Source organism: Phascolarctos cinereus, unplaced genomic scaffold (assembly GCF_003287225.1).
Source record: "Phascolarctos cinereus isolate Bilbo 61053 unplaced genomic scaffold, phaCin_HiC Scaffold_1;HRSCAF=81, whole genome shotgun sequence".
Classification (NCBI taxonomy): Eukaryota; Metazoa; Chordata; class Mammalia; order Diprotodontia; family Phascolarctidae; genus Phascolarctos; species Phascolarctos cinereus.
In genome coordinates this window covers 174,583,132-174,727,310 of record NW_027555514.1, presented here as the reverse complement: position 1 = coordinate 174,727,310, position 144,179 = coordinate 174,583,132, and positions in this window count along the sequence as shown.

Genomic DNA, 144,179 nt, shown 5'->3' with positions numbered 1-144,179 from the left:
TGCTTCTATCCCAAATCTCACTATCTTGTCACCAGCTATTTAGCTTCACCTCCTCCCTGAAGGGGCTCTGACTCTGTCAACTTCCTTTAAGGAATACAAGCCCTGTTGCTAGCCTTTCTAGGCAAATTTTGACCTGGAGCCAAGTCCCAATTTCCCTCTACTCTAAATCTAATTAGAGCCCTAAGGAATCTACCTATATGTGTATAACAAAGTTATTGGTGAGAAGTAGGATGGAGAGTAAAACAATGAGGAGATAGAAACATATATGAAACACTAAAGAGTTTTGGAGCCTCTCAAACAATGAAAATATAAATACATTATCAAAAAAGAAAAAAAACTAATCAAATATAAACTTATCATGTGGTGTTAATCTAAAGTCCTATGATCAATTATTATATGAACTTTTTAGAAGCAAACAGTTCACCCTTGAGATCAGTGACCCTGATTCTTTTTAAGTACCTAACTCAGTTCTGCATATAGGGAAAAATAGAAAGGGAAAACTCATTTTCAAATGCCATGAACTCTGAAAAAGCGACTGAATTTACTATAGATTGTACCCTTAAGAATGACCCTTAAATTAGTAATTGCACCATTTTTCCAAGAGAAGAACAAATGAGAAAGGGAGGGTCTGTTTTAGCTTAAAATATTCTCATAAATCCCCGAGGCTCTGAACTGACTGGTAGGAAAGCCTGCCCATAACTGTAGCAGCTGGTGAGAAATTTGCAGCCTGTGAGCACCTCCTCCTAAGTCTGTTTACAGCAAAGTTTTGACTCAGTTGCTTTGAGTAAATCTTAGTCTCCTTAGACCCATTATCACCACACCACTCTAGACCCATGTGGATATGACCAAATGATGAGAATTTGTGATGATATTTCAGGGTGAAGTCTTGGTAGATTAAGTCCTATAATTTTCCTTGATTAATCACTGTGTAGAAGAAATTTCTCAATATAGGGTTGGGTCTAGAAGGCTAATAGTTCTTTAGGAAGTATTTAACACCCTTAATGAGCCTTCCCTGACATTGAGATTTTTGAAAATTATCTGTATGGGATGGTTAAATTTAACTTGAAGTGAGCAAATCCCCTAATGGTATCTAGTGCAGATTAAACATGCCTTTTAGTAGAGACATACCCTGCAAAGAATAGACTCTAGGGTATTATTTCTCAAATTAAAAATGGGGATCCTTGAAGGCATGCTATGAGTGGCCTTTGCTGACCAGTGCCATATATGTTTGTTGTATTCCTTCTCATAAATTACAATATTCTTGCTATATAGCCTTACTTCTGGAAGTAAGGCTAAGTGATGAACTATGGGATTGGATCTGTTTATTTCTTATTGTTTACTTCAGCTACAAGAGCAAAACCCCTCAACCCCCACCCCACCCCCAATTTAGGGAAACAAAGTACAGATGGAAAATCATTTATTAAGTATAGCACATTGTGACCTTTTTTGCTTGTATGTTCAGAGTTAACAGCTTTCTTTGAAGTGTATCATAAATGCTTGTAACTTCTTAGTTTGTTAAAAGTTTCAATTGGATCTTTCCCCTTTTTAACTTCTATGAGAAGTCTTATTATCTTATTATATAGGCTCTACCCTTATTTCCATTTTAAATAATGGTGTCTCTGTCCTTCCTTCCTTCCTTCCCTCCTTCCTTCCTTCCTTCCTTCCTTCCTTCCTTCCTTCCTTCCTTCCTTCCTTCCTTCCTTCCTTCCTCCCTTCCTGCCTTCCTGCCTTCCTGCCTTCCTGACTTTCTTCCTCCCCTTCTTCCCCTTCTTCCTCCCATTCCCTTCTTGTTCTCTCTGTCCTTCTTCTGTTTTCCCTTTCCTTCTCTGAATGCCTCCTCCTCCTCCTGCTGGCAGGTTGTCCATCTTGATATGATAGATAGCTTGCAAGGTCATAGGATATGTGCCAAAAGGTGCAAATCATGAGTTCAGAAAGATTGTCCATGAACTCAGCCACCTGTAATCTTGCTGGTTAGTGTGTTTCAAAACTTTAAGATAACATAAAAAATGACTTTACTTATAAACTCCCTCAGAAGACAGACTTCCTGTATATAAACAAGAATAATCCAGTTTCAAAGCACGCTGCCTGTCTTTCACTGTTGACCCAAGAGGAATGAGAAGCAGTTTCATTCCATCACCTTCAATATTTTGGGAGTTTATCTGTTGTGTCCTTCATAAACTTCTCATGGATATGTAAATTGTGCTTTGGTTTCTATTTTCATTTTTAATGGAACAGTAGTAGCACAATATAACTATTCATTTAGAGGGCATTTGCTACTAAATATTGGGAAATGAACAGAACTTTTAGCCAGTGACATTAGTCCCACAAACTTAAGACAGGAGATTTCTTATTGCTCCACAAGGAGCAGGACTGTGGAGTTCCTCTATATGGAATCAGATAGATTCTATCTATGAGACAGTATAATAATAATATTAATAATGATAAGCATTTCTATATTGCCTATTATGTGTCAGACACCATGCCAGATGTTTTACAGATATTATCTCAGTTGATCCTTGCAACAACAAGAGGTGGGTGCTATTATTATCCATGTTTTACAGATGAGGGAATTGAGGAAAACAGGGATAAAGTGACTTGCCCCTGATCATGCAGCTAGTAAGTATCTGAGGCCAGATTTGAACTCTGGTTTTCCTGACTCAAGGCCCAATGCTCTATCCATTGTGCCATCTAATTAGCTGCCCCTGATTTTGGATATTTGAAGAGGGTGAGCTGGTCTTTCATCTCCTAGGTTCTGATAGCTAATAACATAATTATAGGCAAAACACTCAGATTTCTTATACTGCAGTTCCATTATTTATGAAATAAACTATAAAAATGTGTAAGTATGAGTAGTGACTCAGTTTTTAATATTTGATACAATGATATTAGGGTCAAGAAGCAGGACACTTTCTTTGTATATGATTTTATAGAATGAAAGTGATGGGACTGTGTAGGGATAATTCACAAAAGGCATATACATTCCCTCCTTAACTAAGGTAAGTGAAATTAAAGTAAGCCTGGGTCTCTCCCCTCCTTAAAAATTTTCCATAATTGTTTAGGGACTAAATCATAGAAAGCAGAGCAGCAACTTTTTCTTCTTTTACTCTCTCTTTTTCCTTCTCTCTTCCCCTCAAGCTTATAGTAAACACAAGGAAAGACAAATGACCCAGGGAATGGAAGGGAGAACAAAGACTTTTGACAATGTTCATAAGACCCCCTTGGAAGCAAGTGACTGAGGCAAGAAGGCATACAGTTCCATTTCCTTTTGTCCCATGAAGCACCTTTGGTAACTTAAGGAATCTGCAAAGGGCTCCTTATCTCACTTCTCCTTTTGGCTGGCTCTTTCCAGCTATTAGTAGGATGGGGAGAAATCACTGAGGTTTTAATGCCTAAATGTTTAGGGGACTTTTAAGTGTACCACTACTTATAGACTTGGCTACATTACGAAGTTGCAAATAACCTAGTATGATAAGTCTATTTCCATTTCTCTGAAATATACTGGCTGTGTGATCCTGGGCAAATCACTTAAACTCACTTTGCCTAGGTTTCTTCATATGTAAAATGAAGATAATAATAGCACCTACTTCCTAGGGTTGTTATGAGGATCAAATGAAATAATAGTTATAAAGTTCTTTGCAAACTTTAAAGTGATATATCATTGCTAGCTTATCATCCTCATCCTCAATTCCCTGAGGGTTGAACTTGGCAGGGCAGATGATTTTTGCACATGATTCTTTTATTTCTGGAAAGAGGTGTTCCAATCTCCCTTATTTAAAGTATGTTATCCTTCTTGCCCTTAATGCTTTTAAAGCTTTTAATTACATAATACAACTTTGGCATAGATGATAATTCTATCTGGAAGATAACCAGAATGGAAATAAATGAAATGTTAGAAGAATTGAAGGCCACTATAAGAAACTACACAATGTAGTTTTGTGACCTGAGCTTTCATCAGGATCCAGGCATATCTGTAGTTCTGCAATGGCATCCTGCTTACAACTAGGCATGGAGAGGTAACCATACCATCAGGAATTTTTAAAATGAAACTGAAATAAAATGACAATTACTATGGAGAAGGGGACTAGATGTGCGATTTCATTGATAAAAGGAATTCTCAGTAAAGAAACTTCCTCTACCAATGAAAGTCAACATATTCTCTGCAACTTATAGTCTTTAGAAAACTGTCTATAGAGTTCCCTAAGTCTGTAAATCACATTGAGCATTTAAGTGATTTGCCCTTGGTAATAGCCAATATATATTCTGGCTCCTTAGTTGGCTCTCAATCCACTATATTATGCTCCAACAACTAACAGAATTGGAAAGGAAAGAAAAGAATAAAAGGAGAAATTAAGTTAACTAAGTTTCCTTCTCAGAAGGAAGCTCCAGTTTCAAATGAGTTCTGAGTTCTCTCTTAATAGGGATTAGGAACCATGAGTTGACTAGAAGTCACACCTTTACCCTTAGGTGAGAGATGTATTTTCCTGGGTGAAAATTTCTCCATTTGTCCTTGTGGTGCAGAAAACAGCTTATACAATTTCCTAGTCTATTCCCTGGCCATACCTAAGGCAGTCCATCTGGAAGACAAAGTATCTCCAGGGGTCCCTGAAAAACATAGGACACTCCGCTTGTTCCAGTGTGTCCCTAGCAGTAAATAGGACAATTCAAATAGAGGTCCAAATTTACCCAAGAATAAGACAAATAGATTTTATTTTAAAAAAAAATTAAGCTCAGATGAGCCCTGAATATATTTGTGGCTCTCAAAAAGAGATTAGTCACTAAAGGTTGATTGAAATCACTCCCTTAGATCCTGGAAGAGGTTCCCAAGTTTACCAAAACAAAATCACTGCTGGGCCCAGGGGGACAAGGACACTTTTCCTCTCCCACTAAGAGGTCCCTACTTCTGGACCTATACATATAAACCAGGGGCAACCTGGGGTTCCTGGCTTTAAGGAAAGCAATCAGGCTCTTTTAAATTTTCTGGCCCTTTAATCTCCACCCAGAGTCCTAGGGGACAAAAGTTTAGGTTTGTCTAATACCCCAGGTCTTCTCAAAATGATGAGTAGAATGGTATTCAATGTTCAGTGTAGATCAGGATTAATATAGCTATTTATTTCCTCCATACACATGCAATAAAAAAAAAAACCCAACACTGAAGATTCAAAAGAATTCAATGACAAAGACTGAAACCTGAAGCAGAAATGTAACTATTCTTCTATTCTCTTGGGAAATTGATTCTTAAAATATTCAAATGTTTACCATTTTGTAGGAATGTTAAATAGGTGTTCTACCTTCCTTTAATTCTTTACTGTCTTCCTTAAGGTCCATGTTTTCTAGCAAGCCAGGCAAGGGTTGGGCTCCTTTTCCTATTGATGGTTGCCTTCCACTCCAAGAGGCATTGTAATAGCTGTTGGGGACAATCTCCTAAAGTCTTGCTGGCATGAATTGAGGAAGTCCCCAACTGACAAACTAGCTACTCCAAAAAGCCCATTTCTCAGGGTGTTTGGGTGCTCATGCTCATAGAAACACATACATGCGCACCACACCACACCACACCACATAGCCAGAAGCTAGAGGCCCAAGGCCCAGGTTCAATCTTGCTTAGGCAGTGTATTGTTCAAAGACACCATAAAAGCTAGAAGAGTACAGGAAGGAAAACTGCCCAACCCATTCATTGGAAGTCACTGAGAGACTTACATGTCATATTTTCCACAGACAGGAAGGAAGACAAGACCCCAGGAGGCAGAGCCACTCATTTTAAGTTTTCCTGAGTGGGTGGCTCTTTTGGCACAGTGGCTAGTCATGCAACTCCCTACTACTGCTGCCATCACTGGGGTCAAAAGATTGCTGCATCATTCCAAATTACCAAACATTTCAGTAGTGATTCAAACATGCCTTGAGAAGTTGCCAGGGGAGCTCAAAGAACGATTCATTGGGTGTACCCTAGCCAGAGTGGATCAGGGAGGGGGTGTTCACTTGATTATGCCCATTATGTCAAGACCTAAATAAAATTAAGATGATCTGGAACCATCTTGAAGTACATAGCATCCCCATTACTCTGTATGCTTCTACCAGAGCTAATTCAGATGGTTGTAACTGAGTTTCCTCATCTGGAAGCTGAAGGAGTTGGATATGATCACTTCTATGGCCCCTTCTAGTTCTAAAAAATGAGCTTACACACCAATATTCATATGTAATTACAAAGAAGCTGTCATTACATTTATTGCCATATTTTATAGCTAAGAAGAGCTATGATCCTATTATAAGAATATCCATTATCATTTGCTTTTAGAAATTATTTTTAAAATCCTTTGAATAGGATAACATAAACTTCATTCAAAATGTCTACAGAACATGGACTCAAAAATATTGGAAGGATAGAAGCTTTTCCTTGGACCATTTCTACTAGAATGCCATCAAAAAAGATAAAAAGAGTGAGACAATAATAATATAGTTCATCCTTAAGAAGCCGGCCTTACTGATAAAAATTGTGTAAAGAAATGTACAACATGTCTGGGCTACGAAAGTTTACACCTACCAAATGCCTAACAAGACATGACCTGAAGGCAGTTAGGTGGCACAGTGGGTAGAGCTCTGGCCTTGGAGTCAGGAGGACCTGAGTTCAAATCTGACCTCAGACACTTGACACTTACTAGCTGTGTGAACCTGGGCAAGTCACTTAACCCCGATTGCCTCACCCCCCCCAAAAAAAAAAGACATGACCTGGTAGTTAGAATAACACATCAAAAACTTGCCACATTTCATGGGCCGACTGACAACAAATCCCCACAAAGAGCTCAGCATAGCCTTGAGAACACATCTAAGAAACTCTATGGGAACTGGAGCATTATGTCAGATTGAATTGTTACCTGCAGTTGCCTGGTCATAGCATTGATCCATTAAAACTTAATAAAATTCTAAATAGACGTTCCCATGCAAATTTTCATAATCTCCAAACTGTGTGTAATAATAACAATAAGTAATAATATTAGTAATAATCTTTGTAAATATAGATAAATAGTGAAAGATAAATCAAAATCGTATGAGAATGAGAACAGGTAAACCTTATCACCATCATTCTGTCTGTTAATAGAGTTGTACTGAAGATACTTTAAGTGAGCCTAGAGAAGAGAATTTTATGTGCTATTACATTCATTCAACTAGAATTGTAAACAAAACAATAAATATAAAAGAAGAACACCGGGATATCAACTTATTCCAGGATCATTTCTATGTGAAATTCACTGAAAAAGATTAGAACAAGATAGAAAGAAAGAATATCTCTGGGTTGCTGAAACCTAGAAACACAAAGATGTTGGAGAACCCTCCCTGGAATCCTTCTCAACATGATAGAAAATTATTGGCTGTTGGGCAAGACAGTTCAAAGATATTCAGGAGAGCTCAGTTTGTTTTGAGCTTTCAGTGCCTTTGAGGAAGAGATTTTCACACATTTTCCCACCAGACAAGGGAAGTGGTGAGGTAAAGATCAGTATGCAGTCTAGAGAATATGAGGTGAGAAGATGGAGCTTGACCATTATGTATGGGTTCTTAAAATGGGCCAGACTGGCAGTTGTGACAATTGGTGAGAGTAAAGTACTTCTCCCTAATTTTTCTAGAGTTTAAATCTATTTATCTTTCTTCAGAAGTCCTCTCCATTCCTACATCTAATCCTTCTATTTGCAAAGATGTTTGAATGTTTATTATCATTTCTATGTTAGTAAGTACTCCAAATAAATTGCCTAACAATCAATAGTGATTTTGTCTAATTCTATGAATTAATAGTTCAATATCAAGAGGAGAACTTCTCTGGGAGAAGAGATTTCCCTGGTTGTACTTGGGTAAAAGATAATTAGAGAGAGAGAGAAAATTTACAATTTTGGTAAATTTTCATAATGTAACAGGTCACACACCTTAGACTGCCTTTGAATCAGAAGAGAGACAGTTTAGAAAGAGATGAGTCATTGGTAGAGTGGGTTTAGGTTTAGTGTGATTGCACAACATAGAAAGGCGCTGTATCACATACTTTCAAAACAAAAGAATTTACTAAAAATAACAATAAAAGAGGGGACATAGATGTCCCCTGGTCACTTCCTACCCTTAATCCTACCTAGGCTCCTCCATTCTCCCTTGGCCACATGGTCCAGGTCCCTGGCATTCTATTACCTCACAGCCCCTGCAAACCACTTGGCCGCTCCTAGATCCCTTTCACAGTCCTTCTGTACATAAGGTCCATCTTGTCTCCATTAAGGTGCTCAGATTCTTAAAATCTAGCCAATAGCTCAGTAATTGAACATCACTTCCCTTAGATTCCCTAAGAGTCTGTCCAATATGATGGATGTTCTAATAAACCTTGTCTTTGGCTGAAAGAAGGCTTGGGTCAAATTCTTTTGGTCAGGACCTGTGTGTTGTGATTTCAGGGTCCTAGCACCCCTAACCCTCAACATCATTACTGAGTCTAGATACTAAGTGTATCAGTGGCAGAAATGAGTCCAGTTGATCAATAAATGTTCATTTAGTGCCTACTATGTGCCAGGACCTATGCTTAGTGGTGTGAATACAAAAAGAGGCAAAAGATAACCCCAGCCTTCAGAGAGCATACAATCTAATGAGAAGAGCTTACAACCTAATGGGAGGGGGGCAAAAGAATATTAGCTAACATTTATATAGCACCTATTAGGTGCCAGTCATTGTGCTAAGCTCTTTATAGATATTAATCTCATTTGATTCTCACAAGAACCCTGGAAGGTAGATATTATTATTATCTCCATTTTACAAATGGGGAAACTGAGGCAAACAAGTGCCTTGCCCAAGACTGGTCACACAGCTAGTAAGTTTCAGAGGCAGGTTTTGAACTCAGGTCTTCCTAACTCCGGGCCAGGGCTCTATCCACTGAGTCACTTAGCTTTCTGTAACCAAGTATTAATAATAACTTTATTTATAATAGCAAAAAGCTAGAAAAAAATTATACGCCCAGCAGTTAGGGAATGACTGAATATATTGTGTTTTTTACTTAATGGAACAGTAATATGTCTTTAAAGTGAAGAATTTTTTTGAAAAAAAAGACATGAAGCAATGAAGAGTGAAGAAAATAGAAATAATATTGTAAAAAATGATGACTACATTCTACAGCAACTAAAAGAGAGCAAAGCCCGAGTGAAATACAATTGCTAATGGTGATTCTGAAATAGAAAAAACCAAAACCCTAACATTTCTATAGGGCTTTATGATTTACAAAGTGCTTTATGTATATAATCTTATTTGATCCTTACACCAATCCTAGCAGGCAAACTTTTATTATAGATATCCAAACTGAGACTGGGAGAATTAAAAAATACAACAAAAACCAAAATGGTAAACCACCCATTTTACAGATGCATAAACTGAGATTGGGAGTGGTTAAGTGAAATGTTCAGAGTTGTATATCTATTAAGTGTCTGAGGCAGGATTTAAATTCCTGTCTTCCTGACTCTAAGTCATATACTGCTGTACCCTCTAGCACAATCCTTCTTTTCTGTTAACAGGGTATTGAAAGTTATGTTGACTCAGTAATCCATTTTCCCAGCCCTGCTTATCAACCAGTGTTGGGGGGAGGTCCTAGTGGGGAAGGAGACAGTAAGCCTGCAGCTTTTTGTGTTACCTGCTCTTTGTCACATTTTTGCTACCTTGGGGAGTTACTGAGATGCCAAGGCTCAGCTTTTTCTGCGGAGATAGACCTATTTGAATTGTCTTATAGTTATCTATAAAAGCAGGCCCCACCTTAAATCCATTGCTGATCTTCAGTGACTGGCCCCTGTTGCTACCTTGATTATAAAATTTCTTTGTCTGCAGTTTTGCCTCCTTAATCAGGATGAAAAGCCCAAATGAAGAATTTTCCTTTCGACAGTGGTAAAATACAAAAGCAGAAAGTAAAGTGCTCTGTCAGATTAAATAATTTGATTTTGTACTTTGGCTCAACTTTTTTTTTTTAAATACAGAAATAGTGGGAGGCATTGCCTGTTGGGAAATGACTGATATGTCAAAACAAAATATATCAAAAAAAAAAAAAGAAAATGAAAAATAGGAATGGAGGCCAAGACTCAATCATTCATTCAAGTAGCATTTATTAAGTCCCTATGTGCCAGGCACTGTGCTAAGTGGCAGAGAGAGAAAAAACTAGCAGAAGTTTGTCAATGACCATTTAAAAAGATCCCATTTTCCTTAAAATGAACTTTGAATCACCAGGGCTGGAAGCCTATTAAGCTATCTGGAAAAGAAATTAAATTCCTTTGTTTATCTTGAGATCAGGAGAGATGACAAAGCTCTCTGAGGGATGTTAAGCCAAGGCAGCCATGTATAATGGGAAAAAAATGTTGATTGCTTGTGCCTAACAACAAAAGCCTTGGTATAACAATTGTGATAAAAATAAAAATTTCTGAATATCGTCCGACTGAATGCTGTGAGACAGTGGTTTCACAAATTTGAAGTGTAAAGCAGAAGACCTAAGTTTTTGTAAAGAAAAGAAATCATGTTTCCATGTAGTAATACTTTTAGGACTAGTCTTGCAGGGGATTAGATTCCTCATATATCGTGGAGTTTGCATATTATGTTGAATTTTCTTTTAAACAACTACCACATACCACTGAAGTTCTCTTATTACATAAGAGCCAAACCTGCATCATCTGTTGATTTAATTACTTCATTCAATTATGGTTACTACAATGTTATGAAATGTAGAATTCACCCCCCTTAAAAAAAATCAAAACCCAGAATAGAAATTTTCCTTCTCATGTCTCTTCAGCCTGCCTTGGTAAATTAATATTCCAGTATACCATCTAGGCAGCATAATCCTAGTCTCTGCAGTTCAGTTTTCTTTTTAACAAGAACACAGAAGTGGTCTTTCTTTTCCCCTTGAATGTGCATATTCCTGATGGAGCTTAACTTCCATAAATCAATAAAGTAATTGCTACATAATGACCTATTGTTAGTGTTCCTGCCCAGAATGATGTCACTGGGGGATAATGGAGCTACTGAATTAAAAAAAAGATGGCAGCTGTTTCCAATTTATTTGAGAGTCAGTTGGACAGAAAATTAAATAAACACATAGACAAGCAGGACAAGGGCAAGTCCTTGTATTATTCTTATGATAGTTTTTATTCAATTGCAGAAGTCAGCAGGCAGCGATATAGTGGCCCAGAGTTTCATTAATTGCTTGTCTTGGTTGTCAGTGAGACAGCACATGCTCACTTCATCATTTTAAGCTCTTGTGATTAACATTCAAAAAAATGGGGGAAGGGATTGGGAAACAACAAAGCAGAGAAGTTTACACATTCCTGAATTTTGGTTCTGCAAATAGTCAATCTACTAAAAGCTGTGTGATTGGGGTGGGGGTTTGAGTCTGTGTGAATCTTCCTTCTGTATTCACCAAGGCTCTCTCCTTCCTCAGGGCAGGCAGCTGGGAATTTTCCTTTCTTTCTTTTAAAAATCACTCTCCCCTCCTTTGGGGAACCTGGAAGACTTGCATTTGTTGTGAAGCCTAAAGAAAAAGAAAAAAGCTCCACCCTGTTTGCTTGCTTCTTTCTACTGTGACTGAGCTCTTTGATCTGTCTTTTTGATGTTCTTGCCTTAAGGCAACACAGGAAGATTTTCAAGAATTGTCTCTACAATCCATGTTGGAGTTGGGTAAGCAGAGTAGTTACATATTGGGCTACCAATTCACATGTGAAGTAACTTTCAAAGAAGTGTGGAATACCATAATTTGGATGAGATTTCCAAAGTAACTTCTTCCATGTAAATATGAACATTCATTTCAAGGGTGTCATTTCTTTTGAGGGGGATAGGAAGGTATTCTAAACATTTAAGGGAAAGGGAGGACAGAAAATCTGTTTTCATTGACAAAGGCATCTCCAAATGGGGAGATTCCTTCTACCAATGCAAATTGGCACCTGCTTTTCAAATTAGAGATACAGTGTCATAACTAAGAAAGTATATGTTTAAAGCTGCAAAGTACTTTTAGAGGTCAGCTGTTCCCACCTCTTCATTTTATAGATGAGTAAACTGAGGCCCAGAGAGGTGCAGTGATTTGCCCAAGCTCACCCAAGTAGAAATAATCAATTGCAATTATTCCTCAGGGCTAGTGAGGTGATACTATTGAAATTTATGACGGCTTTGTCCTGGTGACCCCATTGTTTCCGGTCTGGCTTGTCTTCTCCATATGTACCTGTTAGTCAGAATATAGTATTAGTCAGTCGGTTGGGAGAGGTGTCAGTTTGTGGCATATACTTTGATCCCACCCCCTACCTACTAATAGGCAAGTAGTCACATGTCCTCTCATTCCATCCCCCTCTATCAAAGGACAGAATTCTGTCTAAGAAAGACAAACAGAATTAGGCTGTATGCATGTTTATTTCTCTCAAAGCAAGGAGACATACATATGAGTGCATGGGAGCTGCTGTCCCAACTGTCCTCTGTTTGGGGTTAGACTGCACAGTCTAACTGCCCTTTCAAAAGGGCCCGATGTCACTCCATCATCATTTCACCCTAGACAGAGAAAATATCTCTATACCAGACTACTCCCAGCTCTACCAGACCACTGCTAACCTTGGGCTATCTAGACAAAAGACTCGGTCTTTACCCAAGCTTGAGTAGGACAGAATGGGTTTCCCCACTTTAGATTAAATTCCTGGCAAGCTTGGGTGAGGTTTGACCAGGATAAGGAGAGTGGAAGCAATCTCATTATCAGTTATGTCCTTTTGAAGAAAAACTGAACTTAAAATCAGGACTTTGGAAGAAGGGGTGGGGGAAGCAGTGAACCTCTGCAAGATATTGACTATTAATAATCATTTTGTTATAGTACTTTGGAGAACTTTCCGGGTTCAGCAAGTGAACACTGCAAGGATCTCTGGTATGTCAAGCTTGAAGGATGTTCAGTTTGCCTTCTGATTGGCTGGTTCTGTTTCCCAGTTTAGTAGGGCCTCCTCTGGAAAGTAAGAAAGCTCAAGCAGATCAAGGTGGTTAGTAAAGTCATTAACCATTCTATTCCCACAATTTCCACATCTTTAATTTCATTTCCTGATGATTTGGCAATGGGGGAGGATCTGAGACAAAGTGGCCCATTCCCTTTTGGAGATGGGTACCTATCAGGATTGTCTTTTATTATAATAAGTCTCCTTATAAAAGCAATCCCAGATTTAAATCCCATGTTGGTGCTGGTGGCCATCCCATGGACACTTTCTTCCTGCCTTGGTGATTCATTAATAAACTGTTTTTAAATTTTTCTCTACCTGGGTTTGCTTCATTATGAAGGGCAAAGGTCTGAACAAAATTTTTCTTTTAACAGTACAGTGGGAAGAGTGATGGGTCTGGAGTTAGAACACCTAAGTTCAAATCTGCGGTCAGATACTTACTAGCTACTCAGTTTTCTCAACTGTAAAATTGGGGTCATAATGTATGTATCTCCTAGGACTATTGTGAGGATCTAATGAAATAATATTTGTAAAAAGCTTAGTACAGTGCCTGGCACAAAGTATGGGCCTAACAATTCCTTATTCCCTTCCCTCCAACTGCAAACAATAGACTCTGCATCTTTTCTAACATTCAAAAATATCACTGCTTCAAGATAATATTAATTAGGCATTGATTTGCCCAATTATCTCTATGTAGGGTAAGAGGCAGTGTGGCATAGTGTATGAGAGCTGGCTTCAGAGCCAAGAAAACCTAGCTTCAAGTTTAGCCTATGTTACATATAGAATTTTTGACCCAGGAAAGCCACTTAACTTCTCAGTGACTCTAGTCTACCCTTCTGGGCCTCAGTTAATTTACCTGTAAAATGAAGGTTTGTACTGCAGGGCCTCTAAAGGCCCCTTCCATTTCTAAACATATAATTACTATGACGTGATCCAAACCATTAATGCAGATGCCATTCTGCATTTATAGAGGGGATTTCCTCATTTGGGAGCTCCCTATGGAATCACAGATCCAGTCCCTACCTCTCCCCTCCTCCAAAAGAAAGAAACAACATCCAATTAATATTACCTGGAGGGACAGATATTTTTTAAAAAAGGGGAAAGGTCACTGAGCCTTCCTCTTTTCCTGAATCTAATGCCAGCCAGTATGTGACAAAGACTAAACTTGCATCCAGGTTTTCCTGGCTCTGAGATCAACTCTCTATCCACTAGACCATGGTGTCTTTTACCCTGTGTGCAGAAAATTGGGAAGTTGACTGTCCAATTAATATTACCTGGATATAATGATATCTTTAAAAGGTAGGTCACTGGGACCTGATTATTATTGCTATCAGAGACAGATTGCAATTCACCATCACTAACTGTGTCATCTTGGACAAATCATTTTAACTTTTCTCTTTCTCAGTATTTTCATCTGTAAAATGAGGGTTAGACTAAATGACCTCTAAAAGTTCCTTTCAACTCTAAACTCATGATTATAGTAACCCAGATCCCATTCAAGATGATTAGAGGAGGGCAGCCCTGTGCTAAGTATGGAAGAAGGCTTGCCTCCTGATTGGTAGAGAAAATGAGGATGCAGCACTTCAGAGAATGTCCTCATGTTTGTATGAAGATGGAGTTGGAGCCAGAGATGCTTGAAAGATCACTATGATATGATATGATCTAAATTTTCTACCTAACCCATCAGCCAGTAGCCCAAGGTTTGGAAGTAAGTTTAGAGATAATTTTTTCCCTCCCAGAGACAGGGGTTAATCTTGTAATTTCAATGGTATAAAGATCCTACCTGGTGAGGAAACTCCTCTACCAGGCTATTAAACTAAACACCAGAGACTATATCTTCAACATTGGAATGATGGCTGTAGAGAGATGCAGAAATTCAGAAAAGGCAAATCCCCTAAAAGGAGACAGCAATAAAATTGATGACCTCAGGTATCCTTATACAAACACAGGAAGCTTGAGAGAGGAGTAAACTATAAATTCCCAAATTATAGATCTCAATTGAAGGATGCAAATTTATTATCACAGGTATCACTAAGATTTGGTGGGATGGGACCCATGACTGGAATATTTAGCCCAAATGCTTATGCCTGTCAAGATCTTTTTTTTTTTCCTGATGATGATACTGACTCTTTCATACTGTTTGTAACCTTTGAAAAATAAGATTTTACTAGTGACTGGTCATTAGTAACCCAGGGTTAGGTGGCAGTAGACTTTCACTGACACCTAGTTACTATTAAAACAGTCAGAGGAAGGCTTCATATATGTTAGGTATAGCTCTATGGAGAACTGCAATAGTGTCATAGAGAAGAATTGTACGGTTTGAGGAGTCAGCATGGAACTTTTGCCTTTCTTTGTGTAGTCAGTGCTAAACACAATACCTGGCATATTTTGGGCACTTAATAAATGCTTATTGACTGACTCTGGAAAGGGACTGGCTTTGAAGTCATATGACCCAGGTTCAAATTTTACTTTTGACATTTAACTACCTGTGTAACTTTGGGTAAGTTACTTAGCAACTTCATCTATAAAATGAGGTCAGACTAAACGGCTTCTGAGGGCCCCTCTGATATAGCTCAGAGATCCTGTGAGAAAGCAATGAGGTGTTATGGAGGTAATGCCTACAATCATGAGATTTCTGAAGATCAAAAAAAGAAAATATAATCTTAGACATTCTGTATCAGTTTCTTGCAAAAACCTGTGATATAGAGAGTGGAAATAATGGTAAATCTCTAACCAAATTCTGAATCAAAAGTCATATGCTTTGTAGGTATTCCATAAGTGCTGGTTAACAGATTCATTTGGCACCTCCCTCAATTCTAAGCACAATCACCCTGAGGCCATACTTTCAAAAGCTGTTTCTCAAGAGCCTCTCATTTTTGGAAGGCTCAGAAAAAAAAAATGGATGAGCAAATTTCATAAGCATCACTCCCAATGGAAAAATGTTTGTGAGCTATTTTGCCTGGGCAAGTAACATAATCTTTTCTTATCAAAGTTCACTTACTTGTAGGCACATAGCAGGTTTGTGAATGTATTTGGATTTCTACAACATTATCAGTAGTTTTGATAATATTTGGACAACTATTTATGGCTATATGTGTCACAATTTAAGATAGAAAAAAAGCAGGAGAAATTTCAGCAACTGCTTTTGCTGTGAACATTGTTTTTCTCTGAATATACTTGTGAAATCATGCATGTACTTATTAGTGTTGCATCTTACTAATGATTAAAAAAGGCTGTATTAATGAAACAATAACAAAAAAGTTTTACATGAGCCACATAAAATTGTCAGGTTTAAAACAGGAGATAGAGAACATTATGAAAAGCAAAATCGATAATTTTGACTACATTAAATTGAAAAGTTTTTGCACAAACAAAGCCAATGCAACTAAGATTAGAAGGAAGGTAGAAAATTGGGAAAGAATTTTTACAACCAGTCTTTCTGATAAGGGCCTCATTTCTCAAATATATAGAGAATTAATACAATTTTATAAGAATACAAGCCATTCCCCAATTGATAAATGGTCAAAGGATATGAACAGACAGTTCTCAGATGAAGAAATTAAAGCCATCTATATAGTCATAAAAAAAATGCTCTAAATCATTATTGATTAGAGAAATGCAAATCAAAACAACTCTGAGGCACCACATCACACCTATCAGATTGGCCAACATGATAAAACAGGAAAATGATAAATGTTGGAGAAGATGTGGGAAAATTGGAACACTAATGCATTGTTGGTGGAGTTGTGAAATGATCCAACCATTTTGGAGAGCAATTTGGAACTATGCCCAAAGGGCTAAAAAAATATGCATACCCTTTGATCCAGCAATAGCACTCCTAGGGCTATATCCCAAAGAGATCATAGGAATGGGAAAAGGACCCACATCTACAAAAATATTCATAGTAGCTCTTTTTGTTGTGGCAAAGAATTGGAAATTGAGAGGATGCCCATCAATTGGGGAATGGCTGAGCAAGTTGTGGTATATGAATGTAATGGAATACTGTTGTGCTATAAGAAATGATGAACAGGCTGACTTCAGAAAAACCTGGGAAGACTTATATGGTCTGATGCTGAGTGAAGTGAGCAGAACCAAGAGGACTTTGTACACAATAACAGCCACGTTATGCAATAACTAATATTGTTAAATTGAACCCTTCCCAGCATTACAAGGATCTAAGGCATCTCTAGAGGCCTTGTGATGGAAAATGCTATCCACATCCAAAGAAAGAACTATGGAATTTGAATCACTATCACTTATTTTTCCTTCTGTTGAGTTTTGTTTCATCTTTCTGATGGTTCCTCCTATTGGTTTTAATTTTTACTTACAACTTCACTAATGTGAAAATATGTGTAATAGGAATGTAAATGTATAGCCTATATCAGATTGTGTGCCATCTTAGGAAGGGTGATGGGGAGGGAGGGGGAGAAAAATTTTAAACTCAAAAGCATATGGAAGTGATTATTGATAAATCAAAATAAATCAATAAAATAAAAATAAAATAAAATAAAATAGGTTTAGTGAGTCTTTCATTTGATACTTTAACTAAAATACTTATACACATACACATACACACACACACACACACACACACACACACACAAGTTTTTGTGTCTTTGCCTGCCCATCAATTCTACATCAAACTATAAAAAGTTGGGTTTTGGTTTAAGCACCCCAGTTCTTTTCTCATCTGAATATTTACTTGAAAAGTATTTTATCATGCATGTGATTTACTTTTAAGTCAAGTTGTATGCAGCAAAACAGTTGTGTATATAACAACAGTATGTGTTGTTAATTTCCTTTTATACTTCATAAATGCATGTGTGTACTACCAGGCATACACGCACATGTGCACACACACACACACACACACACACACACACACACACACACACTATTAGCTATTTATACTTAATAGGGCCCTTGGCATTTTGGAGGCTTAGACTAATTTGTTTTATTCTACTTCCCTTCTGTTGTAGTTGGGTAAATGTTGGAGTTGTGTTTAAGTTTAATGCCTTGTGATCGTCTTGCATGAAGGGCACCATGGAAGTCCTACAAGCTGTTTCATTAGACACTCTCCTTCCCGCCTGCTTTCTTTGGCCCTAGAATTCAATAGGAGTCGGAGACAACTGCCACATGCAAGTTATTGAGCATGTTTGTGTGCCCTTCCCCGATCATCAAATTCCCTTCTATTTTCTATTAGAGAATATATAAAATGAAGGAGGGAAACTATCAGTAGAATTCTGCCACTGCAGAACCGCAGAATGTCAGAGCTAGAAGACATCCTAGAGATCATTCATAGCTTATGTTGCTTGTAAGTGATGGAACAATGACTTTGTAAAGTCCACTGATCTTTGTTCTGCTTTGCAGAATGTTAATACCCTACTTAACTAAATAGTTTACTGACCTATTTTTGTTACATGCTACAATGACTCAAGTATGTGAGGGGCTATTGACCTCAGTTTGTAAATAGGAGGAACCTGGGAGTGGAAGTAATGTTCGATTTGGAGTCAAATGGCCTGGTTTTGAATCCTTATTCTGCTACTTTATAATCCTGAGACTTTGGGCAAACCACATAAGCTCTCTAAGCCACTGTTTCTTCATCTGTAAGATGAAATAGATGGGCTAGATGATCCCTGTCAACTTCAAATTCTACAATCTCTTATTTTGGTGGTATATAAACCATGAATTTTGAGAAATAGTGACTACTTTTGTGTGTGTGTGTGTGTGTGTGTGTGTGTGTGTGTGTGATTCCTAGTAAGTTATTCCTTCAACCAATATAGATCAACAATGATTCCACAGCTTCTACTCTTAAACAGTTGCCTGGAGTATTGTTTCAGTGATTTGTCCAGAATCACAGAGCCCATGTAAGCCAAAGTCAGAACCTGAACTCTGGTCATCCTGACTTGGAGGCTAGCTCTTTTTCAGTACTCCATGCTGCCTTTGTCTACACTGATGAAATCACAAGTCCAGATCAGATGAAAAGTAAGTTATTGCCCAACAGGGAACTATTTAGCAGGTTACTGCTTAACTGCTGTAGATGGGATTTTAGTGGCCTGGGTCAATCCAGTGCCCGGTATTATCTGAAATGGTAATTTACACACTAAAATGAACCCAAAATTATGACTTCAGGTTCTTACAATTCTCTTTCATTAGTTTGTGAAGCCATGTTTCAAAATATAAATATGGGTTATCAAAGCAAGTAGATAATATAATATAGAGGGTTTTTTTTAAAAGAACTTGTTATTCTCTTTATTTTATCCAATTTGGATCATAGATTTAGGGCTGGAAGGGACTTTAGAAGTCATCTAGTTCAATCTTGTTTTTTTTGTGTACAAATGATAAAACGGGAACTTCCAAGATATGAATTCATGTCCACTAATGCCAAATCCAGTGCTCTTTCTAATGCACCACATTTATAGTACACAGAGATTATAATATCAGTCATGTGAAATAAGTCCTTAATAACCCACAACATTATATTACTACTGGAATTCATTATTTATATTACTAAAGTTCACTTCATTCTATGCCAGAGTAAGTTCTATTTGCTAGCCATGTAATCATTTGCTATTAATTTTATGAATACTTTTATTATTCTAATAATAGTGGTCTCTACCTCATAACTAAACATTAAAAACTTTTTATGCACACCTGGGCCATCTTTATTTTATGAACAGAAATTATACACTTGGTTTGGCTACAAGAAGTCCAAATAGAATTTTATAGATGAATTTTAAAAAAAAATTTCCAAGTTACTTTCATTGTGATATTCTGTCTTTTTAAAGCCAGTGATGGAGTCAGAGGCAGCATGATTTTACCTGTGCTATTCTTTGAATCTTTCCACAAAGGGAACAAAAAGGCCAACTGTACAATTAAAACTGAATTTTTGCAGTTCTGATACAAAGGTGTGACTCCAAGCTCACAACAGACAGAACCAAACAAATATTCCCTTATGCCCATATGGTATTGTTAGTGAGCTCAATGAGCTTGAAATCAGGAGATGAGCTTAAAGTTTCCAATAAAACCTGGTGCAATCAAGAATTTTTCTGGCTTTTGAGCTAGAGGACCTTGATTCAAATCTATTTTCAGACTCTTTACTACTTGAGTGACCTTGGGCAGTTACTTAAACTTTCTGGGCCTCAATTTCTTCATCTATAAAATGAAGAAGTTGGACTAAGTGATCCTCTGGCTTTGTGACCACTATATAAATTTATCAAATTGATTAAGGAATTCCTTTGATCAATGTCTGACATGTATTTCTATGGTGCCTAGAATGAGGTCATGTACGTGATTTAAAGTATCTTTTTAATTGACTTGAAATAGGTGTAGGGCAATCAGATTTAAAAGCACAGTTCCCCCAATATTCACATTTAATAATTGTGCTAGGTTTAGAACTTCAAGGAACTGGGAGAGCTGTTTCTACTTTAAATTAACTAAAAGGCTTTTTGAATAACATTAATCATATGCACATACTCATACACATACATAAAGGATACAAGGAAATGATGTAGAGTTCAGTTCACTATCACCTACTGTGTCCTCATCTTTTTTTTTCCATGATGATAATAATATATTTAAAACTGAAAAAGGAAAAAAAATTTCATTTTGATGTAATCAAAATTATCCATTTTGCATTTCATAATGTTCTCTATATTTTTTTTTGGTCATAAATTCTTCCATTCTTCATAAATGACAGGTAAACTATTTCTTGCTCTCCCAGTTTGCTTATAGTATCAGCCTTTATATCTAAATTGTGTACCCATTTTGACTTTATCTTGGTATATGGTATAAGATGTTGGTTGATGCCTAGTTTCTGCCGTACTATTTTCCAGTTTTCCCAGCCTGTGTCCTCATCTTTAACTGTATTCTGTGGAAATGAGACTTGCAGATGACTTTTCTAACTAGGCCAGCTCTTCCCATACAATGATAGCCCAAACAGTAGAAACCATATGGCTAAAGATGTCAGAGTATTTTACACTGATGTAGACAAACAGCTTGATACTACTTACCAAAAACACCAATCTTGAGCAGGTCAGATATCTATAAACATAATGGTTGGTAGAATTCCTTTGCAGTCATTGGTTGCATCAGTCATTTTGGCTGTCTATTTTAATGTTTCTCCTTTTCCTCTAAAAGGAGAGAGTTCAACCTTCCTAGGTTAGTACTGTGAACATTTTGGACTTAAGTGACAACTTAAAGTTTCACTGTTTTCAAATGGGGGAAGAAGTAGATATATTACATTATTAGGTTCCAGGTATGCTTTTTTTGAATATTCTTTGGGGGTTTGGTAGAAGAAAACGCAACTTAATGGAATCTGAAATCTAGAAAAATCAGTGTTTCTCTAAGGGCAAAATATTCACTTAAAAGCTTTCTAATTAAAAAATCCTGATAGGACAATAGCTGTTCTTAGAATTTACAGCAATTATAGAGAAGTAGAGAAGGTTATCAGGAACTGCAGCATGCTTTGCCAAATTCAGGTTTCCAGGAAAATGATTATCATATTTTGAGAATGGAAATGCTTCAGTTTACAGTAGGCATAATTGTTATTTCCCAGCAAGTGTTCAGAAATGCAGCAGTTTTCAGGGAGTCATACTTCTTCACTAAATATTCTTTTAATTTTTGAAAAAAAAGATCACTAGCTGAGAGCTCCCTGGAAATTAGAAATACCCAGAATTCGAATGGGCTGCCAACCCACTCCCCTTCAGTTAACTGAAGTCTTTAAGAAAAGGCTAGATTACCCTTCCCCAGGTACTTTGTAGAAAGGATTCTTCTTCAGGTATAGGTTGGCATAGACAGCCTTCTTTGACTTTTTTTTTATGCTCAAAAAAATTAGCAAGTATTTATCTTCTTTCTCCAACCGTCCCTCCCTCATTGAAAGCAAAAAAGAAAAGAAAAACCCTTGTAACCAATATGCACACTCAAGCAAAACAAACTCCCACATTGGCTATGTCCCGAAATGTATGCCTCATTACGCATCTTGAGTCCATCACTTCTGTGTCAGGAGGTGGGTGTGGCATGTTTCACAGTCTGTCCTTTGGAATCATGGTTGATCATTGGGTTGATTGCAGTTCTAAGACTTTCAAAGTTGTTTGTCTTTATAATGTTGTTTTTACTATATAAACTGTTCTCCTGGTTCTGTTCACTGGTTCATTCTGAACCAGTTCATACAAATTTCAGGTTTCTCTGAAACCATCCCTTTCATAATTCCTTATTTATAGCATACTAGATTCCATTAAATTCATATACCATAAGTTGTCCAGTCATTCTCCCAATTGATAGACACACCCTCAGTTTCTAATTCTTTGTCACTATAGAAAAAGCTACTATAAATATTTTTGCATATACATATCTTTTTCTTCTTTCTTTGATCTCTTTGAGGCATAGGCTTAATAGTGATATTGCTAGATCAAAGGGTATGCACAGTTTGGCAACTTTTGGTATTTAATTGCTTTCTGCCATGGGTGGACCAATTCACAGCAGTATCAGCAATGCATTACTATGTTTTTTTTCAGCCCCTCCAACATTTGTCATTTTCCTTTTGTTAACTTTGCTCATCTGATGTGTGTGGAGTAGAAACTCAGAGTTGCTTTAATGTTCAGTTCTCTGATTGTTAGTAATTTGGATCATTTTTTTTTAGGCAATTGAGGTTAAGTGACTTGCCCAGGGTCACACAGCTAGTAAGTGCCAAGTGTTTGGTCTGAGGCCAGGTTTAAACTCAGGTACTCCTGAATTCAGGGCCGGTGCTCTATCCACTGCACCACCTAGCTGCCCCTAGATCATTTTTTCATGTAGCTATCTATAGCTTGGAGTTTTTCCTTTGGAAATGGTCTTCCCCTACTTTTGACCATTAATCAATTGAGGAATGACTCTTACCTCTTGTAAATTTGACTCAGTTTCCTATATATCTTAGAAGTGAGACCTTTATCAGATAAATGCTGCAAATATCCACCCCCTCTCCATTTAACTGCTTCTCTTTTAATCTTAGGTATTTTCCAATTCTAAGGTTTAGAGTGTGACACTAAAGAGATAATCCTAGGCTGCCTAATACTATTATTCTAAGTTTCTATTTACAAAAATTGACAGGACACTGGAGGTTTTTAAGAAAAGAAATTAGCATTTATATGATTGTTTATTAAATTATAATGTTTATTAAATGATAAGGAGGCCAGTCATGCCATTTGAATTGTTGTACCTAGCTATGACTTAGGATTCTTTTTGCCAAAATATTTTATGGAATGTGCTTTTATAAATTCAAGCATAGATCATTTAAAAATTCACTTTGGTATGATTATATCCTAAACTACATTTGACATGTTACAGTATGGGCAGAAGCATTCATTCTTACAGAAATGCACAGGGAGAGAACAATAAAAGTGACAAGCATCCCAAGTGTTTATAGGTGCAAATTGGTAATTGCACATCAAAACAATGAAGTTATCCCATTGTAGAGGTGTAAATTAGCAGTTGAACTGCAATCATTAGTAAGCATTAATACTAAGACAAAAGGTAGTGAAGCAGATAATGAAACCTTACAGTGCTACAGCTTGAGAGAAAATTTTGAGAGAGAGAGAGAGAGAGAGATTAAACTACATTTTAGGCATTAGATTCTCAGTGATTTGATTTATTGGAAAACATTAGTTTATCCATACTTACATAGAGTAAATTGAATATAGCTGTCAAATTTCTGTTTTAGGTAGTCTTCAGTCATCACAAAGGCTAATAAATGCTGTCAGAGAGTACCCTCTAGGCACCTGAATTCAGTTCTTTTCCTAGCTCAGACTGATTGGCTTTGGTAACAATGCAAGATTTGTGGTAAGAGCACGTGTGTGTTTGTGTGTTTGTGTGTGTGTGTGTGTGTGTGTGTGTGTGTGTTCAACTTGCTGTGTATTTTCAAGAAATGGCTGCTACAGCAACTGAATACATCCAATGATGCTAAAATGCTTTGCTGTTTGCTGCTGTGCCTCTTTCTGAGCCTTTTCTAAAAGTTACATCATAAAATTCAAAAGCTTATAGGTCAGACTTATTAAGGTAGAAATAGTAATTTTGTTAAAACATATATGCTAGGAAGAAATGGAGACACAGAGAAAAGAAAAAATGTACCAAATCCACTAGGAAAAGAGATGATAAACTCCTTCTACCAACAAGAAGAGGCTCAGAATGACTAGAAAAACAACTATAAAGACATCATAAATCAAACAGAATAGAGTTTAGAACATCAAAAACTCAGAAATTTTTATCTATTATTAATTATGATAAAAAATTCTATCTCAGAATATTTTACACAGCAACTGTTGCCAAGAAAATCTACATCTTGAGCAGAAGAAACTTTAAAATAAGGACTAAGGCTCCCAACTTCCAATGAAAATAGCTTGGACATTAATAAAATATTTCAATGTCTTTGTACATTTTTCAGAAGATTAAAAAGCCATATTTTAAACAAGGGACAATTTATTATTTTAATGGTATTTGAATATTTAATGAGGACCCAATAAGAATAGACACATATGATGTGTAAATTCTGTGGGATAGTTTCACACACAAAAAAATCCCAACCTCCTCCCCCCACCCCCAACTTTTGGCAGTCAAATTGTCAGAATTTTTCTACCTACATTTATTTAATTTCACTTGTGATAAGAATTTTAAAAAAAACTTTGGGAAAATATGAATACTGTAAGACTCAACTTGCCTTAGAGAGGAACATCCTTTATTAACCTTTCTATTAACTTCTTTATTAATTTTCTAAATAACCTTCTTATTAACCAACTTAGGCAACAGCAGAACTAACTTCCTCACTCTTCCTGTATTGATCTTTGAGGAGCTAATTAGTATAATTCTGCATACCTATACTCTTCTTTATCTGTATTGGATCTATATAAGCAGATTTTCTATCTGTATGCACATCTATATTTCAATTAACATCACCTCACTGTCTCATCTTTCCTAAATCTACATCTGCATAAGAAAATTTCTGGGACTAGGGATAAAGTGAGACCAGAGATAATGGCTAATCTCAGAAAATGTGGCAATTGTTTCAAATCTTTGCTTTGATTCTTAGCTGGATTTGAGATTTTTTTTTAAAATAGGACAGAAAGTAGGGGAGCATTATCTGTTTGTGTGCATTATTGTTGGACTGGTATCACTATACAATACTATGTGCAGGGAGTTCAATGAGTATAGTTCTTCCGGGAACATGACAAGGGATATCTTAGATGACATGTAATAAATGCTCAATAGATACTTGCTGAATAAAGAAATGAATTATGAAGATGTAGCTTTCTCACAGTGAGTCTGTTTCTTGGGATGCTGCTGCAATAGTATTTCAGCACTAGACTCTTGTCTTTTGCCTAATATCATTAGTTCTGGTAGTTAAAAGAGTCTTTAAAGAAAAGACCCCCTAACAGATTTCTTCAGAAAAAAAAAAAACAGGGGTAGATGGAAAGATCCTTATTGCTTTTGGGGACTGTGGAAACTAACCATTCCTTCCCCCATGCTATCCTAAATCAATAAAGGAAAGGAAAGATTATAACCCTTTAAATATAGCCATCTCTGCTTCAACCCAAATTTAGCCTGTCATAGTTGTTAATCAAGTTACACAGGGCAGCTTCTAATTGGGTTTTATCACAGTCCCATACCAGAAATGAAATTGGGGCAATAAAAACCTTCTTTAATCAATAGTGATGCTAGTGTTAAGGACAAGCAGAGGTCAAAGGTTCTGTGACTCCTTATAATGGAACCATTTCCCATGGGACCATCGTAGACTTGAATATATGCTTAAAAAGACATTTAACTAGCAATTTTCATGAAAGAATGAAGCATTAAAATAAGTCAGTCAAAGTAGGGGAGATATGAATCAACTAGGAAATGGACTATTCAATGCTAAGAATGTATCAAATTTTTCTGACCCCCAATTTGTTCTGCACATTGCTATAGCTTTGGTACTTTGGTGGACCCATGATTTCATAGATGTGGATTCAGATCGCAAGTCCTTGATACCTTTTCATTCAATGAAAAATTTTCCTATAAATCCTTCCTTGATAGATTAGATTAATGAGCTGGAGGCTTTCCTTTTAATTGTTTATCGCTGAAAAGCAGTACCACTCTGCTGTCTATCTGTTGGGCCAGTTCTTGCTACCTGACCTGTCTAAGGTCACTTCAGTGCCTGCTTGTTGACTGAGTTGTAATAGAAAGCACCCTTCATTATCTGAGAGATGACCATGGAGTATCTGCTCTTTCTCTGTAGGGAACTGTATATATGTATGATGGGAAAGGAGTAGGAATTCAGTGGCATACAGTGAAGGGATAAAGTAAGAGATTTGGAGAATGGGAAAGGGTGGTGAAAGGGAGGAACTGGAAGAGATGATACATGATAGGAAAGTGGAGTTGAAAGTGCCGCAAATGCCTGCGTCTGCAGTCGTGGTCTGATGCCGGCAGAGTGTGAAGAGAGAATCACGGGCCAGGTGGAAGATGTGAAGAACAAACTTTGTTTATTGATCTGAGGGCTCAGGCTTACATAGTACTGGATCAAGCAATAGTAACATTATTTTCCATGAAAAGCACAAAACTAATTAAGTGATTTCCTTACTTCCTTGTACCTCGTCTACTACTTTCTTTCCTGCGTCCTGTCCTGTACTCTATCAGTTTCCTCCCTTCCTGCATCCTGTTCTCAAGAGATGGAACAGGGGGTGGTGAGCCGACATCCTGAGTTTCACAGCCATTGGGCTTAGTACAAACTACAGGTAAGACCCGGGCTGGCCTAAGCCCTCCAACTCCCCAGACCCAGCCCTCTACACATCAGGAGAAAACTCAAGAGTAAAAAGAATACTATCAAGGTACGAAATGCAACAGCAAGCTTGAAATATTCTGGAAAGTGTTAAGTTGCTTGATATAGTACAACAGCTTATAAGCAATATCTTGAGGATCAATACCATCCATGTTATATTTTTGGAATGCCAAGCACCCTGAAGCTTATTCAATATTTGATCAGGAGTTACATTGGTAGTATTAGAAAGCAAATAGGGAGTTACACAAACAAAAGTATAGTGGTAATCACATTTCAAGTTACAGGTTTAACCCAAGGTGGGTAAGGCATATAAGTCCAATGTAATCATGACTCCATCCCAGAGACACCTGCAACAGTCATCATTGCAAAAGGGACAGTCAACATCTTATTATTGGCTCTTTGTCTTCTCAGTCTCGCCTTTCTCCTCCGCTTATCTCTCCGACCAGTTTTTCCTTTGATACTCAGGGTCTCTATCCCTCTGGTCAGTATGCTGACAGGAGTGAATGTTCCTCTCGGGGACCCAGACTGGTTCTCCTGCATGTTCTGGAAAAACACAAGTATAACCTCGACCTCAGGTTGGTAATTTTCCTGGACCATCCCAATTGCCCATCTTTGGATCCTTCCACATTACTGTGACATCTGGTTGCTCATCTATCAACCTGTTCTTTTGTCCTGCAAAATGTTTTTGTATAGGAGTACATCCCTGATCATCTAGTGTCAAAAAATTTGTGGTATATATTACCTGATCCAATCTCCTTTTTAAATTTGTGGTATATATTACCTGATCCAATCTCCTTCTTACCCTATTTTCTATTCCCTCTCTTTTCTGTTTATCAAGGAGGATTTTAATATCCTTGTTGCACCTTTCAACAATGGCTTGTCCAGTAAGATTGTACAGGATGCCAGTAGAGTAAGTGATATTATAGGTGAGACAAAATTGTGCAAAATTCCTGCTAGTACAGGTGGGACCATTGTCAGCCTTGAGGTGTCTTGGAGTGCCAAGAATACTAAAGCAAAACAAGAAATGATATTGCTTATGTCCTTCTTAAAATATGTAACTAATCCAAAGTATCTGCTTGTCTTCATATGATATGCATTTTCCCCCACTTTTTTTTCTGTACTCTGACACATACATTGTAATTACACTTAAAAAACATGAATCACACATTGATATGAAATAAAGGAATTTTAGAATAAGACTCTCCCTACCACTGTGTAATTGTTCAGTAGAAAAACAGCCAACTAAATATGATTAAGTAACATTTAGAACAGCATAAGTTTACGTAGCTAAGAAATCAGGTATGTATAGAAATGTGTTTAAGGCTATGCTTCTTGGCAGAAAACACGGAAATAACTAAGTTTCCTATCTGTAGTTAAAAAAAGATTCCCTAAAAATTTTTTTAAATCAAAAAGTTCTATCAAAGATATGTTAAAAAGGACTTATAAAGTTATAGCCTTTTATATACTGTAAAATATATTAAGATTTTAGCTATATTATAACTAGTACTAAGGAGCTGATTCAGAAAATTTACAAGCTACATTTTACTGGAAATTTTAGTATACATACAGTGCATTAGACTGTGTTTAACATACAAGCTGCTCATGTCAAATTTCCAAAGCAGAGAGTTTATTTACTCCTTCCCTTGAAGTTTCCTCCCCACCTGATTAAGAAAACAAGTTGATTTGTTTTCTAATTATTGATATAACTTAGCTTCTTAAGTAATTTTCCTTTTTTTTGAATACTAATGTAATTTTTAAGTTACCTAAATGGTGGCTGTAGACAAAATGATACAAGCTTTATTTTTGTAGAATTACTGTAAGATAGAACTCTTGATTTACAAACTGATCTGAAATGAATGGAAGGTTGCAAAGGACATGTATCTACAAAAGCTATAAAATTAAGTGTGCTATTTTAGCTCTAACTTCAATAAAACTTTTTTTATATATATAAGGCAAATGTCCCATTTTCTTTGATTATTAAAAAGGATCTAAAATGAAATCCCCTTAACCACTGATTTTGGTTAGTCTGCTCATCTGCCATATCACATTTACCTTTGTTTCTTTAAAAATACTGTTTGGAAATGTGATGGCTGACAAAAAAAGGTTAATATACAATTTTCTTTGAGACTCTTGAAAACCACAAAAATTTCTAATGTCATAATGACTGCAAATTCTAACATTTAATGTAAAGTCATCATAACTCTTTGCATGCCACAACAACACACACCTAAGGCCAACTTTTTCAGACTATACTATAACTTGAATAAAATCAAATAGGGAGACATATATAAAATGGGAAATACAATGTAGCTTCACATCACAGCTCTTGCTTGGACATAAGGCATTATGGAAGGAGTAATAACTTCACTTATACACTGACTTTGTAAATGTGATCAGCTGCCAATGTCCTGAATATTTATGAATCTCACTTTAGTTTTTATATATGTTACATAAAATTGTACCCAGGAAACCAAAAAAGGCTTTCCAGAACTATTGGTAGATTCTATTTAAACAACTAAAAATTACCAGAATTATGCTGTGTTTCAATGTTATTTGAAGAATAATTAATATTCACCTGAAAAAAGGACTTTTGTACATGAGGAAACTCTACTTGTACACATGGGACTTTTTAACAAGAACAGGACAGCAACATGGTAACCAATTTTCTATACAAAATAATTCCAAGATATAATCATTAAGTTCTCATACAGTACTATTATTTTAAACAATAATCAATAAAGTAGAAAATATGTGAAAATTACAATGCCACAAAGACTGAGCACTGCCATTTCCTAGTGTAATCAACGTTGGTATTAGTACAGTCTTGGCGAGCAAAATAGTCAGCAGATTGAAACTTGGTGATACACTGGACTGCTTTCAGCTATGACTTGCAATGCCATGGTTGGACAGTACAGGTATCTTATGCAGAGATTTCAGTAGCAGAATGGCACTTGGTTTGTTCTCAATAGAAATGACAAAGATGCAGTTGACAATTTAAAGAAAGACAGTGTTCTTATTTGCATGCTGAAATTCTAGTGGCGTCCCCTGTATTTGAACACTTTCAAATAATATTCTCTGTCTCTCTGTTCTGCTGAGGAGCTCTGCCCCATATTAGCTAACTATTTTATAGAATACTACTTAGCCGGTATGGTTTACTTTCCCTTAAAATTGAAGACACCAAAAAGCGGCAGTCTTGTTCTTAGCCTGTGTAGTTTACTTTAGCTTTCCCTGCCTCTGCGGTTTGCTTTCACTTTAAATCTGAGATGCCGAAAAGCGGCAGTCTTGTTCTGAAGTTTACTTTCACCTTAAGAGACACCGAAAAGGGGCAGTCTCATTTCTTTTTAATTCCCGCTTAACCTGGTGAAAATAAAAAAAACTATATAGGAAAATTATCGCCCTACCTTGTTAGCCGTCTTCTCTTGATGACTGGAGCTCCTTTTCTAGGGCTGTTGGCCAAACAGCCCACCTTGTCCAGGTCCACTCTGACTGGGCAAGCCTTCCTTTCAGGTCCCAGTTCAGGCGCCAAATGCAGGGAGCGCCTGCGGCCGCTGCTGTGGTCTGATGCCGGCAGAATGTGAAGAGAGAAAGAATCACGGGCCAGGTGGAAGATGTGAAGAACAAACTCTGTTTATTGATCTGAGGGCTCAGGCTTACATAGTACTGGATCAAGCAATAGTAACATTATTTTCCAGGAAAAGCGCAAATCTAATTAGGTGATTTCCTTACTTCCTTGTACCTTGTCTGTTACTTTCTTTCCTGCGTCCTGTCCTGCACCCTATCCATTTCTTCCCTTCCTGCATCCTGTTCTCAAGAGATGGAACAGGGGGGTGGTGAGTTAACATCCTGAGTTTCACAGCTGTCAGGCTTAGTACAATCTATCGGTAAGACCCGGGCTGGCCTAAGCCCTCCAACTCCCCAGAGCTGGCCCTCTCTAGGAAAGAAATTATCAGGATTATCAATGTTTTTGTAAAGATTGGAACTTGGCTATGTTTTCTGCTACTAGCTAGCTGGTATGGGTGAGACCATTTACATCAGGTCATGGGTGAGCATATGTGACACACAGTTAAAACATAGCTACAAATGAAGTGACAGGGATAAAATTTATTCTGATTTATATGGTCCCTTTCTCAAAGGAACTGCAAACTTGATTTCAGAAACTACAGAATAACTAAAAACTCCAAAGACAATGAAACAATATTATCACTAATATGCATGCAACAAATGGTGTATTGTCTAAGTTCCTAAAATGAAAGCTACTGCAAAGAATTGCAAAAAGACATTGATTGTAGAGAAGGAGACTAATGTTCTTCTTTCAGAGCTGAATATATAGATTTATAATGAATATTATATATTTTTATATAATATATAGATATCTCATAAAGATAAGGAACTAAACTAGGAGTTGGAAATGTTAGATTTGAAATGCCTTGTACAATTTCTGGATGGAAATATTAAAAAACACATATATTTATATATGTATTAGCATCTATCTGTATATTAACAAATGTTAATCATGTATTATGCCATAAGTCATTGATAAATTAAAATAAAAAATAATAAACATCCTTTACTGACTGTATCACAAGTTATATGGACTACTATAAAAATAATAATTAATAAAGTTACCTCAAACAAAAAAAAAGAAAAACAAATGGAGAAGTAATAATATCCTTGGCAAAGATCACAAAAACAATAATTGTGTTATGCTAACAATGAAGCTATATACCAAAATCAGTAAACGTTGTTAAAGCAGTTATATGGAGACATCACATAATTTTGAAAGCATGTGTAAGAAAATTTTTGAAAAAGAAGAATAAGGTACTGAGAATGGAATATTTTTTTTAACATAAATCAACAAATTAATAACCTGCAAACAAGCACAAGAGAGGAAATTTTGAAAATTGGGAAGGAATGGATATAACTGAAAAAACCCCTAAGATTGCAAAATTAGTGAATAGAAAAAAATATGTTTTTGTAAAAAGTCTAAATATTAGTAAATCATTAGCTAACTTGGTCAAAACACAAGAGAGAAGAAAATCAAAGTGCCCAAATTTAAAAATAAATGAACAAGATGACTTTATAGAATCACTTCCTGTCACTCTGGTCAATCCATTAGACTCTTTTAGTCTCAGTTTCTTCATTTGTAAAATGAAGATATTAATAGCAGCTACTTCACAAAGTTTTTAGAGGGATCAGATGACATAATGTAAATAAAGTGTTTTGCAATTTGGAAGTCTGACATAAATACTAGCTACTACTATTATTATTTTATGAAAATATGCAGAAGATCCTTTGACAAAATATAGCATCAGTTGATCAGTGGAATAGGTTAGGATTCAAGGGTGGCAAACCTGCAGCCTGGAGGTCACATGTGGCCCTCTAGTTCCTTGGGTGTGTTTTTTCTTTTTTTGAATTTATTTTTGGGCAATTAGGCTTAAGTGACTTGCCCAGGGTCACACAGCTAGTGTAGAGTGTTTGGTCTGAGACTGTATTTGAAATCAAGTCCTACTGACTTCAGGGCCAGTGCTCTATCTGCTGTGCCACCTAGCTGCCCCCTTTGGGTGCAGTTTTTTGACTGAGTGCAAGTTTTACGTAACAAATCCTTTTATTAAGGGGATTTGTTCTGTGAAGTTCAGATTTGTGTATTTCAGAAAAACCTGGGAAAACTTGCATGAACTGATGCCAAGTGAAGTGAGCACAACCAGGAGAACATTGTACATAATAACTGCAACATTGTGCAATGATCAACTATGATAGACTTAGCTCTTTTCAGCAATATGATGGACGATCCAAGACAATTCCAAAAGACTTGTGGTGGAAAACTAACCACATCCAGAGAGAGAACTATGGAGTCTGAATGTAGATTGAAGCAAAGTATTTTGACTTTTTTTGTTGTTTTTTTCTTTCTTGTGGTTTTTCCCTTATGTTCGGATTCTTCTTTCACAACATAACTAATGTGGAAATATGTTTAACATGATTGTAGATGTATAATCTATATCAGATTGCTCGCTCTGTTGGGGAGGGAGAAGGGAAGAGAGGAATGGAGAAACATTTGGAACTCAAAATCTTACAAAAATGAATGTTGAAAACTCTCTTTACATATAGCTGGAAAAGATAAAACACTATCAAGTAAAAAAAAGCACCAATTTATGTTTTAAGATGACTAAAAATCACAAGTCTTTTTAGTATAATAATAAGAATAACAATAATATTATTTAAAAAACATTTTAAAGTTTAAAAGTTCTTTTCTTATGTTATTTTGTGATTTTCACATGAGATAATTTATGTAATATAGGTGACTTTGAGAAGTAGGTGCTATTGTTAACCCCATTTTACAGGTGAGGAAACTGAGGCTGAGAGAGGTTAAGTGACTTGTTTGAATCACACATCTAGTAAGAGTCTAAGGCAGTCATTTGAACTTACATTTTTCTGACTCCAATTTCAATACACTATTCACTGTCTGACCTATATAATTCAAAAAAATATCTAAACTTGAGTCAATATTTTTGTTATTTTTGATACAGACTTGTGGTTTCAGAATAGAGAAATCCAGGTATAGAAACTCACTTCTCTAAGATCACCAATTCAGTTGCAACTCATAATATTTAGAGAGCTGTGAAGAGGTGGTAGGGGTTTAATGACATGCCTATAGTCATATAACGGTAATAATAACTAGCATTTATATGATGCTTTATAGTTTGCAAGTCAGTTTACAAATATTATGTCACTCGATCCTTAGAACAACCCTGTGAGGTAGGTGTTGTTATTATCCTCATTTTACAGATAAATAAACTGAGGCAGTGACTTAAGTGACTTATCTAGTATCATACCATGGGAAGTGTTAGAGACAGAATTTAAACTCAGGTCTCCTAACTCCAGGTGTAGTGCTCTATCTTCTGTATCACTTAGCTGCCTATATATATCGGAGGGAAGACCTGAATCCTGAACTTACTTTAAAGCCAACCTTTTGCCATTATTTGATATAATAACATTTAAAATACTAGCTCTAGCAATAAGACAAGAGAAAGAAAATGAAGAGAATAAGCAGCAGAAATGAGGCTAAATTATCCTTATTCACAGATGATACGATGATTTATTTAGAAAACAACAGAAAATCAGTGAAAAAACTAATTGATATGATTAACAAACAGCCCCAGTAAAGTAATGGGAAACAAAATAAACTGACAAAAATCATCAGCATTTCAGTGTATTACTTACAGAAATCAGGAGAAAATTATAGAAAAAGAAATGTCATTCAAAATAGTTATAAAATTCATGTCAATCAACACAAGTACATTCTAGGTATTAAGAAATACCACTATCAAACACTGAGGAAATAGAAGAAGACAGGAATAATCAGAGAGACAGACATTCATTGTTCATGACTGAGCCACACTAATATAGCATAAATGATGATGTGTTCTTGACAAAATATGAACTCGACAAATTGTGCTGTGTGCTCATTGCCTTGTTGACACATTGATGATAATTGTTTTGTTGAATCAGTCCAACTTAAATATCTATTCACATTACCATAAGAAATACACTTTGCTAGGCACAGGATTGATGGTTTAGAATTCATGGTTTGCTCCTATTCTCAATTACACCCTTGGATTTGGCCTTCAAAAGAGTATAGAATCAAATACAGAAGTGTGAGAGCTGTGGGTAGACTACAACAGTGGAGCACTATCAGCAGAGTGACTGAAGAGAGCCTGGACCAAATTAAGGAGTTCCTGGACCATGCCAGGTGCCTGGACCAAGTGAAGCATGCATATCTTTGCACTCATATCTTTGAATGCTTCTTAGCACTAGGAAATTGCAAAGAGCTTTTAATGGTGATAAGCTGTTCCTTGAAAAAAAAATTTATCTTTGCCTTGCTAATATTCTCCTACTTGTGCTATATGGATGCATATGATAAAACTTTTTGACTCCTGAAGAATAAAAGTGTAGGTGGCCCAATGGGTAATAGAAAGTCATTGGATTGGGTATAATTAGGCTATAGTGTATATTACAAATGATGACTGCCACATGAAAAGCACCATTAACAACATCATCACAAGCATATTTTACTGAAAAATTAAGTGGGCCTGTCCTCTGTTCTTCCGTCCTCAAGATTCCCACTTCTCTCACTGTCTTGTCTCTTATTCAGCTGAGGACTCTGCATCTTACTTTACTGAGTAAATTGAAACCTTTCAATGTCACCTCCCTCTTCTGTTATTTTCTTCATCTCAAAAGTCCATGCTTCTCCTTTAACTCAGTTTCTGACAAAAAGATAGTCCTTTTCCTATCCAAGACCAAGTCCTCTATATATGTGCTTGATCTCATTTCCTGTTATCTTCTCCAGAAGATTATATTCTTAATTGTCCCTACCTCCCACCATCCTGTCCATATTGAGTCTTCAGCTTCTCTCTATCAACTGGTTCCTTGCCTTCAAGTCTTCCACAGGAGTAAAAAACAACAAAACAACTTTACTAGACCATTCTATCCCCACAAAATATTATCCTGTGTCTCTTTTTTAGCCAAACTCCTTAAAAAATTGGTCTGAACCCACTTTCTACACTTCATCTGCTTTCACTCACTTTTTAGCCCTTTGTGGGATAGTTAGTTATCTCAGTGGTTAGAGCACTAGACCTTGATTCAGGAAATCCTGAGTTCAAATCTGGCCTCAAACAATTACTAGCTGTGAGACCCTGGACAAGTCACTTAATCCCTGTCTGCCTCAGTTTTCCAATCTTAAAGCTATCTATAGGCATATGAAGAAATGTGTCTTTGCAACAAGTGTCTCTGATAAAGGCCTCATTTCTCAAATATATAGAGAACTGAATTTATAAGAACACAAGCCATTCCCCAATTGATAAATGGTCAAAGGATATGAACAGGTAGTTTTCTGATGAAGAAATTAAAGCTATCTATAGGCATATGAAGAAGTGCTGTAAATTGCTTTTTATTAGATAAAAGCAAATTGAAACAACTCTGAGGTACCATTTCACACCTATCAGATTGGCTAATGTGACAAAAAAGGAAAATGATAGATGTTGGAAAGGATGTGGGAAAATTGGGACACTAATGCACTGTTGGTGGAGTTGTGAACTGATTCAACCATTCTGGAGAGCAATTTGGAACTGTGTCCACACTGGGCATACCCTTTCATCCAGCAATACCACTATTATGTCTGCATCCCAAAGAGATCATAAAAAGAGAAAAGGACTCACATATGCAAAAATATTTATAGCAGCCCTTTTCATGGCAGCAAAGAATTGGAAATTGCGGGGATGCCCATCAATTGGGCAATGACTGGACAAGCTGTGGTAAATGAATATAATGAAATACTATTGTGCAATAAGAAATGATGAACAGGCACATTTCAGAAAAACCTGGAAAGACTTGTACAAACTGATGCAAAGTGAAATGAGCAGAACCAGGGAAACATTGTATATAATATCAGTAACACTGTGATGATTGACTATAAATAACTCATATCTTTTCAGCAACACAGTGATCCAAGCACACAAAGGACTCATGATGGAAAATGCTATCCATATCCAGATAAAGAACTGATGGAGTCTGAATGTAGATTGAACCATACTTTTTTCACTTACTCTGTTCTTTTTTATGTTTTTGTTTTCCTTTTGATCTGTTTCTTCTTTCACAACTGTGACTTATATGGAAATGTTTTACATGACAGCACAGGTATAACCTATATCAAATTGCCTACCATTTTTGGAAGAGGAGAGAGAAAGAGGGAAGAAGAGAGGGAGAAAAATTTAGAATTCAAAAACCTTCTAAAAATGAATGCTAAAAATTGTCCTGACATGTAATTGGAAGGGAAATACTATTAATTAGTGTGGCAAGGAAGAGTGGGGAGTTGAGGTTAATGTCTTTGTGCCTCTGCACCATTCATCTCCCTAGCAGAATAAGTCTAATCCCTTTTGCACAGGAGGGACTTTCAAATGCTTAAAGACAGCTGTTTGTTACTCCTAAATCTTCTCTTCAGGCTAATCACCTCCACTTCCTTTACCTGATCCTTATGTAACTTGATTTTGAAGTCATTCAGTGTCCTCATGTTCCTTTGATGAAAATATCCCAAAAAGGTGGAACCTGGCCTTGAACACAATACTCTAGAATGGAATATGACCAGCACAGAGTGCAGTAGGATGTAATTTTTCTTATCTTTGACCCTATGCTTCTGAATGCAACACATACCTACAGTACCTTTCAAAAGAATGTTTTTTATTTATTCCCTGTAAAATTCTAGGCATATCCCCATAAAATGTCTTCCGGTTAGATTTATCTCAGTGTTCTAGCCTGTTGAATGTTTTTTATGTGGAAGGCATTTATTAAATATTTGTTGAATTAAATTGAATTTTTGGACCACAATTTTGATATCTGTTGTGTTAGTTTACCAATATCCTTCCAAAAAATGGCACTCAGTACTGAACACAATATTTGAATAATGCATTAAGCCTATCACCTTCCTTTTTCTGACCCTTATACCTCTATTAATACTGTCCAGCTGTTTTGGCTGGCATATCATGTTGTTCCTTCATATTAAGCTTGCAGTCCCCTAAAACTCCCATACATTTCTTATAAGATTCTATTCTCTGGACACATTTCTACATCTTGTTTACAAGGATGTTTTCAAAGACTTTGTCACCTACTGAAACCCATTCTGTATGGATGCTCTCTGAATTCCTTTGTATAACAAACCTAGTGACACTGTCAGTAAATAAAATTAGCTGGTCTTGTGTGATCCATTCTTGATGAATCCAATAGTTAGTGATCCCTGCTTCATTTTCTAAATGTTTCTAAATGTTGATAGTTTATTCCAGAATGTTTCCAGGAACCAAAATTAAGCTAGAGTATAAAGACTCCATCATCCACTCTTTATAGAAAGTCAGAATATTTTTCCTGTATCTAGTCCTGAGACACCACTCCCATTTTCCAGGATTTCCCCTAGGACATTGACAACAGTTCTACAGCCACATCTGCCATCCAGTAGAGATGCTCAGTAGGCAGTGGGAGAACAAGACTGGAGTCAGCAGAACAGCTGGGGCTGGAGAAGTAGCTTTGAGAATCATCAGTATAGAGATGATAATTGAATCCATAAGAGCTGATGATATCACTAAGTTAAATAGTATAGAGGGAGAAGAGATGAAGACTCAGAACAGAATCCTGTGACACAACCTATGCTTAGTTGATATGGCCTGGATGAAGATCCAGCCAAGGAAACTAAGAAGCAGTGGTCCAGAAAATAAGATGAGAACCAGGAGAGAGCAGTGTCATGAAAACCTAAAGAGAAAATAGCATCGAGGGGATAAGGGTGATCAACAGTATCAAAAGCTACAGAGAAATCAAGAAAGTTAGGACTGAGAAAAGGCCATTAGATTTGGCAATTAAAATATCACTGATAACTTTGGAGAGAGCAGTTTTTGTTTAATGGTGAGATGGGAAGTCAGATATTGGAGAGAGTTAAGATGAGAGTGAGAGGAAACAAAGTGGAGGCACTTATTATAGATGACCTTTTCTAGGAATTTAGCTACAAAAGTGAAGAGATATATGGAATGATAACTAGAAGTGATGAAAGGATTGAAGATGGAGGAGACATGAGAATGTTGGTAGGCAGTAGGGATGCAACCAGTAGACAGGGAGACATTGAAGATGAGTTAGAGAATGGAGATAATAGCAAGGGCAATAAACCTGTTTCTGGAAGGGTGTGATGACATGGGAGGGAGAGGCTTGACATTCTATGGAAACCAATGTAGAAGCTTGGGGAGCTCATTTTCAGAAAAAAAAATTGAATGGACCACCTACTATTTGCCAGGTACTGTGCTAAGTGCTTATAAATATTATATTTTTTATATTTACAAATATATTTATATAGTAAATAATTTATTATCATTTTCCAGTGAGGAAACTTAAGCAGAGGTTAAGTGACTTGCCCAACTAGCAAGTGTCTGAGGCAGAATTTGAACTTAATTCTTCCTTATTCTTGGTCCAACACTCTACTTACTGCTCTACCTAGCTGTCTCTTTAAAAAAAAAAAAAGGAAAAGCCTTTGAATTGGCTGCTAAAGGAGAATTAAGTGTACATTAAAAAGTACCGACAGAACAAATATTTTTATTTTCCTTCTTGCTAGATTAGAATGATTATTCTAACCCTAAATCAGATAGATGATTAGTACAAGTCTACTGAAAGAAGAAGGTATTTGCACATTTAAAATATAGACTAAATCCTTCTAAATAGCTGGTTGGCTGGTGTATGTTCCAAAAAACCATTGGGCCCTTGGGAGCTGAGTTTGACTCTGCCACCTGGCAGACTTCCTTTCTTCTAGATTGAAATCTGTATGTAGCTGAAGTTTTTCCCTATCCTAATGACTAGGTGTTTGAAGGCCTCCATTTCTCATTAAAAGGCTGGTAACTTGGTGATGAATTTTTTGGCCATGGCAACTCAACAGAGACAGAAAATTACAAAGTGACCTTCAATCTTCCCTCTTCCCCTTTCTCTTCTACATATAATTGCTAATAGTTTGAAATTTTATTTGATGACCATTCATATCTTTTGACTACTTGCTTACTGAGAAATTATTCTTGTGGTTATAAATCTATGTTAATTCCCTGCATATCTTATATATCATGACATATTACAGTTCTTGGGACAATGCATATACTTTGATAAATTGATTGATAAATTCACAATAGATCCATATAAGAAATATTTGATCAAAGATTTCTCCTAAATTAATAGCTTCCTTTCTTTTGTTAGCTGCATTGATTTTGCTTTTGCAAAATCTTTTCAATTTCATGTAATCAAAATGACCTATTTTGTCTTTTGCAATTTATCTTTTGCAATTATCTATCCCTTTTTTGGTTAAAAATTCTATCCCTCGCCATAATTTTGAGAGGTACCTCATCTCATTATCTTTTCAGTTTTTTTAAAATGGTATTTACTTTTATATTCAGGTGTACATATATTTTGAGTTTATTATGACATACATTGTAAGATATTGGTCTGAACCTAATTTTTGTTGAACTTTTTTTCTGGTTTTCCCAGAAGTTCCTGTCAGGTAAGAATTTGTTCCTCAATTAATTTATATTTTTGGATTAATTGAAGACTAGGTTATTGAGCTCAATCATTTCTGATTCTTATTATACTATTACATTAAGTAGCTTTACTTTAAATTAGTCAGGGATCTTGAGCTCTATCTTTGAATGCATAAAGGTTCACAAAGTTCCTTGAACCTAGAATAGTTTTTCTGGGAGACCCTCAGATTAGATAGGTACCCCAGATGCTTTACCTGAGTCTAGTAATTACCTGTGTTAACTTAGAAACAACATATTCAAAAGAAGGAGATTGGTATAAGAACATAGAACAGTGGAAAGATTGCTGGAACTGGAGTTAGAAGGCCTACATTAGAATTCCAGCTCTGCTGTTTGCTACCTATATGACCATGGATTTCTTGGATCTCCTCTCAGTCTCAGTTTCCTCATATATGTTTATGTATATGAATATACATCTGTTTACTATATATCTATATACATATATATCATGTGCATACATGTGTATTTATATACTTAATACACACATGTACATGTATGTATGTCCATACACATGCAGAGGCAACATGGCATAATGGGTAGAGAGCCAGGAAATCAAGAATACCTGAGTTAAAGTTTGTCTTTTGACCCAAACAGGTTGTATAACTCTGGACAAGTTATTTGACCTCTCAGTGTCCTAAACAAGTATCTAAGACTACAAGCTGCATAAAAGCTTCAGACCTACATTTATACAGGGAATTTCTTCACCCAGGAATTCCTTATAGCAATGAAACAACAGATTCTATGTATGTACATACCATGTATAGTATACGACTACATTTTTATTCTGTTAGTGTCTACACAGATCACAGCCTTTTATATTTCATGAATTATTAGACCAATCTATTTAGTACCTGATGGCCAACTTTCAGGTAATAAGAAATAAAGTCTTAATGCAGTTGTAAGCTTTAATAGCTTACAACTGCATTAAGACTTTTGGAACACTCCATAGTAGCAATATAGTATAACCTGATTTATAAAATTGAAAAATGTATTCTGTGAAGGAATATAGAGTTCCCAGTAACATTTTTTGGTTTTTTTGCAGTATCAGCCTATGTAACTACTTTATGAGGAAGACTATGACTTCACTGTTGGAAATTTTCCTTTCTGCTAAAATGACATCATTATTTTCAATATATAGAAATGGAAGGTTTATAACTGGGCCTTATAAATAAAAAGTAATTAGGGTTAATTCTACCATATAGGAAAAAGTTATTTGAAGAATTTGTTTTTCTCCCTTCTTTACAGAGGGTGTAAAACTTAAAAAATGTAGAAAGTAGGTAGTGAAAAGGAGTCAAGAAATATTCTTACTTAAATAAAGCCGTGCAAATGACTTAATTTTTCCATGATTTTCTTGCATCACTCTCATTTCTCTTCCCAGTTTTTTCTCTCCTTCTCTTACTTGCTTCTCAAAATCCTTTTTGAGCTCTTCCAAGGCCTAGGACTGATTCATATTTTTCTTGGAGGCTTTGGATGTAGAAGCTTTGACTTTGTTGTCTTCTTCTGGTTATGTATTTTGATCTTTGTCACCAAAGTAAGATTCTGTGGTCTGACTTTTTTTGCACTGTTTGCTTATGATCCCAGCCAATTATTTGACTTTTAAACTTTTTGTTAAGGTAAGGGCCTGCTTCCAATGTGGAGAATGTACTGTCCCAACTTTGGGGGTTTTGTGCAGCTATACTTCTATGGACCTGTAAATTTTCAGTTCTTCCAAGGTGGTATGATCAAAGGCGAGGTGTTTATTCCTTTCCTGGCCTGTGCTCTGGACTGTGAGTGATCACAAGCACTCATAGTTTTCTGCCTTGTAACTGTGAGGAGGATTCTGTCTCTACTGCCACCAACAGCTCCACCATTCCAGTGCTCCAACTTGCCCAGTATCACCACCCGGAACTGTGACCCAAAAGCAAGCACAGGCAGAGGAAGAGAATCCTGCCTCAGCACCAGAAAAGAGATCCCTGCAATCCCCCTCTGATCAGCCACTTGATTCCCCCTCAATCTGTGAGCCAGAACCTCTGGAAGCAGCTGCCTCCCTGGGTTGTGTTGGGACTGGGGCCAGACCGAGCTCCTCTCTCACCACGGTCACAGACCTTTCCTATTGACATTCTAAGTTGTCTTTGGTGTTTGTGGTTTGAGAAGTCTGGAGACTGCTGTAGATTCCCTTGATTCAGTCTCCTGAGGCCTGCTCTAGGTTTGCTGAGATGCTGTTTTTATTTGTGCAGCCCATGCTGAATTGTGCTCCTCTCCCAGCCTGGTGCAATAGACCTTTCCAATCAACTATCCAGGTTGTCTTGGGCTGGAAATTTGTTTTGCTCTGTCTTTTTGTGGGTTCTGCTACTCTAGAATTTGTTTAGGGCTATTTTTTACAGGTATTTGGAGGGGCTTGGGAGAGAGCTCAAGCAAGTTGCTGCTTTTACTCGGCCATCTTGGCTCTGCCCAGACTTCATTTTTCCTTTGGGTTTTCTTTTTACCCCACCCATAGAAAAGCAGTAGATAGTGTCTATACTTTGTAAATTATCTGATCTTTTCCACTACAATTTTTTCACTTTACATTTTACCCAATTTTTATTTGCACATAAAGTCAACACTCTAAATTCATTACTTTAATCTTCTAGCTACAATTATTACATTTTAGAAAGATTAATCAGAATTAATTTTTTTAGTTAATTCTCAGAATTAATTTTTTTCAATCTCCTTTGTAGAGATAAAAAAAAGGGACAAGGAGCTGTTTCTAAGAGGGACTTTCACTCTGGATCTCATAGATTCCTTCCCAGTGATGTTTGAGATGCTAATATTATCTTTACTTTTGAATTGCACCAAGTACTGATACTCTAATTCTTCTCAATAGATGTGAAATCTCAGAATGTGATTATTCCCTCCAACATGTAGGTCATAACCTATGTGACTAGGACACATGGGATCCATCTAATGCACTTGTGTCCTTCCTTACTTTTTCTTGAGATCCCAAAGGTATCAGCATAGTACACAGGCTATCCACTCCCTTACTCTTCACATATGATCGGCCCAGGAACAATTACTAAATTTTTAGTGTGAGTATTTACACCTCAAAAATCAGTAAACACTAGAAATCAGGACTTGATTTATTGATTATTTATACCAATAAAGTGATGTAGAAAATGTTAACAATGCAGATTAAACCTAAATGTGTGTCATGCATACACTTTCCTCACCCCAGCTTGTAAAACATTTACCAGCATACTCCTGGCTCAGTCTATCATTTTTTTTCATTCATAAATTTCTTTAAAATTTAATGACATCTTTTATGTCTCTTCCAATTTCCTGTTTGTATTTTGTTCCAATGCAATATATTGGGAAATATACATGGTATAAAAAAATATAAAATGTATTTTGAAATTTTCTGAAATGAGAATTCAGTGCAGAATTCTATTCGCAGGTTATTAGAATAATTTACTTTATCCTTTCCTTCCAAAGAATTTAATCAACCCTTTGTCTCTCTCTGTGTATGTATATATACCCATCTCTTTTTATTATAACTGTCAATGTTTATATGTATATATACATATGTCATATCATATCCCTTATCACCGAAGCTAGTTAATTCAGAAGAGAAGATATGGTATAGTTGCTTAATGGCTACACATATAAACATTATAATAATTTAAGAGAATGTTTTCTTGTTTTGTATAATCTAGAAAATTACAAAAGAAATTTCAGATCATAGATGTGATTTGCAATCATTTCCAAAGCAGCAGGGTGTAATGTAAAGGATATCAGATTTGGAGTAAAAGAACCTGAGTTCAAGTCATACTTGTGTAACTTTTGGCAAATTATTTAATCTTTTTAGACTAAAATTTCTTCATTCATAAAATGAAGGTGATGAACTAGACATTTTTAAGGGACTTTCTGCTCTCTAAAATCCTATTATCCATTCTAAGGAAATATACTACATATTTTTAATATTTTCAAAAGTTTAGTGATAAAAAGCATTTTAACTTTAGAGGCTCTGACTACTAATTTCCTGCAAAATGATCCATGATCATCTACTTCCTAAGCAACCACTTTAAATAAAAGACAAATCTCAATATCACATGATTCATTAAACAATGGGATCTTTTCTATTTTCTTAGAATTAATCCTAGAATTAGTCAATGAAGAAAGAATTTGATCCGTGTTACTGTGTCATAGGGCTGATATAGACCTGACATAGTTGATAGCCTCTCATAATATTTTTTATGGCTAAGAAAGGAAATAAGGAGTGAATGTCAATACAAATAAATGAACTTTGTGGCAATTGTGTAGCCGGAACCAAAATGCCTTCAATAATAAGTGAATGGGAACCTGGAAGGAACTTTCTAGTGCAGTCCTAAAGGGCTATGTCCCTTAGCCTTAGTTAACTCAACATTTTTTATCAATGAAATATTTACTAAATTTTTGAATGGCACAAATATGGAAAGATTAGTTAATATGTTGAATGATAAAATGTGGATCCCCTCAAAATCTCACAATTTGAAAAGATGAACCAGACCTAAGAAGATTATAGAGACCAATCAATAAATTAATAAGCATTTATTAAGCTTTTACTATGTATTAATCACTATTCTAGGGGTTAGACATACAAACGTAAAAATTTTGGAGACAATTCTTATAAGAAACTTACATTGTAATATTGTAATACAATATGTTCACAAAAGAATAAATACAGGATAGCTACCAAAACAGCAGCAACGACCCACAGTAATGCAAAGGTGGGGAACTGGAGTGGGAAATAAAATCTTAGTTATAAAGCACTTCTTATAAAAAAAAAAAAGACCTGGATTGAAACACTAATGCACTGTTGGTAGAATTGTGAAATGATCCAACCATTTTGGAGAGCAATTTGGAACTATACCCAAAGGGCTATAAAAATGTGCATACCCTTTGACCCAACAATAGCACTTCTAGGGCTATATCCCAAAGAGATCATAGGAATGGGAAAAGGACACACATGTACAAAAATATTCATAGCAGCTCTTTTTGTGGTGGCAAAGAATTGGAAATTGAGAGGATGTCCATCAATTGGGGAATGGCTGAACAAGTTGTGGTATGTGAATGTAATGGAATACTAGTGTGCTATAAGAAATGATGAACAGACAGGCTTCAGAGAAACCTGGAAAGACTTGTATGGACTGATGCTAAATGAAGTGAACAGAACCAGGACAATGTTGTACACAGTAAGAGCCACATTGTGTGATGACTAATGTTGATAGACTTAACCCTTATCAATACAAGGATCTAAGACATTTCTAAAGGCCTCATGATGGAAAATGCTATCCACATCCAAAGAAACACCTATGGAGTTTGAATGCAGATCAAACGATAGTATTTGCTATTTTTTTTTCTTCTGTTGTGTTTTGTTTACTCTTTCTGGTGGTTCCTCCTATTGGTTCTGATTCTTACTTACAACATCACTAATGTGAAAATATATTTAATAGGAATGTTTATGTATAACCTATATCAGATTGCATGCCATCTTGGGGAGGGAGGTAAGGAGAGGGGAGGAGAGAAATTTAAAACTCAAAAGCTTATGGAGTGATTGTTGATAAAGCAAAATAAATTAATAATAAAAATAAAATAATACTACTAATCAAAATAAATTAATACATAATTTCTAAAAACCTGGGGGTTTTAGAAAGCTGTAAATGAAATTAAAATGGATCACATTTATATAAGGTTTTACACACAGCCACCCTGAAACATCTTTGGCTCATTTTCTCTCCATCTAGTTTTTGCTAGAAAACTTCAGAATTTGACTCAGTTGGCTTCATTCTGAGTTTCTCCTGGAAATTCCATGATATGGGTCATGTCTGTATCTCCACACATCAATAAAAAGGCTTCAGGTTCCATTCAAGCACCCAAGCTGACGATAACAAATGCAATGTAACCTTTATTTCACACTACAGAGAGAATAAAGAAAAGGACAAAGGACCACATGTACCTTATGATAATCTAGATATTCTCCTTACCTCAGGTAGACCCTATTTTCAATGCTAAGGACTGATATAGGTCTCCAGACTTATTATGTGTGTGTGTGTCTCTGTGTGTGTATGTATGTGTGTGTGTGTGTATACATATATATTATATTGTATTATGTTGCATTGTGTTGTGTTGTGTCGTGTTGTGTCATGTTGTATCGTATCATATTATACTTATTATAATACTCTTAGGGACTTGCACAGAAAGGAAAAGGCTGGGTTTGCTAGAGAGGCAATGCTCTTCCCACAAAACTGGAACCATCCAAAGAAATGATGGTAGTTCTGCTCCTTTGTATCATATTTCAGTACCTTGGTGTAATTCCACTTCTGGAATAAACACATAACTGGAGTAAACACATAACTCCTCTTCTATCTAGTGTCCTAGATCTGGAGGATTCATTCACCTTCTTCAGCATTAGGTCCCTGAATACATCTCCCAAAGACTGAGTTACAATTTCTCTCATCATTCCACTACTACCTCTGGTTACTGCTAAAGTCATGATATTAAGAGCATAAATAACTTCATTGTGCCTCAGTCACTGCCTCTCTGTCATCAGCAATTCCCAGAAGAGAGGTTATAGATTCCCAGGGTTCCTCCCACTTCTAGGGACTCAGGTTCACTCTTAGTTCTAAGCTCTAGGTCTCATTTACCAACTATTTGATTCACCCACTTGAGTATTTGGCAGGTCCCTTTGGCCTATATAAAGGGATCATTTTAATCCACAAAATTATGAATTAATCATCATCCCCAAGAGTAAGACTTATTTGATCCATGGGAATGTTCCCAAACTTCCCTAAAAGGCAAGATTAGAGTACTCCCTAAGCAATCAAAACTCCTAAAGAATGACATTATCTCTTTAATCTCAACATGTTAGCTAGACTCTCCTGACCAACTTTATACATATAAGTGAAAAAATTGAGACTTATAAAAATTAAATGACTTTTAAAAAAATAACCATAGCAGTTAGCTAGTATGTGACAGTCATGTTTCAAATGAAGGTCTTCTGACTGTCCAAGTCCCTTGCCTTTTCCCTTAGCAATGCTGCTACCAATGGGCACATTTCTTATTATCAATAGTTCCTACATATTTTAAAAATTTCAGCTGTGATTCTCTTTTATGTGTAGTGTAGTGGAGGGGCTGCTAATTTAAAAAAGCCCTGGACTGAAGCCATAGGGATAGGGATTTTTCATCAAGCCACATTATTAGTTAATAGAATGATGTGTTCACGAAAAAAGGCCAGTGTCATATTAGGCTAAATTAATACAAGTGTAGTGTATTGAATGAGCAAGGTGAGACTTTTACTGTACTCTTCCATGACTAGTTTTTGGTGCCACATTTTAGAAGATAAATTGACAAGCTTCTATTCTGTTAATGGTATGGTGGCAGCCCTGGGTTTTCAGAATGTGACGGAGAAGTGAAAACTGTGACCAGTTTTACAAGATCTATCAAACATAATCTCAGCAATAGACTATTTCTTTTTTAAAAGGTCTAGCGTAGGTAGGTTTGGAAAGGCTCCCTACAAATAGGTGGTGAGTTCTTTGGCCATGGCAGTCCACAAAATAGTGATAAATGCAAAATGGCCCTCAGTCCTTTACAGTTTCCATCCACTTCTGTAGTGATGTTGGAAGAGTGGCAGAAAATAGGAGGGGGGCAGGAAAGAATAACAATTTTTTAAACTGACCGTAAGCTTTAATTCAACTGTTACTAATCTAAATGTGAGATTCTGGTCCAATGACCAATGAGCAGACATGCTACTTGGAGGAATTAACTTATTGCTATATTCCTGGGTCTTTTTTTTCCCCTTAAAATAGGGAATTTATTAAAATTTTCTCATCATTTAAATTCTAATATTTGTCAGTAAATATCTCTCTGAATGAGTCATTATGTGGTAAATCAATGTCATCTCTAAGAAAGGGAAAGCTGAAAGCCCTGGCATACAATCTAAATATCTAAATCATACTTATTACCATATATTCTTCACAGCTGTTCAAGGACTCAGGAGGGCAAAAGATGGAGGATTTAGCAAATTTTCTTTTTCTTTTTTAGGTGGTTGGGGTTAAGTGAATTGCCCCGGGTGACATGGCTAGTAAGAATCAAGTGTTTGGTCTGAGGCTGGATTTGAACTCAGGTTCTCCTGACTTCAGGGCCAGTGCTCTATCTACCGTGCCACCTAGCTGCCTCAGATTTTGCAAATTTTCAAGATGTATCTTCATTGGCAGCTCTGCTTGTGTTGTCAGATAAATTTGCTAATTGTGTAGATATGTGTTTGGGATGGGAGAAGTAAAGATGAAATCCTGTTTTTCCGTTTTTATATAGGAAAGGTCCTATCTCTAGCTAGTGCCAGTTGTGTTTCAACAATTTTCCTCATCTCCCAAGGTTTCTAGACCAGAGATTAGTGGAGAAATGATGAACCCTCTGTACTTCTTCTCCCAAATCTTCTCTTTAGGCACTATGAACATTGCAAATAGTTGAGATGGTGAAGGAGAAGGAAAACAAAAGTGCAGAGTATGATTCACCCTGGTTGCTGACTTTGCTAGACCTGTTCTCATAGAATTAGGGGTCTGCTGTTATGATCTTGGCTGGGCTCCGAGAAACATTCCCAAAGCCAAGGGGGCCCAGTCCTCTGTGCAGGTGGTCATGAGCTCATAGGAGCTGCCTGACAAAACAAAGAACAAAGGTGCCAAAGTTTGTTCACGGACTGATTTTTTTTTTAAATTTAACTTAATGTTCATGAGCCAGTTGCCACATTCTTAAGTATACTATAGGTAAAGTCAATAGAGCCTTTTATTCAGTAACCTCATTTATAGGGATGTCTTTCATTGGTGAGATTGGGTGGCAGCAATAATAAACACACACACACACACACACACACACACACACACGCACACTCTCTTATGGACATTTTCTAGCAAGTGATGTCAATTAGTTTATATCCACAAAGGGAGGATGGCAGCCGAAGTTACAAAAAATCTAAATTACAAATGTGTCTATATATTTACACATGTACATATGTATACATATACACATATATAATATACATATATATACACACACATACACATACATACTTGCATACACACATCATTGGAAAGATCATAGCAATCATAGAGCAGATCTTATTATCATTTTGTTAACATTTTGGTTGATTTTTATAGATATCTTTTATTTTCCCATAAACTAGGTTTCCCTCTGTGTAATAATTCTTCTTCCTCCCAAAGAGTGATGGGTATTTCTCTTCTTTTTAGTAATTTGAAGTATTTTTTTCATTAATAGTTTATAATTCTTTTGGGAACCGTCAAAATACTTTGACCACTAGTCTCCTGGGGAATGACTTTTGGTCTTATATACTTCTTTAAGTTGTTATTATGTCTTGGATAACAAACCTTTATTGGAGATATAGATTTTTTTCTCATAGTCTACTGCTTCTCCTTTTATCCGAATGTACCAATTTTGTTTTGAAAAGCAAAAACTTTTCAATTTCTTATATTTATGGTGATCTATTTTATCTTGTGTAATTGTCTGTACCCTTTGTTTAGTTAAGAGTCCATCTAATCAGAGCTGTGGATGGTTTATATTCTAGTTTTCTTTTAGGGTTTTATGGAAAGATCTTTATTATTTTGATTTGAGTATCCATTTTGAAGTAATTGTGGAATATAGTATAAGATGTTGGTTTAAGCCTAATTTCTGCCTAGTCCTTCTAGTTTTACCAAAAGTTCTGATAAAACATGAAGTTATTTCTTATGAATTTTATTTTATATTTGGATGTTTATTGAACACTAGCTTATTAGGCTCCATTTTTGTTGTTGTTGTTGTTTTCAGTTCTCTCTGGTTTAGCCTGTTCCACTGATGTATTTTTCTACTTTTTAATTGGAGGAAGTGGTTTTGATGACTACTGATTTATGATATGTTATGAGGTTTAAAAATTCTACTCCTTCATTCCAACATTTTTATTTTATTCCTCTTCCTATTCTAGACTTGTTTCTCTAAGTGAATTTTATTGTTATATTATCTCTTTTATTCTGTAAAGAATCCTCAAGGGGCAGCTAGGTGGTGCAGTGGATAGAGTGCTGGCCCTGAAGTCAGGAGGACCTGAGTTCAAATCTGGCCTTAGACCAAACACTTGACACTTACTAGCTATGTGACCCTGGGCAAGTCACTTAACCCCAATTGCCTAAAAAAGGGAAAAAAAAGGGGAAAGAAAGAATCTTCAAATAGTTTATATCGTATTGGGATTAATTGTTCCTTAAATGGTTGGTAGAATTCACTTGTAAATCCATCTAAACCTGTGGATTTTTTCTCAGGAAGCTCACTGATGGCTTGTCAATTTCTATAAGATAATGTTTTTAAAGTATTCTGTTTCCTCTTCTATTAATCTGGGCAATTTATATTCTTGTGAATATTCATTTCCCTTAGATTGTCAGTTTTATTGGCATAATAATTGGGCAAAATAGCTCTTAATCATTTCTTTAATTTCATTATCATTGGTGCTGCATTTACCCTTTTCATTTTTAATACTAGTATTTTGGCTTCTTTCTTTTTTTAATCAAATTAGCCAATGGTTTATGTATATATGTAAATATATATATATATATATATACATATACATATATATATATATATATATATATATATATATATTTCATAAAACTACCTCCTGCTTTTATTTATTGGTTTAGTGGGATTTTTTTTTTTACTTTCAGCTTTATTAATCTCTCCTTTGATTTTCAGGATTTCTATTTTGATGTTTAATTGGGGATTTAAAACTGGTTCTTTTTTTTCTGTGTGTATATTTTTTTATGGTTGCATGCCGAATTTATTGATCTACTCTTTCTCTCTTTTATTGATGTAAGTATTTAGAGATGTAAATCTTCCTCTAAGTACTTCCTTGGCTCCATCCCACAAGTTTTGCTATGTTGTCTCATTGTTATTATCTTAAATGAAATTATTGATTCTTTCTATGATTTGTTCTTTGACCCACACATCCTTTAGGATTAGATAATTTAGTTTCAAAGTAATTTTTAATCTGTGTTTCCAAGGTCTTGTATTGAATGAAATTAGATAGATAATTTTGATCATATTAAAAGTGTCTCTGGATGTCTATACTTTCCTTTTTAGCATAAATTCTATTGCACTTTGTCAAAGGCGATTTCTACAGCTATTGGGATAATCATGTGGTTTTATATAGTTTTAAACATGATTTATTATGTCATTGGTTGTCCTAAGGTTGAACCAATCCTTGCATTCCTACAGAAGGTCCAACTTTGTCCTCCTAATAAAGGATTTCTTGGATAAATTGATGCACTGTGTATAACTGCATTTAAAAAAACGTTTTGAATGAATATTCATTAAAGATCTTGGTTTGGAGTACTCTTTCTTTGCTTTATCCTTCCATGATTCAGGCATTAGGAAAACATTTGTCTCATAAAAGGAATTTGGTAAAAGGCTTTCTTTTTCAATTTTTGCTAATAATTTATGTAGTATTATGTAGCTATTTCCCTTATATTTAATTATATTTCTTTTTTTTTAAAGTATAGATTACTTAAGATCTCTATTTGGTCTTCTGTTATTTTGGACATTTTAAATTTTTGGAGGATTCCACTATTTCTTTTGTGATGTATTTTGTAGCTTCTAACTATGCATGGTAGGTTTTGGGGGGATTTTTGTTGGTGGTTTTGTTTGTTTTTGTGATTTTACCTGATTCATTTTTTGTTTGATCTGAGTTTTCTGCTCCTTTTAAATAAGATTGACTAAACATTTCTCAGTTTAGGTAGCCTTTTCAAAGAATCAGATTATTTTGTTTTGATTATCAGTTCCATAACTTCTTTGTTTTCCAATTTATTTCTTCTCTCATTTTCAAGATTTCTTCTTTTGTGCGTGTTTAGTTCCAACTTCTTTTTATTAGGAAGCTTCCCCCCCCCCTTATCTTTTTCCAAGAAGGCTTTCTTTACCTTGTTGTCTTGGCTCTCTTCCCTTTCTATCTAGTCTGGATTTTTATTCTTTGATTCATGGTCTATCTTTATTCCTTGTTTTATTCTTTGATTCATGACTTGAATTTATTCCTTATTTATTCCTTCTTCTGCCTCTTCATGCTCCTCATGGAATTAAAATTTCTAAAGAAAGGTTGTAATATTTTGGTACTCATCTTCCTTTTTATTTTTTTTTACCATCTTCACTATTGATTTATTTGCTTGTGTTCTAGATTTCTAATTTAATTTTTTTCTACTTTAAACCTTTTTGCCTTTTATCTTATATTCCCCTATCATTTACTTTCTGATTTTTCCCTCTTTGATGATGGATTTATTACTGGGTATGGACCACAAGGCTATCTCAGCCTCCTCCTGTGTTGGAGAATTTACTTTTCACTGGCTTGGATGCCTGCCCCATGTACATTCAGAAGGAATTGCGATGGCGTCAATCAGATTCCAGTATTCTTTCAGTACTTCAGACTCAGTCAGCAATATGCACTGGTCTCTGACCTAGTTATTTCTGTTCATTACTTCTTTGGCTGGACTGAATTGGGATCTATGGCTTTTTATAAGGTTGGTGGAGGGTGGGGTGGGTATTCTTGTAGAAACTCTGAAGTCTTTGGATTTTCTAACTTAGGGGCTAACCCAGGCAGGAAGGAATCTGACTCCCTACTCTTATTCCCAACCTTACTCACATAGTAGGGTAAAGTCCATATCTGATGCTTGTTGTAATAGGAGGGTAGGACTTACAACAGTTTCTGCAGCAAGAGTTAGAAAGCCCTGAGTGGGTACCAAAGCATAAGTCAGTGAGTCATTTTGTGTACCCTGTCAGTATGTGGAGGCTAGTGGGACAGAGGTCTTGAATCAGGTAGTGTGGACTAGCATTCTTCATTGTTAATTTATAAAAGTATTGCTTTGTTTGGCTTTTGGCTTTCCACTCTGTGCAAATAGATGTGATTTCTATACCTTAATCCATAAGAATTATTGGTTTCTGGAGAATGTGTCAGTTTAGTCTTCCATCCTGTTGGTAACGTGACCCAAAATATACATTATAAAGTGAATTGTGGCAGTCATAGTTTAGCTGTCTCTGCCATAGCTCATGGTAGACATTTAATAAATATTTCTTGAATGAATGAATGGTAAGAAAAGATCCATTATTCAGTTAGAGATGGTACCAAATATCTTCTAAAGTCTATTTCACCTCTAAGGTTATGATTTATGAATGCTTCTTGGCCAATTTCCTAAAATTGTTTGGCCATTTTGATGAAACATGTTGGTTGTATATTTTTCACTTTGTTAGGCCTTCATCCCAACTTAACAGAGAATTGTACCTTATGCTTCTACCAAAGTCACAATTTCCCCCCAATAATTATTATTCATAATGAATTAGCCAATTTTAACATTGGCAAATTGATGTGCGAAGGTCAATAGTATAAATATATCCATGTAGTTTTCTTTAGGTATGTAGCAGGGGTAGGTTGATGATAATGGTAGTTGTAGTTATTGAATGATCATCTCTACTTCTTTTGCAGACAAATCAATCTGGAGCCAAATAAGGGTCCTAGTAACCAGTGAACTTATTTTTACCTGAAATTTTTTTGTGACACTGGGTCAGCTGTTGCAAATCTCTTAAGTTGTGATTTTCTCATCAATAACATTGAGAAAAAACTGCTCTCTACTATCTTATTTCTTTCTTTCTCTGTTTTCTTCCTTCCTTCCTTCCTTCCTTCCTTCCTTCCTTCCTTCCTTCCTTCCTTCCTTCCTTCCTTCCTTCCTTCCTTCCTTCCTTCCTTCCTTCCTTCCTTCCTTCCTTCCTTCCTTTCTTTCTTTCTTTCTTTCTTTCTTTCTTTCTTTCTTTCTTCCTTTCTTTCTTTCTTTCTTTCTTCTAGGCAATGGGGTTAAGTGACTTGCCCAGGGTCACACAGCTAGTAAGTGCTTATGTGTCTGAGGCCAGATTTGAACTCAGATCCTCCTGACTCCAGGGTCGATGCTCTATCCACTACACCACCTAGCTGCCCCTCTACTATCTTATTTCAATGGGATGAGCTAAATGGTATGTGAAGCATATAAACTGCTTGGAGCTCCTCAGAGAAGATTCATGTATAAATGTTATATGATATTATTATTATGTAATGAAGATATAATATGCATATGCCCAATTGAAACATATCCTATAAATAAAAATGGACTAATTCCCAAGTTACTTGCTTAGGAATTGAATAGAAACAAAAAACAATAAAGTTCATGTATTTAGGATAATACATTAATATTCAAGCTTGACAGATAATTTCCTGCAATGAATTCAATATATGCCCCCAAATTCATAGCCAGCAGCATAAAAACTGAAACTTTTAACATCAAGAAAGGAAATCTTGGAGATAAATGACTATCTTTATGGTTTTGGCTGCTCATCTCCTGGGTATCCTTTTTTACTGTTATACATTTCTGTTTTTATGCTGCTGGCTATGAGTTTGGGGAATGATTGGGGCAATAGAGGGAAAGATATTTGAAATGATAAATGCTGAAAGACTGGATTGAGGCCATTGAATCCGTTACTGGATTGAGAATCCTAGCTCTAAAGCTATCTATCTAATCTATCTATCCTAATCTATCTACCTATTTGTCTGTCTGTCTATCTATCTATCTAGAAATAGAAAGCTAAACAACTATCTAATTTGAAGAATATAGACAGTTAATAGAAAGTCCATGCTTTGTTCTTTTTTAATCTGAATTTTATTGGATTTTTTGTTCTTTAATCACATAATTTCTGAGTATATCTCCCACAGTTTGTCAACACTAACAAAAAGTATAGACACATTTCATATCTACTGCTCTCAACTTTGTAAGGAATTGAAGACAATATATATTCTCAACTTATCTTGGGGTCAAGCTTGGTCTTTGTAATTGCACAACATTTAATCTCTCTTTTAGGGAGATGAGTTCTTTCCATTGAGATTGTTTTGCCTCCATGTTTAATGTATTCCTCATTTTATACTTTTGATAGTTCATACAGGTATTCTCTGTTTATCTTAATTCTTCATATTTAACATTTCTCATGTTTATTTCTTATGTACAATAATGTTACATTAGATTTATGTACTGTGATTTATTTATCTATTGCCAAATTTGCCTCCCATTCTTTGATATCACAAAAATGTTGATATATTTTGATGAATACAGGGCCTTTATTCTGTTTTTAAACTCTACTCTAAGAACATGTACATTTTAGTCACTTGAAAACAACAAAATTACTTTCCACAATGGTTTAATTGTCCATAGCTTGGTTAGGTAAAGGTTTATTTATTTTGTCAGTCTTTTAAAAATACTAGTTTTTAATTTTATGTATCATTTCTGTATTCCATCTTGGTTTCCATTTTAACTATTTCTCCTCTAATTTTCAAAGTCTCCTCTTTTGTGCTTGTTTTGGTTTTTTTCATTTCAATTTTCTAATTTTAATTTGTGTACTTAGTTCATTAACCTTACCTTTTTCTATTTTGTTAGTGCATGTTTTTAAAGATGCAGTTTTTCTTCTAAGAAATGCTTTCACTGAATTCCATAATTCTGTTACTTTGTCTTATCACTGTCATTCTCTTTCACGGTTATTTATTGTTTGTTCTTTGACCTACATATTATTTAGAATTTCATTATTAAGTTTCCATTTTGGTCTGGGATTTTTTTTGCTTATGTTAAGATATTTGTTGTACTACACTCTACAAATGTTGAGTTTTGCAGTTTTTCATATTTCTATATAATTTATTTTCTAATGAATGATTCTCTATTTGTAAAGGTACTATGTGATTCAAGAAATATGAACATTAATTAACATTCATTTTCAGAAAGTCACATGAGCATTTAAGATTTAATTTCTCTTTTTTTCAATTCTATATTTTACTTTTTTGTTTATCTTTTTGATAATTATCCAATTCTGAGATAGGAATGTTAAAGTCTGCTAAAATATGTGTTGTTATTCTTGTATTTTTTGCAATTCTGCTAGCTTTTCCTTTATTAATTGATAAGTCATGCCAGTACTTGTTCTGTTTTTTTTTTTAATGTTGTTTCATTGTTTGGTTTCTTTTGGTATAATGCATTTTCCCTGCTTACCTCTCAGTATTTTTGCTTTGTGCAATAGTATAATTGCAAACCATTTTTTCTTTTGGAATTAAATGATGCAAAGTAAATTTTTTCCCCAGATATTCATTTTCATTCTGCATATATTTTTACTTTTAGAAGTTTCTTGTATGCACTGGGTTATAAGATATTTTGAAAATTAATTTTTTTCCATTGATTTTTACTTTATTTAATCTTGTAATCCATTCATAGGTCCATAGGGTCATATAGCTGAAAGAGACCTTAGAGGTCAGCTCAAATGCCCAAATTTTACATAAACTTTGCAAATCCATCCTGCCTGAAATATTTACCATTTGGGTAAGTCATTTAACTTTTCCTGGCCTTAATCTAGCACTCTGTCCACAATGCCATGCTGTCATTGCAAAAATTTACATTTAAAGTTATGATGATTAAACTTGTGTCTTCCCTTTATTTGTTTTGTATTAATTTTATCATACTTCATTTTAGTCAGCATCAGTCCCTGGTTTTACTTGTACTATTTTGCTGCTATACTTCCATGGGTTTTCCCTCATCCTTTTCCGTTTATATTACTGTCTCAAAATCTTTGTTGCCTTCCTTCCTTTCTTCTTTCCTTCTTTCCTTCCTTCCTGCCTTCCTCCTATCCTTCCTTCCTGCCTTCCTTCTATCCTTCCTTTTTTCTTTCCCTTCTTTCTTTGCATATTTAACATGTGGTTCACAACCTTTCCTCCCTCCCAAGTTTTCTAAGGTCAAATTTTAAATAATTTTATTTTGTTCTGCACCTTTACTTGTTTTCCTTTGTGTTCTAATTACTTCCATTCCTCTCCAGGCTTTTTTGAATTTTATTCTCTGATTTATGGGTTATATCCATATCCATGTTTTTTTTTCTTCTTCTTTTGTGTATACTTCATGTGGGTAGAGTTTTAGGTACTAAATTTGAATTCATATCTCTATTCCATTTTAGGTTATTTGTATACTAAATCTTACTACTTCTGTCCTCCCTATTTTTAGTTGTGCTTAACTCTTAGAAATATCAGTTCATGTAGGAAATGAGGTGAGATAGAAGCACTGTCCTGTTTAGTATGCTAATCAGCCCTATCCTGGCCCTTATTATCACTGTTCTTCAAAGGTCATTAGTTCCTGTCTCTGGTTCTACATTATCTGTATTAGTTGGGTTTTTTTTCACCTTTGGGGACTCATTCATCTCCTCTTCACAGGTAGGATTCAGTAATCCAAGGTATAAGGGATATAATGCTCTCACAAAGAAGATGGTCTCACAATATGCAAATTTCCCCTAGGTGAATCCCCTTACAAGATCTCAACATCTTGCCACAGATCTATATCTCCTTCCCCAGGAATGTCTTTAGTGATACTCTTTCCTTTCAACCCTTTGAGAGTTTGGCAGACTATCCTTCCACTCCCTTCATTCCAGTCCTTCACTTCCATTGTAATTATACTATTCTCATAAACCTCTCTTTCTTGTTGAAAGATGAAGGAAATCATTTTACATTCACAGATCACCTATGGACTTGGTGGAGTATATCTCCAGGACCTTTCTGTCTTTTACCTCCCCTCTTGTTACTTCCCTAGCTTACAATTGTGTGACATAATTCATAAACATTTTAATGCAATGCATTTTAAAAAATAGGATTTGGTCTATGGAGTATTAATCCATATTTTCATCTTTTATCTATTGATTCCTGAAATTCCCTTTAAGTCTTTAAGCACATGTTTTTTTTCAGTGATCCATCTTTATTTTTTCTTTTATCCCCCAGTTCTTTCTCTTTAAAAAAAATCCTACAAAATGGAGGGAATTTATTTTATTGTTTCCTCTTTTCTTAACAATTGTTCTTTTTCAATTCTGTTTCTGTTGTTTTGATTGCAAGTAGAGCATTTTCCTTAACAATTTTTCTTCTGTAGAAATATTTCTTTTTTAAAAATTTTTTATTTATTTATTTTTAGTTTTCGACATTCACTTACACAAGATTTTGAGTTCCAAATTTTCTCCCATTTCTCCCCTTCCCCCTACCCCAAGACAATGTACATTCTGATTACCCCTTGAACCAATCTGCCCTCCCTTGTATTACATGCCCTCCCCTTTTTCTTATCCCCTTCCCCTTCTATTTTCCTATAAGGTAAGATAGATTTCTATACCCTATTGCCTACGTATCTTATTTCCCAGTTACATATAAAAACAGTTTTAAACATTTGTTTTTAAAACTTTGAGTTCCAAATTCTCTCTCATCTTTCTCTTCCACCTGCACTCATTGAGAAGGCAAGTAACTCAATATAGGCTGTACATGTGTAGTCATGCAAAACACTTCCATAATAGTCATGTTGTGAAACTATATTTCCCTCCATCCTATCCCAATCCCATTTATTCTATTATCTTCTATGACCCTGCCCCTCGTCAAAAATGTTTGCCATGATTACCCCTTCCCCCAATCTCCCTTCTATCACCCCCTGCCATGTCTTTCCCCCCTATTTTCCTGTAGGGAAGATAGATTTCCATTGAGTATGTATGTTATTCCCTCCTTAAACCAAATCCTATGAGAGTGTGGTTCACTCATTCCCTCTCACCTCCTCCCTCTTCCCCTCACTACAAAATCTTTTTCTTGCCTCTTTTATGTGAGATAATGTATCCCGTTCTATCTCTCCCTTTCTCCTTCTTCCTGTCCATTCCTCTTTCCTCCCTTAATTTTATTTTTTAGATATCATCCCTTCATATTCAACTCACCCTGTGCCTTCTTTCTTTCTGTCTGTCTATCTATCTATCTATCTATCTATCTATCTATCTATCTATCTATCTATTCCCTCCAACTACCCTAATCATGAGAAAGGTCTCATGAGTTACAAATATCATCTTTCCATGCAGGAATGTGAACAGTTCAACCTTAATAAATCCCTTATGATTTCTCTTTCCTGTTTACCTTTTCATGCTTTGAAAGTCAATTTTTTATTTAGCTCTGTTTTTTTTCTCAAGAATGCATTAAATTCCTCTACTTCATTGAATACCAGTTTTTTCCCCTGAAGAATTATACTCAGTTTTGCTGAGTAGGTGATTCTTGGTTTTAATCCTAGCTCCTTTGACCTCCAGAATATCATATTCCAAGCCCTTCAATCCCTTAGTGTAGAAGCTGCTAGATCTTGTGCTATCCTGATTGTGTTTCCATGATACTTGAATTGTTTCTTTCTGGCTGCTTGCAATATTTTCTCCTTGACTTGGGAAGTCTTGAGTTTGCCTATAATATTCCTGGGAGTTTTCCTTTTGGGATCTGTTTCAGGAGGTGATCAGTGGATTCTTTCTGTCTATTTTACCCTCTGGTTCTATAATATCAGGGCAGTTTTCCTTGATAATTTCTTGAAAGATGATGTCTAGGCTCTTTTTTTTTGACCTTGGCTTTCAGGTAGTCCAATAATTTTAAAATTATCTCACCTGGATCTGTTTTCTAGGTCAATTATTTTTCAATGAGATATTTCACATTGTCTTCTACTTTTTTCATTCTTTTGGTTTTGTTTTATAATTTCTTGCAGAGTCATTAGCTTCCATTTGCCCCATTCTAATTTTTAAGGAATTATTGTCTTTTGGATTTCCTTTTCCATTTGGCTAATTCTTCTTTTTAGAGCCTTCTTCTCCTCATTGGATTTTTGGACCTCTTTTGCCATTTGGGTTAGTCTATTTTTAAAATTTTTAAATTTTTATTTTTACGCAGTTGCGGTTAAGTGACTTGCCCAGGGTCACACAGCTAATTAGTGTCATGTGTTTGATCTGAAGCTGGATTTGAATTCAGGCCCTCCTGATTTCAGGGCTGGTGCTCTATCCACTGTGCCACCTAACTGCCCCATGGGTTAGTCTATTTTTTAAGGTATTATTTTCTTCAGTATTTCTTTTTGTGTATCCTTTACCAAGCTGTTGACTTGTTTTTCATGATTTTCTCACATCACTCTCATTTCTCTTCCTAGTTTTTCCTCTACTTCTCTTACTTGCTTTTCAAAATCTTTTTTGAGCTCTTCCATGGCCTGAGATCAATTCATATTTTTCTTGGAGGCTTTGAATGTAAGAGCTTTGACTTCATTTTCTTCTTCTGAGTGTATATTTTCATCTTCCTTGTCACCAAAGTAAGATTGTATTGTCTGAGTTTTTTCTGTTGTTTGCTCATTTTCCCAGTCAATTACTTGACTTTTTAACTCTTTGTTAAGACAGGGCTCTGCTTCCAGTGAGAAGGGTATACTGTCCTAAGCTTTGGAGGTTTTGTGTAGCTGTTTTCAGAAATACTTCTAGGGACCTGTAAGTTTTCAGTTCTTCCAAGGTAGTATGATCTAAGGAGAGGTGTTTACTACTCTCTTGGCCTGTATTCTGTTCTGTGAATGACCAAAAGCTCTCTTTTCTGCCATGGAACTGTGAGGAGGATTCCCTCTGCACTGCTGTCACAAGCTCTGCTATACCAGTACTCCTCCTTGCCCAAGGACTATCACCTAGGAATGCAACTCAGATCCAGATATAGGTAAAGCAACAGAATATTGCCTTAGTGCCTACAAAGAGACCACTGTAATCTCCTTCTGATCAGTTGTTCAATCCCCTTACTCTATGTGGGCTGAGAGTTGGAAGCAACCACTGCTGCCACTGCCACCACCCCAGGACTGTACTCATGCTGTGGGTGGCCTGTGCTCCTCTCTCACCCAGGTCTGACAGACCTTTCCTACTGACCTTCTAAGTTGTCTTTGGTGTTTGTGGGTTGAGAAGTCTGGAGACTGCCACAGCTATCAGTGATTCAGTCCCCTGAGGTCTGCTCTGGGTTTGCTGGGACCTGGTCTGTGCTGGTGCGCTCTGTGCTGGTCTATGCTCCTCTCTCAGCCTGGTCAACCTTCAGGTTTTCTTGGGCTGGAAATTTGTTTCATTCTGTCTTTTTGTGGGTTCTGCTACTTTAGAATTTATTTAGAGTCACTTTTATAGGTATTTGGAGGGGTTTGGAGGAGAGCTCAAGTGAGTCCCTGTCTTTACCCTGCCATCTTGTCTCCACCCCCTGCAGAAATATTTCAAATGCCTCCTGTTTTGTTGGATAGCCATTTTTTTTCTCATTTACTTTTAGGTTTAGATTTTTAGGATATATGTTACAGCTTGACCTCCTTTGTTTTGGGGACCATAGTTTTCCTTTTACTAATTTCTTGTGATGGAGGACTAATCTTTTTGTTGTTTGATTTGATGTTTCCTCATATTCTCATGATATTTCTTGGAAAATTTGTTTTTTGGGGTGAAAAATTTGAAATTTAGCCATTACATTACTGGGAGTTTTAAATGTAGTATTCCCCCCACCATATCAATATATGGATTCATTAAATAAAGTGGCTATTGCTTTGTTGTCTTTTTTCAAAATCTCAGGACAGTTTTCTTATATTACTTTGTGTAGCATCAAATTTTTTATTTTCCCTTTAACATTCTTCTGGAAAACCCATGCAACTTAAACTTCCTTGAAAGTAATTTACTTTGATTCTTATAGAATCTGTTTTTTATTTTATTTTATTTTATTATTGTTATATTTTTTCCTCTTCTGACAAGTGTTATCTTTTTTCTTTTTCTGATCATTTTCTTTCACTTCTATATTTTTTGTGTTTCAGATCTGTCATTTTATTATATAGAATCTCTTATTTTTGGCAGAGGATATATGTCATGCCTTCTAAGCTCCTTTTTATGCTTTTTTAAAAAAATCTGTGTTTAAAGTTCTGATTTCTTACTTAACTTCTCTTGTAATATCTTTTTTTAGACAGCTTTATTGCTTTTTTGAACCATTCTGAACTTTCTCACTGTAGTTACTCTTTTGGGAATACAGGTTCATTTCCTTTATGTTAAAATAGTTTTTCATTGTTCTGTGGTCTCTGAATTTTTACGCATTCTTACTTCTGTCTTTATGGTGCTCTCTGTTGGTTTGTATGCTTTTGATTTGGCTGAATTTTCTCCCTTTGCCTTTCCCTTTAGCTTTCCTCTTTATGTCTAAGTTACTTGTCTCTGTTTTCCCTCCATGCTCTTTGGCACTTTTTTCCACTGCAATTACAGATTCCTGAGACTAGGTGTCCTCAGTTTCTGTGCTTTCTGGGTTTAGAGAACCATACCTGGTCTTTATCCAGAGTAATTGCTAGATGGAAATATCCTTATTTCTAGTCCCTTTTCCATTGGATGAAAAATGTTTCTGCTCTTGCCTGTGGTTCTACACTGTGCTTTAGCTACCAATGTATTTTGCCTCCTCTCTCTTTCACTTGCATAACTGTACAGAAAATGTACCTGTAACCTCCTTTGTGGGATCCTTACCACCGGATTCTGAAGCACAAGCCTTCAATGTTACATGTGCTTACTGTAACATGTAATATAGAATGGGTTGGGATAGGGAAGCTCAGTAGGAATTCTGAATATTTAAGTTAGCAGATGTTATTTTGTAAAGTTTTAATTTTGCGCAATGTTTCTGTCTTCTTATGTTGTAGGTTCAGTTTTTGTCCCTCTTTATTTGGTGCACAATTCCTTTTAAGTTTCTGATTTGGAGAGGTTTGCAGAAAACAATCAGTTCACCAACTTATAGTCACATACTCACATAAGTTCCAAGCCTTGGTTATATTTTCAATAATGTATTTTGTTTGACATGGATTAGTCATTTAATTTTCTTACATTTTACCTTCACAGAAAATATAGACACAGCTAAGCCTTCTATTTTGCTTGTTATAGGAATGAATCAGAATTCAGAACTTTCCTCCCTGGGCCATTACATTTGTGTATGTGTGTGTGTGTGTGTGTGTGTGTGTGTGTGTGTGTGTGTGTGTGTGTGTGATATTATACTTCTACTATCTTAGGCACTACGATTTTAAACTTTTTCAAGATCGTACAATTTCCCTGACTATCCTGTTCTTCCTTTGCAAAAAAGACTTATAAGTTAATTTTTCATTGGACTCATCCATCAATCTTTTCTCTTCCCCTTTATTCAATTTTTCTTAATTCCTTTCCCCTTTTTTTCTTTTTTCTTTTTTGCATTTACTCATCCATTTTTTCCTATCACACACTTTCTTTTCCTGTGTTTTTGTTTATATAATGCTACTTCCTATTTATCACCTTGCTCATTGTAGATAAATTCTGTCCCTTTTTTCCTTCAATATCATGAAACCAAAGCATTTAAACTGGTGTTTTCCTATGTTGCCCAAACCACTTAGGTCTATAATCTTTAGGGTTTTTTTTTTTTGTGATTGTAAATTCTCTTATACATTAAACATTACCAATTGTTACTCTTCTCTTTGGCCAATGAGTTCTAACCTTTTCTCCTTTTGGCAAAGCAACAATTTGGTATTCTTTTTAAAATATATGTATTTCAAATTCAAGGATTCCTCCAAGATTCACAGCATTCTGTGAGTATCCAGAGCACCTGTTTCAAAATGTCTCACTGTTAAACTATTTGTTTTTTCCTGTTAGGAGACTATAGTGCACATTCTGTTAAAGCTATGACGCCCAGCCAAAACATATATTATTTATTTAAACTTAAGTATCAAAGGTTCTATTCATCATTTTTAAAAAAGTAGATGGAAATATAGGAATAAGATTCTTTCACACTTTCCCTCTATAATTTTAAATAGAGAATGACTTATGGATTTGTCCAGCTAACAGATGAAAATATTATGAAGATTTGCTATATAGTTGACTACTATTTTCCAGCAGACAAAGATAATACTATTTATTTCTTTTGGTTTTCTATAGTCCTTTCACTCCACAGCTCCCATTGAACATAAATGATAAGGATATTTTATATAGTTACAATGGCAATCATACACATAGGTTACTGCTTACATGCCTAAGACAATTACCAGGCACCTAAAACAAGTGTCTATATACTAGGCACACACTTACAGTTCTGGCCTTGGCTACTCATTGCTGTCCTGTTCAAGAGGCAGAGAGCTACCAGAAAGCTATTCCAACTCATCCCTGTTTTCTAATATATCATCCCGCTGCTGGTCTGGGAGCCATCTTTAAAACAGAGTGCTTCTGTTTTGCCTATTAAGTGATTTAGAAGATCAAAGAACACCAGGGTTAGATAGGATCTCAGAAGTTATCTAGGTCAACTTATACCTGAACAAGAATCTATTCTACAATGGATGGCTAGCAATCCCTTGCTAGAATACATTTGTGAGGGCAAACCCATAAGTCATGTCCTTACATGTCACACATAAGCAAGAGTCTGAGTTCTAGCATCTTCTCTATTTCTTGCCACCCCTCCCTCAAATCAATAAACATTTATGAAGTGCCTGTGATGTTCCAGGTACTGTGGTAGTGCTGGGGATATAAAAAGAGGCAAATCACTCTCTCCCCTCAAGAAGCTTACAATCTACATTAAAGAGTATCATGACTAGATTTATATGCATGTCTTTATTTGCACACACACATATACATACAAATAGATGTCTATACATACATTATATGCACACAAGCTTTCTGGAGTAGAAAGCTTTAATTTCAATGGTATGGGGAACTCTCAGTACATGCATTTTTTTGACTCCTGCAGATTAGCGACTTGTCTAACATGTACAGTGTCAATGTGCCTCAAAAGTGAGAAATCAGGTGACTTGAACATAGTCATGCAGCTAGTATGTGTCTAAGACTGGAACCAGGAACTAGGTTTTCCTGGATCCATGGCCAGGTACTAATTCGTAATACTCTCCTGTTCCTCAAACACAGTTATATGCAAACATATGTACATATGTGTGTATATATTTATATATATACATATGCGTATGTACACACATACACAGTCATTCTATGCATTGCATATTTAGAAGTTTCAGTTTATGTTATGTGTATGTGTGAGATGGAGACAAAGAGAGATGAAAAGATAAAGAAATAGAGAAGAGAATTTGTACCAACACAGATTAAATAAATTAATGCTTAATCTGAGATATTTGGTCTGGCTCATGACATTTTTTTCTACAGCAAGCATGGCTGACAAGGCTTATATTTATGGATTCTTAAAGTGTGACTATGAAAATGAATTGTATTAAAACAGACTGAATGAATCTGTACCATTTGTGTAGAAGAAGAAGAAAATAATAAAAAGATTATTCTTGAATCTTCTATATATTTTTCATAGAAGCTTTAAAAAATATTTTTATAATTAATTGATTAATTAAACCTTAATGCTAAAAATATATTAAAAATGAGGGTAACAGAGTTTATATCTTAATTGCTTAGCAGTTCCAAAAAGCAACTTCAATTTCACATGAGACGGAAGCTTCAGAATTTTGTAAAATCAGAACACAATTTAGTCCTTTTGACAGCATCAATAATTAAAATAAATATGAACTCTAAAAATGTTCTTTTCTGTAGCTAATCTTTGCTGTTCCGTGTAAGTAAAAGAAAAAACAAACACCAAACTAAAAGGAGTAAAGAACAATGTGACACAGCCTTCCCTAAATACCCAAGAAGTGACTATTATTATAGAAGCCTTTCTAGTGACCAAATATAGGAAAATAATATTGGAATAGAATGACGTTTGAAAAGAATAATGTTGCAGGAAAAATTCAACCCTTGAGTAAACATACAGCTTTGATTGATAACCATTCTTTATAATCACATACTAATTTTTATTCAATGATATGTTTGAAAAGTTTTTCTTATTCTAATTTCATCATATTCACATTACATTATACTATATTCTTTTAGGAGAAGGGAGGAAGAGTCCCTCAGGAGAGAAAGAATAAGACAGAAAAGAATGTAGAAAGCTTTCCTCAAAGCATTAATGGAAACCAGCTTGATGTGAGAACTATAAAGCACCTGACCCTTATTGCCACCAAGAATGCAAAGTATCTGAAATTTGTCCCTGTTTTCATTGTAGTGCTGAGCTGGAGGTGGAAGAAGGAGAAGGAGGGTAATATAAAGTTACTTTCTGGGTAACTGGGTCCAACATTAGGCAGAATCAACATTATACATTTCAAAGACTCAAGGCAAATATTAATAACAAAAACAACAAAATCATATCATTATATCAATAGATGTAGAAAAAGTTTTTGATAAAAGCACTCACTCATATTAGAAACACTAGAAAGGATAAGAATAAATGGATTTTACTTAATATTATTAGTAGCATCTATCTTAAACCAAGAGCCAGCATTATATGTAATGGGAATAATTTAGAGACCTTTCCAATAAGATTAGGGTTAAAACAAGAATGGCCATTATAACCATTACTATTCAATATAGTGCTAGAAATGCTAGCTCTAGCAATGAGGGGGAAAAAAAAACTTAAGAGAATAAGTATAGGCAAAAAAAGAAGCAAAATTATCACTTTTCCTGGATAATATGATGGTTGACATAGAGAATCCCAGAAAATGATTAAAAATTAACTGAAACAATAACTTTATCAAAGTTGTGGAATATAAAATAAATTCACATAAATCATTAGCAACAGATTCCAGCTGAAAGTGATAGTGAAATTCCATTTAAAATGCAGAAAGTATAAAGTACTTGGGGGTCTACCTGTCAACATACCCAGGAACTATATGAACACAATTATAAAAAAATCTTTATATAAATATGGTAGATCCAAAAAAATGGAGAAATATTAATTACTCATGAGTAAGCAGAGATGATATAATAAAATGACAATACTAGTAAAATTGATTTAATTAGTTGGTTCCATGCAAATCAGATTGCCAAAGGATTACTTTATAGAACTATAAAAATTTTTTAAATTTTCTGGAGGAACAAAAGATCAAGAATTTCATGGGAATTAATGAAAAAAAAAGTGGAAATGAAGAGAACCTAGCAGTGTTAAATCTCAATCTACTCAAAAAAGCTGTTATCATCAAAACAATTTGGTACTGGTTATGAAGTAGAGAGGTTAATAAGTGGAACAGATTAGGTACCAATATGAATCAAGACACAAGCACAATAGCCTAATGTTCGATAAACCCAAAGATCTCAGCTATTTTGGGGTAAGATTTCATTATTTGCCCAAAACTGTTGGTAAAACTGCAAAGCAATTTGACAGAAACTTAGACTAGCATTTCATCACATATAGAATGATAAGCTCCAAATGACTTAGACAAAAAGGGTGACATCATAAACAAATGAGAGGAGCAAGGAATGAATTACCTGTCAGATCCATGAAAAGGGAAAATGTTCATAACCAAACAAGAGATGGAGAAGATCACAGAAGGTATAATGGACAATTTTGATTACATAAAATTAAAACATTTTTGCACAAATAAAACCAATGAAGATTAAATTAGAAGGAAAGCAGGTAAATAAGAAAACAAATCTTTGCAGCAAGTTTCTCTGGTAATGGTCTCATTTGAAGGGAATTGATTCAGATTTATAAGAATAAGAGCTATTCCCCAGTTGATTAATGGTTAGGATATAAACAGGCCATTATTAGAGGAAGATATCCAAGCTATTGATGAACATATGAAAAAATTATCACTATTAGTAATATTAGAGAAATACAAACTAAAAAACTAAAAACTCCAAGTTTCCACTTTAAACCCATTGGAATGGCAACATCAACGAAAAAAAAAAAACCTAACTGGAAAATTGGCACATTAAATGCACTATTGATGGAACTGTTAACTAATCTAGCCATTCTGGAAATCAGTTTGGAACTCTGCCAGAAAAGCTGTAAAACTGTGTATATAAAACTTCTGATCAAGAAAGACTGCTAATATGTTTATACCTAAAGTGATCAAAGAAAGAGGAGAGGGACCCACATATACAAAAAAAAAAGATACCTGTTCTTTACAGGGTGGCAAAGAATTGGAAACTGAATGAGGTGCCCATTGACTGGGAAATGGCTGAACATGTATACAAATGTGATAGTATACTATTGTGCTCTAAGAAATTATGAAGAAAATTGTTTCAGAGAATTCTGGGAAGACTTGTATGAATTGATGCAGAGTGGGATGAAGAGAACCAAAAGAAAAATTTATACAGAAAACAACAATATTGTAATAATAAATAACCTGGAAAGACTTAGGAATGCTGATCGACATAATGACCAATAGCTGATCTAGAAGACTCATTATTAATCATGCTACCTAGCTCCTGATAAATAGGTGATGGACTCAGAGTGCATATTGAGACTTATTATTGAGGGGAGGGGTATGACCAATGACTGACTTTTTCCCTTGACTACTAAATAAAGGAATGAATGTTGTTGTTTCTGTTGTTTGTCCTTCTGTCTTGAAGAGGATCATTATAGGTGAGGAAGGTGATGCCATGACTTGCAAGTGAATTGGATTTAAGTAAGGGAGGGCTGTGCAAAGTCACCAGCCTCACTTTCTCCTCCAGAGCCATTTGGGTCCAGTGGCAATGAATGAAACTACTAACATCCAAATCTGGGATTAAATGTCCTTTCATGAATAATATCACATATACTCAGCCAACAGGGTGACAACAATGAACTGTCAAATGAATGGCTCAAGCCAAATTATATGTTTCTTGAAAATGGTAAAAACTGTATAACATATCATTGTGGACTATAAAAATTTAGTACCTAACAAATACCTAGCAAGATATAACATGGTGGCTAGAATTAAAGATAAAGATGTCATTATTTTAAAATACTATTTTAAAATATTTTTTCATGTGCTGTCATTTTATATCTATGTATAATTTTAAAGTACTTTAAGATTTGCAAAGTGCTTCACATTTGATAAGTGCTATTATTATCCCCATTTTACTTATGAGGAAACAGGGGTTATAAATGATTTGCCCTGGGTTAAATAGCTCATAAAGCATCTGAGGCAGTATTTGAACTCATGTCTTCTTGAGTCCAGGTCCAAAGCTCTACCCACTATGGCACATAGCTGCCTTTTTTTTTTTTACCAAAACCAAAAAGTCTGTTCTAACTGATAAAATTTTAATAGCCCCATCCATTATATGAATCATTCTTACATCCTTTCACTTCTCATATTAATACATTAAAAATTTCAAGACCATTGAACTGTAAGAGACTGAAAAGTACCCTGACAAAAGAAATTTACTTGAAATAAAACAAAAAGGGACCAGAAAGCAGATTTATGGTGTACTATTTTAAACTTTCTACCTGATTCTCATTAGGCCAGCCTTGTTTTCTTTTAGGATCTAGGCACATGAGTCAGGGCTTATTTTCATGTCTGGTATAATGGAATTCCTATTTAAAGTCTGTAAGAAGTGAGGGAGAAACAGAACAGGAATAGAAGGAAGGAGTTGTCCATTCATGAACAATCTCCTGAAATTGTGGATTGATTAGGTTTGAATGGTTTGAAAAAGAGGCTAGGAAATAGAGCCTAGTATTTTATTTCTTTAGTTTCCTGTTGCATTATGTGGCTTCTTGAATGCTGCATGATATAAATCCACAGACCACCAGAAGACAAATTTTAACACAGTAACCACAGTAGATTTACTTAAGTTCATTTTTCCAATTGGATATCTGCATCAATTCTGACCCATAAAGTCATGCAACAACTAAATCCTGGAGTGTACATTGTAGTATCCACAACTGTTGGCAGACTAATGTTTCCTTTCCTTTGCCAAGCACCATCAACATTATTTTTGGGAGGATCTGAATCTGAACAACTCTGAATTTCCATTACATAGTCCTAATTGTTAAAAAAAGGGGCCTGTTATAATTCTTGAAAACTGGTCTGTTTAGTTATACTTGTTACCATAACATCAGTTTGAAATATTGCTTCTTTCTCAGTTGGGCTAGCCACAGTAAAGCAGCCAGCCTAGTAGCGTCAAGGCATTAGGCCGAGGCAAAGCAAGCCACAGTCAACAACAGAATGAATGGAACAATTCACACTGTTGTACATAGATATAGAGGTTAAACCCAAACACATGAAAAAGTGATGCTGGAAGCACTTGGGAACAGCTGGGCCAGATGAATAACTCAATTGGATGCCATGAGGAACAAATTAAACAACTGACTGGAGACCAGACTGCTCCTGTGACAGACACTTTAATCAGGAAGTCAAAAGCTGATTGACAAGATGAAAAGCTGGATGTCATGAAAAATGGAAACAGAAGGAACAACACAAGAAAAGGGCACCCTGGGTCAGCATGCTGACAAAAATAATCAAGTACGACAGGCCATAATCCAATCTTCGAAAGTTTGGCATGGTGCTAGTTATGAGAATCTGCAGCCAAGAGGAAAGAAAACTATTATTAAGCAAAAGAAATTATCTTGCTTTCTAGAACTCACTATTATGTGTTCACTAGAGTTTTTTTTTAAAACAAACATCGTGGAAATAGCTCCTGTTGAGTTCGAAGAGATCAATTAAAATCGTTAGTATATCTAAATATGTAAAATACCAAAAAATAAAATGAATTGTTTCAGATCCTTAGCTAAGAAGCCACAGAAGTTGCTAGACAACTCAAGGTGTTAGATGCTATTTGTTGATCTATAAAATATAGAGAGGAGGGAGAAAGGAGATGCTGCTGCAAGCAGGGTGGTGTAAACCTTCAGATAAATTGCTTTTTGTACCCTAAGGCTCATATCAACCTATCATAACAATCTACAACTTAAAAAAAATTGGATTGACCTACAATTTCAGTGGTAAAGGGGACTCTCTACCAATGCAAATCAACAGTTGTTCAGCCACTTATTGTCTTAGAAAGTTAACTGAGAGGTTAAGTGAATTACTCAGGGTCACATAGTCAGTATGTGTCAGGTGGTACATGAACATAGATATTCTTTTTTGGCTGAGGTTAGTTCCCTATCCTCTTTACTATATTGTTTCTCATTTTAGTATTCATTCAACAAACTTTTATTAAATGCATTCTGTGCTAGACATTAGGGAGGTAACAGTAATTAGGAAAGACTTGGAATTGCTCTCATGAAGCTTGTAGTCTATTAGGAAAATAAGATAAAAACACAGGTAGCTATAATTCCCACATAGCACACACTTTGATCTACACCCTGATTACTTGTGATTGGGTCCTGAGAGGGTGTTTGTTATTCTTAAGTTCATGTTATCTTCTCCGACTTCATAATTCATGAGCTCCTACTGGTGTGTTTCCCATTAATAATGAACCAATTTACACAATTACACAATTGTTACCATAGCAGTAGTTTGAAATATTGCTTCTTTCTCAGTTGGGCTAGCCACAGTAAAGCAGCCAGCCTAGTAGCGTCAAGGCATTAGTCTGAGGCAAAGCAAGCCACAGTCAACAACAGAATGAATGGAACAATTCACACTGTTATACGTAGATATAGAGGTTAAACCCAAACACATGAAAAAGTGATGCTGGAAGCACTTGGGAACAGCTGGGCCAGATGAATAACTCAATTTAAAAAAAATATTTTCCCCCAATTATGTGTTAAAACAATTTTAACATTTTAAAAAAGTTTTGAGTTCCAAATCCTATCACTCCTTCCCCTCCCTCCATTGTGAGGTGGTAAGCAATCTGATATAGGTTATATATGCCCAATTAACTCTTAATAAAGGTATTTGCTCAGATGGCATAATAAAAAATGAGAACTAGTAGCTATACAACTTTCCTCTTATGAATTTAACATGTACTCTACCATAGAACATAGGAAGAACCCATCCATTGGTAGAACAGACACAGAGTACAGTGATAATGAGGCACACATATATTTGTAGCTAAACAAGAAGTCATTTCTCTCCAAGAGAAGTCTTCACAAACCTCTACTCTAGGCACAGTATGTCTTTTGGTCAGGTTGATTAGTTGGGATCCTAGGGGCTGCCTTGTCTCTCTCATATGGCTCACAATTTCCAGGGCTAGTTCTCTCTCAAATCCGTAGTCAGCCTCCTCTTTTATTTCCAGAGGTCCACTCATGGATGCTGATTCCTTTCTCAAGTGACTGCCTCTTTGTGCCTGTGTCTGTCTAGAATGTCTCTGTTCCTGTTGGATGTACTGTCTCCTAGTGAAGTAAATTTCCCCTTCATCAACCATATGAATTTGAACAAGACTTACTTGACAAGTAGGAGAAATCTCCTCCCCCACTTCTGAGAACACTTTGCTCTCAGGAGCCAGCTTCTCCTGTACTTATATCTTTCAGTTTAGACTTGCTCTAACTCTCCGGCATGTAGCTATTTAAGGCCACCATTAATTTGTTTGCTCAGCCAATTTGCTATTCCCTCCTGACTTAATCAAGGAGGTATTCATACTTTTTAAAGAGATCACCTTGTTAACACATTAACACCTCATTACCTCTATTATCTCTATTTTCTGTAACTGTATCTGTAGTGGTAGGGACAGGGTAGAGAAACCAAATCTCCCCTTTTATGCACAATATTACATGATAAATGCATTAGCTGGTGGGCTGACCGAGGCGAAAAGTTATTACCACCTAGGTGAAGATTTGGGGGCAATGTAGTGTGCGAGTTGAAGTTTAAAGGAAGAGTAGAGTTTCAATAGGCAATTGGTGGGGAAACAGATGCAATTATAGATTTAGTTGAAGGAAGAGAGGCAGCAGAGTGTAGGATGTGTGGGGTGACAGGAGGAAAGGGGCAGGGAGCAATTTCATTTGGTAAGATCATACAATGATCCCCTAACAAGTGGTATGACATGGCAAGAAAGGTAGCATGATGACATCTGCCCTGTAGTGTCTTGAGTGACAGAATAAAAAGGTGTTTGAAGTTTATTGAGTACACAATACAGTTATTGAAATTTTTTTTTGAGCATAGGATTAACATAACCAGATCTATGAATAAGAAAGACAGTTCTAGGAGCAGTATCAACTATAGATTCAAGAGGACAGAGTGGCAGGCAGGAAAGAGTGTTAGTCAACTGACATTTTTAAAGTGTTTGTGGTGTGCCAGATGTTGTGATAAACACTGAGGGGTTGGGGTACAAAGAAAGATAAATCAGGGTACTTAACCTCAAGGAGTTTACATTGTAACAGGAGATTATTTGCAGTAGTCCTGCCTGGCAAATGAGGAACCACCACAGGGTATTGACAGGGGGAATAGATGGAGAGGGACAGATGATAAAAATATAATGAATAGAATAATTACCTAGTCTTGATAACTGATTAAATAAGAGGTAAGGGAGAGCATAGGAGCATAGATTTAGAGTAGAAGGAACTTTAAAAGTCATCTACTACAAGCCCTTCATTTGCAGAGAAGGAAACCAAGTCCCAGAAGGATGTGATGACTTAAATCACTATCACATAGGTAAGAAGCAGCAGAGCTGATTTGAACCCAGATTCTTTTACTACAAATCAGGTGTTCTGGTCACTAGAACAGTAGTTTTCTTTTTCTTTTAATAAATTTATTAAGTGCTTTCTATGTGCAAAGCACTGTGCTGAGCTGTGCTGGGCTTACAAATAGAAAAGTAAAATAGTTCTTGCTGTCAAGAAGCTCACATTCTAATGGGGGGAAGATAATATATTTGGAAGGTTTTATCTGCAAATCAGATGGAAAGGACTTGTGGTCCTTAGGGGGCAGCAACAAAGATGGTAATACTTCTTTTTAATGCTGTTTTCCACTGAAAATCATCTCAGTTTCTGATGTTGAACTAAGTGACAGTGCCAAAGACTTTAGTGACAATAACTTGCTTTTCTGGGTCTTCAATAGATGTGGCTGTAGCAGCTGCAGCGGCAATTGCTAAGCTCAGTGTCCAAAGGAGTTGCTAACCAAGGTGATGGCTGTGGACATAGGCTAGAAGTATTGCCATTCTCAAGGTTATTGGGTGCAGGGTTTTGGATTGTCTCCATCATGCTGAGGGAAACCAATAGTCAAGGTGGTAGTGGTCTGACCTGTCTGGCTCCCAACTTTTCCCCAGGGTGCTTTGCTGCTCCAGTTAGATTAGCTTGCTTTCCCTATGATTGGCAGTTGGTTGTCAGTTGGTGGGAATGGCTGGCCCCTTCTCCTCAGGCAGCCAGGTGAGTGTTGGGTCTGGAGTCAGACCTGAGTTCAAATCTGGCATCTAGCTATGTAACCCTGGGCTAGTCATTTAACTTTGGCCTCAGTTGTAAAAGGGGGATAAAACCATTTACTTCACAGGGTTTTTGTGAGGATCGAATAAGATATTTGTAAAATTCCTAGCATTGTGCCTAGCACATAGTAGGTTCTACATACTTATTTCCTTTGCTTTCCTATATAACCACGAGACCATTTATCTCAGTGAACAAATTCCCATTGACTTTGTCATGGCACTTCCACATAGATAAGATTTTGGTAATTAAGTAATCAAATAAAATGCAAATGCCCAGTCAGTGTTATTCTTGTAAAACTACTTTTTCAAACCAAAATTCTAGGCAGGAAAGGGCTATTGATCAATCACACCTTTTTGTATGTGATACTGATACTGACAGCATTGATACAAGTCTTTACCCTCTAATCTCCCCTTTACTCCTAAGAAAGTGAACCTGCTTAAACCTACAAGGACATGTTGTCATTTTTTTTTTTTATTATTATCACTTCACATAATTTGTTCATCTAAACTTCTATATCTATTTATTTACTTATTTTATTGATTTATTTTGAGTTTTCAATATCCACTTACATAAGATTTTGAGTTCCAAATTTTCTCCCCATCTCTCCCCTCCCTCACCCCAAGATGGCATGTAATTTGATATAGGTTCTACATATGTATTCATATTAAACCTATTTTCACATTAGTTATGTTGTAAAGAAGAATTAGAACCAATGGGAGAAATCACAAGAAAAAAGGGAAAAAAGAGAGAGCAAATAATATGCTTCAATTTGCATTCATACCCCATAGTTTTTCTGACTGTGGACAGCATTTTCCATCATGAGTCTTTTGGAGTTGTCTTAGATCCTTGCATCGCTAAGAAATAAGTCTATCAAAGTCAGTTATCACACAGCTTAATTGTTACTGTGTACAATGTTCTCCTGGTTCTGCTCACTTCACTAAGCATGAGTTCATATAAGTCTTTCCTGGTTTTTCTGAGGTCCATCTGTTCATTGTTTCTTATAGCACAATAGTATTCCATTACATTTATATACCACAACTTGTTCAGCCATTTCCCAACTGATGGGAATCCCCTCAATTTCCAATTCTTTGCCACCTCAAAAAGAGCTGCTATAAATATTTTTGTACATGTGGGGGTCCTTTTCCCATTTGTATGATCTCTTTGGGATACAGATGTAGAAGTGGTATTACTGGGTCAAAGGGTATGATTATTTTTATAGCTCTTTGGGCATAGTTCCCAATTGCTCTCCAGAATGGTTGGATCAGTTCACAACTCCACCAATAATGCATTAATGTTCCAATTTTCCCACATCTTCTCCAGCATTTATCATTTTCCTGTTTTGTCATGTTAGGCAATCTGATAGGTGTGATGTGGTACCTCAGAGTTGTTTTGATTTGCATTTCTCTAATCAGTAGTGATTTAGAGCATTTTTTCATATGAGTATAGATAGCTGTAATTTCTTTATCTGAAAACTGTCTATTCAGATCCTTTGACCATTTATCATTTGGGGAATCACTGTATTCTTATAAATTTGACTCAGTTCTCCATATATTTTAGAAATGAGGCCTTTATCAGAGACACTGGTTGTAAAAATTCTTTCCCAGTTTTCTTCTATTTTTTTTCATTCTTTTGATTTTGTTTGACTGATTCTTGAGGTCTCAGAGTCATTAGCTTCCACTTGCCCAATTCTATTTTTAACCAATTGTTTCCTTCAGTTAGCTTTTGTACTTCCTTTTCCATTTGGCCAATTCTACTTTTAAGGAGTTGTTTTCTATGGTATACTTCCCCACCCCCCCCAATTTTATTAATTGTATTTTTAAAGGAATTCTTCAGTTTTTCTTCTACCTCTTTCATTTGACTTAAAAAGGTTTTTGGGCTTGAGACCAGTTCATATTCCCCTTCGAGGTTTTGGATGTAAGTATATTGACAAAGTTGTCCTCTCTAGAATTTGTGTTTTGATCTTCCCTGTCAGCATAATAATTCTCTATGGTTAGTGTTTTTCTTTGTTGCTTTTTGCTCATGGTGTTTGCCTTTTTCCTGACTTTTAAAGTTGATCTCTGCTTCTGGGGCACATGGGGCCCTGTCCCACACATCATGTGCTGGGGTCTAGGGGCCTGGCTACTGGCTTTGTGTGCTGGTGCCTCAGGTGCTGGCAGCTGGAGGCTGTAGGGGTCTGGTAGCTTACCTGGTGCTGATCTGGAGCTTGTGGTGGTGACTGGTGTATGCCAAAGCCAGGTGGGGTTTTTCTGCATTTCCTTAGGGTTACTCTGAAGCTTGGGGGGTGAGGGTGGGGCTGGGGGGTGGGGGTGGGGGTGAGGGTTGTCTGGCTACTGGAGGTTGCCTCCTCACCCAGGTCAGGGCTAGTGCATGGGTACATTCAGCTATTGGTGGCTGCCTGTCCACTGACACATGTGGTGGTTCTCCATGCTGGCATCTGACAGTTCCACTGGTTGTGTCAAGGCATGGGAGGGGTCCTGGTGTTGGTGCTTGCCTACTCCACCACCCTGGGGCTCAGGATCTCTTGCTGGTTTGCTGAGGTGGGGCTTGCCCTTAGCTTGCTGGGATACCTCCTGTCCTGTACTGGTCTCCTTCAGCCACAGCAAGAGGGACCTTTCCTGTTAATCCCCCTGGCCTCCTGAGCTAAAAGACTGCACCCCATCTTTCTGCTAGCTCCACTGTTCCAGGATTTTTCCTGGGATGATATTTTCTGGGTTTTTCAAGGTCAGTAAGGGAGGGTGAGAGTGACTTACTGCTTATTCCACCTTCTTGGCTCCCAAAAGACATGTTATGTTAATAACAGAAGGTAATGCCAATAAAGGACAGTATTAATCAAGGAACACATCTGACTTAGCCTTTCCATATAACAATTAGACCTCAAGGTTGTAGGACTTACAAGAAGGAGGAGGTTTCATGATCATTTAGTTCTCTGCTTTTGCAGATGAATACATTGAAGCTGGAAATGTTGAATGATTTGTTCAAGTCACACAAGCCATGAAGCCGAGATTTGAAATGTGTATCTAGCACTTAGCGGTGTCAAGCAGACAGTAAGGACTTATTGCTTCTTGGCTGTCTCCAAATCAAATGTTCTCCTATCCTACATTGTACACCTTAGGCCCAGTAATTTTTCACATTTCAAATAGCCAAAGTGCTGCAGTATTCATGTTACACAGATGAAGTTAATCTCCAATGAACTTGAAAACAATTTTCCACCTTTGGAATTACACATATCTTAGACCTAATATTTGTCCATATTTATGGAGCTGATGGTTTAGAATCCACTATAACAGTATTTTTTTTTGTGATGTCTAGGGATCCCTTGAGGTCCCTGAGACCCTTTCCCATAAGGAGACATCCATGAAGGAAAAACTAATTTTAATAATACTAAGATATTTTGATTTCTAATAAAGGAAATCTCAATAAATGTAACTCACATAAAAACTCTTGCAGAGGGGTTCACTAATCTTTAAGAGGGGAAGTGTCCTGTGTCTAAAAAGTTAGAGAACTGCTGGTCTACTTCATACTACCTTTCTCCTTTAGTAGTAAAATAAGCAACAAATTACTGTTCATTACTAACAAAATGAGAGGGATGATAGAAGAATAAATACCATTCATAGCAGCAAAAAATACATTAAGTATCTGGAGCTAATGTCCCAAAATATACAAGATGTATATATAAAACTATATTTTTATACAAATAATGAAAATATAAATAATTGAAGAGAGATTCTATAATGATGGCTGAGTTTAGGTGATGTAATAAAGATGACAATACCGCTTGACTTAACCACAGTATTTTAACGCTATATCTCATAGAAAAGACAAAACATTCAAATTCATGTGATATAATAAAGTTTTGAGAATATCAAGGAGAATAATGGAAAAAAAATTATAAATGTGTGAATGGGATTACCAGATCTAAAATTATACTCTAAAGTAGTAATTATAAAAAATTATATGGTATAGGATAAAAAAAATAGAAAAATAGATCAGTAAAATAATTTAGACAAATGAGACATACATAAACACACCAAAAAATCTAGTTTTTGATAAATCAGAAGCACAAAAAAAATGAGGAAGGAGCTAAGTATTTGACAAAACTACTATAATAACTGAATGGTAGTTGGCATTAAGTAATTTTTGATCAGCTTGTTATGCCACAATAAATTCCAAACAACTTAAATACAAAAAGTCAGGCCACCAAAAAAAAAAAATGAAAATCACAGAAAATAATGGGATTGCATAATTTTTTGACTGTGAGTAGAAGAAAAATTACAGTGTCTTCTCAACTTATCTGTCAGAATGATCTTCACAAAACATAGGTCTGGACAAGTCACACTCTCTCTCTTCTCTCCCCATCCCCAATTAACTCAAAGGCTCCTTATTACCCCCAAGATCAAATATAAATTCTTTGTTTATTTTCTAAAGCCTTTTACAACCCAAAACCCTTTCCTACCTTTCCAGTCTTATTATACTTTACTCATTGTTATCTTCTTAGCATCTAACAATACCAGCCTACTTGCTCTTCTTCACATAAGATTTTCCATCCCCATCTCAATGCCTTTTTACTGGCAGTTTCTGATTCAAATGGTCTCCTTCCTATCTCTGCTTCCTGGCATCCTTGTAAACTTTCTAGACTCGGTACAAATCTTGCTGTCTCTAAGTGCCCTTTCCAGGTTCTGCTCAACACTAGTGATTTCTCTCTAAGTTTATTTACAACTTACCGTGAATACTTTCTGTATATACATAGTTGTTTACTGTTTTCTCCATCATTAGAAAGTGAAGCCTCTGAGGGCAGAGACTGTGTTTTTACTTTTCTTTATAATCCAAGTGCTTAGCACAGTGTAAGTGCTTAGTATACTTAGTAAGCGCTTAATAAAGTGTTAACCATGTTATATTATTATAAAAGACAAAAATAAATTGTTTGATTATATAATGTAAAAAGATTTTGCACAAATAAAATCAATGTGGCTAGAGATAGAAGACTTGATAAGAAAGTGGAGGAAAATTTTTTTTTTCAATGTATCTGCTATTTCCCATTCCAAATCTTCAGGAAATTAATGAGCATCTAATAGGATTAGGAGCCATTTTCCAGAAAAATAAGTCATGAAAATATGGTAGGAATAGCATAATCTCAGAATTAGAAGGGCATACTAAAATCATCTAATGCAACTCATACCTGAATGAGTTCACCTTACATATGCCAAATGAGTAGTCATTTAGCTTTTGCCTGAAGACCTCCAGTAAGGGAGAATCAAGTGTCTCTTGACAGTAAACCTTTCCATGCCTCTTGAAGTATCTAATTCCACTTTTGGATAGCTCCAATTGTCAAATTTTTCCTTATACCAAGTCTAAATTTGACTACTGTTGCAATGAAAAAAAAATACTAAGGGGGCAGGTAGGTGGTGCAGTGCATAGAGCACTGGTCCTGGAGTCAGGAGGACCTAAGGCCTCAGACACTTGACACTTACTAGCTGTGTGAACCTGGGGAAGTCACTTAACTCCATTGCCTAGCAAAAAACAAAAACAAACAAAGCAAAACAAACAAACAAACAAAAATATTAAGGCACAAAGTTCCAAGAATGATCAGTTTATTAGCATGGCTAGCAAATGCCAATAAATTGGATCCAGGATTGCTCAGTAGTCAACGATCCATCTGTCAGAGCAACTCTCTTATATAGTTCAAAATGCAGAAGGTTGTATAGGTTACAGAAATAGTCCAATGAAGCAAATTACATCTGAGACTGTGATAGTCTAACCCAGATATGGAGGGTAGGCTATGCTTGGCCTGATTGAGAGAGAGATTTCTATAATCCAGGGCAACAGGGAAAGCAAAGTATCAGAGCTGACTAACATGCCCTGGAAAGTCATATGGTATGTGAACATCTTAGCACCAGATTGACTTTATCTTCCACTATCATCAGCAAAAGCTCACAGATGAGAACTTTTGTAGTTGTACTGTTGCCCATAAGAATAAGGAAGTTAAACTCTTAGACATCTTACAATAGGAACTAGTCTGAATTTGATTTATAAATATTGATTCTGATTAGATAGACTTAATAGATATAATTCTCAATCAATAATTAATCATGGCATATCAATTTTCAAATTTCATAATAGTCAACTGAAGTAATATGCTTGTGGGAGCCCAAACTCACATGATGAAAGGGCCAACCAGTTCATGGTTGATGGATCATTAATACATACCAAATTGTCTAAACCTTCTTAAAATAATACAAAATAAAGTGGAGTATCAATTTTCAATTCTATATTCTGCAATTTCTATTCAGTGATACTAGTTCTAGTTAAGCAAAACAAATTTCATCTCTTCCACATGGCAGTTCTTATAATACTACATAATTGTCATGTCTTCCCTAATTCTTCTCCAAGTTAAACATCCTCATTTCCTTTTATTATTCTCTCATATGAGGCAATTGTATAGACCTTCACCATTCTAGATCCCCTCCTCTGGAAGCTCTTAAACTTTTTAATATTATTCCTAAAATGTGGCACCCAGAACTGAACACAAACCCCAGTTTGGGTCTTACCAGATGAGAGTGAAAGTGACTACCTTCTTCATAATCTTGACGTTATACCTGTCAATGTAGCCTAAGACTGATTATACTGGCTTTTTGGGGGAGATAGTTGCCATATCACACTGTTGACTCATTTTGAGCTTTCAGTATACCCAGATTTTTTTCACATGAATTGTTGCCAAGTCATATGTCCACCATCTTGTATTGATGAAATTGATTTTTTAGCCCCAATATAACCTTTTAAATCTATGCATATAATGGAATGGGCAATAGTTCTGTCATTTCATCAGTGTAGGAAACTCTGGTCTGGGGACTTTTACCATCAATGCAGATCAACAATCCAGTTGCAACTTGATAGATAGATTGAAGGCAGCTAGGTTGCATAGTGTCAAGTTTGGAGTGAAGAAAACCTGAGTTCAAATGTGGCCTTAGACACTTGCTAGCTGTGTGACCCTAGGCAATTCACTTAACCCTATTTGCCTCAGTTCCTCATCTGTAAAATGAGCAGGAGGAGAAAATGGCAGACCACTCCAGTATCTTTGCTAAGAAAACGCCAAATGGAAAACAAGTTAACAAGTGTCCGAAGTGGAATTTGAATATGTCACCTTAACTTTAAGCCCAACCCAATGCTCTAATGAATGTCATACTATTTTGCTAAGACTTTATATTTATCCCTATTAAATTTCATCTTATATGATTTAGAACAACATTCTAACTTTTCAGAATCTTTTAGTATACTATCATTCAACATATTGGATTTCCCACTCACCAAGTTAATGTCATATGAGAATGTGAGGAGTATTCCATTTATACCTTTATGCAAGACATTGATCTACATATATATCTATGTCTGTGTCCATGTCTATATCTATATATTTACATTTAAGAGTAGAAAAAGCATTGCATTAATTTAAGATCTAGGAGTAGCAATTTCTCCTTCCTACTTTCTTTTTCATTATATTACTTGACATTCTTAACCTTTTTTTCCCTCAAAAATGATTTTAACTACCTTTTCTAATTCTATGAAATATTCTTTTAGTACATAATTGGTATTTAGGTAACATCAGTTCTTATTGTGATGACATAGACAAGAACACCTACTATTTCTCTAATTAGGTAGATCTTCCTTTTTCTATTAAAATCAATTTGTAGTTGTAATAAAGTAAATTATGCATATATTCTGGTTGATTAATTCCCAGATATTTAATTGCTTTTGTTATTTTAAATAGAATTTCTTTTTCTCTCTCTTCTTCCTGACTTTTTAATGAATTATACAGAAAAACTGATTATTAAGAGGATTTATTTTCTATCCTCTTACTTTATTGAACTTCCTATCTTAGGTGGCATTATGGCATAGTGAATAGAGGGCAGCATTTGAGTTAGAAAGGCATGGATTCAAATCTTGCATTTTACTCATAGTAGTTAAATAACTATGATCAAATTACATTACCTTCATTGCAGGGAACAAATTACTACCAAGTTGCTGACCCACACCAGTGTAGGGAGGTGCCATACTAGGAGTTCCCTATATTTTTTTATTTTAGCCAAAGACAAGGTTTATTAGAACATCTGTCATATTGGGCAGACTCTGAAGGAATCTAAGCATTTGTATTGTTATTGTGAGTGGGTCCGATCTTAAGAATCTGATTTTAAGAATCTGAGCAGTAGCTAGATTTTAAGAATCCAAGCACCTTAATAAAGACAAGATGGACCTTATATACAGAAAGACTGTGGGAGGGATCTAGGAGTGGTCAAGTAGTTTGGGATGACTGGAGGAGGGGTCTGGAAGATCTGGATGGGAGTGGCCAGTAAACTGGGGTGAACAGAACACCTGGGACCTGGACCAGGAGGTCAAGGGAGAATGGAGCCTAGTTAGGATTAAGGGAAGTGGCCTGAGGCCAGCTGGAGGTAGATTGGGTGATAATGAAAGGCCAGTTGATAGGATTATAGCCTCAGGGGAAAGCCAGAGATTTGGCCATGTGGGAAAGTCCAGGGTTTTTCCTTTTTGGGGTCCAGATCCCATCCTCATCATTCCCCCCTTAAACAAATGGGACCCAAATTCTTTTGGGGTAAGGGGCAAAAGTTTTGGCTTCTGAAATTGCTTCCTGCTGGCAAGGGGTGAAGAGCTGTCCCTGCCTTGAGGGGGTCCCAAAGAGGAAGTTGACTGGAACTGAGCACGGGCTGCATCTAGGGAATGATGGGGGGGAACTTGGCTGGTACCTGCTGTAGTCCAAGTTCAGAGGCTAGCTTCTTTACCTTGAGCAGGGTGTGCTCAACCTGGGTGATGCTTCCAGGCAAAGGTTGACCCAAGACCAGTGGGGCCCATGCTGTAGAGGGCAAATTCAGAGGTGGGGGGCGAAGGGTGAAACTCTCTTCTCTTATAAGAAGTATTAAAAGATATCCTCTTGACTCAAGGGAAGGGAGTGGGAGAAGATTGTAAGGAGGTGTTTCGAAACTCCTTAAGGGGAGTAGCTAGTTGGCTCAGTGGATACAGCCCTGGCCCTAGAGTCAAGAGAACCTGAGTTCAAATATGGCCTTAGACACTTGACACTTACTAGCTATGTGATGCTGGGCAAATCACTTAACCCCATTGCCTAACCAAAAACACACAAACCCCAAAACCAAACAAAATAAAAAAACTCCTTAATGATCCATCACAGAACTTCTAGAATCTGCTAAAATGTTTTTAGCTGTTCTAACTTTTCCCTGTAACCTCCACGAAGGAGGATTCAGGGATGTAGAGGGAAGGGAGTAAGTAAGCCTCAGGGAGCCAAAAAGCACCTGCAGTCATCCCAATTCCCTAGTGCCAAGAGAATTGACAGAACTGGGCATACACTTCTGGATAGGACATCTATCCTTGTCCTCTATGCTGTGGAAGGTTTACCCAGGTCCATGGCCTTGAACCAAACCAGTGGACTGAGAGTCCGAGAACATCAGACCAAGTGCCTCATAACTGTCTGCCTGAAAAGCACCTCCAAGCCTTCCTAGGTGCTTGGAGAGTGACCCCAACTGCAGAGCAAGAAAGAAGGTGGGGAGGCTTACATACTTTTCAGTCTTGGCTGGAGAAGAACTTGGGATTAGGCAGCTTCCCTGTGCGGGCCACCAAAATGTTGAGGTTCAGGGGTGCAGGAGTGCTGGGACCCCCAAAATCACAATACAGGGTCCTGTCTGAATGAATTCAACCCAAGCCTTTTTTTCAGCCAAAGACAAGGTTTATTAGAGCATCTGTTATGTTAGGCAAACTCCTAAGAAATCTAATCATTTAAGAATCTGAGCCAGGAGTTCCCTATCTTGATGAAATCATAGGTCTACACAAGAACAAAACATATCTTTATAATTTTTTTTTGTTCAGTGATTATTCAGAATTCTCTAAGAAAACCATTATATCATCTGCAAATAGAGATCATTTTATCTCCTCTTTACTTTGCAAACTTAATCTCTTATTTTTCACTAGTCTTATTTCTGTATCTAGTAATTCTAATACTTTGTCAAATAATAATGGAGACAGTGGAGATTCTTTCTTATCCTTACAAAGAAAGTTTCCATTGTTAGGTCTTGGTTTTTGTTAGAGTTTGCTTCTTAACCTTTTGTGTGTGTCATAGGCCCCTTTGGTAATCTGGTGAAGGCTCTGGATCCCTTTTTAAATGCAATAAAAATAATTTTTAGGATTCCTATTTTTGTGCTTGTTTGAGGACTACTAATTTATTGATTTTTTTATTTGCATGCTTATTTCATTGATCTTTTATTTATCTCTGGTGTTATGTGTTAAGAGAGACAAATTTTCCATTAAAGACTACTGTAACTGTTGAGGTTTAGGGGTTTCTTCTACTAGACTGTCTTGGAAAAGGGTAGGATTTTCCTTTTCTCCCTGAGTAATTTCTTTAATTTTTTGAAATTTACTTGCTTTTGAAATGCAGTTCTTAGGTCTTCTAACGCAAATTACCATATAGTCTCTCTTTCCCCTATCCTCACTCTTCTGATAATCCCATCCTGGGTCAGTAGTGGTAACAGCAGCTGTTCCTGGGGGTATTTTATGGGGTCATTGCTAGTCAAATGGTCCCCAAATTTTGGGGCTTGTTCTCAGATTCTCCTCTTCTCCTCAGTAGTACAACAGGTGGAGAAGAGAATATGCAAATCACCCCAAGAAAGCTCAAATTGTAGGGAAACGTCCCTAAAGCCCTCAATAAACTTAGTGGGATCTTCTGAGTATCACCTCAGTTTCTCTCTGACCTCTAAGAGGTCTGAAATGTAGACTGGAACATGCACCCTAATTGTCCCGTTAGATGAGACGGGAACTTCCGTTAGAGGAATAAGCCCTGAAAGTGCTGTGGGAACTGGGGCTGGAGAAGAAGGGAGATAGGAAGTCCTACTTCTACTTCTTGTGAGTGAGGGATAGGGGAATGCTGGCTGAACTGGACTGGATTGCAAAGCTAGGAGATCCGACTGGCAAGAGGAAAAATCAGCTGGCACCTGAGGAAGGGGAGGGGTCAGAGGATGAGATACCACTGAGACTGGGGCCTGGGTAGTACTTACCTCAGGGTAAAGGGCCTGGGGAGGAGGTACTGAGGCAAGGCCCTTGACCAAAGCCTGAGTAGAGGTCACTTCTGGAGCAGGGTCCTGGAGAGGAAATGCAGGGTAGGATATCTGAAAGGTGATTAAGGCAGAATATGAAGGGAGGTGGGCTAAAGGAAAAGGGAAGGTAAACCAAATGGGGGTGGGGCATGTGAAACAGGGGTGGGGGGGGCCAGGGGAGAATGGGGTGGAGATAGGAGCTGGGGAGGTGGTATTAATGGAGGATGGGAAGAAGAGGGGTGCTGTAGCACTGGGGGCCATAAGAAGGTCGTCCAAAAAGTCTATTTGATCCCCATTCCCCATTTATGGGGCAGCTCTAGCTATGAGCATCCTACCACCCTTTCTGAGAATGGAGTCTTGAGAAAGTTCAACAAGTCATTATGTAGGGAATCTCCACCCATTTTCCTTCTCTGCTACAATATTGTTCTAACTCTAAGAGAGTATGTTGCTGTAATATCACAAAAATGGGCCATGCCTCATAATTTTCCAGGTGATACTGAGGCCAAATGGTGTTGCAAAAGAACACCAGACTTCTCTTTTTTAGTTCTTTAGAGAAACTAAATTTTCCCCAATTTTGTAAGACAGCCCAAAGGTGAATCTTCAGGAATAAAAAAGGATTGACCCTTTGAGGGCCAGGGGGCTGCAAGTCCCTCCCTCCTTAAAGGAGGAATTGGGAATAAGCCTCAGGAAACAAACAGAAAAACCAAAAGCACAAAGCAGAACCTTAAGTTTTCCCAAGTCCCTAGCACTGAGAGAGGGAATCGGAAGGTGTGCCCAGGTCCATGATCAAACAATCACTGGACCAAGAGCCTGAGAGCATCAGGCTGAGACAGTCTCATAGCTGTCTGACATAATGGGACCTGAAAGGTCAGGCTTGAAAAACACTTCCAAGCCAAGCCTTTCTAGGTGCTTGGAAATCCCCTCCCAATCACAGGGCAAGAAAGGGATTGGGTGGGGGAGGTTATGTACCTTGCAGTCTTGGCTGGAGAAGAATTTGGGATTTGGCAGTTATTCCCAGTGCAGGGAACCATAATGATGAGGATGGGATCTAGACCCCAAAAAGGAAAAACCTGGACTTTCCCACATGGCCAAATCTCTGGCATTCCCCTGAGGCTCTAATCCCATCAACTGGCCTTTCATTGTGGCTATGCCCAATCTGTTGCCCTTAACCTAGCCTAGATTTCCCAGTGTCCCCTGGCTACTTCCCATCCTTAATCCTATCTAGGCTTCATTCTCTTTGGGCCACCCCTGGAGTTCCTCATAGACTATCAATATAATGTGGCCTAGAGGTTTAGGGGTGCTAGGACCCTAAAATCACAACACATGGGTCCTGCCCAAAAAAATTTGACCCAAGCCTTTCAGCCAAAGACAAGGTTCATTAGAACATCTGTCATATTGGGCAGACTCTTAAGGAATCTGAACATCTGTGAGCTAGCTATTGGCTAGATTATACAAAATCTGACCAGTGGCTAGATTATAAGAATCTCAGCCCCTTAATGGAGACAAGATGGACCTTATATACAGAAAGACTGTGGGAGGGATCTAGGAGTGGCAAGCAGTTTTCAGGGAGAGGTAATAGAATGCCAGGGACCTGGACCAGGAGCCTAGCTAGGATTAAGGGTGGGAAGTGGCTGAGGGCCGTAGGGAGGTATGCCAGTGGAGGGCTAGGCTAGGTTAAGGGTAACAGGGAATTGGGAGATTGGGTGTAGGCAATAACAAAAGGCTAGTTGATGGGAAATGCCAGAGATTTGGCCAAGTGGCCAAAGTGCAGAGTTTTTCCATTCTGGAGTCCAGATCCTAACCCCATCAGAGCTATAGCCTGCACATTTTGTAATTCTATTTCAATAGACTATTTTTCAACCCCCTAAATTTACAGAGATGAAAACCAAGGCAAAGAGAGATGAATTGACTTGACCAAGGTCAATCAGCCAATCAACTTGGTTATAATTACATAAAAGATCCATACAGAACAGATGGAAGGTAACCTTAGAGAGGGAGCTACTAGTTGCAGGGAGCACTGGGAAAAACTTCCTCCAGAAGAGGCCTTTTTAACTTGAGTCTTAAATGAAACCAGAGATTCTAAGAGCTTGGAATTAATAGGATTATAGAATTAAAGGTAAAAGAGATGGCAGAGGTTAGCAAGTCTAACTACCTAAATCTAAGGTTCATAGAGATTAGGTATATTATCTAAGGTCACACAGATGCTAACTTTCTGAGGCAGGATTTGAGCCTGAGTCATACTTCCTGTAAGTTCAATCATCCCTCTACTACACTATTCTTAAGGTGAAAGAGAGAGCATTCTAGCCCCTGGAGAGAGTTTGGCAAAGCTAGCTAGATTAAGTCAGGACTCTGACCCCTAGGGATGATAGCCTTTTAGAGAAACTCTTTTGAGTACTCCAGATTATCTCTGTGGAACTTCTTCAGGAAAGACTGTCCCTGTAAACCAGACTACCCCTTTTATTTCATGTTCTTCCAAGCTAAAGTAAGGTTTAGCCCCACCCTTTTGGGATGGTTTATCCCAAGCCTGCTAATAAAAAGATACTCCCTTTAAGGGAATGATGAGTTAAGAGATACTTCTTTAAACTGAATGATAGGCTCTAGTATTAGTAAAAAACAAAGGATTACTCCTCAGATAAAATTTCTTTTGGCATGAGACCAGGGTAAGATCATGCTATTAAACTGAAAACCCTTTAGGGAAATTCTTATTGGCTAGGAACTTCTGATACAGTAGTAGAGGAGGGGGTGATAGAGTTCTCAAATTATGCTAAAGCATATAAAAATCCAAATGGGTCCTATATTTGGCCTGAAGAAAGGACTTTCAATTACTGCAAATTTTGGGAAATTGTGCACACTAACTTATTCTGTCTTATCATTTTGTTTGTATTTTTATGTCTTCGTAAAATGCTCAAATATTTTGTTTTGTGTCATGTTTAGTGTTTATAGATTCTGCTATCTTTAAACATTTCTAAGGGAAAATGCAACCAGCCAAAAAAAAAAAACTACTCAAAAGCTACAGTTAAAGAGTTCAGTACACTGAGAAGATTAGTGAAACATCATACCTGAAGCAGTTCTTCTAGTTTTCTGTAATCTGATGCTAAACACTCTGACCTAGTAAGCAGGTCTAATTCACACTTTAGGCTTTCAATGGGAGATTAGGTTAAAAACAACAACAACAACAAAAACTTCAGGATGCTTTCTCTTTGTCATTTCAGCCCTGGCTACATTGGAATTACAGGGATAAAGTCAAATAATCAAAGAAAGGAAAACTTTTTCTTGGTTTGTAGGAATTTGTGGCATTATAAATGAATTAGAAATTCCAAATTATGGTAATTGTTAAAAAAACATCTTAGTAGATTTTGGAGTTTTATAGGTTAAGGAGTTTGGAGATTAATCATTTTAAGCTTGCTGAGGAAAACTTTTGGAATTTTGTGTAATTCCAGAAACTCACCCCTTTCTCTGTACCAATTGATAAGGCGCTTATCAGAATCTTAAAATATCTTAGTAAGTTTTGAGGTATCACTCCGAAGAGTTTGTTTTAAGGAAAAATAAGAATTAAATTCTATGAAAGTTTCAGGGGTAAAAAGCACTTAGATCACCTTTCCCCTGAAGATTGATAGAGCTATTGTTTAGTGTAATGAAAGAAGGTTGCTCATTTGAAAGTAATTCCATGTTGAAGAAAAAAAATAGGTATGTGGTTTGCATTTTAAGTTTATCTGAAACTTAAATAGCTGCCTCTCATTAATTCTTTCTTGATCATGAAAAGAGAAATGCTTGTTTAAATCAAGGAGTAACAAAAATGAGTAAAATTTAATTAAGGAGTGGAAAGGGTAATTTAAACCAAAAAGAAGTCTGTGAGAAGTGAGGAGGTGTCCCCTAAATCATCCTCACTGTCACATGGGCCCAGACCCTATTGTGGTTAATGGGGCTAGATATTCACAATAATGGGATTGGGGGAGGTGACCAGAAACTAGGAATGTCTTTTGGGAAGGCAGAAGTAGAACTCGTAAAGCTTTTAATAATGGAATTAATTGTTTAGTTATACTAGAAACAAGATCACCAAAGAAAATTAGAATGAAACCATGCATTTGTACATCCTTAGGAACCCAAAAGGTTAACAGTATTGCAATTAATCAGGGTTGTGGGAAATTTGTGCTAAGTTGCAAATGACAAATTCTGTGGATTAAAGATTAGTTATTTAGATAGTTTGGCATATGATTAGGAAATACAGTACTCTGTCCTGAAAGACCATTCCAGAAGCATTTTCCTCAATCTTTAGAATCTCATGAGCTCCAAAGTAAGGGGATGGTGGGAATATAAAGCTGCCACTTGGAATCTATTCCTGTCTTTTGCTAAGTGTTAAAATTGAAAAGCCTTAGGAAAGAGAGAGTGGGCTGGGTTATGAAAATGAAGGGAATAAATTTTACTCTTTGAGAGATTTTTGAAAATAAGCCAATTAGCGGCAGGTAGGTGGCACAGTGGTAGACCACTGGCCCTGAAGTCAGGGGGACCTGAGTTCAAGTACAACCTCAGTCCAAACACTTGACACTTACTAGCTATGTGACCCTGGGCAAGTCACTTAACCTTAATTGCCTAAAAAAAAAATAAGCCAATTGCCAACTCTGGGCTCTAAATTTTAAAGTGCAGGTGACTATTAGCCCTGGAAATTGAGATTTTGATTTTGTGGTTATAAATCCTGATTTAATTGGTTGATATGTGTTCTGTAACTAAATTATGATGCAGTAAAATGTGGCATCAAATTCAAGGAAAAAATGCTAGATAAATGCAGGAAAATCTGAGTTACATTCTGGTCTCTGAATTTTATTAGCTGTGTGACTCAAGTGAGTTATCTTATCTCTGTTTACCTCAGTTTCCTGATTTCTAAAGAGGAAAAAAAATAATAGTGCCCACTTCCCAAGATTGTTTCAAGGATCAAATGATGTAATGACTATGAAGTGTTTAATACAATGCTGGGCATGTAAGCTCTATATAAATATCAACTATTGTTATTGCTTTTTTGATCATATATTATCATAACTCCATGCTGGGTTTAGACGTGATTAGTATAAAATTCCAAAGGCGATAAAATGATTTTCTATGTAAGATAATTAGGAAATGCATTCAGCTGATTTGATGTCATCTGCTTGGTGATAAGTTTTATTTCATGTTTTGAATACACAATATTGAATCAGAAATGCTGTATTGTCTTGTATTGTATCAGAAATTCTGTTATAAAAACAACTTTTCTTTTAATCTGAATATTGTTAAATTATGAATTGAGCTTTAAATTAATGCAATAAAAATAGATATTTAAGGAAATTTTTTGTTTTTAAAAAATTTTTAAATAGTATATTTTCCCCAATTGTATGTCAAGACAATTTTTACCATTCATTTTTATGAGATTTTGAGTTCTAATTTTTTTTCCAACCCTTCTTGCTGTCCCCTATTCTTAAAATGGTTGGCAATTTGATATAGGTTATACATGTGCTATCATGTAAAACATTTTCATATTAGTTACAGTTGTGAAAGAAGAAATAAATCAAAAAGAAAAAATATGAAAAAGAATAAAAGGAAAAAAATATGCTTCGATCTACATTAAATCCATCAGTTCTTTATCTGGACGTGGATAGCATTTTCCTTGAGTCCTTTGTACTTGTCTTGGATCATTGTGTTGTTAAGAAGAGCTGAATCATTCATAGTTGATCATTACACAGTGTTGCTGATACTGTGTACAATGTTTTCCTGGTTCTGCTCATTTCTCTTTTCCATCAGTTTATACAAGATTTTTCTGAAACCTGCCTGTTCATCATTTTTATTGTACAACAGCATTTCATTACATTCATATGCCACAACTTATTCAACCATTTCCCAATTGATGGGCCTCCCCTCCCAGTTTCCAATATTTTTAATGTCATTACCTCAAATTCACCTTATACCCATACCCTTTGTCTATGTATATTCCTTCTAGCTGTACAATTAGTGATTTGGTTTTTAAGAATTACATGTATCATCTTCCTGTGTAAACAGTTTAGCTCTATCGAATCCCTTATGTTTTCTTTTCCCTTTTTATCTATTTATGCTTTTTAAAAAAAAATTATCATGCAACCTATGATGAGAATGAGTAGCTTTGGATTTTCTGCTCAGTATAAATTGGACAATATGGCCACAACCTGGAAATTGTAAGAGGGGTACCTTCCCAGAACCATGTTTCATTTTAAAAGAGGTAACAACAACAACAACAATAACAACAATTTACTGATTGGGGAAAAAGTTCCACAGACCCTTAAAGAATTCTGTGAGGTCCCTTGGGAATTTATGTTCAGGCTAGATCTTATCAACCCTACTGACTGCATGTTGCAAAATATAATGTAGTGAAGTTTGAGAACTGGAAGCTAAGAAAATAGGATCCTGTCTCCTATTCTTTGTCAAAAGGGTAAATTTACAAGTTTTCTATAATAAAGAGTGAGTTTTCATCTGAAATTTGTATAATGTTACATATAAAAATCATGAAAATATATAGGATAGTTTAAAGATGTAATTTCACTATATTAATATGAGTCAACTATCAGGTGTTTGCTGTATGTCTGAAACCCTAGAATGAGATTAAGGATAAGTGACATGTAACTATTAGGGAAACATGAGAAAACCAATAATATTCAAGCCCTAAGCTGTGATTAGTAAAAAAAAATTGCTTCTTGAGATAAAAATTCTTGGGACTGTAATTTAATATTGTTTTGAGTTTTGATTGCAGACATAGTTGTCTGAATTGTCATGCAGTCAATAGGAGAAAGTAGTATGTGTTGCAATCTGAGAACAGCTACAGGTGGATGTCTGTCCCTGGGAAAAGTAGAGGGGAATGATCTTGGCATGGTTAATGGTTGGATTCTCTTAACATATTTTCCCCATTGTATTATTTCCTTTCTGAACAGGAAATGTCCCACCTGGTTTATCCTGAGCATGGCTTTTGATATCCTGTTAAAAATGTGGAGCTTTGTTATATGATTGGTTGTCAGATATGACATGTGTCTGGAATCAAACAGAGCTAACGGTGTTTTTCCCTGTTATCATATATGTCAGGTCGGTCTGTGTCCTTGAGGGGATGAGTCTTGACATTGTTATAACTATATCTCTCCTTTTCTTTTCCTTTTTGGTTAGGCAATTAGAGTTAAATGACTTGTCCAGGGTCACATAGCTAGTAAGTGTCAAGTGTCAGAGGCCGGATTTGAACTTGGTTCCTCCCGACTCCAAGGATGGAGCTCTATCCTCTGCATCACCTAGCTTCCCCTCCTTTCTTTTCATAGCAAATGTCTATAATGAGGCCATGTGAGCAGCAGAAGTTTTATAACAACACTAAATCTATTAATTAATAGATTGATAATGGAACATCTCTGAGTTACTATAACAGGATGCAAGTATGAACAATCACACAATTTTAATCTGTGTTTGTGGTCAAATTATTAGATAGGGATGATATTCTCTAAATGGGAAATTAGACAGAGTAATAAGACAAAGATGTACTGTAAAAGATTTCTAATTAAATGGAATAATAAAATTTGGGAAAGCAATAGGATTAGACTGTTTTCTCCAAGAATTTATATATATATGTATACGACTGGCTTCCAAATGTATCTAGTATAAAAATTCAGGCTTTGAGTATGTTTTAATAATAAATTCTCAAAATTGGATTAAGGATTTTACATATAAAATTGCACTGATAATTGTAAAGAAAGTGAAATTATTTTCTCATTTTAAAGTATCTATCTAATAAATGTAAAAGACATAAGAGTTCATTTTACAAGTTAGACCTTCATGATTTTTAAAGATTTTTATGTCAAGTACTGGGTTTAGGTAATGAAGAAATAGCAAGTGGTGTATTAAAACTGAAATTCTCTGAAGTCTTAGGTGAATGTGGGTTCCTAATCTGATATTTTTCTTATACCCTGTGTGCTAATAGGATCAGAACCAAAAGGCTTGAGCTGGTTTTCCCACATGAACTACTTATTGAAAAATAAAATTTAGGAAGTTGTACTAAATTGTATTGTCTTGTGGAGACAATTGGAGCAGATTTTAGCAAAATTATATAGTAGTCTCTACAAGTGATTTGGAACCAGAGAAGCAGAGCCCTCTTCAGAGCTTCCCTGAAGATGAGACCTATTCCGGAATGTCCAAGAGAAGATATTTTCTAGGGACCAGATGACTGCATGGGACATCTGGGACTTAAGACAAAATGTGTCAATTAGATGGACATTGGGAATAGGTTACTAGGTTACAAACAGACTTGATATTAGTTAATATTGATGATCAAAATTGTATTGCTTTGGCCTTTGTTTCTTGGCATTTATGCTGAATTCTCTTGGTTACCTTGGTGACGTGTAAATCTCCCCTCTCAAAATTGGTCTATTTTAGCCCTGTAAGTGGTTTGATCTATAGCCTGACTTAAATAATTCTGGTTATGAATACATGAAAAACCCTATACATTTGGCTTATAAATAAGTGATTCATGGGGGAGGGGACAAATCAAGGAAGAGAATTGTAAGAATCAAGTAAACCACACTGATTCCATCTTGTGACTCAATTCTGGATCTAGCTCAGTTCTCTTTCTATTCAATTATGAATCTAATCTAGTTTCTGTCTTGTGAAAAAAACTTTTCTCAATTATAGAAGTTGTCAGAAAACTTTATTGCATTGTTTGAACCTAGCCCTGCATGACTGGGAATCTGGACCACCTCTATCTGTTGCTTAGAGACCCTTAACTAAGGATCTAAACCCAGTCAAATCTGAAGATTCTTATGATTATACATCTCAAGCAACTCATGTTTTATTTGAAAACTGGCCCCATACTTGTCAATTAGTTTCCTTATTTCTTTGATTGAATACAGGCTCGTGGGGACAGGGAAGTGAAACACCTCTTTTTCTGATTTCAGGGAATTGTACCTGCTTGCTTTGCTCCCTCCAAACTTTTGAAACTCACTCATCCCCCTCCCAACTTGGAAAACCCCTAATCTTTTCTCCAATTAGAAACCAGATCCCCTAATCTTGTGTCCTGGTTTATATACTGTTATTTGTTTTCTTTTAATGCATAAAAATCTGACTCCCCCTGTATTCAGGGTCCAGTGCCAAGCTAAGGAGGCCAGGCCCTGTTTTGTTATACAATTGACATGCATTACTTAATAAATTGATATTCTTGGAAGTTTGAACCTTTGTTTACTCGTTATTTCAGATTTCACCCATCACAATAGCCAGCAGTCAACAAACATTTTTTCAAGGACCTACATTGAGATAAGAGATGGAGCATCATATATGAGAAACTGCAAATAGGCCAATATATGTACATGGCAGAGTATGTGGAGAAAAGTAACATGTAAGGAGACTAGAAAGCTTGGAAGAGACTAGGTTGCAAAGAGCTTCAAATACAAAAAATAAGAGGGGGGTGGTGGAAGGAAAGAATGGAAGAAAAAAGGATTTTATATGCAATCTTGAGGTAAAAGAGAACCGTGAGAGTTTATTTAATGGAGGAAAGAGGCAGTGAGAGAAATGGATCTATGTGAGAGAAGTGTGAAGGTAGAAAATATCTTGGCAAATTCTTGGATATCTGAGGTGACTGAGAATAAGGAGTTTAGGGTGACATGGAGATTGTAAACCTGTGTTATTAGAAGAGCAATGGGGGGCAGCTAGGTGGTGCAGTACCGGCCTTGAAGTCAGGAGGTCCTGGGTTCAAATCTGGCCTCAGACATGTAACACTAGCTGTGTGACTCTGGGCAAGTCACTTAACCACAATTGCCTTGCCAAAAAAAAAAAGGGCAATGGCACCTTTGAGAGATTAGGGAGATTTGGAAGAGGGATGAGTTTGGGGAAAATGTAATTATTCTACTTTGGGCATGTTCCATTTGAGATTCCTATGTAGTATCAGTTCAAAATGTATAACAGGCAGTTGGGGGTATTGGATTGAAGCTCAGGAGAGAAAGTAGAGATATAAGATCTGGGAATCATCAATCAATCAATACACATACTATGTGCCAGGTACCTTGCTAAGACCTGGGAATATGGTAAAATACAGTTACTTTCCTCAAGGAACTTACAATCTAATGAATCATCAACATCGAGATGATAATTGAACGTATGAGAGATGATTTACACTGAGATAATTTACAAAACAAGAGAAGAAGATGCAAAACAGAGCCCTGGGGGCCACTCACAATTAGTGGTAATGACATGGCTAAAGATCCAGAAAAGGAAAATAAGGAGGGGTTAGACTCATAGGAGGAAAACCAAGAGACAACAGTCTTAAGAACTCATACAGGAGAGAATATCCAGAAAAAGAAAAGTATCAGCTATATCAAATACTGAACAAGAATGATAAAGAATGACAACAGGCCATAAGTTTTAGCAGTAGGAGATTACTGGTAATTTTAGAGAGATCAATTTTGGTTGAGTGATGAGGTTAGAAGTCAGATTACTGAGACTTGAGAAGATATTGGGCAAAGAAGAAGCAGAAGCATCAAGTACAGATGACTTTTTCAGGAATTTAGTTGATATGGGAGCAAGAGATATAAAACCATAGCTAGAGAGGATGTTAGGATGTAGTGAGATCTTTGTAAGAATGGGAAAACCACAGGTTTTCCTGTGGTTTTCCTGGAAGCAAGAAAGGAACCTATTGACAAGGAGAGAGAGAATGGGGAGGATAGTATTAAGGCAATTAGGTAGAGAAGAAAAGAAAACATTGAGGGCATCTGTAGAGAGTTTAATTTTGATAAAGTAGAAATTCATCTCTTCATCTGAGGTTAGAAGGAAGGAAGCACTAGTAGGAGATAATGACAGAGATGTGAGATAAAGATAACTGGAAAAGGGAACTCTTGATAAATGGCTTCAATTTTTTGGGGTGAAGTATAAGGCAAGGTCTTCAACTGAGAGTGTGAGTCAAGGGGTACTATGAGAGTCCTGAAGAAGGAAGAGGAAGTTTGTAATAACCACTGAAGTGAGCAGGATAGACGGTTGGTTAGGGAAGTGTGAATTATTGTCTGGCTGTGTCAAGGCTTCATTGGAGATTAGATAACATAATTTGTAATGAATGCCTTATAGTATAGTCGAGAAAGTAATGGCTGTGGAGTCAAAGGACAGGGAGTTAAATGTACCTCGGATGTTTATTGATTCTGTGACTTTGGGCAATTCACAACCTTTTTGGGCCCCAGTTTCCTTCTCTGTTAAATGAGGGTGTTAAGTCAGATGGCCGTCAAGGTCCCTTTCAGCTCTCGATCTATAATTCTCTGATCTTGTGTCCTACACAGCTATTGAGAAGTATTTAGACTAAAATCTAGGTCCTTGGTTTCCAACCTCATGCTTTCCCCTATATACAATACATGCTTTCTCATTACTTTAGCTTTTCTGTCTTCAAACTGAAGTGATCATACTTCCATTCCATCTCTGACATCTCTGAGTCAAGATGCTCCCAGCACTAAGCACTTAGAGCTCTGAGTAGAGAAGAACTTGTTATCTCTATGGCATGAATGGGATGCATTAATTTATGTCAAGAAGTGATACCAGGAGAGATCATACAGTGAAAAACTGCATTGCATTGCAAACTTTATCATTAGTAGCTTCCTTGTCTTCTTTGATATCCTACCCATGCTCAAAACAATTAAGAAAATAACAAAAAGAGATCATTCTGCAAGGCTAGGAAAGTTTCTTCTGGCTTCACTTTTGGAAAAGTATTTTGCCAATAGAAAGATTATACTTGTATTCTGACTTGTTGATATACTATAGTTTTGAGGAAGCCAGAGTTCCATATTTTTTTTTAAGTGATGGGCTTATCTAAAAATAATTTAGCACATTTAAAGAGCAGTTTTCCAGTGAATGCAGATGCTAGAATGGATTGTCACCAGTGGACCAACTTTTCCTGGATTTCTGCATTGGCCATTTTTATTAGTGTCTTGTGGCATTTATCTCTTATCTCCCATTTTTTAAAAAAAAGTTCCTTCTTACAGTAATTTTTATAAGTTTACATAATTTTTGCTGGTACAGATGATGTGAATGTATTTGTGTTTCAGTATTTCAATGGACATAGGATTCCTTCAGTTTGGGCATACTTTCTAATAATCCATAATAATTGTTGTGGGTTGAGCCTGATTCATCCCAGTCCAGTGATTCAGGTTCAGTATTGGAATGAAATGATAAACTTGTTGATCGTCTACTGTTAAAAAGATATTGACTTAACAATATCATACAACAGATATTCAACAAAGGTAGTGTTGGTTCACTTGGGCATTGCTCTCCTGCTTCTGCACTTATTGAGGGCAAGCCAAGTTGGGATTGTGTATTAAGCCTGAGGACCTCCTGACTCCTCTTATGCTTGGTTTTTATATGTAGGTGACCAAGGAATTACCTCAATGGTTTGAATCTTAGTCTCCTGGACCAATTAAGTCTAAATGGTTGATTTGCCTTTTAGGAGATGTCACTCTTGTTACAAGCTATTTAAAATTTCTCATTCTATGAGACTATTGTCCATAGCCTCAGGCAAATCCTTTAAAGGGGGTCTACCCAATATACTGAGTGCCTTATACTAAATCTTTTAAATTATATGAGCATAAGAGGGCAGGATGTAGGTTGTTCATCTGTCATCCCTTGTTCTTAATCTGTGACCAGTCTATCTCCTTCTATTGTGTATGTGTTTGATGACAGCTTTTTTGATGCTTTAGCATGAAAATTTTCATTGGAAGTAAGCTATATCCTATTTATGACCATGTAGCTGTCTGTCATCTTTTGGGTGACCTCCAATTTTGAATCATTAGAAATTTTGGTGTTCCATAATTCACAGCCACAAAACTTTATTAGAAGAATATTAGTGTTAAAAAGATACCTTTTTATTTCAAGGAGGGCTTGGGATCATTAAATACATTATACAATTTCCTAAATGAAATCTACCTAGCCTTCCTCCTAGTCATTTCATTTCATCATCTATCTGTCATAATCATCCAAGATATTTGTTCCAATGGAACAATTTTACTGTTGGCCCATCCATATTCATATCATAATGTAGACTATAGCCATTCTTCATCCACTTGGTTTTTCTTGAGCAGATAGTTATGCCATACTCTTTTGAATTATTACTAATCTCACTTGGGAGGCTCTACAATATTTAAAGAGTTTATGTAATAAGGCAAATGCCATTTACAAAGAAGAGTATCCGAGGATCTACCACTTATAAGTGATTAAGTCAGGCATGAGATTTCTTTCTCTAAGACCAAGCCTTAAACCCAATTCGTTCTGTATCACTTGGATTGGATAATAATATGTACCTGCCCAAGCACCACTTAATGGTTATTTTTGGGCCCTCCTGGTTCAAAGTGAATGTAAATAGAAATTGTTTCTCTTTTGGCCAGTAACCCTGAGGGTCTTCCCCTCCCAGTTTGATATTTTTTGCTTTTGATTAAAGGGGGTATCTCTTGACTCACTTCTTAAAGAGGCCTATTCACTGAATGGGTGTTGCCTCACTCAAAGTGAGAAACTGAAAAGACCTTAGCTGAAAAGGGCCAAAGTCTCCCACTGCATCCTGGGCCATCTCCAGTCATCCTGATAGACATCTAGGCACGGGACCCAGATAGCTCTGGAGGTGAAAATGAGACTGGTGACTTTGCACAGCCCTCTTTCACTCAAATCAAGTCAATTACAAATCATGTCATCATCTCCCTAATGTCATGGTCCTTTTCAAGAATGAAGGACAAACCACAACCACATTTATTAAGCACCTACTATGTGTCAGGCACCATGCTAAGTTCTGGAAATACAAAAAGAGGCAAAAAATTCACAGTCTAACATGGCAGACAACAAGCAAACCAAATATGTACAAACAAGCTATATACAGGCTAAATAGGACATAATTAAAAGAGGAAAGACACTAGAATTAAGAGGGGTTAGGAAAGGCTTCCTGTAGAAGATGCAGTTGTAGCTGGAACTTGAAGGAAGTCAGAGAAACCAGTAGGTGAAGATGTGGAGGAAGAGCATTAAGGGTGTAGGAGGCAGCTGAAGAAAATCCCTGGAGACAAGAGATGGGAGTATATTGTTTGTAAAATAGCAAGGAGGCAAGTGTCACTGGATCAAAGAGTACGTAGTGAAGAGTAAGGTCTAAGAGCACAGGAAAATAGGGAGTTGCTACGTTATGAAAATCTTTGAATGCCAAATAGAGGATTTTATATTTAGTCCTAAAGGTGATAGGAAGCCACTGGAGTTTATTGAATATAGGAATAACATGATTGGACCTGAACTTTAGAAAAATCACTTTGGCAGCTAAATGGAATGGATTAGAATAGGGAGATTTGTGTCAGGTAGACCCACCACCAAGCTATTGCAGTAGTGTAAGCATGAGGTGATAAGGGCATGTGTGAGGGTGGTAACAATATCAGAGGACAGAAGGGGGGGGCATATTTAAGAGATGCTGCAAAGGTGAAACTAACAAGATTGGATATGGAGGGAGGGGTTAAGAGATAGTAAGGAGTTGAGGATGACACCCAGGTTATGAGCCTGAGGGATTGGGAGGAATCTCTTTTCCATTTGGACACTGTGATGGCCAGCTTGTGCCAAGGCCAAGAGATAAACAGTTCCAAGCCTGGGATTGTGCTAAAGCCATGACCATGCACAGTGACCATGAAGCAGAGTCTTGAGCAGAAAGTTTTACTGACTTATATATTAGCAAAGCTATTCCTATATCTATTTATCAGTGGATACTCTACCTAGGATCATTTCCCAATGTTTAGCAAACACTATCTTCCTTCCCACCTCCATTGCCCCTCCCACACATTCTGTCTTACTCTCTCAGATGCTGAATCCATAGCTGTCTAAGAACAAACCGTGCTCCTTCCCAACCCCTGATTCCCTTTTCTATCATCCTCATCCACCTCAACCTCCCCTTTTATGCCCCAGATCCACATGCCTCTTCCACTTAGCTCTTTGATACTTTTATTTCATGATGAATAAACTTCCTGTAGGCAGACTCATAGGTAGTAGGGAATGAATCAGTTGAAAGGGAGAAATTAAAGATTAGTGAAAATGTGGAGCTATTCCTTGGTGCAACTTGATGGAGAAGATGGAAGCAGATAAGATCTAGGGTGCCATGTAGAATGTTTAGACTTGGAGAAAGGTCACTTCTTCATCAGAAATGGAAGTGAAGGAGGAGATAATGAGGGATGACATCAAAGGTGAGTCTGGTAATGGCAATGAGAAAAAAGAGTACTCATTCCAACTCTACCTTCTGGATCACTGAATTGGGGAATAAGAAGTTGCAACCAATACTAGAAAGTATGGCAAGGGATGCTGTGTCATTTGAGGGTGGGAGTCCGAGTGCCAGAAGATAGAAAGAGTATGAAAGCAACAGGTATAAAATACCCAAGTTGTCTGCATGCGCACTGGATAGATCACTGGCTCTGGAGTCAGGAAGACCTGAATTCAAGTCTGACCTCAGACACTTGATCACTTGATACTTACTAGCTGTGTGACCCTGGGCAAGTCACTTAATCCAGACTGCCTCACCAAAAAGCAAAAAACAAACAAACGAAAAAACCATTGCTAGTTCCTACTGTTTTGTATCTCCCCCTTATCACTCAAACTTTTAAGAAAGCTGTCCATGCAAACAACTTAGAAACTCTGATCAGCACAATGACCAACCACAATTCCAGAGGACTTATGAAACAAGCCACCTGCCTCCAAAGGATGTACTTAGAGAGCAGATAGAGGTTTTTTTTTTTTTATTATTTTGGACATGGATACATGTTTGTACATGTAGTTATGTATGACTACACATGTTTGTAATCTTTTTTTTTTCTTGCTTTCTCAATGGAGGGAGAGAATTTGGAGCTGAAAATAAAATAAAATTACATAAAAAAGAAGAAAAAATGCCTATTAGCTATCTGATTTTCATTTTGGTTAAAAGCTATCTTCATTTTGTATAGAGCAATAATAAAGCTGTCCTTTGTTGCCAATTTTGAGAACTGAAAAAAATAATCTAGCTGCCTACACTGGTGGTTTCTATTTCTTTTTCTCTCACTCTCTTCTAAACCCTCTGCATTCTGACTTCTGGCCTCATCACTCAATTGAAACTGTTCTTTCCAAAGTTACCAAATAATCCAATTGCCACATATGATGTATTTTACAATTCTTATCCTTCTTGACCTTTTGAAGCATTTGACATTGTTGACCATCCTCTCTTCCTTGACACACTCTCTCCTCTATGGTTTTCCATAACACTGTTTCTCTCTCTCTCTCTCTGATCTCTCTGTCTCTCTGTCTGTTTCTCTGCCTGTATGTCTCTTTCTCTGTCTCTCTCTCTCTCTTTCTCTTTCTCTCTCTTTCTCTCTCCTTCCCCTCCCCTCCCACTTCCCTCCTTTTCTTACTTGCTTGAAACTTCGTTTTGCGGGAGACTCTTGTCATACTCCTAAGTGTGAGTGTCCCCAAAGTGGAATTTGTCCTGAGTAAACTTTCTTTTTTTTTCTCCATGCTCTCTCAGTTAGTGACCTCATCAGTGTCTATGGGTTTAGTTACCATCTTCTGGTACTGGGGAAAATTAATATATAAGAAATAGAGAGATACAGGGAGGAATGATGACAAAAGTAATAAATACTGAGTTTAAATTCATCAAGGTCTTTGCGAACCTGATCACCATGTATTTAATGACTTGGACCGCCCATTCTGATCTCCTTTCTTGAACAACTCATTCTTCCATGTATTTAGAGAAAGAACAGACTGATGCCGATCTATTTCATGGCAGGAATATGGAGGATGGCTTCATAAACACTGGTACTTACATCATTTTATAGTTGACAAAATCCTACCTCTATCCTTTGATTCCATTAACATTAAAGATTTGAAAACTTCCTTTCCCTGCTGGCACTCCAGCTCAGCCCTCCCCCTTCATAGATGGTATGAGTAGAGGAAGTCCTGTTCTCTCCTATTGTGTTTTTCCATTGTGTCCTTCCTTTATATGCCATATTCCTTTCATCCTAAACCTGTTATTTTTATACTCTATCTTCCTATATTCGTGAAAACCCGGCTTTCTTTGGAAAACACTTCATTTCTGGCCATCCTTTCCAGTGCTGGATGTTTCTTTCACAAGACCCTGAAATGTTGGACATAAAGATGCATACTCTTTGCTCATGACCGCCATTTCTAGATTCTCTGCTGACTTCACTCAATAGCATCTTTCCTTTTCAGGTTGATTCTATCTGCCTTTGTCATCTTATTCATATCTTTGTTGCACTCATCTTTTATACGTTAAAATAGGCAGATAGTGAGATAGCTAGATAGAATATTTATTAAGTTCTTACCATGTGTTGGGCATTAGGCTAACTGCCGTGGATACAAATACAAGGAAGTAAGACTGTCCATGTCTCAAGAAACTTAAATTGTAATAGGGGAATACAACCCATAAAGGGGTACTGGAAAAGGTTGTGATGGTGTGTAGTGACATGGTGAGTGGGCAGGGAAGTGGCATGCAGGCCCCAGCCTTGGCAAACTAAAGTGAAAGCTCACCTCTCATAGAAGTGGGATTCAGGGGCAGAGTATATAGCTTTCTTTCTCTAAGAGTTCAGTACTTGGCTCATAATATTTTTCTTCACCCCAACATCTATGCTCATACTTAGGAAATTGAATATACAAATGAATGTTTCTTCATATACCGTAGTTTTTCAGCTTATCAATCTTCTCAATTTCTGTGAACTGTATCTTTAATTCACCTCAAACCACAAGGATATCCATACCATAGATCTTACTATAAACCCATAACAAAAGGACCTTCATGATCTTGAACTTTTACATTTTTTCTAATCGTACATTTCTAACTTTCACATCTCTCCCTCCACCTCATTCTTAATCTCACTGTGTATTCACTATGACCTCTACTCCATTTACACTTTCTTGATATCCCAGTCCATCTTCTGAACTCCAGCCTCATTTTCCTACCTTCACAGTTTTCACTCTATAGCTGAGAAGCTCAATCTTTAAATCTCTTGCCTCTACGGCCTATTGCCACCCATGTATTGAGACCCTAACCATGAATTACTACTATCTCTCCTCCTCCTCCTTTTACTTCTCTTCCTCCTCCTTCTCCCCTCCTCCCCTTTTACCTTCCTTTCTTCCTCCTTTCATTATTTTTTTTTCCACATTAATGACTACTGATTCTTTTCAGGCATGGTTGCTGAATCATTAACCAGTTCCCACCCTGAAGTGTGGGTATCCTTCAGCATTCTATTTTTGGCTCTCATCACTCTGAACACTCATCATTTCCCATAAGTTCAATCATCATCTCTATGTCACTGATTCCTAAATTTGTTAAATTCAATCAACTGCTTATTGTATATCTGTTTGTTTTTCTACCTAGCATCTGAATTTCAACATATTTAAATTAGAACTCATTATTTCTACCCTCCTCCTCAAACCTCTTCTTCCTACAAGCTTTTCAATATCAGATGAGAGCATTACAATATATTTATTTGCCGAAGTTTAAGATTTCAAAAGCATCCTTAACTCTTTTCCTTCCCTCATCTCCTATATATAATCACTTGCCATATTTTCTTAGTTCTTCCGCTTCTACTCCCTCTCTACTCACATGACCACTACCCTAGTTCAAGTCTTATTTTCTTTTTACTAAACTATCCTAATAGTCTTCTAATTGGTCTCACTTCCAGTCTCTCCAGCCTAAGTACCACACAACTGTCACAGTAATATTCCTAAGACACAGGTTTGGCTAGGTCATTCCCTGATCACAAATCTTCACTAGTTTCCTATTTCCTATAGGACAAACTATATACTGTTCAGCTTAGCATATAAAGCCCTCTACGATCTGAATTCTAATAGGCCTTTCCAAATTTATACCATATTACTCTCATAATGTGCTAAATTCAACCAAATTGGACTTCTAGCTGCTCTCTGAACTTGATGTTTCATCTGTAATCTCTATGTCTAGTATTTTTGTTTTACCTTATTTTGTATAAGGGAGAATCAAAGTAGCCTAGTCAACAGTACTTATAGGTAAACTGTGTTTTAATCTTAACCCTGGAACTGAAGAGTATGTTTCAGCATTTTTCTATGGCTATTTGTTCACTTTTTTTTTTAGGAGGCATGGAGGGAGTGTGTATATCTGTGTCTGTCTCTATGTGTTTAAATGTGTCTCCTCACAAAGAGAAAGACTTTTGAAGTACTTTTATATTTTGAGGAATATATCTAAAAAAAGCCATGGCATTTTTAAAAGATAGAAGAATGCTAGTCTGTACATTTATATATAGCTGAAACAATGGGATGGTTTCACTGCAATTAATATTTTAATGGAATCATTTCACTTGGAAAGGAATGAAAATCCTTATATTGAATAGCTGGATGAGATGGTAAATCAGATGGAAATGTTCATAGTCTAACTGAGGCCTTATAAATATGTAGGTTCCTTGGGAATATTGGTTCAAATTCCAACAGCCCTTCTGAGGTACAGAAATTGAATACCATGTTTATTCTGCAAAGGTCTTTGAGATGAAGCCTTAAAAACTCCTGAAGGACTCCCTACAATTTTCTCTAAGGGTATATCTTCATTGCTATTTCATCAATTCAACCTTTTCGTTGTTCTTTTGAAGTTACTTTAATCTTTTGTACTGAAACACCTCAGGTTTACCTTGGGATTATGAATGTGTGCCCCAAGGGCTACTATAATACCAAGCAAATCTAAGATTGAGGTGAGGAAATTTTTTATATCAAGGTCCACTGACCCCATACACATGTGCAAGCCACCTAGAAGTTGGAAGCAACTTCTTTTCCCCTTAGATAAATATAAACCATTTGATTTCTAGTTTTCAAAATTAAGAGCAAAGAACATAATATTGTATTTAATGAAATGAGAAATGGCAAAAAAGGGATACATTTCAGTGCAATGTTATATCTAATTAATGGTGATAGAGAAGGCAGAGAGGAGAAGGATAAGTAGGAGAGAGGGAGAGAGAGAGTCTGAACTGGAGTCAGTCTGGGAAAAAGAGGGAGAAATAGAGAAACTAATGGTTTCTCTATGATGCACCCTAGACTTCCTCTATCATGTCCCAGAAACCTTTTTACCCTAATGCTCACTCAAGTAGTGAAATTCTTATATTGTAAATATTTGGCCCCTGCTCTTCCCCCCTCCCCCTTCAGCCTCTCTTGATTGATGACTTCTCCCAGAACATTCATTTAAGAAGGGCACCCAGGACAGCCATATCTCATTCCTTTCTGAGCTGTATTCTGGATTTTCTCTACAATGCCCCCATCCTTACTGGGTAACTTCTTCTCCTTCCCTTTCTCTTCCTTTTATGTGTTGTCTTTCCCCATTAGAGTGTAAACTCCTTGAAAGTAGTGACTATCTTTCTTTTTGCTTGTATATCTATTTCCAGCACTTAGCACAGTGTTTGGCATGTAGTAAGCACTTAATAAATGCTTGTTATTGACTAACAGCACTAAAACAATAGAGTAGAAGAGAGAGGAGAGAAGAAGAGAAAAGAAGCAGAGTGGAAGAGAAAGGAGAAGGTGAGGGAGAGAGGGAGAAGAAGAAAGAGAGGGGGAGAGAAACTAGTAGGAGATTGGAAAAGAAGTTCAGTAGATTTTGAAATATGTTCAGTAAACTGTACAGCCCTATTCTCACATGATCATAAGCTTCTCAAGCAGGAAGCAGCAATAGAGATCAGATAGTCCAGAGTCAACCAATTAATCAATAAACTTTTATTGAACATCTACTATGTGCCAGGCACTGTGCTGTGCTCTGGCCAATACAATGACAAAGAAAATAACTCCTTAACGTCTAAATTTTTTTCATGTCCTAGATTCAAGGAGCTAATTTTGAAGACTGGACAGATGATTAATTTTTCTTTCTGCTAACCAACCTTTAGCAGCAAATGCTCTCTAAGTAGATAGCTATGCAGTAAATATTATCTATATACTACTAAAGGGCAAAATCAAAGCCCAATGCGTGCATATTTCAGTGGGAGTTATTGAAGAATAATACAGTTAGCTTGATGTCAGAGGTATAGCAAGTAGAAGGAATTTGAAAGTTGCTACCCCCAGGTTGATTTTTCGCTTGACATATATTCAAGAACCTAAATGGCCTTAGATTGGATGCCTATTTTCTGAAGAGACAGACATTTTCTCATAATTAGGCTAAGGATGATATGTATTTATTTACTTTCCAACGTAGCGTTATCTTAAGATGGGCAGCCTGTTTAGGTCAGCTGCAAGTAATCATTCTGAGAATGACATTCAAAGAAGCTTTTATTATTTTTACTGCATGTGGGAGTAGGGGTAGGATAAAGAAACCTTCCTAAACTTCTTGCCACAGTTAAAATGGGGGAAAACAAGTGTTGAATCTTTCATACAAAACAATGAGGTGATGAGAAGTTATGCTTCAAAGAAAATCATTAAGTCTTAGTATTCAAGTAAAAATTACAATAAACTGTACTCAGTATAAATGTTTCTTCTCCTTAAAAAAGGAGGTTGAACTTGGAAGTTTCTTTATATAACAAGTATGGCAGGACTTGGTTTGCCACTACAGCCTTATATTCACAAGTACAAAGCAATACATCAGTGCCACCTTGAACTGTAAGATTGGTCACAATAGTCAAAATAAGGCATATAGCAATTAGAAAGGCTACCCATGACACCTAAATCCTTCATTTTATAGCTGAGGAAACTTAGACCCATATTTGTGTGTGTGGTTTGTCCTTTATTCTTGAAGAGGACCACGACATCAGGGAAATGATGACATGACTTGCAATTGACTTTGATTTGAGTGAGGGAGGGCTCTGCAAAGTCACTAGCCTCACTTTCTCCTCCACAGCCATCTGAGCCCAGTGGCTAGATGTCTATCAGGATGACTGGAGATGGCCCAAGATGCAATAGGAGACCTTAAGCCCTTTTTAGCTTATGTCTTTTCAGTTTCTTCACTTTGAGTGAGGCAACACCCATTCAGTGAATAGGCTTTTTTAAGAAGTGAGTCAAGGAATGGCCCCTTTAATCAAAAAAAAAAAAGTTAAACTGGGAGGGGAAGACCTTCAGGGTTGCCAGCCAAAAGAGAAACAGTTACTATTTATATTCACTCTGAGCCAGGAAGGCCCCAAAATAACCATTAAGCAGTGTTTGGGCAGAGGCCTATTGTTGTCTGGTCTTTGAGAAAGATATCTAGTCATTAAACCCCAAGCTAATAGGTAGCTTTCAGCCATCAAAATTTACCTTCCTTTGGACAGAGCACCCTCAGGTAAGACCCAGAGCAACTTGCCTGAGATCACCCAACTAGTTAGGGGAAGAAGAGAGACTGGAACCCTGGTCTCCTGCCTCTCTTTCTATTGCTTCCTTGATAAGGCTTTGATCCCAAAAGTCCTTTCTAGACTATTCTGGACCCAGTCTACCTTGATCCTTTTACTTATAGACTTCAACTTCATTTCTCAGTAGTGATGTCAACTCCAAACATCCTTCAGACTCCAACATAGATCCTGTGCCTGCCCCAATCCTAGCTTTATCCATGCAAATACCAATCCAGCCCAATATCTCTGACCTGTGATTTCCATGTTCAACCCATATAGGGTCACAACCCACAGTTTAAGAAGCGCTGAAGGAGCTGAGTGGAAAAAGTTTAAGAAGTCCTTGCTCAGAGAATGGTTGCTCTTGCTGTTGTCACAATATTTCCCTTTGGCCCCTCTTGTTTCTCTTCTTCCCCTCAAAAACATGGAAAACTCATAACTGAAACCTGGTCTTAGTTGGCATTCTCAGAGTGAAGAGTTTAGGAGACAACAAGTGGGTATTTGCAGAAAAACGTTGTTTGTTGATCTTAATGAAGAGACCTACAGCAAAACTTCAATGAAGAAAGAACTATTTGTCCTGGAGTCAAGAATGTTTTCTCCACTGTCAAGATTTGTCTACAGAATAACTAATGACAGAAACTGAGCTTAGTTTAATAGAAAGAGAAAAGAAATAGGATTATCTAGGACAGACATCTCCAGTTCCTTTAGATGGTCTCATGTGTCATGAACTTAAGACTCTTTACCATATTAGTTGGCAGCCTCTGGATCTTCTATTACATTTGAAAAATACTATAGAGGACAGTTAGATTTGCCATCTCCACAATACAGGAATCCTCATCAATTGCTTAAAGACTTTGCACATAGAACTTGCTCCCAAACAAAGGAACAAATTTTTCAGTTTTTGGACAGAATATGCCTAATCCATTTTATACTGGGAAGATCTTCAAAGGAAAAAGTAAAGAGAGCTATTGTTTATTCCTTTAGTGTTTTCCTTCTAATGTTCTTCCGATGAAGAATTATAGAATTTTAAAGGAGGAAAGAACATTAGATGTCCAACTGACGCCAGAGGTATAAATCCCCTCTATAGTAGAAAAACCTCAGCAAGTGGTCATCAAGCATCTACCTGAAGATCTACAAGCAGTGCATTTAATCCTGGGACAGAGAAGTTTTTTCTTTCTGTAGAACTCATAATTCTGAGTTTAGGATGATTCAAGGGTATATTTCCCTATTCTTCATTTTTTTTTTCTGTGTATTATCCACAGTTTATTTTAAATCACTTCCATTAACTCTCTTCATAGTTTCTCAAAAACTGCCAGCCCCAATTGCCAAATTCTAAGCATTCTATTTGCCTCTTAAAGCTACAATAGCAGTAATTATAGCCTTTGTGGAAGAGGCTTTTTGAAACAGGTGTTACATAACCAAAATCTGCCACTGTGTAGCTTCTACTCCTTGTTCCCAATTCTTCTTTCTCAGGTCAAGCAGAACGAATACCTAGCACAATGCCTGGCACACAGTAGGTGCTTAATAAATTGTTTCAGTTGATTTTTGGTGGAATTCCCAATATCTCACAGGTAGTAAGTGACAACAAAGATAACAAGGTTCATTTTTAACATATTTAGTTTTAAGGTGAGTATTTAAAATGGCGAGAAACATGAACAGGTTTGGTTGGAAGTGTAAATTTGAGAGGTGTTCAAATAAAATGGATAACAAGTAGTGCAAGGAGGCAGATGGGTTGATCTGCCTATTACAATGATAAAAGAACATAAGCATCTGTCTCTAGCAAAGCACTCAAAGTTCTCCATACCTCTTAATATCCATAAAATTTTATCACAAAGAGAATAGAAATGAGAATCTAAGTTTTGAAATTTTATTTTAGATGTTGGATATTTGGGCTTGTGACAAACTGCATGAGTATAGCTTGTGATATGAAGCTTTTATGGTGCCAGAGAAAATACTTTAGGGAAAAAAAAATCTTCCTTATTCATATTGATAATCTCTAAAATGCAGTAATTTGTCCTGTCTCTTGGACATACATGCAGGCTTGTCCTGAAAGCTCTTTTGCTGACTCTATCCACAATTGAACTCTCTGCCTTTCCATCATTCACTCACCCTGTTGTGCACAAAGAGGCATATATGCAATATAGCAGAAGCCCCAAGAAAAGGTTCAACTGTTCTGTCAAGACTATTTAGTTCAATATTGTTCTCAATGTGGCACCGTAGCACTGGACATGACACTCAGCATGTCCAAACAGACATGATTATATATGAGACAGAAAGATACTTACATCACTGCAGGTTGTTATCCTTTAAAGGGCTTTTTTCACCCTCTTCAAATTAAAAGTTTTCAAAAAATGAAATAAAAATAAATCTTTGAAGAAGCCAGATTGAGACTGAATTTGGAAGGAACTCCTGCCAGGTGTGTACTAAAGAAACATTTTCTGGGTTTTTCCCTGATGATTTTCCTTGTAGTTGAGAAATACAATCCACTGGGAGCTTTTGTGGCAGAACAAGAATTTTATGAACACGAACTTTACAAAGACTTCCCTAGGAGATTTAAGGTCTGGAAATCAATAGATCAATCAGCAGCTTTTATCAATCTATAATGGTTCTCTCTCTTTGGATGTCTGAAAATGGGATCAACGTAAATTGAACGAGGAATCACTTATTCTTACAAGTTAAATTTGTCAAACTCTACGGCACGTAAGTGACATAAAATATAATCATTTTTGAATTTGGGCCCTTTCAGGGTACATGTTGATTGAAGAAAAAAGAACCAGATGTTTCTTCAGCAGGATTCACAGAGGCAATCTAAATATTTTTCAATTCCTGACATTTCTGATAGTTTCCCAAAGAAACCAGTTAATTATTGGGTGGACTTATCATGTAATATATAATTGTACCAGGGCAAATAGCCTTCAAAGATGGCTGGCTGAGTTTGCAGAACTTGTTTTTGCCAAATGCTTTCTGAAGAAATAGGATAAAATGAATCTGCCTCATTTTGCTACCATTTTATTTTAAATGAAAGTGGTCTAAGTATATGGGTTATTCCTCTTCTTTCTGATGTTACCTTAGAGGAATAAAAACTAAGAACAAATATGAATAATGTGATAGGAAATAATAACTTTGTTCACTGCTTTTTGGATAAAAGGTGGATTTAGTTGAAGGATAAAGTATTGGAGTCAGGAAAACTCACATTCCAATCCTGCCTTTGACACTTACTAGCTGTGTGACCTTGTGAAATACACTTAATGTCTGTTTGCCTCAGTTTCTTCATCTGTAAAATGGAGATGGAAGTAACACTTACTTCCCAGAGTTGTTGTGAAGATCAAATAAGATTATATTTGTAAAGTATTTCACAGACCTTAAAGTGATATATAGATGCTAATTGTTATTATCCTTATTATTATAAAATTCAGTATTGAGTTATTTTTACTTGTTAGATGGGTAGCTTTGGACATTCACTTCTTCAGGTTGGCAATAGACTAAAGGTAGCATGAACGTATTATAACTCTGAAGTACTTTTAAAATTGTCAACAAAATCCACAGCTTTGACAACTCCATATAAAATACCAACCCTACCCTTGTCACAAACGAATCTTAGTAAAGATGAAAAATCTCTAAATTCAACAAAAGCAATTACTAGAAACATTTATTTGCATGGTAAAATGAAGCATGAAGTTGAGATATTCATGGTGATACATTATATACATTATATACAGTGTATATAATGTATATTATATTATATACACTGTATATAATGTTCCCCTATACTTCACGACCATGCCATAGGTATCTTCTTTCCCTTTCTTCCTGTTACCCTTTGCTTCTTAGCTCTCTTTTATATGTTACCTTTTTCAATTAGCATGTAAGTTCCTATAGGGTAAGGACTTTCTTTTTCTTAATATATCTCCAATGTATAGCACAGTTCATCATGCATAGTAAGCATAATAAGTACATAGTAAGTAAAAAAAAAATTAATAAAAACGCTCATGGCATCCTTGATAATTCATGCAGTGATACACTAAATCCTTATACCTGGGACAGCTTTCGTCCCAAGTATGGGGAGTAGTCTGGCTCTAAAATTTAGCTTGGATGAAGTATTTGACATGGATAGAACTAGAACATTTTTACTAGGAAATTCATATCAAAATTATAGAGCAAAGAAGAGTCCCAAGAAGACTAGAGATAAGCAAATGATCTAATTTCAAAAATGAGAAAGAAGGTAGACTTTATAAAATATATAATAAGCTTAATTTTAATCCCTAGTAAATTTATTGAATTGTTCAATATATCATTTCTGAACACTTTGAAAAATAAATGATGGATGCTGAGTGAAGTGAGCAGAACCAGGAGAACATTGTACACAGTAACAGCCACACTGTGTGATGACTAACTTTGTTAGACTTGGCTCTTCTCAGTAATGGAAGGATCTAAGACATCTCCAAAAGTCTTATGATGGAAAATGCTATCCATATCCAGAGAAAGAACCATGGAGTAGAAATGCAGATCAAAGCATACTGTTTGCTCTTCTTTTTTTCTTCTGTTTTGTTTCTTCTTTCTTGTGGTTCCTCCTAATGGTTCTAATTCTTCTTTACAACATGACTAATGTGAAAATATGTTTAATAGGAATGTATATGTAGAGCCTATATCAGATTGCATACCATCTTGGAGAGGGAGGCGGGGAGGCAGGGGGAGAAAATTAAAAACTCAGAAGCTTATGGAAGTGGTTGTCGAAAACTAAAAATAAAGATATTAATTTAAAAAAAAGAAAAAAAAGAAAAGTAAAGGATGATCTTAAAAAGCCAAGGTATGTTCCTTTTGAACAATTCATACTTTCTAATGTCACTAGGAGGCAGTTCTAGTATGATGACAAGAAGTAATGAAAGCATTTAATGCTGGACGTGACCTTGTCAGGACCCCTCATTTGTAAAAGAAGATATTGAGGCCCAGAGATGTTAAATGCCTTGTTCAAGGTCACAATGTAATAAAAAAGCAGAGACAGGATTTAAACGTGTTTTTTGCTTACAGTATTCTTTTCACTATACTCTGCTGCCTCTGGACCTGAAGACTTGAGCTGAAGTCCAACTCTGCCATTTACTAGCAATGTGACATTGAAAAAGTCACGCAGCTTCTACAAATTACAATTTCCTTATCTATAAAATAGGGGGTATCATAGTTAAATTTATCTATTTCAAAGGATTATTGTATTATAGGAAGTAATGAGAAACAAAGTAATTTATGAAGAACTCTATAATGTTACCCATCATACTTACTAATATTCCTGCTCTGGTATCTCATTGTGGTTTAGAGGTAAACCTAAGTTCTTGATGGCTAATCTTATGGAATGAAAGCTGTCGTAGGACCTACGTAGCTGGAACATTGTTAAGGATAGTCCTAGAGACATACCATGGATCTGATATGTGAGAACCTACCTGGTTAGCCTTAAATAAACTTATCACCAAAACACAACATTGGCCATATGTGTGAATATATGTATGTATGTGTGTATATATGCACATACAACACACACACACGTATATATGACTATATACACGTGTGTGTGTGTGTGTGTGTGTGTGTGTGTGTGTGTATTTGGTTTGGCTAGAGTAGCTCATGAAGACTATATAGTAAAGGCTGGTAGGATTGTGATCTGTGTTGATGGAGGGATTACCCATACCATACCCAATGAAATCAGGATTCCATTTGAAATATTGACTAATAATGGACATTATTGTTACATCCATTCTTGATAGTACCATTAGACTGGCAAAACAGGGAAGTACTACTGATGTATTAAATCTGGATTTCAGTCTTACTGACTTATGGTTTGAAGATATGATTTCTGTCTTCAAGTATTTGAAGGGCTGTCATGTGAAAGGATTAAATTGATTCCACTTGGTCCCATAGAATAGAAAACTATGAGTAATACATGGAAATTATAATAAGGTAAATTTAGATAACTGATGTAAAAAAACCCAACAACTTCATAATGATATGGATATATTCAAAAGTACAGTGGACTGCCTTAGAAGGTAGGTGATTCTTCCTCATTGGAGGTCTCCTTGTCAAGTATGTTTAAAAGGGATAATTTTTCTGGTATGAATTAGACTAAGTGGCATCTGAAGTGTCTTCTATCTCAAAAATTCTTTGATTCTGTGTTTATCTGCTTATCAGAGAAAAACTAATAATGGAATTACAGGGACTTGCGTAGATTGTCTGCCTGTTTAAAACTTTGTTTTCAATAGTGACCTTGAAATAGTTCCTTTAATGGGGAAAAAAAGCTTTTTCCTTTTATGTAGCAATTCTCAAAGTGTGATCCAGAGACCCTCTGGGTCCCTAAGACCCTTTCCTGGCCATCTACCTGAGGTCAAAACTATTCTCATAGTAATACTAAGAAGTTTTAACTTATAGCATGGTAAATATCAATAGATTTAAAACATTAATAAATGCTGCTTGGAGTAGCGGGTGATCCTCAATAAGTTTAAGAATATAAAGAGGTCCTGAGTTAAGGAAAAAGTGAAAAGATTGAGAACCACTGTCTTATAGTATCAAAACTAGAAATTCCTCTTTATGCAAGCCTTGAAGGTACAAAGGAACCAGATATAAGGAAAAGAATTTAGCCAACTCTTGTGGAAGGGTAGGTAGTCACTAAAAATCTTGGCTTTCCTATTTTGAGAAACGGTTTAATTTTATGGGGTGTGGTCAAGTGAAAAAAGAACCAGTTTAAGATTTGTGCCGATTTTTTCCAGAGATGTACTATAAGGAAATTTTAATTGCCTATTGCTTTCTTCCTAATCTGAGCAGTTTTTTGTTCCAATTTTTGTTGTTGTTATTTGGAATTTTGTTTTACTTTCTTTTCACTAGAGTTTTCAATAAGGAAACTCTATTTGGTAGATTAACAACTGTTTTGAAATGTATAGTTTTAGAGGTTTATTCTGGGCCTCAGTTTCCTCATCTGTGAAACAGAGGTGTTGGACTAGATGGTTTCTGAGGCCCCTTCTACCTCTAGATCTATGACTCTATATCCTGAGATATCTGAGACACACCATGTGACTTGTCCAGCCAGTATATGTCAGAGGAGAAACTTGAAACCAAGTCATACTGGGGGTCCACCTTCCTTGCCACCACCAACACTGACAATTGATTGTCAGCAATGAGCAGATAAGCCTAGAAGCCTGTGAATGGCAGTTCTCTGCTCCTCCAACTTGGACCATCAGACCTGCTTCCAATCCAACTCCCCTGGGCATTATCTGGGGAAGCAATTACTATTCTTAGGTCTAGACATCCCCATCTGACCAACTTTTATGAACAGGGCAGAAACAAGTAAGCCTATATGAAGCCACAGGGGACTCTAAGGGAGATACAGGAATGCCACCACCTTCTTGCAGACCCCAATGGAGACTCAATATTCTGAACCCAAGAGCCTTGGGAATAGCACTGCCCCTGAGATCACTAGCTTTACTTCTAGCCTGACTCCCACAAACATCAAGGGAAATAATCCCTGTGGAGAACCATTCATCTAACTCATCAACCCCAACTACTTACCAATTGCCACTCTTGAATGGATAAAAGCTAAGAGCTTTGGGAATGGCAACACCCAGACCACCAATCCTACTTCCAGTTCAGGCCCTACAGACATGATCCAGGATGCCTTTGGAAAGGCAACCTGGCAGCTGCTTCTGCCAGTGCTAAAGTCCTTGTCTCCACAGCAACCACAGCTACTGAAAACCCAGAAAACAAGTTTCTCAAAAGTCCTTGGCACTATCACATGGTTCTGAAACAGAAGCAAATATTATTTTATTAGCAGAAATGACATTAAAGAAGGTGTATTACCATCTGCTTTGCTACTGCATCTTAAGGACCTTGTGACCTTCATCTGACTTATAGTTGACGCCTCCTATTATATCTTTCCATTAAAGTGTGAGCTTTTTGAGAACAAGGACTGTCTTAGCATTTTAATTTGTATGCCCAGTGCTTGACAGTGTTTTGTACATAGCAAGTACTTAATAAATGTTTTTCTATTCATTCATGCTACCCCCAAGGCCATTTCTCTACTCATTATACCATCCTGCCACAGTCCCCTACTGGGTATAGGGGCTGGACATATGATTTCATTTGTATAGGGAACTTCCAGATGAGAAAACTGCTTATTCTAACACATGTTGGTAAATCAGTCTCTCTGCCACTTATATTCTTATATTATTGCCCAGGGTACCACGAGATTGAATGACCTGCCCGGAGTCATACATCTAGCAATGTGTTAGCCTTGAATCCCGAAGGGATCATTGTCCATTGATTTTTTTTTTTAAAGCTCACATACAAGACTTTATGAAGTTTCACTCTGGGTAGTCAGGAAAAGTTTGTAGTAAACAATTTAATAATAGAAAACCAGAAATTAAACAGAGGGTCTTGCAAAAGAGGGGGTTTGTTAATTATTGAGGAATGAATTCAGGGACTAGATCTGTGATTTTATTAGTAAGAAACTTTCAGGTGAAAAAGACTCCCCTTGCCAAAGTAAGCCATCATCTCTGTAACTTAGTTACAGAGAGTTCCCTAGATTATTGAGAGGTTGAGTTTCTCATAGAGGGCCACACAGTCAGTATGTATCAGAGATAAGCAACATGCATCAACCTAGGTCTTCCTGCTCATCTCTCACTAAATTCTGTTCATACATTTTTTTTTAAATCCAACTTGCTTGACAAGTTCCTTCTGTAGCCACATTGATCTGTTCAGACAACTCCTGTTTTTCTTCCTCATAGGAATTATTTTCCTTTCTGTCTTTAGAATTTCTTATTCCTCCTGAGCAGATTTCTCTGGTAGAATTTCAGTCAATAGAATCCTATCTAGGATTCTTCTGAATCCTTTGAAATTTTTTCTCCTAATATCTAGGGTACATGGCTTAAGATCCTCTCATCAGTCATAAACTTTAAAAAGCACAGTTTTCATCTCGCTTAATATAAACTGCAAGATGGAGTGGTCACTTATCCCAAACCTTCCCATCATTCCCACCACATCAGTCATTTCTTTCCCGTTAGTAAGAACCAGATTCATGATGGAATTTTTCCGTATTGGTTCCTTCATGTTTTGAAGGATAAAATTGTCATTAGTCCTAATCAAAGTGTCGTTAGCTGCTGTGTTTTTGGCAGAAGGAATGCTCTAGCATATGTCGGGATAGCTGAAGTCTCCCATCATGACTCTGTGCTGTGCATGTGATCTTTCATTTTTTCTGAATCCCTCATCCACTTTTTCTTTCCAGTTGTAGTATGTGCCAATGGTAAAATCACTCTTGTTTGTTCTTACATTGATCCTCACCCAGGCATTCCCCACACAAGTATGTCTTTTGAAAATACAATGTTATTCTTCTTTCTCTTTTCTCCTCCTCTTTTACCTATCCTGTTTATTTTAAATTAGATGTAGATATCCAGAACTACATTCTATTCAGAATTTCTTTCTTTCAAGTCTCAGTGATACCTTTGAGATCAAAATTATTTGCTTGAGTTATGATCTTTAACTTATTTTTCTTGTCTTTTCAGGTGAAAAGGCCTAGGATAGAGTGATGGGTGAGAAAGATCAGACATTCATAACCTACAAACTTTTCCCATACCCTTTTGACTTTAATTATCTTTGTGAACCCTGTTTGAAAGGTGCAATCATATGATTTCAATCTGACATTTAGAGAGGACTCAGTGTGTTTCTGAAGGGGAAAGGAGCCTGGGCTAGGACCATTTTGGGAATATATGAGAGCTCAAGAGGTTCTAATCCCGTCGCAAAAGGTACTGAAAAAAAAACATACTTTTCCATAGGGCCCAAGGTTTCTTTGAACAATGAGTGACCTCTAAAAAAAGATTCAGATATCAGAAATATCCCAAACAATTCACAGTGTCTTGGGATTTAAAATAACAACAAATATAACCAACTTCCTTACAACTGGGAATGAAAAATAGCCATTAAATCATTCCCTCTGGTATTTTTATTTTGTTGACTCTTGGGATCTGGCTCAGGCTTCTCCAAAAAGCACTGAGACTATATTTGGAGAACTTCGAGTTAGTAAGTATACTTTTACTCAGTCACCATTAGGATTTTAAAATTTTTTCTTAAGTGTTTAAAATAGATCAGTACCTTTCTTTGCATTTAAAAAAACAGGACCATAAAGGATTCTAGCTATTTTACTTAACTAATAATCAATATTATTTTGAATTTTTAAAAATCTTGATGATCACATACTATTTCAACTGTATTTTCTTAAAGAAAAAAAATTGCGAGGAATGGCAGTGTTTAAAGGTGATGAAATTCCTACATTACGGTTCCATAAATATAAATTGCCTGATTAATAATATATATCAATAACATAATAATAAATAGAAAAACCTGAAGTTTGTTTTGTAACTAAGAAATGCTAAGATTCAACCTCATCTAAACCTTAGTAAATTCTAAGTGCCTATTATAATCAAACCTATTTAAACTTTTTCAAAAATTATATCAGCCTGAAAATTTAGCAAGGAAAAAAAAATTTCTTCTGAGATTTCTGCTATTTCCTGCTTCTTTTCAGGCTGAAAATGCTATGAGGACTGTCTTTCTCCTGGTATTTCAACACATTGGCTTCTGGTCCCAGATGGAACCAAGAAATGCAGAGGAGTGTGAAAAGTAAAAATAATTTCAGTAGTGTTAACCTTTCAAAACCTTAACAGAGATTCACTTTGGGTTAGTGGGAAAAATGAGTAAAAATTTAGGGTCTCTGCTTCCCCCACCTCTACCTCTCTCCAAAGCAGCTAGCATATCTCAATTACTTGCCTTTCATTAAATTAAGTTTTAAAAAAAATTATTAAATTAAAATTTAAAAATTAAATTAATTTAAAAAATTAAGATCTAACATTCATTTTTTTAAGCTGATGACATTCCTGTGTAAATGAAAGCTTCTAAACACGGTTGGTTTCATCACATTTTGATAATCACTTTAATATTTGATAAAGTTCAAAAGTTTTACCTATATTCAGCTTTATTTCTCCTACCTACATTGAAAAAGTAGAATGTATGGTTATTTGGGCCTATAAGGCCTAAAATGGGTGATGAGGCCTAATGCACCACACTGAATGTATGTAGGCTTTGATTCATGTAGGCTTTGACTCAACATAATAAAAGGTGATTTTAAACATAAAATCTAGCGTGAGTTGGCATAGAGAAATACTGAGTTAAGCCTCTATAATTAAAGCCAAAAAGAATTGATGATGGAGTGTCAGGATGCTTCAGTATTTTGTTGTAGTCACATCATTAATGTATCTCCACCAGTGCAGCTGTACTCTATATACTCTAATGTAATGAGCTTCTTATCCATGTTTTGTACAAGTACTCCAAAAGGTCTGATCCAACATTCTGGATTACCTTCTTCTGGTCCTTTAATATTGCACAGATCTAAGCAAAAGACTTGAGTCGGTCATAGGGATGCCTATATTGTACCTGTGTTCTTAACAATAACTATCCATTGCTAACTTCTTGCTACATGACTGGTCCACTTCTTTTTCTCTTCATACAGGCCTGTGATGTTTTCTTTCATATCATCTCTCGCATGTAAGTCATTATTGGCAATATGTTGTAACTGGCTTATGACTGACATGCATCTTTTCACTGTTCTTTAGGCCACCTGCAGTTAGATTATGATGTTCCATTTTATAATCATTGTTTTTTGTTTGTTTGTTTTGGCAGGGAGATAAAGGGTATCATTAAATGTGCTATACAATTTCCCAAATGTGAGTTAACCTTCTTTCTTCCTCATCTTCAATGCAGAGCCAAGCTCATTTTCCATCTGAAGTCCTTATCCAGTCAAATGCATATACATTTTTTTGTGTGTGAGTTTTCTTGCGAGTATTACTAAGGTTCTCTTCTCTTCTCTTCTCTTCTCTTCTCTTCTCTTCTCTTCTCTTCTCTTCTCTTCTCTTCTCTTCTCTTCTCTTCTCTTCTCTTCTCTTCTCTTCTCTTCTCTTCTCTTCTCTTCTCTTCTCTTCTCTCTCAACATAGAGAGGGAAAAAAAAACCTTCCTAAGAATTTTTCATGTAATTTAGGCAAAATAAACTTTAAATTTTTTTTCTATTTTCCCATAATTTGTTGGATAATAGTTTCCATTCTGTTACTCTACAGCAATAGAGTTGAGGTTTATCAATAATATTTTGAAGTGATCATATGCAGTGATACCTTGAAATTATAAACCAAATATGTAGAATTGTGATGAAGCCAAATTTGCTCTTGGCATCCTCTATTTCTCTTCCTTCTTCTCTGTTGGTTGTCTGCTCTCCTGTCTCACTAGGCTGATGCTCTCCTGCTGTCTTCTGGCTGTTCAGATTTCCCTGATGTAGGCCCATTCCACCACTTCGCCCTCTACCTGGGAAACATTCTATATTTCAGTTCTCTCCTGTCCATTGCTTTTCCATGCAAACTTGCCATTTCTGTACTTCACTTTTCAGGAACTTGTTAACTGACTACATTTCTAATCTTTGGTAAGCTAGGTCATACTAAGCTGTTAATGGCACCATGTGTTACTTGTTGCATGGAGAATTTATATTTTAAAAGACTCCCTGGAGATTTTAATGCAACCCAAAGGAATGCGGTATTGTGGAAGGCCTATCATTCATACCATGGAGATAAAAACCTGTTAAGTTGATGTGTGAGAATTAATCTCCATAGCATCCTTTTCCTAAAGTAAAAGAAAGACAGTATAACATAGTGGATAGAGTATGGAATTGGACTTAGAAACACCTGGGTTCAAATCCTGCCTCTGAAACTTAATAACTGTGTAACACTGGGCAACTCACTTAATTTATTTAAGCCTTAATTTCTTCATGTATAAAATGAGGGGATTGAATTAGATGGGCTTGATAGGGCAGAGCCAAGATGGTAGAATAGAAACAGAGATTTGCCTAAGTTCTTCCAAATTCCCCTCCATGAAACTTTAAAATAACACCTGAAAATGAATTCTGGAGTAGCAGAAACAACAAAAGGTAGGGATGAAACAATTTTCTAGTCTATGACAACTTAGGAAGTAAGTAAAAGGTCTGTCTTACTGGAGTGAGAATGAAGTGCAGTCTAGCACAGGCTATGGCCCAGCAAGCCACCAGCAGGCCTTGGGGGTGGCTGAATCTATGGCAGTGGTGGTGGCTTCCAGAGCTTTTGGGCTACACGTGGTAAGAGGACTGGACAATTGGTCAGAAGGAGATTACGGGGGATCCTTTGATGGCACTGGGGCAGGATTTTGTTTTGCTACCAATACACGGTTCCCAGTCACAGCTCCAGGGAAAGGAAGTGCACTAGCACACTACAGCATGTGGCTACAGGGGAAGACGGACCCTGGTCACAGTTTCAGGGTGGAAAAGAGTGCTTGTAGTCACTTATACACCAGAGCACAGGCCAGGAGAGCAGTGACCACACCTCTCCTTAGATCATACCACCTTGAAAGCACTGAAAACTGACGGACACCCAGAACTAGCTCTCAGAACAGCGGCATGAAACACCTAAAGTTTGGGACAATGCCCCCTCCACTCCAGGAGCAAAGCCCAACTGTAACATAATGTCAAAAGCCAAGAAATAGACTGGAGAAAGGAGCAAACAACAAACAAAGAATTTGACCACAGAAAGTTACTATGGTGACAGGGAAGAACAAAACACAAACTCAGAAGATGATAAAGTCAAAACAGCTACCCCCAGAGCCTCAAAGAAAAATGTGAATTGGTCTCAGGCCCAAAAAGAATTCTTGGAAGATCTCAAAAAGGATTTTAAAAATCAAATAAGAGAGGTAAAGCAAAAATTGGGGGGAAATGGGAATAATGCCAGAATATCATGAGAAAAGAGTTAACAGCTTGGAAAAGGAAGAGCAAAAATTTATGGAAGAGGATAATGCCATAAAAACAGAATTGACCAAATGGAAAAAAAGATGTACACAAATTCATTGAGGACAAGAACTCCTTAAAAAGCAGAATTGGCCCAATGGAAAAAGATGTTTACAAAAATTCACTGAAGAAAAGAACTCCTCAAAAAGTAGAATTGATTAATTGGAAAAGGGAGGTATAAAAGCTTACTGAAGAAAATAATTCCTTAAAAATCTGAATTGGGCAAGTGGAAGCTAATGACTCTGTGAGACATCAGGAAACAATAAAACAAAATCAAAAGGATGAAAAATTTTAAAAAAGGGTGAAATATGTCATTGGAAAAACAACTGCCCTAGAAAAGAGATCCAGGAGAGACAATTTAAGAATTATTAGACTACCTGAAAGTCATGATCAGAAAAAGAGCCTAGACAGCATTTTCAAAAAATCATCAAGGAAAACTACTCTGATATCCTGAAGCCACAGGGCAAAATGGAAATTGAAAGACTCCACCAATTACCTCCTGAAAGAGATCCCAAAATGAAAATTCCCAGAAATAGTGTAGCCAAATTCCCGAGTGCCCAAGTCAAGGAGAAAATATTGCAAGTAGACAGGAAGAAACAATTCAAATATTGTGGAGCCACAGTTAGGATACCACAAGATTTAGTACCTTCTACATTAAAGTATTGCAGGGCTTGGAATAGGATATTCCATAGGGAAAAGGAGCTAGGATTGCAACCAAGAATCACCACCCAGAGAAACTGTGTATAATCCTTCTGGGGAAAATATGGATATTTAATGAAATAGAGAACATCCAAGCATTCTGACGAAAAGACCAGAGACAAAAAGGTAGAATGGTGGCCTAGGCCAGCCCTTGAGAATATTAACTCTCTGAACCCTGAGTGTTGTTTCATTTGTCTAAAGCATGTAGTTAGTATAGATTTAGAGACAGAAGTCACCATATAATCCATTTTTAAAAATTTTTCAGGTGAAAAAACTGTGATCAAGGGAAGATAAGTGACTTGTTCAAAATTACACAAATAATAGCAGCAGTTTCTGGACTCTGAAACAGTTCTCTGGTTTCAACCTAAGTGTTCTTTTCACTATTCCACATTGTTAATTGAAAATTGGAGCTGCTGGGGCATCTAGGTGGCATAGTGAGTAGAGAACAGCCTTGGAGTCTGGAGGACCCGAGCTCAAATATGGCTTCAGACATTGGGCACTTACTAGCTGTCTAACCCTGGGCAAGTCACTTAAACCTGATTGCCTTGCCAAAAAAAAAAAAAGAAAAAGAAAAAGAAAGAAAGAAAAAGAAAAAGAGAAAAAGAAAATTGGCTTCCTCTGTGCCTTCCTACCAGAAAACCAATCTCTTCCCTGAAACTGCTATATTTTACTGAGTCCTACTTGCTTAGTGACATTTAGATAATGGAATTACCCCCTCCCCCAATACAGAGAAACATGATTATATACCATGTACAGTAGTGGTTTTTTTCCCATTTATTTCCATAGAATCAATAAGAGAAATACATAATATATTGAACATTTACTGTGTGGCTGGATTCCTGAAGTTTCTCCTTGAGCTAGGTCAAATCCTAATGGTATATAAAGTATTTTCAGAACAAAGAAATTTTAGGAAAGACAAAGGTCCGTTTAGCTACTCCCTTTCTCCTACCTCATGGCAAGCAATTATGAGAAATATAACCAGTTTCCAATTGATGTTCCACTCACAACATTCACTGGGTTAGTCAACAGTTGAAGGACTTGGGAACTAACTCATTAGCTAAAGGAATCAGAAATCAGCTCCTTTTTGCAGTGTAAGGACATGGAATCAAAGCAACTTCAGGCCAGGCAGGAGCTTCTGAAGCTAATTCTTTTCTGTTTAATTTTCTGTCCTTGTTGGGGAACTATAAATGCTCTCATCTCAGTTAGCAGAGGGAGTGTTGTCAAAGGCAGACCCTTACCTGGAGAACCTGCCATCAATCTACCCTTTTTTCTCTAGCCTGGAAGCCCACATGGCACCCATACCCTTAGTTGCCATGTCTTGTCATTTTCACTTTCCACTGTCTCCCCACCTACCAGCTTGATGGGAAGGGGATCTGATGAAGAGCTAGAGGTACATTATATTCTCTATCTTTTTATTTAAAAATACTGAGCTTTTCAGAAGACCCATAAAAAGGAGAGTCAATTATTGAACAAGCATTGAAGAATTAATTATCTTCTCCACTAAACTAGAATGGCATGACTTAAATGATTAGAAAAGTATGAAGTAGTAGAAATACTTTGACTTTCATTTCCATTACTTCTAGGATGTAAAAATGAGCTCACAGCTTAAAGAAAGCAAATAAAAAAGAAATATTTAAACAAACATTTTCTAAAGATCTCAATTAAAAAAATTCTTTGACCATTCTTTAATCCATAAAAGGCAAACAAGATAATTCTGCTGTTAACTTTTATAACCATCAATTGAATTTCATTTGTAGTAGTTATTGTTATTCAGCTACAATTCCTTTTTACTAGGGGAAAAATGACTTGATTTGAAAACAAGATAATTCTGCTGTTAACTTTTATAACCATCAATTGAATTTCATTTGTAGTAGTTATTGTTATTCAGCTACAATTCCTTTTTACTAGGGGAAAAATGACTTGATTTGAAAACTTAAAGAGGAAAGGAAAGAATATGAGTGTTTTTCATTTATACAATGTGGGTTTAATTATTTTGTGAAAAACACCACCTGAAAGAAATATATTTGAGAAAATGGCCTAAAACACATCATAATTATGTATGTATAAATATTACTTTAAAAATAATTTTGTTCATATTCACAGTAAGTTGCATGGAATCAAGGCTCAAAAACATAAAAGTCACTCTATAAAATAACATGGGGTTCCATGTTCCCTTTCAATGACATCAAGATCAAAATTGCTCAGTGAATAAGTAAAAAAGATGATCTAATAGTCCGCACTACAAACTTAACTTCGTATTGGAAAATCCAGCTGTGTTCCCTCTGCTTCTAATAACATCCCCAGTAATAAACATGCTACATGGCTATCAGTTGCATTAATGGTACATGAGGTTGAATATTATCCAGTCCATCTCTTCCAAAGAGGATTTGTGGGCTACAAAGAGTAAAAAAAAACGGGTTGTGTTAGGCAAGTTAGATGATGGGACTTGATGGCATGTAGATTCCAAAACTGTTGAGTAGGTATGTGCCACTTTTGAGAGTTACAGTCATTCACAAAGGCTCTTCTCGGACGAGTTGGTTGTTGGTCCTATGTATGATTCAACAAGGAAGGACCTAAGCACTTGTCCCTGCTGTGATAAAGATTTTTGTAGTCAGTAAAATGCAGAGTATTGCAGAGTCTTAGTGAAATTTTAAATTACTAAAACTTAAAACTGCACTAAGATTTTTAGAACACCTTGTATTTAAGAGCTTAATTTTCATCTCATATCAGAGAGTGATCACAGTTCAAAAACACTGATAAATATACCTATCTTACAACTAAACCCTGAATTGCGCCATTTATAATTCTTAATTTTTGAAGTGTTTTCATTTGCTAACCTTGCATAATTGTCTACATGGATGTTACTTAAACAATAGATTATCCTGTGTTACTCTATTAATAATAGTAATAACAATAACAATGATGCATTTATAGCACTTTATGGTTTGCAGAACACTTTATAAATATTATCTCATTTAATCCTCACAACAACTATGAGAATTAATTGCTATTATTATCACCATTTTACAGATGAAGAAATTGAGGCATACAGTAGTTAAATGACTGACTTAGTGTCATACAACTAGAAAGTGTCTGAGGCCCAATTTGAACTCAGGTCTTCCTGATTCTAGTTCCAGCTCTGTCTATTGTATCACCTAGTTGTAGAGATGCCATTTTATCACGCGCTGTTCTCCTGAGCTGAACGACTTCTGCCTACCAGCAGGGGATCAAAGAGACTTTCTTTATTAAAGAAGCCTGGACATTTAATCTGTAAGGGTAACAGGTGCCCTGAAGACTCTGTCAGACTCTTCCCCACTCTGGTGTCTTCAGGGAGAGATAGAAGCAGGAGCAAAATTCTGTCCTTGTGTCAGGGATTGGCTTATCGTGCTATCATGGAAGAGCTAATTACAAGTTGGTGGTGTGGGTTAGGAAGGAAAAAGACAGAAAGAAGGAGTTTGAGAATGAACTTGCTCTTTAAATCTGAACAAGTGTGAGTCTGATATTCTGGGTAGATTCCTGTATTTGGATTCTCTATGTTATGTGTTGGTCAATGGGGAAATCCTATTTACTTGTCTGTGCCTAGTAACTGCCCAAAATTTTGGGCACAGAGAATATCCAAGAATTTAAATGACAGTTTTTTGTGTGATAAGGTAGGTAATTTTGTTCCAAAGCCTTCTGAGTTTCCTCCTATTCTCTTAGGTGTGTTTGCATCAGATCTGAGTCATGGGATTCTGCCACTGGTGCCATTTTGGTAGCTTTAAGTTTCATCATGTATTGATGACATCAGAACATTTAATTCAGATAATTGTGTCTTTGTAATTTTCCCATGTCCCACCTTGGAAGCCCCCCTTTCTGATTTCTACTACCCATTCATACATTTCATCAAAGGCATTTATCAAGCACCCACACTGTGCATGTAAAATACTGAATCAAGAGAGACAGGCTGAACACTAATGCACATGAACCAAAGTGACAGAACATATAAACATGTATTTTTTTAACTTCATGTAAATAGATATCCAATGAATAGCAACTGTGAAGGAGTTAGGAAAGATGAAAAGTGAAGGTAGCCTGGAAATGATTTCTATCAGAGCCATCAAAAGGTAACTCTGATACTCTGGCAAAGGTTCATGGAGAAGATTTAAATAGAAGTTTGAAGGAGAAGAAACATATTTGGGTAAGGAGGAGATGAGGTAAATGATTTGTGTGATGAGTTAGACATGGAAGAGGATGAATTTTGTGAAGTTTAAAGTAAGTAACTCTGGAGAGCTGTGGGATTATGTCTTGAATTGATAACTTAGCTGATTGAATCCCATTTCCAGTTCTAAAACTGTCTGGTTCTAAGCAGCTGTCTCAATATATTTTGGAAGAGAAAAGTGATGATAACCAATATTCCATGGAGCATCAAGACAAGTACAACATTTACTTTTTAAAAATGCAATCTTCATCCATGTTTTATTGACTGTCATAGCCAAAATACCCATCTCCAAGTGGCCAGCCTACTGGAGATGAACATCTTCCACCGGAAAAAGTATTCTCATAGATGAGATCGTAGATCCATTGAAGTATATCCAACCATGTTAAAGGAGTAAAACCACTTTGGCAAGGTATTTCCCTCTCCCCCAAAGTCTAGGCTCTTAAAGCTTTCCATCTTATTGAGTAGCTGCTAGATTGGCTTGCCAGGTATGTATGTCAAAGTACAAATGGCAGCTTTCTGGAAAAGTGAATCAATGGCCATATCAACACAGCACTTACATTTCATGCTCAAAAGCATCAGAGTTTTCTACAGCCCCATAACTAATATGGAATCCTTAGAGACAGAGTTATTTATTGAATCAAACTCCACCCCACCCCCACCAGGATGTAGAAAGTTCATTTTCTCAAAGATTTTCTTTTCTTTTTAACCTTTATGACATAGAACCATAATTTCATATGATACAATCACCCAAAATTTTGCATTTGTATGATCCAGATTTATTCACTTTTAATATGAGATGGATCTAAACAAGCATTTCTACTAGGTGCAAGAGGCTTTACACATTTTAGCCACTAGATGGAACAAGTATCCTTTTCACTGCTCAGGTTGGCTTTTTAAAGTGGACGCTGTGCCAATATTTATTTTACTGTTTTTTGATATTTCCTGTCATGTAAAATCTTTGAGAATTGCAGAAATACCTAGTTTTGTTTTTTTAATATAAAATTTTATTATTCATAAGTGACTTTATAAATAATGCTTGCTTACGAACTCTTATAGAGGCAACATGGTACAGTGTGAAGAGTATTGAACTTGGAGTCATAGTACTTGAGTTTGAATTCTAGCTTAAGCACTTGCTACCTCTATAACCTTGGGGATATCTCATAATCTCTATCCACTTCATTTTTCTCATTTGTGAAATGAGGGGGTTGGATTAGATGTAGAGATCTTATGAGAGATCTTGTGACTACAGGACTTCTAAGCTTGCTTCCAACTCTAGGTCTGTGATCCTGGAATTTCTTATGTATCTACCAATAGTAATATTCTAAAATATTATACATCCTAATCTCAATAGAGAGTCAGACCACTTTATTCCTTTCTCTAATATCACTAAAATGTTTCTGACAAGAAGAAAGTTATATAACATCAAGGGCAGCAAGATAGTCTTCTGTGATTGAGGCCATGTATCTGTTAGATTCTTCCCAACCTTGCCTTGAAGCTCTCTTCATTTTCATGATACTAGGTACTGTTACTTAAAAAGTGCTGATCTTACAGGTAGACCTCTATTCACACTATCTGAGACATGGGAAATAGCTTCCTTCCTCTTATAGCTGTTTCCTTAAGGTGCCCACTACCAATTACCTAGGCAGTGGGAAATTTTTTTTCACATTTTAAATTCCAAACTTAAAACTGATTGAAAGACATTAAAACCAACTAGAAGTTATAACTACTTCTGAAAGGCAAATGTTCTTACCTGTTCAGCCATGAATCCCTCTCAGACACTCTATAATCGAGTCCAATATTTTAGATCTTCTCATGGATGTCCATATATTCTGACAGAGCTATTTTTGTTCAATACCACTATGTTGTAATTTTTGATTCGGCAACCTTCCAGGCTTTTCAATCTTTTCAATCTGTAGTGAATGGTGTTAGATTTGGAGTCAGGAAGATCAAAGTTCAAATCCCATCCTAGATGCTTCTAAGTGTGTTAGCCTGTACAAATCACCTTCTCTAGCTTCAATTTTCTCATTTGTAAAATGAGGGCAGAAGGTTGGATTCAGTATCCCTTCCAATCCTAAAACTGTGTCCCTATGATTAAATCATGAGGGTGCTGCTGACCACTTCCCTGATCCTGTTCAGCAGTAGCAGTTCCACCCCAGGAGTGGTGTACTCTACTCAGCTACAGAGGATGCTTGGGGGAAAGTATCAAAATGTCTATGGTACTTAGGGAGCTGGCTACCTCTGTCCCTTAATTTCAACCTTTTTTTGTTTTTGTGGAAAGCACATCTCATTAGTTTAGTGGTTTGGTCTATGTTGATTTATCAAATTATATTCTTGGCTTGTCCTCCATTCACCATGAAAATTCTCCCTATTCCCAGACAAACTCTGCTCTCTTCCCTTCACGCTGAATTTCAATAAAGTGACATTAGCATAGCATAATGAAGTTGACCACACAAATGTGGTTTAACTGTATACAATTCTTTATTCATAACCATAGAAACAAAAGGAATAAAGTCAATATATTAAAATAACTACCACACCAACCACATGCCCACAGCTTTTCAGATACAAAGATTTTTAATCAATCTGTAAGCAAGCTCCAAACCTTTTACTTCTGGGAACACAGCATTAGTGCTGACTTAGAACTTCCCATCAACTGTTCCTATAAGATGCTAACAAATGTCCTCAATGTTACTCTGCTCATGGCCTTCCATAGAATCAATTTCCACTAGGTTGAAGGAGCTTGAGATCCTGGGAATTTATTCCTCCTCTAGACACTTGTCTTCTCTGATGACTCTACCTCTTTCTGGAACCTCCTCTTCTACCCTCTGATCATTTACTAGTACATATGAATTCTTATCTCAATTGTATAAAGCCTTCATTCACTTCTTGTTGTATAGTGGAGCACCAGAGCAGGCTCAAGAGAAATTGCTATCTTGGAAAAAGGTTCTCATCCTTGTACAGCTCACCCCACACCCTGCCATCTCCCTATACCTACATCACTTCTCTCTTTAGCTCATGTCATTTTTTTCTATTTTCTCTTATAGCTAAAGTTTGGTCACCAACCTCTTCTTCCCCTATCTCTCTTCTTATTGATCAATCAGCATTTATGAAGCACTTACTATGTACTAGGCACATAGGCTTTTCTCCTCACCAGACCTAATAATCATTTGTTATAACAAGTCAGGGGTGAACATGGAGGGATCAAAAAAGGAGATATTAGAGTAGTTAATGTAAATGTGACTAAAATCACAAAAATGAGGCTCAGTTTCTCTGCTTCCCACCTCCCCACACCTCTTTTCTGCTTGACTAGAGAAACTTCTGAGGAAGTAGGATGTTGCTTAACATCACAAGAATCTCTGCTTTCCAGACATATCTGAACAGGGCTCTGTGAAGCTTTTCTTTCCTTCTTTTATAGAAATAATTTCCAAACATTGAATTTACTTGAGATATTGCCTACAGGAGATGACAAAAACAGATTCTTCATAAGAAAAATGGCTGTACAATATCATAACCACAGATTAATAGTATAATATTTTAAAACAAATATTAATACTTTAAATTTTTCAGCCACGTAGATTTATTCCCAAAACATCTTTGATGAAAATATCAGAATCAGAGACTCCATGTTGATACAACATGAGTGATCACTCTCAGACATTTACTCTCTTCTGTGACTTAATTTTTCCATCTGTAAAATAACCACAATTAATTCACTCAGCTACTTCAAATAGAGGCTGGGCAGATTAATGGAATTAATGGAATAAGATGTTTATGAAAGTACTTTGAATTCTAAGTAAGTGTTGTTGTATATAAAATCATTGGAAATACAATATTAGATAGCTGAATAATGAACAAGATTTTCAAGGAAGAAAACATAATTACCTTATGAGTACTAGAGTACTAGAGTACAAACATCTTCAATAAGTCTGATGTCCCCCCTATATGTATATATCTATATCTATCTATCTATCTATCTATCTATCTATATATCCCCACAACCACTTTTGAATGAGACTTTTTTGAACTTTAATTTTTAATAGCCCACAAAACAAAATAAAAACTAAACTAAAACAGTGTTTCCAGATCTGGGAAGGATGTTTGGATGGGTGGATGGATCTAGGAATATGAGCCAAATAATATCTTGATCCTTTCTGTGTATAGTTATTCTGTGACTGATGACGGTAAACTCAAGTCATTTTCAATTCAGCAAAAGAAGTTTGAATTTTAGGGGTTAACTTGACATACAGGTTAAAAGCAAACTTCTCATAAATACTACAAATAAATCTTAATTATTCGAACTAGAATGTTCCTTATCCCTGGAACTTAAACTATCTATTTTTATCTCAAGTAATGATGGGTTGTAGTGATATTATGAAAGCAAAGATACACATTTTCTATAAATATGTTTTTCTTGTGATATTTTGTGAAATTACATTCTATGATAAATTGCTTGAGGCAAGAAGGGTTTAATATGGATCTAAATAATTAAGCTAATTGTGTAAAAATATATTTGCAGAATTCAGAAAATGTGTTGATACATTTCATATCATGTTTACTCCTTTTACATTAGTAAAGTTTGCTTCATGAAACATATTCCAAAATACTAAAAAGGCCTCAAAATATTTTCTTAAATTAGTTATAAAATCTACTTAGAAGATGAATGTATCTAAGTTTTGTCCTTAACCAACATGGACAACAGAAGAATCAGAGAAAGAATAGCAAAAACTACCTGGGGAAATTTCCCCTGGAATTTTCACTTTTATAAAGATAGTAGCCATTCAATTAACATTATTTATCATCCTTAATCATTATACCTTATTAATAAAGAATAAGAAAGCTAACAAATGATAATAATAATTAATAACCACAGCAGCAATAATAGCTAGTATTTATTTAGCACTTTCAGGTTTTCATAGTTTTATATGTGTTTATATATATATATATATATATATATATATATATATATATATATACACACACACACACACACACACACACACACACATAAAATATGTTTAGCTATTTGATACTAAGAAATGGTATATATTTCTTTGTACACATATCCCCAGTGCCTAGCACAATGCCTGGCTTAGACAAATATTTGTTGATTGATTGTCTAATATTTAATTGGATTTCTAAGTTATATGCTTCAAAATATTTAGTCATCTTCTTGGAGTAGATGCCTTATTGGAAGAGAACTTAATTGATAGGTAACCTAAATGACATCTTGTATTAAGTTGTAAAGAGTCATATATGATCGAAGCAATTCAAAGTAGTGCCTTAGAATAAAAATAACCAAATCATTGTGGTAGACAAAGATATTATAAAAAGCAAAATTATTATAATTAAAGTTAAATTAAATGTCTGACTATAAGATGCTTTAAAGCTGCAAAGAGTAGATTAGTTAAACAACCTTAAGTATATATTGGAGTAAAAGGTTTATGTGATACCATGAAAATTACCTCCAGAAAAGCTAATTTCTTGAGGCTTTCTACACCCTTGGAAAATGATCAGATCATACCCTGTGATGTGAGGATGGGGGTGGAGGGAGAGACAAGAGTCATGGCAGTGAACTTAAATGAATAGAAGGAACCAGTACAGAGGAAGAAGTAGATTAGAGGTAAAGGGAAAACAGTAGTGGGTAGAGTCTATGGAGACATCCAAGTGGAGCTTTGCAGCAGAAAGGTTCTAATATAGGATAGGATTTGAGAAAAAAAGGTGAGGGGTGGATATACAGATTTAGGAACCCATTAAGTTGGTTTAGGAATCAGGGAGACCCATGATTCACGTTTGGCCCTGACACATGCTTGTTGTCTAACCCTGGGCAAGGCACTTAAGCTAGTAGACAGTTTCCTTTCCCAGTAGTTTCTGATACATTAATGGAATCACAGATCTTGTTCCTATCCCATATAAAGTCCATGAGAGAATTAGGTATTCACCAAAAGAGAAACTGTACAAGAAGCTTCTTTCTCAGAATGCCCCACTCCACCCTTGATGGCAGCAAGGTGGCATAGAGGGTAGCTAGGTGGCACAATGGATAGGGTGCTGGACCTACAGTCAGGAAGACTCATCTTCTTGAGTTCAAATCTGGTCTTCCACACTTACTAGCTGTGTGACCCTAGGCAAGTAACTCAACTTCTATCTGCCTTAGTTTCCTCATCCATAAAGTAGGGACAATAATAGCAGAGTTGTTGTGAGGAAAAAAAAGAGATAATCTTTGTAAAGTGCTTTGTGAAGCTCAGAGCACTATACAAATTCTAGCTGTTGTTGTTGTTCTTTGTCCTTTGTTCTCGAAGAGGACCATGACGTCAAGAAGGTGATGTCATGACTTGCAAGCAAATTGTATTTAATAATTCTTCTTCTTCTTCTTCTTCTTCTTCTACTACTACTACTACTACTACTACTACTACTACTACTACTGGAAGAAACTCATATACAGGGTGTCCAAAAAGTCTTAATGCAGTTTTAAGCTTGAATAGGGAAGTATTATCATAGATACAGGAAATATTCTTTACTGAAACCCTGATAGTCCTAGTACTGATCCTGCTATGGTCACCTCTTTACATTAAGGGACTCATTCCTTACAAAGATTTGGTACCGCCCACCACATGGTTCAGATCATTTAAATCCAGGACTTGTTTCCTCCAAAGCAGGGGTTAAAAGTCTGGGATTTCTATTCTTCTTTCTCCCATATTCAGTGACTCCTTTTGGGCTGTTAATATTTTTTTTGTCTTAGATTTTTCTTTTCCTCCTTCAGTGCTGCCTATCTCATGTTCCTCCCATCCCTGAGGTTAGGGTTGACCAGTAAAAGCCTTAATGTCATTTAAGTGGTTAAGGACCTTCCTACCAAGGAGTAGATTTTGGTGAGAGAAACATCCTATTCCCCTTGCCTCCTTATAAATTTGATTAGTTTTGTTTTAAAATGTATTGAAACAATCCTTGAAACTTAATTGGCTCAAGAGACTGAAGGCTCAGGCTATTGACATCACTTCCTGGTCACTTGAATACAAAAGAGCCTCTTGGGATGCCAGGCCCTCTCTGATGTTTGGCTGGTGGATTAACATGGGCAACTCAGAGGCAGGAGAACTTTGCTCAGTGAATTAATGTATCCTTGATGCCTACCCTTATGGAATATTCTTTTTCTGCTATAGCTAAGTAAATTACTTTTTGTTAACTCTTAAATGATCTATAAATGTATCACTTTGTACCACAATAGAATTTAAGCTACCAGGAGACGTGCTTGATTTAGGCCCAGTCTATTATAGCATTATACAGAAGGAATCTAGGATTCTTTTTTAGTCCAGAGTTTTTTTTTTCTTTTTTTTTTTTGGTAGCTAAAGTTTGAGTCTCTGTAGGTCATCCAGTATAAAACAGTTTGGCATGGAACCAACTAGCTTGGCAACATTTGCACATGCTTCTTTTCTCTCTGGGGAGGTTTCAAGGAAGGGGGGTGTAGCACTCAGAAAAAAAATCCCCAAAACCCAAAGCTGCATTTTGCCCTTTTAAAGCATAAGATGTATGATATATGTGTATTCTCTTTTGAACTATTCACAGGCTCCAATTATTTTGAACAGTAAGCTGAAATTCATAATTCTTACTGATATTGGAAGAAAATTATAGTGCTTCTTGAAAAAGTGCACCTTAAAAAGTTTCCCCAACTATGGAAGGATTGTCCTTTTTAGTTATTATAATGGGAAATCCCTTGAGAATAGTTGTAGTCTCACCTGAGGTGTCTTTATCATGTGACCTGCTGAATAGGGTGTTGCCTTGGTGTTCAGTTATATAGGGGGCTCTTGTCTTAGGCCTTCATGTTTTTCCTCTGTCAGACTCCTTGGTAAAGGTAGAATTCAGATAAGGTCAACACAAAAAGTGATACCAGTCCCATTTTTCCTGTTTCTTTAATAGCTCCCCCAAATCTGTTGTCTAGGGGACCTGAATAGGCATCCCTCCTTAACCTAGGGAGAAAGTCAGTTTTGAAGCCTTCTGGTAATCATGGTCCATCTCAGCTACCAATTCAGGAACTACCAGTCATTTCTTTTACTTTCAATTCCCAGTCAGTGTCATTTCTGACAACTTGGTTCCCACGGCTTTCCATAACTCTATTAACGGCAATTCTTCAATGTCCCAGGTTCTTAGTGTGATTTACCAGGAAGAATACTAGATTTGGAGTCAGAAAACCTGGGTTTAAGGACCAACTTTACTACTTACTAGATTTGGCATCTCATTAGACTTTTCTAAGACTTAGTCTCCATTAGTTCTGCCATTATTAGCAGTGGGAAACATTCCCTTGGTAAGGAAATTCTTTTAGGCCCTATGCCCACACTTTGCCTCTTTTCTTCAACCCCTTCTTTAGGTATACCAATGACATGCCCTGTAGACTGAGACCTATTCCCTTACCCCACAATGCTTGGTCAAAATGGCCAATATGGGCTCGGCACTTTCATTGCTTAATAGTTTTATTTGCTGCCTAAATAGAAATGAATCCCTTTATGATAAAGGAGTCAGATTTGTCTTCTAAAAGAAGTTAAAATGATTTATGGGAGGACCTATTTCCCCTTAAAACCCAGTGGGCAGATGCTGGAGGCATCCATAGACCCAATTAGTGCTCAGCTTTTATAATCAAGGGCATTGTTAGTTGTTCCACGTACATTAATGCCTCTGATCAGGTTGACCAGCCCAGAACAATCAGTCCCCAACGGTTCTGTCTTCTCCTTTTTTACTCAGTAGGGAGCAGTTCCATCCCTGGGCTGCAGTTCAGTCATTACGCTATCTTGAGAGTGGAGGGTGGAGTGAAAGACAGGGAACATTGCTTCTTTTCTTCCTAAGATCCCTTGCTTAGCCCAAGTGAAATGTATCCCTCTTCAAACCTGATTCTGTCCTGATGTAAATAAGAAAATGGTCTCTCCTGTCTCTGAAGAGAAGTGCTTCATTTGTCAGTCATAACTACAAGGTAAGAACATAAAAAGACAGTGTTGCTGAATGTAAGCAGATAGGCCTTGACAATGGCATAACTCAGCTATCTGTCCTTTTCCTAGTTAAGAGAAGCATTCTTCAAAAACATCTTCCTGCTGTTCCTAGTATGATCCCAGTAAGATTGAGTTCCTCCCTTAATGGACCTCCAGTCACCCTAAATTCTCCCTTTTCCCGGGAAGAGGAGTAATTTTAGAAATTAGGATTCACACTGCTGAGGGCATATACTTTTGTACATGGTCCTGGAGGACTCCTCTGTTCATTCTTGAATGTCAGGCCACTGGACCCAGATAGCTCTGGAGGAGAAAGTGAGGCAGGTGACCTTGTACAGCATTTCCTCACTCAAATCAAAATCAATTGCAAGTCATGTCATCATCTCCTTGATGTCATGGTCCTCTTTGAGAACAAAGGACAAACACAACCTGTGAGTAGTCCAAGTTGCCTGAATGGGGACCCAGCTGGCCAGTTCCAGTTGGGTAACTCTCCTCTCTTCTCTTCTCCTCTCCTTCCTCTCCCCTTACCTCAGGTGTTCTGCCCAAAGGAAGGTAAATTTTGATGGCCAAAACCTGCCTACTTAACTTGAGGGTTTACCAGCTAGATATCTTTCTCAAAGACCAAACCTTAAACTCACTTCACTTTGGAGCTCATAGATTGGCCAACAATAGGTCCCTGCCTGAACACCACTTAATAGCTCTTTTTTTGGGCCCTCCTGGCTCAGAGTGAATGTAAATAGTAACTTTCTCTTTTGTCCAGCAACTCTGAGGGTCTCTACCTCCCAGTTTGATTTTTTTTTAATTAAAGGGGCCATCCCTTGACTCTCTCCTTAAAGAAGCTTATTCAATGAATGGGCAATGCCTCACACTAAGTGAGAACTGGAAAAGACCTTAGGTTAAAAGAGCCAGGGCCTCCTATTGCATCCTGAGCCACCTCCAGTCCTCCTGATGAATATCTGGCCACTGCACCCAGGTGGCTCTGGAGGAGAAAGTGAGGCTGGTGACCTTGCATAGCCTTCCCTCACTCAAATCAAAGTCAATTGCAAGTCATGTCATTATCTCCCTAGTGTCATGGTCCTCTTTGAGAACGAAGGACAAACACAGCATCAACCTGAGTCTCATTATGCAAAAAAAACAGCATCTGTCTATCCAGTCATATACAAAATATTGCCTCATATCAACAACTCCCTCACCCTGTGTAAATTGTACCCACTCTACTCAAATCCTACCTTTTGTCATAAACCCTACAGCCCAGGATATCTAGTCTTCAAGCAAGCAGAGCCCTATCATACTGGCTTCAATGCACATTCACAGAATTCAGACTTAAAAGGAACCTCAGTAACCAACTCATCTTCCAAAAGAATCCTTTCTACAACATATCCAAGCACAAGACTTTGTTTGAAGATCTCCAATGAGGCAACCCATTCTTATTATTAAATATTACATTTTTTATGGTTCTAAATCCTTCACCTATTAGTACTTTCTCAGGCATTTACTTTCCTGTTTTCAATTTCTACCCCCTGTAATAGGACCAGTGTTTCTGTGATGCAGCTTTTCTCCCTGCCCTGAAACATGAAGAGTCTTTACCTAAAAGAAGACGAAACTGCCCTTGGAATCTGATTGGCTTATGTGGTTGACTCCAGCTTCTCTGAAGCAGCTTCTTTCTTCCCTCTCCCTCACACATCCCCACCTAACATGGGATAGGCTACATCAAAGCTGTCTCTGGGGCTTGGTTGGCGCCACCATTCACCTCCTTTGCTCCAATCCATAGGCAGAGGAAGTCTCATAATCAATGCTGACTAGATACATTTTAAATTCATGTGATACATCTTCAATGGGCCCTCATTGTCTCAAAATAATCCCTTTAGTCCTCCTTAATTGAGACTCTTTTCACCACTCACAAAAGCTATTCCAAACTTCTTCCCATCCTCAAGACTCTCTCACACTCCCCTTCAGCAGAAGATCTTGTCTCTTATTACTGTGAAAATTGAGGTCATTTTAAAGCTAAGTTCCATCTTCTCCCATTTTCTTTATCTCAAAATCACTTGATATCATCCAATTTTCTCCTTTCTTTCAGTTTCAGGTAATGACAAGGCCTTTCTCCTTGGCAAGGCCAATCCCTCTGTGTTCATTTGATCCATTCCTCTCTCATTATCTCCAGAAGATTTCAACCTTAATTATCTCTCCCTTACTTAGTAAGCATTTATTAAGTGCCTCCTAATGTGCCAGCCACTGTATTGGGGCTCCAAAAAAAAAAAAAGCAACACAGCCTCTGCTCTGAAGGAACTCTTAAATCTTCAACTTTTCTTCATCTAGTGGTTCGTTCCCTACTGACCAGATCTTCCCTATACTTAAACAACAATTTCATTAGATCCCGCTATCCCTTCAAGCCTTTGGCTTTTCTCTCTATCTAATGGAAACTACCAGAAAAAGTTTTACTTCTTCTTACTCCTCAACACTTTGTAATGTGCATTCTAAGCTCATGATTTACTTAAACTGCCTTTCTAAAGTTACCAACCTGCTCTTTATTACTAAATCAGATGGTCCTTTCTTAGTGCTTATCTTTCTTGACCTGTTGACCACTCTGTCCTCTTGTATATCCTCTCTTCTTTGGGGTTTTGTGACACTACTTTCTCCTAGTTCTTGTGTCCTCTGTTCCTTCTCCCTCTCTTTGTTGCTTCATAATCTATGTCATGGCCCCTAAGCATGGGTGTTCCTCAAGGCTCTGACCTGGGCCCTCTTTTCTCTCTCTACATTCTTTCTCTTGGTCACTTCATCAGTTTCCAAGGATTTAATTAATATCTCTATATCTACACATGAAGGCTCAGTCTCTTCCCTGAACTTCAGTCCTGCAACCAAGTCTCAACTGAATATTTCAAACTCAATAAATAGCCTTGAGACATCTTGAACTCAGCATTCCAAAACTGAAGTTATCATATTTCCCCTATACTCATCCAAACTTACCCACTCCTATTGTTGACATCATCCAGCCTCTCCTAATTTAATTATTTTCCTGCACTATTCAATCTCCTTCATTCAATACAACTGATCAACTGCCAAATCTTGCTGTTTGTACATTCACAATATCTCTCCTATCCACTGCCTTCTTTTGCCTCTAATAACCACCATCCTAGTTTGGGCCCTTATCCCTTGATTACTATAGTTTCTCTCCATTCCAGCCAATCCTACATACTACTGTCAAAATGGTTTTCCTTGAGCAAGGATATGAAGGTCTCTCTCCTAATCAGTCAACTCTAGTGACTCATTATTGTCTATAAGATAAACTATTCTTGTTTAGCTTTTAAAGTTCTTTACAATGTGGCCTCAAACCATATTTCAATCCTCAATGCACATTACTCCCTCTCTTGCTTTATATTGTTTTTCTCTTTGTTCCTTGAATTCCTCTCTCCTCTTATTGCCTTTGCACTGGCCATCTGTCATGTGCAGAATTCACTTTCTCACTTCCACCTAGATAATCCCTTTCTTCTTTCAGGACACTGGTTAAAATCACCTTTTATATGAACCTTTTTCTGATTTTGTCCTATAAAAGCTTTTAAATTTTTTATAGTTGAAGGTCTTGATCTTTTATTTCTTTTATCCCTTATTCTGTTAAGAATTCTCCCTCTACATTGTGACAGATGTCTCAATCTATTATTAAATAATTTTCTTATGATGTGATATATCACATATAGTTCATATGTTCATTTGGAACTTATCGTAGTATATGATGTAAAATGTTGGTCTAAACCTATTTTTTGTTTTTGCAAACTTGCTTTCTGTTTTTCCAGATTGTGTGTGTGTGTGTGTGCATGTGTGCATGTGTGTGTGTGTGAGTGTGTAAAATTGGGAGTCCTTCCTCATGTAGTTTATATTATTGGGTTTACTGAGCACTGAGCAACTAAGTTCGCTGGTTTCTGGTTCTTGTTTATCTAGTTTGTTACACTTTGATTTTTTCTTGAATAAACACCAACTACTTTTGATGATTATTGCTTTATAATATAATTTGAGGATTAGAAGTGCTATTCCATTCTACTACCCCTTCTTCCCCTCCATTATTTCCTTTTATAGCCTTTGGGCTTCAAATTCCTTATGTGTAAAATGAGAGGGTTGAAGTAGTGGCTTCTAAAGTTCCTTCCAGCCCTAAATCTGTGATCCTCTCAACAAATTATGTTCCTAGTTCTGTAAGGTAACTTTGTACTTTGATTAGTATTGCAATAATTTTGGAAATTAATTGAAGGAGTATGATCATGCTTTATATTGATGCAGTCCATTCATGATTAATTAATATCCCTTCGCATGTTCATCTTCCTCCATTTAAAAAAGATTAGAAATTACACTTATATAAATCTTTATGTTGTCTTGGTGAAAGACCATAGAGCTAAAGTTGGAAGGATCTTTAGATGTCACTTAATCCAATCCCTTCCTTTTGTAGATTAGGAATCAGAAGGTCAATGAGAATAAGTGATTTATCCAAGGTCATAGTGGTGGAAGCAGGATTCAAACTCTGATCCTATGAGTCTAACTTCAGCATCCTTTCTAGTGCATCTAGTGCATTTCCTCTAGTTTGCCTTCCAATTATTTTACCCTTTTTATTTTCTACAGATATTCTGAATGGGATTTCTCTTTCTATCATATACTGCTTTTTGTTATTGCCATATAGAAACATTAATGATTTTTATGGATGCTTTGTATCCTAATTTATTGGTGTTATTAATTATCTGAATTAATTTCTTGGATGATTCTCTATACTTTTCTAATGAATAGGTGCCATGTCAGAATGAGGAAAGATGCCTGATCTGTGAGATTTTATTCTAAGATAATTCAAATCTCTTGACTATATTTTTAATTTTGAAATACTCGAACACTAATACTCAAAAAAAATACTACACAAGTATTTGTTGTCACATGTATTATCATCATTTATTGAGGTCTATTATCACATTTAGCATGTCACTAGTTGGTAAAGGTGTGAGGCAAAATTCATCTGAGCTGGTAGCAGAGACATTGAACTTGCCCCGGAATTTAGAATGATTTCTCTTTGTCTTTGGTATCCAATTATCTATATTGGGATAACAGAAGAGACTTAGGATGTAACAACTTGGGAACCCTGAACCTAATTGGTAGTGGGCAAATTATCATTACCTATCTATATAATCTAGCCTTCAGAAAATGAAAATGAGACATATATGAAATAATCACCATAAGTTAGAATGAGATCTTAGAGGGTCCCAAGCCCTGGAATAGGAAGAGAAGTCTAAAGAAAAACCTAAGCCTAAGGGCATTAGCTAGCTGGGAAGATGCTGCTCTTTGTTCTATTGAGTTTGGAGCTGAGGCTCAAAATGTGCTACTGAGAAGACAAAGATCTTCAGTAGCTGAGCCTTAGAGAGACCAGGGCAGCTGCAGTTTTTGCTGATCCTTGGGTTTTCTGCCTTTCTCAAAAGAACTGAGAAAAGCCAAATGTTGATTGATTAATCAAACTATGTTCAAGATACATTATGAAGGACAAGTCAAGGAGCTGCTAGAATTAATAGAATTTATTGTACAGGCAGGTGATGTAGTCAGACCTGCACTTTAGGAAAATCACTGCTAAGTGAACTGGGCTCCAAGAAGTAGTAACATGTGTAGTGGCCACACCCTGGGAAAACACTTTCACCAGACTGGCTAAACCAAGTTGAGGGTAATCCACAGACATCAAACCTGTTAGTGAGTTAGGGTGATGTCTACCCCAAGTATGTGAAGACTTTCCCTGGAGGAATGAACAGATGAAATTAATCAATTTGTTCCAACAGTCATGAAGGCAGCTGAAGGAGGCACTGTGAAACACTTAGAACTTGGTCAGACATTGAAGATGCCAAGGTCATCGCCTGTATCATGGGCCATCATCAGTCATCTTGACTTTCGTGTTGCCGCTTTGTGCAACTCTGCCTCTCTTTAATCCAATTTCAGCAAGTCAAGCCATTACTTCATGATGTCATTGGTCCTTTTCAAAAATGAAGGATGAACAACAAGCTAAAGGAATATGGCATCACCTGCTCCTAAGTAAGGAAGACCTTCAGGATTTCAACTGACCTAGGAACTGGGAGTAGTTGAAGCTATAGGAGAGCAGCAGCCAGCAGAAGTGTCCAGCAAATCAATAGTATACTCCTTTGCAGAGTATTATCAGGCAGCAACTGCAAGGCCATTTGGAAACAGTTCTGTCTAAGTAGGTACTATGAGGTCACTATCTGTTGGGAGAAGCAACATTAAATCAATATAATACATCAGAAACTGGTAGTGTCAGAGGCATATTTTGCCCCAACATGGATGTTTCTTAGCCATATGTATCCCCTCTGTGTGTACCCCTCATCTGGTCAGACATGTTCTTTCTATGTGAACCTCCTCATGGGTGTTTTCTATGTATATCTAGAATGATTGTTGCAACTTTTCTTTCCATGGCTACTTCATTAAATCCCTTCAATTTGAATCAATATTCGCTGCCTGAATATGAAAAGTAAACACATTAGTGGAGGATAATGAAGTATATTTTTAAGGGACTTTGACATACAGAGTATCTTCAACCTGAACTAGCCATCTGCCAGGTTTTCCCCAATATGTTTAGAAAAAGTAAAAAATTCTGGAATCAGCAAAAAGTCATCCCAGCCCCATTATTTATGAACTAAATATGATTTTTAACTAGAATTTGAACAAAATAGAGTCCAAACTTGAGAAATTCAGTGTCAAACAATGGATATAAAAATATGAAGTATTTTTATTCTAGCAATATACAGTGTGTAATAGCAAAAAACATTGTAAAAACATGGAAAAGAGTTGTAAGAGATTTGAGGAAAAGTGTAGGAATCACTACCAAGTCCAAAGAGGAGACATCACCCAGTATGATCATTCACAAATTCTTGATGTGGTGGTGGTAAGGGACAGGATATGGGAAGTAATCACTAAACCTCTTTCTAAAGTGTAAGAATTAATTAAACAATTGGAAATCTTAAAGGCTAGAGAAGGACTGATGGTGAAGAACTAGCTTAAGTTGGGAAACATTGGGACCTGAAAATGGTATTATTTCTAAAGCTCACATATCAAAGAGAAAGCACAGGACTAAGTTAAGAATCTCAGGAAAGGTCCCATGTATCCATGGGGCAGAACCAGTAGAATTTTGAATTTCTGTTGAGACTGAATTAGTACAGGATTAGCAATTTACTAACGTGGACAAAGGAATAACCTGCTGAAAGGACCAGCTTTTACATTTGTGCAAAGCCCAATGACTGATATAACTGGGCAGGAATGCTTGCAAAGATTTGAAATCCATTTTGGCAGTGACCATAATGTCTGAGTGTATATACTAAGTTCCAGAAAATTACTGCTAAGCAAAAAGATGAGAAACCTTTTAACTCTGTGATATAGGTATGCAGTTTGCCACAGAGAGTGGCAGAAAAAGTAGTAGGGCAGTCCAAAGAAGCAGAAAACATCAAGTGAGTACAGGTCAGTAAGACCAAAGGGAGCCTAAGCTTATCACCAGCTGCTTAAGGGTCCATTTTACCTGGACTTATAAGACCTCACGCAGGAATACATATAAAAAGTGAAGATATATAATGTCCTGCTGTTCTGGATGGTGGATCCCAAGTGACTATTCTAGGCATCCCATAAAAGACATTTGAGAAAAATACCTCTCTAGCCTATAAAAGGACTATGACTCTTTGGACTGATTGACAAAGACTATCCATATTTAGAAAACATCAAAGAAAACCTAAAATTTGCTAAGGAAGTTGTCGCTGTCAAAAAGAAGGTGGACACCATGACTCTACTATATCCATATCTCTTTGACATGTGTGGATGTTAACATTGATTGTGGAGCCAACACAATACAAAGAAGAGTGCTGAATTTGTAATCTAATGATCTGGATTTCAATTCAGGCTCTGCCACTTATTGCATATGAAACTTTAGTTCAGTCACTTCATCCCTCCATGCCTTAGTTTCCTCATCAGTGGAATGAGGAGTATGGATTAGGTGTCCTCTAAGGAATCCCTTGAGTTCTATGATACTAAATTAGCATTCAGATTTAGTGCTATACCCACCAAAATATCAAGAGGTGAATTTGTAGAGCTAGACAACAAATTATTATAATATCAATAAATCCATTTAAAGGAATAGAAGTTCTAGAATATCTAGAAATGAAGAAAAAAGTAAGAGCAAAGAAGAATAACAATCCAGTTTTCAAACTGTGTCATACATTTATAAAATCAGAACTATTTAGTGCTGATTAAAATCTAAACATAGACATAGGAACACAAACTACTTGGGGAAGGACTTCCTATTCAAGATCCACTCTTAAAAATCAAAAAAGAAGACAATTTGGCTTGTACCAGCTTGTACCAAATACTACTATAATATGACACAAAGGAAAGAGTGCAAGATTTAGAGCTGGAGGAAGTGGGTTCAAGTCCTGACTTTGCCAATTATTACCTCTCTTACTTTTGCCAATCATTTAAACACTTGTGCTCTTAGGTTCTTCAATTTCTACAATGAATGAGCTGCACTACACTTCAAAGGTCCATTCAGTCCTTCAGTCAGATCCTATAATTTTCAAATGGCTTAATCAAGCAGTTACTTAACAAAAAATCATTAAGTAAAATTTGTGTGCCAGGCATTGTGCTGGGTTCTGGAAATATAAGTACTAAGAACGAAATGATTCCTTTTTGAAAAGAACATATCTTCTGATGATTAAGACAGTAATGCCTGCTAAGTATATACAAAGTAAATGCGAAGCAAATAAATATTTGTATTTAATTACTGGAAGTTTGAGGGGAGGGGGCTAGTAGTTGGGGTGATCAGGAAATGTTTCATGTAAAGGGTGGTTCATGGGCTGCATCTTGAAGGAAGAGAAACATTCTATGAAACAGAGTTAAGGCATGGGAGATTACCAGCATAAAGATTGCAGATGGAAAATGGAGTGTTGTAGGTGAGAAAGAAAGTTTAGTTCCTGTTGAATAGCCTTTTTTTTTTTTTGTAAAGTAAAAGACCCTGGCCTTTGCTAAGAGGGAGGGAAGAGATGTGGAAAGCCTGAGGAGGAAACATAAGGTTTCAAATAGCTTCTGTGTAGGAGATAAGAGTCAGTTGCGGGGAGGGGAAGGAGGGATAAAACCACTGCCCTGCTACAGGTGCCCTGTTAAAGATAGGTAACATGAATTTATAGTTTACACAGTTAGCAGTATGGTTTACACAGTCAATTGCGTGACTTCCCTCAGTTCCAGCCAATGAAAAGTTTGGCAAGAGATGTGATAGCACAAAGAGACAAGGCAGAGAA